The sequence below is a fragment of the Siniperca chuatsi genome, linkage group LG16 (genome assembly GCF_020085105.1).
Source record: "Siniperca chuatsi isolate FFG_IHB_CAS linkage group LG16, ASM2008510v1, whole genome shotgun sequence".
Lineage (NCBI taxonomy): Eukaryota > Metazoa > Chordata > Actinopteri > Centrarchiformes > Sinipercidae > Siniperca > Siniperca chuatsi.
The window spans coordinates 13,612,325-13,721,431 of NC_058057.1; the positions used below are offsets into that span (position 1 = coordinate 13,612,325).

General features: G+C 40.0%; 3 protein-coding genes across 14 annotated transcripts; 2 read left to right on the top strand and 1 right to left on the bottom strand.

Moving 5' to 3' along the window:
- Positions 1 to 36,484: 36,484 nt before the first annotated feature.
- On the top strand, positions 36,485 to 75,291 carry sgk1 (serum/glucocorticoid regulated kinase 1). Of its 6 annotated transcripts, XM_044169526.1 has the most exons (14): positions 36,485 to 36,906; positions 37,430 to 37,625; positions 42,294 to 42,533; positions 57,580 to 57,795; positions 61,950 to 62,013; positions 70,885 to 70,960; positions 71,171 to 71,246; positions 71,372 to 71,560; positions 71,671 to 71,802; positions 72,605 to 72,841; positions 72,940 to 73,035; positions 73,280 to 73,435; positions 73,543 to 73,632; positions 73,857 to 75,291. In XM_044169526.1, the coding sequence occupies exons 2-14, from the start codon at positions 37,482 to 37,484 to the stop codon at positions 74,022 to 74,024; spliced, it is 1,884 nt and encodes a 627-aa protein (XP_044025461.1). In that variant the 5' UTR covers positions 36,485 to 36,906; positions 37,430 to 37,481; the 3' UTR covers positions 74,025 to 75,291. The 6 variants fall into 6 exon arrangements, with proteins under 6 accessions (XP_044025461.1, XP_044025462.1, XP_044025465.1 ...); XM_044169527.1 differs by lacking the exons at positions 36,485 to 36,906; positions 57,580 to 57,795 and having other exon boundaries at positions 37,467 to 37,625; XM_044169530.1 differs by lacking the exons at positions 36,485 to 36,906; positions 37,430 to 37,625; positions 42,294 to 42,533; positions 57,580 to 57,795; positions 61,950 to 62,013 and adding an exon at positions 66,767 to 66,820.
- Positions 75,292 to 81,224: 5,933 nt separating this feature from the next.
- slc2a12 (solute carrier family 2 member 12) lies at positions 81,225 to 92,600 on the top strand. 4 transcript variants are annotated; one of them, XM_044169534.1, is made up of 7 exons: positions 83,764 to 83,895; positions 84,716 to 84,808; positions 84,958 to 85,075; positions 88,356 to 89,651; positions 90,175 to 90,297; positions 90,970 to 91,102; positions 91,209 to 92,600. In XM_044169534.1, the coding sequence occupies exons 3-7, from the start codon at positions 84,979 to 84,981 to the stop codon at positions 91,300 to 91,302; spliced, it is 1,743 nt and encodes a 580-aa protein (XP_044025469.1). In that variant the 5' UTR covers positions 83,764 to 83,895; positions 84,716 to 84,808; positions 84,958 to 84,978; the 3' UTR covers positions 91,303 to 92,600. The 4 variants fall into 4 exon arrangements, with proteins under 4 accessions (XP_044025470.1, XP_044025467.1, XP_044025468.1 ...); XM_044169535.1 differs by lacking the exons at positions 83,764 to 83,895; positions 84,716 to 84,808 and adding an exon at positions 81,225 to 81,494; XM_044169532.1 differs by lacking the exon at positions 84,716 to 84,808 and having other exon boundaries at positions 83,738 to 83,895.
- tbpl1 (TBP-like 1) lies at positions 92,601 to 98,405 on the bottom strand. 4 transcript variants are annotated; one of them, XM_044169537.1, is made up of 8 exons: positions 98,251 to 98,405; positions 97,394 to 97,490; positions 96,857 to 97,100; positions 96,607 to 96,689; positions 96,038 to 96,101; positions 95,319 to 95,422; positions 94,665 to 94,759; positions 92,601 to 94,295 (listed from the first exon to the last, which is right to left on the bottom strand). In XM_044169537.1, exons 3-8 carry the CDS (start codon positions 96,989 to 96,991, stop codon positions 94,213 to 94,215), a joined length of 564 nt encoding a protein of 187 aa, XP_044025472.1. In that variant the 5' UTR covers positions 96,992 to 97,100; positions 97,394 to 97,490; positions 98,251 to 98,405; the 3' UTR covers positions 92,601 to 94,212. The 4 variants fall into 4 exon arrangements, with proteins under 4 accessions (XP_044025472.1, XP_044025473.1, XP_044025474.1 ...); XM_044169538.1 differs by lacking the exon at positions 98,251 to 98,405 and adding an exon at positions 98,024 to 98,191; XM_044169539.1 differs by lacking the exon at positions 98,251 to 98,405 and adding an exon at positions 97,771 to 97,794.
- Between the last annotated feature and the right edge of the window lie 10,702 nt (positions 98,406 to 109,107).

Below are 109,107 nucleotides of genomic sequence, written 5' to 3' on the forward strand. Positions count from 1 at the left end.
CCCGCTCATTATCTTTCTAGTATTTTGCCGTTGGGAATTCTCCACACCCATTTAGGAAGAGCTAGTTAGTATCTCATTCTCTGAATACCATAATAAAGGAACAAGCACAGGAAGCTCTGAAGAGATTGAACTGAGCTGTAATGTAGCTCGGGGTTGGGTTGTCCTGGTGGTTAAGTAGAAAAATACATTTGTGTTCTTGCTATCATATCAAGCTTTATCATCCTTTTGGTGCCTGAAAAACTAATGAACCACTGAGGCGGAATGACCTTCTCATTGTCTTTTGCACTGACACAGGCTGTATGTTTTTAGCACTGTTTGCTTATTTCTATTGCAGAGGACGTCACCATACTGAAGCTGTTTCCATAAGACAAGTTTGCACAACATCATGTAGCTAATGCAGACACAAGAGAACACATAGCTTGGGTCAACCACAGCAGAACTAACAATATTCAGAAACCATGGTCATGGAAATATTAGACGTTTAATATATTGATTGGCCTGAAATACTAGAAGACACAAAAGAGTTTGAGATACTAGGACCATTTTGAAAATCCTTCACTGACTAATAGCAAAAAGTTGTTGCAATGGGTTTGAATATTAACTTACAGGTTGTTGCAGAAAATGCCTGTGATGCCATGTGAACTTGTTGAACTATGGTTACAAAAAGAGAGTTTTTTTTATGTGTGAAATGTGATATTGCACAGAATGATGCAAATTAAACAGACATATACCCAATATGTGCAAACAACAAGACAGAACAGTCACTAGATGTACTGTACACACAAAATATATGTTTGACAAAACACGGATTCTGAGTAGTGGGCCTGTTTGCATCATCATCAACACGTTGGCTCAGTGTTTGTCCGTGTAAGATGCTCTCCAGCTGAAGGGCAGTGGCACAAGGTAGGCAGCAGAGTGAGAGGCCATCAGCGTTGTAGGCCAGCGTTCCTGACGCTGCCTCTCTTGGTTACCTAACAGCCCTCATCTGACACCGTGGAACAAAACACTGAACATGCTGTCACTTACATGTAGGCCGTCATGCACTCATCTGGAGTGGAACCATGTGAGTATGTGCTCAGTGTGGGACGATCTGCGCTAAATTACTCATGTTCAACATTTGATATGATGATGAATGTCTTTTACATAATCCCATGCCTTGCTCCTCTTATATAGTGCATTTCATACTATTCGATACATGTTGTAAGCAACATTTTTAGTGTTTTTATAACTGTGCATGAATAGCTCACATGAATGATTGAGGAGGTGGACCAACAATCCCCTTAATGCCTTTTGAAGCCTGCAAATGTGTCATAGATAAAATAGCCTATTATGGGTACTGTCTTTGTTAGTTAATGATATAAAACAATATAATTTAGACTCTCTTTCGTTCTGTCTATATTTAGTATCTCTTTTCAAATCTAGTTGAATCTGTTAGTGCTAAGACCGTGGGGCTGGGTGACTGCTTGGCCTAGATTTATTGAGCCTTAATTAAAGAGTTTGAATGGTAGCAGACACTTGACCTTTCAGGTGAGTATATTTAGTTCGGTCATCTCACTGGGGGTCACTTAATCTTTAAAGGTTAATAGATGCAAGATACAAGAGTTGCCAGTTAATATATGACTTAATTCTTTTACACTGATTATAGGTGTTTTGATATTTTGATTGAGAATTGATTTTGCAAACAATTGTAGAGTCCTGTGACTGCTTTAAACAGTGTCTTCTGTTTTATTCTACTACCCCCACTGGACAAGTTAAAATTAAGCTTCAAGATTAAATCATATCTCATGGAATAGTTTTGGGACACAAATATTAGGTTTTGTGTACATAACAGATGTGGAGCCAATTGCACCAGCTCTTTGTAAGTTCAAATGTTCACATTATAATGTAAGTGTTTGCTAAGTGGCGATGTACGCATCACTGTATTGAAAAGGGTTGTACCACACAAACTAGTTCTTACTAGGGATTAGTTGCTAAATATTTACACTCATTGACTGCCAGGTGTAGGCTAAGCGTTGCGTAGCTACAGTAAGAGAACCAAAGCTAATATTAGCTTCCTAATATATGGCCTGTTTAGACTGAAGTGTAAGATAATTTTTGACACATTTGACCTGACGCTTAATAAAATACTGTTCAACAATGATGTGAACTGGGGAGATTAAATAATATTTTAAAAAAAAAATGACACAACATACCTCAAAATTGCAAAACGTTTTGCTAAATGTCTTAATGTCAGCTAGGTTAACATAATTGGCACAATTTCTCATTCTGAATTGCTTGAATGCTACAAATTCTGAAACACATATTTCTCCATGTATGCATGAATAAATAAAGTCATACCAACAGACAAAAAATTGGCACTTGATTTTTATATATCTTATGGTACCCTAAAACTGTAATCTTTGAAAGTTATGCTGCAGCTCGTGATGCTAAAGAAACTTCCTGTTTACATAATTGATTGCTTTTGAGTGGATAGTGATGCAGATGGTTCTAAGCAATTGATTTACACATTGCAAAAGTCTTTACTGGCTAAGACAATACTTATGTTTTAGTGTTGCGATCCAATTTAGCAAATCACTAGTTTGAGACCAACTAATAGCTACTATGAACTTGCTATTGGAAAGAATTAACACACACACTTAGTAATGGCTGTAAGAATAGCTGGTGCATCAATTTGGATCAATTCTGATCCAAATCAACATTTGTCATTTCACACAGGCCAGCAGAGACATTTAGCCTTACACGGTCTCAAGCTGGGCTTCTCTGCTGCGTACGGATGAATATATCAATTTGAATTCTCTACAATGGATTCTTTAAAAATATACCTCATGGCATTGGTGTCTCACTGGAAAAAGGCTCACGAAGCTTGATGTCATTTTCCACGTAGAGGGGGAAGGATGACACAAGATCCTTGCCTGAATGGAGGAATAACGAAGCCAACATGTCAGGTGGAACAGTGTGTTGGGCCTGTTGCCTCCAGCATGGCTGCCTCACAAAGGCCATCAGAGCTACTGAGACTGCACAGAGCCGAGGCCTGTCTGTCAGTGCGTGGGTGGATATGTGTGCGCATTAAGGGGAGAGAGGAGAGGAAAGAAAGACAGAGAGAGAGAGGGAGAGTTGCCTACTTAATCCTGACTGGTTAGTTCCAGGCTGTAGGACCAGATGGCCCAGTGTGGCCTCTGATTCCTTAGGCCATTGTCCAGGTAAGCATTTTTCATGCTCAATCATGCACACACACAAAAATATGCATACATACAGGAATAAACAAAACCTTACCTCCCAGCCAGTGTTTTATTTTTCAGTTCTTGTCTGAAAAACTTTCACTCATGTTTCAGTTTATAGCCTGAGCATCTTCTCTGAGTCGTCCCACCTAAACAGTGTTTGGAGAATGGAAAAATGACAGAAAAAGAAACTTACCTATATGGTATGTGTGAACAGAGGGGGACAGAATGAAAGAAACACAGGAAGCTAAATTTAGATGTGCCTATATGAGTTGTTGTAACTGACAGGACAAGAGAAGGCATTATCGACACTTAATGTATTGTTTATAACACACATAATGTAGCTGAAAGCCGATATGAAGGCATTTTTAAGTGTTTATGTATTTGTCAACAATTATAACTTAACCTATGATGCATCCATAACTGGTGTATAAACAGAAAATGAATGACTGTATAACATAGTTGTAATCATATTTATTGATATCCTCAGTGTTAAAACAGTGTTAATATGCATGTACAAATGATTCACAGTCAAGTTTAAAACTGTGTATAAACATGCTGAGCTTGGGAGGTCAATCTCAAAGTAGTTTAACGAAAAAAAGTCCACTTACTTGATTTCTTCCATGCTTTCACCCATATCTCATGGCCTTCATATAATCAGTGGATGGAGTTTGCTCAGTTGTCATGGAGTGTAAAGAAGTATTTATAAATTAAATGTTATTTATAAATATGATAAAGACTTCATATTTCATATTAATTATACCAGTTATATTGTCAACTAATTCATCATCTGTTTATATATCAGTTTCATATGCTTCACAGGAGGAATTATAGTTATTGACAAATACATTAATAAACACTTAAAAATGTCCTTATATCTACATCTACATTATAGTGTATTATTGTGTATAGTTATAAACCATTTAGTAATTGTTTATGTGCTGATTGTAACTGCTTATAATTGATAAAGTGCTAAAGATCAACTTCCAGAGTTCTGTATCAATCCTACTTACATCTGTTTTTTTACCCCACTTATCTTTTGTTTTTAAGGCTTGTACCCTTTCCTGCCATTTTATTGGTTAGAAGGGGACACACCACCTCTGGGAACACAGCCACAAAAGATCAAACACACCTAACTACACAAAGAGTGGCTGACCCTTCATGGCACTTGACAAAAAAGGCACCATGTGACCTCTCCGTCTGTTTAATTTTGCTTCCTGTCCATGACCGACAGTGCAACCAGGGTTCTGTCTGACAGCATTGATCCTCTGTCACATAGGTGACATAGGTAATAAACACATAGGAATTCCTAACATAATTCAAGTTTTTAATCATCCAAGCTGCACATAATTGTCTGTATATCATTTTTTTAATCCATTCATCCATCCCTTCATGCATATAATAATGTATCAATTTCATGACCTAAAATGTAGTCATTTCATAACACACCTAATATTTACCTATCAAATTAGTGCAAGGCCATTTCAGCTGGGTTACACCTAGATTCAGTTCAATATTACAATTTCAAAAGTCCATTGACCCTGAACACACACACACACACACACTGACACGCACACTCCTTGCCGCCTCGTTAAAGCTTTTCTTGACAATAGCGCCTTGTCTCAGTGCATTTCCTGACTGAGTGTGGAGAGAAAGGGACACTTTCCGGGGATTCATCGGCTGCTTTTTCTTTGTCCATGAAACACATTATTACAAATACACACACATTTGTGCACAATCTGCAACTAAACACTCTCAGGGGAAAATAAAAGGATTTGATTTAATTTCACTAATTAGTCATATGCCGTCATAAATGTGACTGCTTCGTAGGTGGACAATGAGTCTGTTTGTGTCCCGTGCATGTTTGCTGGAGTGTAAGTTCTGATATGATCAAAGCTGGGTTTCCTTTTACGTAAAGCGTCTCACCAGTTCACTACCGATAGGAAATTTGGTAAACCCTGGACCACAGTAGTTTATTATCCTATGAATACCAAACTCTGTTAAGAGTTTTTAATGGGATAGTTCAGTATTAATTTTTCCTACTTTCCCAGAGTCAGACATATTTGTGTGTTTTGTTTGCTTCTGTGTGGTGATCTTAGCTTAGCTTATAGCTGAAGACATTCTCTCTCTCTGTGGGATCAAGTAAAGTCACAAATGTTTTGTAAATTATAACTTAAGAACCACTTCAGGTGTACATGAACACAAAGAGAGCCACGGCAGATGAGTATGGTATAGTATATAGTATTAGCATGAAGTACTGTATTTACAATAAGGCTGGTGTTATTCTAAAATTCCATGAATAGGCCAAAACCGACAAAAACTTTTTGACTTCCCTGCCCTGTCTGTGGCACTCAGCACCAAGCCCATTGGTTCCTACTGAAACTGTACATTTTCAAAAATGGCTCACACATTTATAGTTTTATTTTTAACAAAGGCCACAAGCAAAAACAGGTTGGGAACCACTGCTCTATGGTACAGAGTCTTAAATTTGGCACAACATTTATTTTTATTATTGGCTAGAATACATACATTATCTCCTCTGCCCTCCTCTCCCACTTCTCAGCTAATTGGATGGTTTGGCATTAAGTATTAAAGTGTGTGTGTATTGGTCCTCTGTGTGTGTGTGTGTGTGTGTGTATGTGTGCACGTATTGCGTAACCCTCTGTTTGAGGAGTGCTTGAAAAGGAAGCAGAGCACTTGTCCTAGGGTGCTGTCAGTTGTACCACTGAAACCAACTGTGGGATTACATGAAGAGAAAGAGAGAGAGAGATGATCTAGGAGAGACACAAGAAGAAAGAGGGCTGTGTAGATGCGCAGCGGGGCCTCACAACACCCGTAGGCTAGCCATCTAGTGGCCCACTGGGATGCTGTGCTCAGGATACAACAAGACCAGCTGGGGAGATGAGGAGAGGAAGAGGAAGGCAGGCAGCGAGAAAGGAAGTGGCAGAGACAGAGAAAAGAGTGAGCTGAAGACTTAGGCACTTCTGAGAAAATAGTTATAAAAAAGGAAAACAAGATGAGTGATGATCATTACATCATCTTTTTCAATAGTTCTCCATTGAAATCAATCTAGTCAACAATGTGTTTCGTGACATTCAAAATGGTCGCTGGAGGGCTCACAGGCCAACTATAAGCCAGTGTATATTAAAAAATATTACTAATAGGAATTGGATTGGTTTGTATTGGATTAGCTTCTTTATAGTAACTATTCTGCAGTTTAGAGGAGCTGCAAGGCTTTGATATAATATTTGGCAGTTACAATACCTGTAGTATTAGTGACATCCTTCATGCTGAAATTTCACATGGTAGTTTCAAAGCCAGGGGAAATGAAACATGTATGTCATTCTACTGCTAGTGGCAGGATAACGATGATGTTGCCACTCAGTCAGCAGGTCAGCCTGACACCCAAAACATTGATCCAGAGCTGTCTCATGTCAATATAATTACATAACATTACATTTAAGCCCCACTAAAGGCTTTGAGAATAGCAAAAAATGTCAATACACTGTTTGTTTTGTATAATGTTTGGTTTAAGAAATATTTAAAGGCCCTGAAAACTTAATCTTTCAATCAGCTTCTTATGATGAGCGATGGAGTCCGACACAAACACAACATTTTCTGTGAAAATTAGGACAGTTCTGGTTATTTCACATGAGAGATTTTTTCCATTTATGTTTTCTTTCTTGCTTTTCTCATTGTTTTGAAGTGGGCGGGGCTCAGTTGGAAAAAGGTGGTGTCACTTATTTCCCTGCACCAATTAGAGCTTGGTTTCAGATTTGTGTGTTGTTTTTTTTTTTTTTTTGCTGGTTTTGCCAGGCCACTGTCAATCAATTCTGATCAAAAGTACATCAACTTTTTGAGTGTTAAACTCTTGATGAATAATAACTAAGGATGTTTTTCCCCTAACTTGGATTGTTGCTTATTCTGTCATGAATATTTAATGTTGTAGAGAAATACTTCTGACTTGAAACCAAGTTGTCAGGGGCTATAAGTCTTGTTTATGCATTGGTTTATTTTGCTGCATATATTTTTGACATATGTAGGGTATCAGTAGCTTGCAGTACATACAGAATCTGTTAGTATAGCCAGTTAAGTCATTAGCAACAGAAAATCAGCAGTGGCAATACACTGCATTTCCTTTCCTACTCTGTTCTACATTTCCATATTGCACGGTGTAATCAGTTTAAACACTGTCTCCTGCCTCTGAGGTTTGGTGTGGTGTAGTCATTCTATACACATCTTTCCTGTGGGAGGTCAAGATGAACAGAGCTGTCTGTGTCTGGTTCTCATTTCACTGTTGGGGCTGGTATGCATAATGGTGAGATGTGTGTGCTCATTTGTTTCTATTTACAGGATTTTGGAGTGACTCTAAAAGGTAGTGATCTATAAAAATAAAATGCATTGTTTCACATCTGATCAGAGGCAAACATGCTTTAACCACCATGTGGATTTTTGCAGTGACCACCATGAATTAAAATAACAGAAAAAAATCTATTTTCAAGCATGAGTGGTAGTTCAGATGCAAACACATGTCACACATTTTTTTTTCCAAAGAGTGACCTGATGCAACAATGTAATGCTTTCACATCACATCTTTGACCTGTTGCTTTGTGCAGTGTTTTCCACAGCACACCCACCAACACTGACACAACATTAAACATGTTTTTCACACAAGGATTTTCAATCAATTGACCTTATTCCCTCTGACTGACCTGAAACTCCCCCTTACTTGTCAATTCTGATTGGCTGGGTTGCACAATAACAAAAACTTTAACATTCTTTGAATACATTGCTTGTGCAATTAATCTAAAATGCTGGTGTGTTTTTGTCTTCCTGTGTTTACCCATGTGAGGTTGTCAGGGAAGGCCTTACTGGATCGATTTGATCTCTAAATACATGTGCGTGTTTGGCTGTTAGTGTATATGTATAAGACTGTTTACGTGGGCATCCACATCAAGGCCTATCCTCCTGGACACCCCATGGATTATTAACTTGTCTCTACAGTTACCCGTTGTCACGTCACATAGGACTCAAAACACACCTCAAACACTCAAATAACAGCACTGACGTCATTATTGACGCTGATGGACAGCTGTTTATGAACAAGTACTGCATAAAGGTGGAAGGGGAGGATTTAGTCACAAAGAGGGAGGGGAGGGGAGGAGGAGAAAGAAGTAAATGTTTTGGTTTTGGTTTGGTGGGAGTATGAGGAAAGTATGTGTAAGGTTCGGGTCAGCATGGAGCCAGAGAATAAACACACCGGAGGAAACGGTGTGTGTACGCCCTGTAATGTGGATGAATGAACACCGGACTAAGGTTACTATAATGCAGATGCACACACACCCAGACACATGCTGAATATGGAGTTGTTTGTGGGATACATGGATGCTTGGGTATTATACTGTATGTATGAGTACACGGATGTGCAATACATTAGCATATAGCATAAACCTCACAGAAAGGCAAGTGTGTGTGTTTGCAAGTTTATAGAACAGATTTTGTAAACCAAAACACACTAACTAAACAATGGCCTGTATTAGTCATGCCCTAATTTACTCTAATTTGGAGGATTAATGTCCCCTGCATGTGATCACTTTTACTACATTGGTAAATTTGCTTGCATTAGCAGCAGCAGGGAAAGCCAAGAATGCAAAAATAGTTATGTTGATCAGAAAAACATTTACAACTCTTTAATTAAAGTTTGGTGTTTTTTGTTTTTTATAGTTTTTGGCCATCTTATCACTGTACAATGGTTAATGAAAATTATTTGATACACTACTTAGCAATAGAAGTATGTTAGATGATGTGATTCGTGCCCCCAGATAAGTCAAATTTGGCTGTATGTTATTAACTTACATATGTACAGTAGGTAGGTATTGTATGAGAACTAAAGCCATAAACCGTGTGGTATTTTTGTATGGTACCCTATAGTATGGTATGGTATGGCAAGGTATGGTATGGCATAGTGTGCCATAGTGTGGTATGGTATGATATACTATACTACAGTAGCTATTCTGCAGTTTAGAAGAGCTGCAATACTGGTGACATCCTTCATACTGACGTTTCAAAGTCAGAGAAAATTACTGTAAACCTGCATATCAGTGCTCTCCTAGTGGCAGGGGAAGGATGGCTTTGCCATTCAGTTAGCCTGCTGCCCAAAACACTGGTCCAGAAAAAGATCTCCACAACGTTTGGCCAGAATGTGATGAAATCTGCTATTGACATTTATGCTGCCATCTCGGTTAGATTATATTTTAGTTCCACTAATGGGTTTGGAAATAGCAAAACTGCCAAAAAATTGTTTGTATTGTTGAGTTCAATGTCCATTTAAATGTTGCATATTTATTCATATTCTCTGAATTTGACAAAAAGACGTGTATTGGATCACACTTCACACTTGTGACTGACTGATGAGTTCCCTTTTTTAAATTACACACATTCACAGTTCTATTGTCTAGCTGCCACTTTAATGATACAGATGCAGATGGATACATTTTCAAATCAATCCTGTTCTGCATGCTGCTGTAGCCTGAGTCTGTTTAAAATGGAATGAAAATAAGTGGGGAAAGATCAAAAGACAATAAGACAGGAGAGGATAGAGATTGGGTCATCACCTCCCCATGGACTGACAGAGGCTTTGTGCTTCCTATCTATTTAAAGAGCTGTGTTGACCACAGGGTTAAGTGAAAGTTTGTGGCTGTGCTCTCCAGTGGTTAAAGGTTATGGTCTGTATAAACAGGGATGGGTTTTGTGCAACAGTTAATTTTTCACCCCAGGTCACTACCTCCATAGGTGCCATCAGATTGCGTGTATGTGTGTGCTTGTATTTGACCTGCAGGACACCAGCTCAGACTGCTGTCTCCATGGCGAGGGCTGCTTCCTGCCATCGGAAGGCTGGGCTTCCTGTACTGAGGGCGCTGTTACGGTTGGTGTGTGTACTGTAGATTTCTCATATTGGATTCTTTTCAGCACCAAGCAGAAGGGTGAGTCCATGCATTCATAAACAACAAAAAGAAATTAAATATTATATCCATGCACCGGTGTTGGTTGTACACTCTACTTAGGGACTAAAATATTTGTCTAAAAGCAAATCTGAATTTACTCCTGACCCAAAAAATTCTCACTGGCCATTCTTCATCCCATTGTTCGGGTGGCAACAGTTTGGGGAGACAGAAACAGCATCCGGGAAGCCGTTTCAATCCACAAAAGGCCTGCACGCTGTATGACTCACCCTCTCGTCTAGATTAGACTCCTGCTAGCACGAGACCAAAAAGATTAGAGCTGAACTGAGTGGAGGTGGGTGGGTGAAGTTTGGGGCGAGGCTAAAGGTGGAGGAAGCCTCTCAAAATAGCAAAGGCAGGCCAAAGCCATTGTCTGAACCGTTCCAGTGTCTGTTCTTTTCCTCCTGTTAACTACTCCACACCCCTGAACTACACTGACTGGACAGTAGACACACAGGCACCAAGAGGGAAACTATTTTACTGCACGCTATTCTTTGAGGATGGCTATTGTAAAACGTTGGCAAAGGACAATAGGAGGGTGCTTTCAATAAAAGACATTTAGCAAATTAGTGTGCCAAATGTAAACCTTAACATTTGTTATAGTATGTCAGTATTTACATCACATTGTAAACATTTTAAATTACAGCGAGTTACACAGAGTTATTTATCAACTTGCAGTCTGTGTAACTGTGTTGTTGCATGCATCTAGAGTATAGCAATACAGTACAAATACAATATACTGTATATTTTTTTCATTAAAATCAGTCCAGAGTCTGACTTCTTATTCACGCTGACATTAAAGTCCCCCGAGCATTGCACTTGAAACATGACATGATGGGAATTCTCACGACCTTTCCTACTTAAGTTGCAACCCTCTACACTAGAATGGTGACTGATTGCTAGTGCTTACATAACCATGCACATGCATAAAGATGTTTCGCAGTCTTAAGGCAGTTTTGTAACTATTTAAACTGCAGGTAATTTATGGCTGTTGATGCTCAAGGGTTGCAGTGCTGACAAGGTATCAGTAATTTCACTCTCTGGTATGTAGGTTTCATTTTTAAATTCAAAAACTCGGTTCTGCAAATGTTTTAAGAGGAAGGAAATGCGTTCAACACATTTATTAGGTCACAAAATGGATTTTAGTGAGAAACAGTGAATATAAACTCCACAGGGTACCTTTAATTCTAAAGCCAGTTTTGAGCCTAGCTTTTGTTTCTGTGTCACAATATAAAACTACACCTCCCAGGACACCAGGACACTGGTTTGTCTATAATCCTTTCCTTAAAATACTCACTGCCCTGTAGAGGCATTGTGTTAAGTGTCTGGGATATTTTGTTTGTCTGCTTGACATTTGTGACTGACAGAGTGGGAGCCGAGAAGTGCTAATGGCCATCTGACTTTTCGGTCTTCTGTCTCTTTAGAATCTGTTTTCTTGGACTCTCTGTTCTCTCTCACAGCCCTGTGGCATACGAACAAGTTTGTGTCAAATAGCTTTTGCCAGTGATTGTTGACATAAGCAGCAAAAGGTGTTGCTCTGTTTTATTAAATTCAGCTCAAAAGTTGACTGAGCAGAGTTTTCTACAATTGACAACTTACCTTTCACTGTTTGTCTGAATGCAGCGAATGCCCTCCATCTAGTGCTCCACACAAGATAAAGTACGCACTGACACTATTTGACCCTGGTCTGATATATATCAGAAGTCATCTGGGCGGGCAATACTGTGACTGCAGCTCTGCACTATCTGATGAAACTGTTCTTCTGATAGCACTTGACATTTCAGTCAGCCAGTCAGCACAGCACTGCTCCCTGCACAGCCAGGCAGTCAGCATCTTTACGTAATAGCTGATATGTATCAAGCAGGACCAAGAGAGAGAGACAGAGTGGCAAGATTGCAAAGAACACCCACACTATCTGAAAAACAGTGTGTGTGTGTGTGTGTGTGTGTGTGTGTGTGTGTGTGTGTGTGTGCTGCTGCCTCTAATCTTTCCGTAAGAAGCAGTAGATATCACAGCAAAAATATACGGGATGCCGGAGTTACAAAAGTGAGTTTTCAACCAGAAAAGTTGCTGCCTACTCAGAGATTAGATAAAAAAGAATAGACTCTGAACACAGAGGTGTCGTTATGAATTGGAAACCAACCACTCAAACCTGGACTGAGCCATACTTAAAATACTTAAAATTTTTTATTCTCTCTGAGTGCCAAGACAAAGAAAGGCTTAATAAATCGACTCTCAAATACTTTCCTGTATTTGTGATTGTCTAAACTTTATGACTCATTGCATTGTCCTACGAGGCGAAACATACCCATCTGGCACATGAGGAGGATAAATGAAACCCTGCTAAAGAATTTGCAAATAGCATCTGTCCCATTTTGGCAGTTGGCTTGAAAACTGGCTTCCTCTCCCAAGCAAATAGTACCACACACACACACACACACCTGCAGCCAGAGACACATGGGTGGTTGTGTGGTGTTAAATAGATATTGCACTGAAAAACAAAAATAAGAAGTTATTTGTCATAAAAAAGTTGGTACCATTTTCCAGTAAGGCACCTTTATAAAGAGTTTAACAGTTAATAAAGCATTTACTAATGCTTTAGAGATCAGTTATTAAGTGTTAACAAGAACACATTTTGAAAATGACTTGTTTTGTAGAGACAATTTTGATGATTGCGGTCAGCTGTTACTCGCCAGTTGATTACTTTTAATGTAAAGTACCAGAAGTACATCAACAGTAACTTAATACTGCTCTGACAAGCTGTGGGAGAGTGAACAGTAAGATATAAAATTAAACACTGGCTTACATGCATGTATCGTTTCCTGTGAGTCCTTCGTGCGTAGGTAGCCAATTTCAATCCAGTGTGAGAATGGTGGACTCCGCCACTAACAATAAAAAATAATGATAAAGAGGTAATTACAGAATGTAAATACATTTAATGGCTATTGCTGAAAAAATGCAGACCATAAATAATATAGTTTGATTTCATGAAAATATTAAGGATTTTTAATGGCTTGTAACTGTTGACCATAAATAATGCCATTAGTTACAACTTCTAATCCTGCCTTATTAAAAAGTGGTACCAAAAAGTGAATAAAATAAAAAGAGAAGAAGAAAACAGATTTGCTAAAATGTTGTGATTATATATCTTACATATACATATGCACAAACCACAACCCTCTCTGACGTGAGTGACCCTCATCCCTCACTCCAAAGACCAATCCAACCTGCTCCCATGATGCAACCATGAAGGCAGTGATGTAATGTCAAACTGTGATGTTAATATTCACTAACAGAGAGAGACAGAGCAAACTCACAAGTAGGTGGAGGCATTTGCTGACACCCCCTTCCTATCCCATCATTCACATCTTCTAAAGCACATGAATTCTCTTGATCGTCCAAAGAAATTTTTCTACAAACACAGACAGGTGATGAATTCACACATTTCTCCCTTTTGACTTCTTTCGCTCCTCTATCATTCTCTTTCTTCTTCTACACTTTCATCTTTTTCATTGTTTTCTACGTCTATCTTTGTATCCTCCGTAGATCTAAGCTTACATATAGACACTTGTGCTGTGTTTCTCGGTGAGAGTACACTGCTGTTAAGTGAGCACACTGCTGATTTATGAATGTGTGTATCCTTGCTGGGAACACAGGCTGATCTCCAGCCCAGAGAAACTCTATCAGTTGGAAGCAACGTGCAAGACCAGGGTGGAAGAGGAGGGTGAGGAAACGAGGAGAGGAAATGAGGATGTAGGAGGAGGAGGAGATAAGGAAAGGAGATGAGATCAGAGGAGAAGAAGTGAAAGGGAGGGTAAAGAAAAGATAATTACTATGTCATAGAAAAAAGCTTAAAAGGAGCTAATGACTATGAAGAACAGAGGGAGGAGAATGATGGAGGAGCAGTAGGGAAGATCTGGGCCTTGATAATATACAATTTGGAGGAAAAATGAGAACAGTTGAGAGAACTATAGAGACAGAAGCAGGGGAAGGATGGAAATACTTGCTGCTGAGGAGTTAATTAGTAAGGGGAGATGAGAGGAGAAGGAGAATAGGAGGAGACAGAGCAGACAGAAGACAGCACACACAAGTCAAGCAATCAGTAGTAATAATAGTGATGTCACATTTCCTTCACCCTTTTATCAATATCTCCTTCTCTTTGAGACAGATCTGCCTGCTCTGTATGCAAGACGTGTCCCGCTTCCCCTCAACTGCCCTCTGTGAGTGTGTGTGTGTGTGTGTGTGTGTGTTGTGTACGTGCACATGAATTGGCATACCGAGATGATTCAGTCACCGAGTAGTTTCACTAGGCCAGCTGTCCACAGACCTGTCCCGTGTGCTCATTGGTTCAAGGGATGAGCTGCCCCAGCCAATGAAATTGCAGCAAGATTTGATGGCCATGCTTGTGTGTGCAGTCAATTTAGGTGTGTGTGAGAAAATCCAGAGAGAGCGAGCCAGCGGGATAGTCAAAAAAGAAAACATTAATAAACAAGCCTGTGTATGTAGAAAATGTTTGTGTCATTGTAGACATTTTCCTCAGGCTTTGAAAAGAGAAACAATTCTGCATAATGACATATTAGAAGCACTCTAATCTTTCTCAGGAGCACAATAGCACACAGCACTTATTTATTATTCTGTCTGACTCTCTACCTCCTTCTCTCTCCCCTTGCTCATGCCAGTTAATGGTTATAGAAGCAGAAAGAAGCCCCGCAGGAGTCCAAATGACCTTTCGCTAAACCCCTCCTCCGAACAGCAACTGTCCAATCATAGCTTAGTAACTGTAACTAGGCACTGCAGGCCTGTCAAGCTTTTGATTTCTCTACATGTTTAAGCAGTGTGCATGGGGCTCTAAGAAGAACAGTACTCGGTGTCTCAAGAGTTTGGAGGGTGGCGTCTTTTTTATAGTCTTTCAAAAACCTAAAACACAAGAGCAAATGTGTGAGGAATGTAAGATGCAAATGTTAGCATGTCCGGCTAACTAGCTTACTACCTACAGTACCTCCAGCCAAACTTGTGATACCACTGCATTTTCCAGACCCATGGCTTATTCCCAGGTTTTAAATTGGGATTTGTTTTGTGTGTGTGGGGATGAGGAGGAGGATGTGGGCTGGTGCATAATCAAAGTGGGCCGATGATGCATCAGTCTCGCTCACTCTCATAGGTCCAAGCTGGGTTAGTTTAGCTCTTATCCCGGCTCTCTTCTCTCTCTTCCTGGGGTGATTGCATTGCTTGTGCCGGCATTTGACCCGGCTAGTCTGGCTGGGTGGTTGGAAGGTCCCCTGCACTTAATCCTGTCCCTGCGCTTCCTTTTCCGACGTTAATGAGTATATTTCTTTCGTAGGCCTATATAACCAGGCCCAATTTAACCCCCCTTATTCATCATATCCTCAAATCATCTTCTCTTGTAAAAGTGAAGCATACTGTTTGAAAATACGAACAATAAAGCACAGCCCAAATCTAACCCCTGCAATCCAACCCAACAATTCAAGGGTTATGTTAGAACGGATAACATTTTAATTACATTTTAGTTTTACATTTTATTTTTAATACCATGCTATGGGGCTAACTAGCTCTACACTGATATACACAAACAATGCTGCTCCCCTGTAACATTATATGTCCTTTACGTAGGACACATGGGATTGAAATTGTGTACCCATGCACAGGGGATTCACAGGGAACGATGCATGCACGCCCTGGACATGATCCGGAAGACAAAAGCAGGTGCATGTGCGAATTTCCTGTAATGCAAAAGACAACAGCTGGTTTACTGTCTTATTTATTAAAGCATAATGTGATGGATCCTCTGTAAACAGATACGCAAGATGTTCTTCTTCTGTTGCATTTTTGACAGAGTAGTCAATCAATGTGTGTTTGCTGCCCCTTCTGGTCAATACATGCGCGAATATGAACAGAATTGTGCAATCACAACTTCTAAATTTGAGGTGCAATGGCAATGTTCTGTGCCAGTGCATCATGTATTGTAATGTTTTGATGTGACGTTCAGTGCAGTAAAAAATAAGGGTGTGGAACTCAACTGCAGGTCACAACCTGTGTCTTACTAGTAGCAGGCATTGACTAATTCATTACCATTAACATAACTTCATTAACCTTAACCAAATGGTTGGAGTTGCCCAACCTAACATTACTTAAGGAATAAGCAATTGAAAATGCTGCCAATGAACATTTTGGCACATTGTTCTGTCTGACAAACAGTAAAGAAAGAATAATCAGGGCAGTATTATGTTTCCTCTGAAAAGTATTTTGCTAAAATAGTCGGAAATGAAAGTAATTTATTGTAGATATAAATGGTGTTGAGGGACACTGCAATCCATAGTCTACTATTGGATCCCTAGTGGGCAGTTTGCATAATCTCTTAGAATACCACACGATATATTTGGACATGAATGACTACGGTAATTGTGTATATAAAGTTACAAACAATCTAATTTGTTTGACCAGTGTTTTAATACCACAGGACATTGACTAAAAGTGCATTTCACTTAGGATTAACTTTGGGGCAAGATGAGGAGAACATCTCAACTGTTCTGTTTAAAGTTCAGTCAGAGAGGACTACTGCATTACACAATGGTGCTGTCAGACTCCACTTTGCTGCCTTTGTTCTCGCTGTGTGGAATCTAAAAACACTAAAAGTCTACCACTCCGGAGAGTGCACTGCCCACTCATTTATTACTGGTAAAGTTGCAGGAAGAGAAATGTCAGGTCTATTAGCTTTGGCGTTTGTATTAACGCCTCTTCCAGGGCCACAGTGGCCTACATTGGGATGTTTTTCTTAGTGTTTGCAACTTGATGATAAACTGATGTTGCAAAATATCTGAATGATTTATCACAAATCTTTAACCTACTTTGACAAACAAATCTTGAAAACCTTACAAAGTCACATTTTGTCTTTAGAGAGTGATTTGTTTGCAGGTGCCAGACTATTTTTGTTTTTCACAGTTTTTGTTCCTCAGCTCAGTATTCCCTGGAACATGGCTGAAATATTTCCATTTCAAAGCAACGCTGAAGTCTCTAAATCAGTGTCTGTGTGTGTGTGTATGCGAGAGTGCATACATGTGTATGTGCTTGAGTTTGTATGTGTGTCAGGCTGCTGAACTCCGTGACGAGGACAGCTCTCTGAAATTTTCTCCCCAAATGTTAGGTGACATCTCTCTTTGCCTCTTACTCTAAAGCAAAACTGTTATCTTTTATACACTCTTCAAAGGAACACAAATGAAACGGGAGGAGGAAATGCAGTAAGTGAGTTGAATAATGGACAGAGAGAGAGAGAGAGAGACAAAAACAGAAAGTCCTCAGCCAATGCCTGGCCATTATAAAAACATACTTTCTTCCTGTAAGGAAAGGAGTGTGTGTGTGTGTGTATGTGTTCCTCTTTTGTGTGTGCATGGTTTGATCACCGCTGACCAGTTTGGTTTGTATTTTGGACATGGAGTGCCAACCCTTTCCAATTATCAGGCATCCCTGTAAGACAGACTGATGTTTTAAGTGTGAAGATAAAACTGAATGTACCCTGTCAGACAGCTAAAACTAATTGAGCACAAATGTTTATAGTCATTAGAATAACCACTGTGTTTGTGAATATGTCCCTGCATGTGTGTGTGCGCACAAAAGTAAGCACTTAAAATGTACATTATGTGGCATGGGCAAGACTAATGTGAAGATTATGCTCTTAATCATGAAAGGATTCTGTGCCAATAACACAAATTGGACACACCATTTTCACCTGTTCATAACTCAGAAAGATAAGCAGAGGTATAAAGTGTGAACTGTGGGCAAGTAAAATAACTTTGGCTACAAGAAAACACCGGTTTTCCACCCAATTGGGCAGTTTTTGGGTAGCATTGTGCGGGGTAAAATGAGGTTGGGCAGGTGGACTAAGTTTTGGGCTAGTTTACCATGAGTTGGGCTGTTTTTTAAATACATTAGAAATTACAGAATATTACATATATATTCATAAATTGTAGTCCTTGGTTGTGTGAACACATCCACTCAGCACAACCTTGATATGACAAAATTTTTATTCATTCTGCTGAGAGGAGATATTAGTTACTATAATTACCACCCACCCACGGCTTACCCGATAAACACACACGGGCTGTAATGTTTTTGCAAATCTGCAATTTCATTGTAAAAGTAACCTCTTTGCTTGCAACATCTTTATTTGTTTGGCTTTATGATAGCATGGCATTGCGTACTTCTCTCTCTTCTTCTCTCTCTCTCTCTCTCTCTCTCTCTCTCTCTGGTGTGTGTGTTGGATACACTTATAGTTGGCATTCTGTCAGGCTTGTTGCAGAAATGGAAAATAGTTGTATAGTTGCACTGTACGATGTAGCCTCTTATCTGTGTCCTAGCACACTTGTGAACACCTGAATTATTGTTTTATTATTATGTCATATTAGAAAAATTGTGATGTGACCACGATACTGTTGCTATTTTTCATTGTCCATGCTAAAATAAGAGTAAAGCAGTCTTGTCATGTAAAACACCAGACAAAATAAATCTGTTTTTACCCACATCTTTGTTAATTACAGCACTACTTACTGTAAATGCAGCAGGAACTGAATGATTCATTTAATCTTGGAGAGACTTGTTTTCTCTCACTTTTTGTCCACAGAACATGTGACCAATTCCCAAAATTTCTGGCCACCAGGCTGACTGGTGATGTCTGTCTCCTAGTTGCATTCATGCTTCTCTTTGCAATTTGGTGCATTCAAAACTGAACATGTGTCAATCGTGATACATTTGATACACAGAAATGACAGTGTTATGAATATTTTGAGGCGGAGTCCTGCATGCATCAAAATACACATGAATGAATGATGAAGGTATTTACAAAATAAATGTGGGAATGTGCATGTGTGTGTGTGTGTGCTCTGAAGTAGAATAAGCAATGTGTAGATCAGTAGTGGAGGTTGCAGTGGGTGTAATATAAGAGCCCAAAAAACTCAAGCGCATAGAAAACAAATGCATGTGAAACAGAGCGAGTAAAACAGCGAGCCTGAAAGATGAAAGAGAATAAGGAAGCAGTAAAAGAAGTGTTTCTCACTGGGGGCTACAGCTCAGCTCGTTCTGTCTTTCCCTGCATTTCCCCTGTTCTATAAGTTATGCCTTTTCAGCTAATTTTACATATTTTCCTCAACATTAGCAAGTTTGTGCAGAAGTAGATGTCATTGCCTATCTGCACTGTATATTTATTCTATATTAGATGTCTTTTGTTTTTAAATAAAAATATTTCAGTTGCAGTAATGTGCAATGAATAAAGAAAGGAAAGAGGTGAAATCCTTGCACATGCCTCAATGGCAATAATTAATCAGTCCAGTCAACCCCTGGGGCACTGGCGGCAGTCAATATTGTCCTTCTCAGCTATAACTTTTAGCCTGGAAGGAATTTAAAGGACAGGAAATACCAAGAAAAGGAAAAACCTTACCCAGACTTTTAGGGTCATCTATCCAGACAACAGAGCACAACTGATAACGTATCACAGTTAGCATCCAGGTGAATGGGCCATAAAATACACTGCTAACGCTGCTATATTAAGTGCATTGAAGATATTTTCTCCCTTTGTGTTTAATTTAACATCATTTTCTTTGTTTCACTGAATTACTTTTAAAGACTGTCAGAGAACAGTACGTTTCTAGTATGTGACATATGTTGTGTCTATGACCAAGCTGTTGCACCAGCTCTTCGTAGGTGACTTAATCTAGTTATAACTTTTGTAAGTGTTTACTAAGGGGAAATTTACACTAAATTGCAGAACCAGCTGACAAACCTAATGTTAGCTTGCTAATTTCTGGCCAGTTTAGAATAGACTGGTAGGTGTAACTGTTACTAATGTTAGCTTGCTAACATATTCATGACCTGTTTAGACTGACGAGTAAAAACTGCCAGGCATAACTGCTACGTAGCTAACTGCACCAACTGACAAAACAAACGTTAGCTTGCTAACATATGACCTATTTAGATTGAAGAGTAAAAGAAATAATATTGAATACAATCGACATATCTGAAGTGACACTGATTTTTGCTGATTAATAATGACGTAATCTGGAAAGATTTTACATTACATTTCACAAAAGAATAACACAAAGCACCTCTTGTAGAAAAGGTTTCAGTCATAGTCATCTGGACACTGTTTTCAGTGTCCAGATGGATGACTTCCGGATGGAGCCGAAACGTCTTGATTCTGAAAACAGTGTCCAGATGACTACAACTGAAACCTTTTCCACGAGAACACTCCTGGACGAATGAGGGACTACACCGACAAAGTACCTCATTATACTACTAACTCTGAAACATATTTCTCCATACATTAGACAAAGTAAAGCCTCCTAAAACTGTTATTTTTGGCTGTTATGTTACAGCTTGTGATACAGTGACTTCCTTAAGTTTTAATGGTGTAACCCAATTTAATAAATCACCAGTTTGAAGCTATCTAGTTTACAATCCTGGACTGTGACTGTTAAATGCAACATGGCACTGTGTTGCTTTGAAGTCTATTGATGTTACTGTCAGTGGAGGAGCCCTTGTTGCTGAGGAACCGGCACCAAAGGCTGACATTTACTGTTGATGCTTAGAGTGTTTTTCTCCCTAAAGTTTGCATCAAAGTCTTAGTTAATCCATACGTAAAGAGTGCAAAGAAACCGCAAGAGAAAGTAATTTGGCTGTGGGCATTAATGTTTGAATTAACCGTATATTTTACCTACTTTGGCTTTCATGTATCAGACTGCTCAGCACACAATATTTTGTTTGTGTGCTGTTGGTTAATATAGTGTTAGCTTCTACTGACAGCTCGCTGTATATGTGAGTAAGGGTGTATGTGTGTGTGTGTGTGTTGAGAAAAGAGAAACCAGGCCACATCCCCTGGGGAGACAGACTGAGGCTCATATCCAATGCTCTTTATGAAAGAGAGCTGTCCCCCCTGTCAGATCTCTCTATCTCTGTTCTCCCACTGCCTTCATCTCTCTCTCCTCTTTATATTCATCTCTTTCTTTTCTCTCACATCTACTCACCCCTCCAGCACACTCCCCTGTATTTCATTCATCTGGCTTTCTGTATATTTTCTCAGAATCTATCAGGATTTCACTTTGAACTGGTTCCCACAAGGCCGAAATTTGAGATGAAATTGAAATCTTTGCCTTACGGCTAAAGTAGACGCATTGACCCATGGTTTATCTTTCACAATGAATAAAATCACTCCAGAAAGTCTTGGAATCTCTCTTGCAATTTTGGATGATTAGAAGATAAGTTAATAAGATCAGTTAATAACTTGTGTGCTTTTATAAAGGACAAGTATGACTGGTGAATAATGATGAATGATGCTGTGTTTCCATATGTATTAACAAAGGAAAATTCCCACAACAATCAGAATGATTTTTTGTCCTGGATTTTCCAGGCAGTGTCCAATATCAGTCTGTGACATGATCTTACACCTTTTAGGGCTAAAGCTGCTGCATTGCAAAATCACTCTGCAATTTCCGCACCATACTCAACTTTGAACATGGGAATGTCCCTTTTGTTCCTATCAACATTTCTCATCTTTTCTCCCTCTGCTCTTAACCCCCTCATAGTGTTACCGTGGCGATGGGGGGGGGTTGGTGTTTGCTCATTGGTGTGGCGCCAGATAGGAAGCAGCTGACCGCTTTGCAGGAAGTGGACAATAAAGGACACACTGAACCTCAGGCATGAAAAGAAAGACAGTGAGTGAGTGTGTGTGTGCATATATATGTGTCTGATATATATATATATATATATATATATATATATATATATATATATATATATATATATATATATATATATATATATAGTAGCCCATATATATATATATATATGGGCTACTGGAACAAGACGGAGATGGGCGAGATGCGATAATAAGGCTCTGTTGGAATGCTACTACTCCAGTAACCCTAGTCAGAGGGGTTACATGCACAGGATGTGGGATGAATGGTTACTTCGAAACCCACAATCAAGGCTTACGGCGAAGCAACTAGTAGCTCAGTGTTCCAACATCCACAAGCGGCAACTGCTATCACAACTTGAGATTGACGAGGTACAACACAAATGCTACGGCAAGGGGGAGCCAGGACTGGTCAAAGGGGAGCAACCAGCAGCTCCCCAACAAGAGATTGGGTACGAAGCCCCACGAGAAATCACGCTGAACGAGGCAGCGACTGACCTGAAAGATAAGATCATGGTGAGGATGAATACAAGGCAACCCCGACGCCAACTACAACGGCTAAGTGAAGTACCATCAGAAAGTCTCCTAGAAGATGTGAATGCAGCATTGAGAGCGATCCCTACCACAACCATCACTGAAACCAATGAGCTGATATACGCCTCAGCAGCAGTGATCCTAGAGATGCTTGGCTACAAGAGCAACCATGGGAGCCATGAGAGACAATACCCACCATGGAAACGAAGGTTGGAGGCAAAAATCAAGGAGGCCCGGAGAGAAGTGAGCCAACTGACAGAGGCTGAGAGAGGTGCAATGAGAAAGCAAGTACCCAAGAAGTACAACCAGATGCCCATACCTGAAGCACTCGAAACTGCCAAACAAAGACTCCAAGCCTTGGCTAGCCGCCTAAAGAGATACACGAGAGATAATGAAGCCAGAAGAATAAACCGGCTGTTCGCAACTCAACCTGTGAAAGTGTACGCTCAATGGCAGGGTAATAACAGCAGAGCAGACCCACCAAGACTGGAAACGGAACAGTCCTGGAAAAGTATATGGGAAAGGGAGGCATCACACAACAGCGATGCACAGTGGCTGGCCGCCCTGAGAAAGGACCACAGCAACCTCCCTGAACAGAATCCAGTCACCATCACAGCGGCAGACATCCAAGAAAGAGTCTCAGGTATGAAGAACTGGACAGCACCGGGCCCTGACAGGATCCACACCTACTGGCTAAAGAAGCTCACTGCACTTCATGAGCGCCTAGCAGCACAAATGAACCAGCTGCTAAGAGATGGGACGCACCCTGAATGGCTTACCGAAGGGCGCACAATCCTGATCCTGAAGGATCCCGCAAAGGGTACAGTCCCATCCAACTATCGGCCAATAACCTGTCTCTCCACAACATGGAAGCTCATGTCAGGCATCATCGCCACTAAGATAAGTGGACACATGGATCAATACATGAGCAAAGCACAGAAGGGCATTGGCAGAGGAACCCGAGGAGCCAAACAGGACTGTTCTGTCCTGGTTGACAGAACAGTCACCCAAGACTGCAGAGCCCGACACACCAACCTGTGCACTGCCTGGATTGATTACAAGAAAGCATATGACTCAATGCCGCACACATGGATCACTGAATGATTAGAGCTGTAAAACATCAACAGGACTCTAAGAGACTTCATTGTGAACTCGATGAGGCTGTGGAAAACCACCCTTGAGGCCAATGGCAAGCCACTTGCACAAGTATCCATCAAATGTGGCATATACCAAGGAGATGCTCTGTCCCCACTGCTGTTCTGCATAGGTCTGAACCCCCTCAGCCAAATAATCAACAAGACTGGCTATGGATACCGACTCAGGAACGGGGCCACCATCAGTCACCTCCTCTACATGGATGACATCAAGCTATACGCTAAGAGCGAGCGGGACATCGACTCACTGATCCACACCACCAGGATCTACAGCTCTGACATTGGGATGTCATTCGGGCTTGAGAAGTGCAGTCGAATGGTGACAAAGAGAGGGAAGGTAGTCCACACAGAAGGGGTCTCACTCCCAGAAGGAACAATAGCAGACATTGAGGATGGTTACAAGTACCTTGGAATACCACAGGCAAATGGCAACCTCGAAGAGGCAACAAGGAAGACGGCAACGGCCAAATACCTCCAACGAGTAAGGCAAGTCCTAAGAAGTCAGCTCAATGGCAAGAACAAGGCCCAGGCAATAAACAGCTACGCCCTGCCAGTGATCAGATACCCTGCGGGAATAATAAGGTGGCCAAAGGAAGAGATACAGACCACAGACGTTAAGACGCGAAAGCTCCTCACCATGCATGGAGGGTTCCTTCCCAAATCCAGCACCCTGAGACTGTACGCTAGCTGTAAGGAAGGCGGCCGTGGACTAGTGAGTGTGAGAGCCACTATCCAGGATGAAACATCCAAGATCCACAAGTACATCCAAGATAAGGCCCCAACAGATGACGTGCTCAGGGAATGTCTCAGGCAATGGGGAACAGAGGAAGACGTACTGGAGGAAGGACCATCAGGACAAACCCCTACACTGGATGTACCACCGGAACATAGCTGAAGTGGCTGATATCAAGAAGTCCTACCAATGGCTAGAGCGGGCTGGATTGAAGGACAGCACAGAGGCACTCATCATGGCTGCACAGGAGCAGGCCCTGAGCACCAGAGCAATAGAGGCCCAGATCTACCACACCAGACAAGACCCAAGGTGTAGGCTGTGCAAAGAGGCCCCTGAGACAATCCAGCACATAACTGCAGGGTGTAAGATGCTGGCAGGAAAAGCATACATGGAGCGCCATAACCAAGTAGCTGGCATAGTGTACAGGAACATCTGCACTGAGTATGGACTGGAAACCCTGAGGTCAAAGTGGGAAACACCTCCAAAGGTGGTAGAGAATGACCGAGCCAAGATCCTGTGGGACTTCCAGATCCAGACTGACAGAATGGTAATGGCGAACCAGCCTGACATCGTGGTGGTTGACAAACAGCAGAGGAAAGCCGTTGTGGTTGACGTGGCGATACCAAGTGATGGCAACATCAGGAAAAAGGAACATGAGAAATTAGAGAAGTACCAAGGGCTCAGAGAAGAGCTGGAGAAGGCCTGGAAGGTGAAGGCAACAGTGGTACCCGTGGTCGTCGGAGCACTCGGGGCAGTGACCCCCAAACTGGAGGAGTGGCTACAGCAGATCCCTGGAAGAACACCAGACATCTCGGTCCAGAAGAGTGCAGTACTGGGAACAGCAAAGATACTGCGCAGAACCCTCAAGCTCCCAGGCCTCTGGTAGAGGACCCGAGCTCGAAGGACGAGACCACCCGCGGAGGGTGAAGAACAAAGTTTTTTTTATATATATATACATATATGTATATATATATATATATATATATATAAACATATATGTATATAAAGAGCTAGAAAGTCTGCTTATGAAGGAGGTGGGGTGGATGGAAGGCAAAACAAACAAAGGACTTACACCCAGGAGACTGGGGTTCGTGTCCTGTGTGAAGCCAAAAACCAATGTTGACTTATTTAAAATTTTAAGTTACATAACGTTATGTACGTGACTTGCCTAACTTAAGTTAGTTGTGTGACATACATAACGTACTTAACTTACGTTGGTTGCGCAACTTACATAACATACTTATTTTAATCCAAACCATGTAGTTTTTTTGCCTAAACCTAACCGTATCACAACGTTAACTACATGTTTAACGTCACGTGACCCATCGTTTTAACATATTTATAACACTTTTAAACTTGCCTGTTAATGATTTGTATGTAATAATACTTGTTATACTGTGTTTTAATTTTTTCATTAGCTGTTTATACTAAGCTTAAAATGTTTTTATCATATTTGCTGTTTCTTAAGTGTTCATATATTATTGAAAAATGGAACTAAATAGGGAAGGTTAAAAGAAAGTGTTACCATTAATTCGTAATATGCATAGTTAATAACTGAGAAATTAAATATGTATATTAAGGCAAAATTGCATTTGATACTGATGAATTAGTTGAATCTGTTCAACTGATATTCAGTGAGACACCTGAGACTGAGATCATAGTTGTTTTTATCACTGTATGTGCCTTAGTACATAAGATTACCTTACAAGGTATAGAGTAAATATAAACTATGATTTCATATCTGATGCGCAGATCAGGCAAAGGGAAATGATTGGCATGCCATGAGCCGCCTGAGAGACAAAAGACAGAAACAAAGCATGTCTGTAAATAGTGCTGCTGTACGTCTGTGTGCTCTCTGTGGCTCCTGCAGACTTCCTTATCTGAGAGGCATCGCTTGGATCGCTCCTCTGAAGTCAGGGCTTCCCATTGTTCCTGGAAAGACTGGAATTTCACAGCTGGTTCAATGGGACTGACGGAGAGGGGTACACAGGGCAAAGTAAAGGTTTGATATGGACCATATATGGAACAGACAATGGGAAAAGTAGACTGTTTTTTCCTATGTAGAGTTGACTATGAGCCAGCTGTGGGTCAAAACGTAATTTTGAAAAACTGAATATATACTGCATATACATGCTTTCCCATGATATTACATTCTTTTTAAGAAATAGTAAAGTATACTTTAGAACATGATGGCACTATTTGAACTGATGACATCAAGATAATGACAAAAACATTTCTTGGACCACTAGCCTACAGGGAGAGAAGAAGATTTATGATTCACTGTATTTTCAAAGGAGAGACACCACAGGCTGAATATCTACTCCCCTGCCAATCCACCGACTTTCCCTTGAAATTCTGAATTCAGCAGACAGAATCAAGACCTACAAAAACTTTTTTCAACTGTGGAAAAAACATATCCCATATCAATAAAGACACTTTTCATGTCTAGTGCGAAACTTTACAGCTCGTACAACTTTCCACTCTTGTAACTTTCTCAGCAGTTAAGTTCAGTTGAGATGTTATAAATCAGGGTTTGATATAGAAGTTGAACATTTTCTTTTTATGAACAGTCAAATGGTTTAACTATATTTTTGTGCAGGAGCAAATTAACAGGTGCAATACCATCTTTATCACTTGTGCCCAGGCTCCAAACAAACTAATTTGTGCTGCAGTGGACAGAGTGTTGCAGCTGAGTTTATGGTAATTGTGGTACCTACTGTACTCTATTTGGCCTGCCAAAATGTAGTGCATGTTGTTATGCACAGAAAGCACAGTGTCCGGGTTTGCACTCTCGCCTGAAAATCAAATGAAACTTTAATGCCTTTAGAAGGATCTGCGTTTGGAAAGAGATTAGAGTAGTATATATGTGCATCTGCACCTTTTCAGATGACAGTTTTACCTTAAGAGAAGCCACTCTGGACTCTCCTCTTGACTCATTAGGAAACAGTCTGCTGCTCTTAAAGGGGAAGAGTGGAGCTGATGTGTTTAGCCATTAATGAAGATGACTCCACCTGCTGATCCAAATCCCCTTGATAACAATGTAGTTTTCCTGCTCTAGCCTTGTTTCTAAACTACACAAAGTGCCTTTGGCCACAACAACTGCAATTAGTTGCCCACCTGCACTTGCACCCTAGGCTTACACCAGCTGCCTTTAAGCCGAAGTGAAAACATGCAAATCATCAAAACTGGAGTTGCAGTGTGCATGCAACAAGTGTGTGTGTGTGTGTGTGTGTGTGTGTGTGTGTGTGTGTGTGTGTATCTCTTTATTCCTGCCTTTGTGTTTTCTGGGCAGAATAAGATCAGTATCAAGTCAAAGATGAAAAGATATGATAAAATGCCCTTCGTGCTGTGTCCTTAGAGACACATGGCTCAGGTTCTGGTGTGTGTTTGTATGTGCATGTGTGTGCATGTGAGCAGGTAATATGTCCCTGATTCCCTTGGCTTATTCCCGTCAGTCATCCATTGAAGACTGTATTACTGAAAAGGTCACAAGGCTTCCGCTTAACAGACAGATGGATGGAGAGACAGAGCTGAATATTTTAATAATTATTGGATCAAAATAGACAGACAAGGAAGGAAATGAGAGATTTGCACAAAAGTCTGCAACAAAAAGCTAAAATTAAAAATACATATAATTTTATAATTGTTTCTGAATAACTGTTCCTTCTTTTCAAGAGTTTGCAAGATCACGTCTTGACATATGTAGATCAGCTCTCCATTTAGAAGACACTTGGAAAGTTTCTGATCCACATTCTTGGTTTGTCCAACAACATGAATTTTTTTGGATTCCCACTGAACCTGCCCTGCTCAGACTGTAGACCAGGTGAATCACTCTCTCAAGCATGTAGCACCTGCCAAGCACAGCTGAAGGCAGGACGCCAGTGCCGCTGTCTCACGTCCTCTTTGTTTCTAAGAGATTTGGTCAGGAGATTGAGCTGTCTGTCACAGCAGACGGGGCAGCCAAGTCACAAGGTAGAGTGACATAACACAGGGTCAAATACAGTGCAGAGGACCTGCAGTGTGCTGAAATCAAGCTATAATCTTATTCATCCTATTGTATGGCTGGGGATTTTGTGTTTATCAAGTTATTATTTAGAATAGTTTTGTTTGTCTGTTTTTTTTTCTTTGCTTTTTGGTGCAGTTAGAGTACAGTCTGAATGAATTCTGTCAACTAGACATGCTACAGGCTGATGATGTCTGCTGTCACACATACTGTACATACCTCCAATGCTATACCTTTCAGGTCATGTGATTCACATACACAGTTTCTCCGAAGACGCATAAGAAAAATTATTCTCAGAAGTCATCATTTAAAGATATTGCAAGTTGACTATTTACAAAAAAACTGTAAAATACTCAACATTAACTTAATGCACACCTAAAGTGTTTTATATTGCACAGCGGCATGAGGTCCTTGTTCCTCATAAGACTGAACACCTCACATGGTTGGATTTTCCTTGTGACCACAACGTATTTTGTGGCCACAATGTTTTTTTTTTGTGGTTAGGAAGTCAGGAACTGTATTACAATCCATATGGATCTTGGTGCAAAATTGTTTACATCCTTGCTGTCATCTAACATAAAATTGATGTAATGCAAAATACTGAATACATGTAATCAAAGAAACACTGTAGGCGATGATAATATTAACTCTATTGCAATATTATATGTTTTCCCTGGCCTGTCACATGATAGATGATAGTTGTCACATCTCCTGTTCTTTCTGTTCCTTCAGCCCTCAGATGATTGGCTCAAAATAACTAAAAGTGAAAACCCTGATAGGTCACCTTGTCCAAAATTGCAAATACTCCACATTCCTTGGCTGTCATTGCTTTGAAAACCCTGTGAGGAAAACCATGTGATGCTAATACCTTAATACCTCTCTGATATTATCCACTTTGTGAACACTCTGCATAACTCAAAGTATAACAACCCGTTTTCTACGCACACACATACTGTACACACATCACATGCCACATCGCATATCACATTCAGTCATCAGATGGTGAACGTCAGGTGTGTGTCAGGTGACTCAACCTTGATACCTCTGTCACCCAACCGAGACGTCTCCCCGCACCTCCCTACCATGTTTTTTTAAAACTTTTTTTTCATCCCCTCATCTCAACACCCTCATGTTTTAGGGCAAAGCAGTCATGTGCATGTAAACTCCAGATTGGAAACAGTATGACTGAAATGCATATACGTAGTTTTCTTATCATTATACTGTATTACGGTGCATAATTACAATTCATTATACTTGATGTTAATTTGAATGTTCTAGTCTTGTAAATCTCACTTTATACAGTGTTAACTCTTTGTGATGCTATAATCATTGCATACAAATGTCAAAATATGTATATATCCTTAAAAATCACATATTAATTTGACAAAACAATCTCAACTCAAGGTCAACTTACTTGCTTGTTCTGAAGCTTTCGAGCAGATCACATGGTCCTCATCAGGGGATAAGTAGACTTTGAGTTGAGATTGTTTTTCTCAGGAATGAATTGTCAAGTTTTAAATCAACATGGATATGAAGTCCTTAAGTTGCTCAAATTAATGGAACGTTTGAACAGTTCCATGGCAACCGAGAAAACTCTGCTGATGAGGAGCATGTGATTTGGCCGAAAGCTCCAGAAAGAGCAAGTGGGTCTGAAATGGTTTTGTCAGCTGCTGTTTCCAAGGTAAAGAATGAACTGTCAAGCTCAACACCTAAAAGAGATGCAAAAATACATTGTATATAATGCATTTCATCAAAATTAATTCCTTTAGTATTTCTCAAAATGTTAAAAAAAAAAAAATCTTCATATTTTTGGATTGGAAAAACCTCTTCAATTATTAAATAAACAAAAGCCCTTTTGCAGAACTCCCCCTAGATAAACTTGAAAATGCATGTTGGTTACACTACAAAAGCAGCTATGCTTGTTGCTTTGTACCATTTTGGAAATACAAGGTCCTCCTTAATCAACACATTCCTGTTGATGCTCGGTAAGTTGAAATCACACAGTCAACCTTCAGAAAACCTCCACTTTCAAGTGGCTGACTTTGACATTTTCTCTCACCTTGCTATCAGAGTGAAATCAATGACATTTTACAGAGTACGTTCACAGTGAGGTGCCTGAACCTGGTCTACTGAAATTCTATGACATGAACACAATGTCTTCAAATACAATGATGTGCTCTGTGCGTAAAAAACCGAGTACTGTGTCCCACTCCGAGGTGATCATATAAAGTTGACATGTTTAGAAGCAGGTAGTGTTTTTATGTAATACATTATATGAAACACTTTGGATTGCCATTGTTTTTTAAATGTGCTGTACAAAACTTGCCTTGCCTTGCCTAGTACGCTGATTAGGCTTGTACAGGGGGTTGACAAAAAAACAGGAGTTGACATCAAACCAACAACACAGCCAACACAATTTTCGACTGTCAGTAAAGTGATAATTAAGCTCTATAGTGTTTTTTGAGGCCATAGTTAGTGGCATTTTGCTATTGGTTTCCATTATATTGTAATACGTTTTAGTTTTTTGGTCCACCCCATAAATGTCAACCATCAAGTGTGATGACCCACATGTGAATTCCAATTTATGTAAGTTTGATTGTTGGACTAAACACAACCATCAGATCATGTTTTCACCCAACGAACAGAAAACGAAAATGGTGTGTCCGTTGTTGCATTGTTCGGCTTGCTTTCATTTCTGGAACGAAACAATTGAAATGTTAAATAAATACCAGGTAACAAAGGTGGGACCAAGTCATTCAATTCAATTCAATTTTATTTATATAGCGCAAATTCATAACAGAAGTCATTGTCACAAGTAAGTCTTAAAGTCTTAACCCAATTCAAGTCCCAAATTTATTTGAAAGTGCAACAACTAGTGGTACATCAAATTAATGTAACCGTAATGTCAAATATTTAATTTATCATGAAATTAAAGGATGTTATCCCACAGGAACCCTTCCCTCTCTTCCCTTCCTTTCTCTCCATGTAGCCCAGAATTGTACCATAACATGATGACCATATATGATAACACATTTAAAAACTAGTGATATTTAGCCTAAAAAAAGCAAGACTGGATTGCAAGATTCTTAAGCTTTGGGCTTGAGGAGCAGATAAAGTCTTAAGCTCAAGTCCACATAAAGTGAAAAGTCATTTGGTGCTAAAGGATAAGACTGCTGTTTTTCTGTATTTTTTTTCTGCATGTCAACAAATCCCATTAAAACCAAAACCAAAGATAAGTTGGTCTGTTTCTCAATACTTCAACTTTCCTACCCTGTCTGTGGCACTCAGCCTCAAGCCCATTCATTCCTTCTGACGACAAATCTTTTGAAATAAGGCTAAATAATCTTCTAAAACAGCTGGGCACGGTAGTTTTCAACAAACGTCACTCAAGAGAGGGATAATTACTGTATTTGTTGGCGACTATTTTCAGCTGCGGATTAATACACATTTTGTGTGCAGTCATATTTTTACGGCAACAGGACAGTGTATGTGGGATCAAGATAAACTACAGTGCCTACGTTCATTGTAATGAAAGAACATGTCACCCAGTGCAACCGTGTGTCATTGTGTGTTTTAATAGTTTTTAGACAACAATGGAGCTCTATAGTGCAGAGGAATAAGCTATATTAGTCTTTAGCTACACAGGCAATACTTTTTAGTAGGATCAATTAATTGTTTGTTTTGTTCTTTTAGATGGATTGTTTGACAAGAGCAATGTTGAATTTCAGCCTTATCCTTAAAAGTCAAAATTGAGTTTCAAATCTTTTTTGATCTGGTCAGGTCTGATGCCATTCAATTTGTGACTTGAGTCTGACTCGAGTCCAAGTCACATGACTCGAATCCACGCCTCTTCGAAGTACTGAAACTGAAACATTTCTTTTGAAATGTCATGATAAATGAAACATTATGTAAAATAAATCCTGAGTGAGGGAGTCTCAGTCGCTGCGTGTTGCAGTTGCTGCTCCTGTTTTAGCTGACTGAGCACAGTGATGAGCATCGGCCAGTGAGCCATTGTAATTGGTTCTCTCCTCTCCAGTTCTTTCCCTCTGTCTCCTTAGCTCAGCACTGCAGTGTTGTCAGTCCCACTGGGAGTTGCTTAATGGCTGCACTCCCTCCCACGCACACCGACACACACACACACACACACACACACACACACACACACACACACACACACACCAACACAGTACTGTACCCTGGAAAACAAAAATACACACAACCTCACACAAAGGCACCACAATCATTGGCACATGATGTTGTGTGTGCATCCCACTATTCTCATAGACCGTCCCTCCTTTTGCAAACACCATCACAACTAACTCCCATGCATCTCACACTCACACACACACACACTGCCACTAACAGTTGGCACGTGACCATGTGTGTGCTGCTCATTATGATGATAGATTCAGTAAGCTTGACTTTAAGCCCTAGGAGAGCCTTGAGGTAAAGTGCACCTACAAGAAAGACTGAAACACATACACAGATACACAAACACACTCACACCACCCAAAGTGGTGTTCATCACTCATTAGTCAAATGTGGGTGTCAAAGGGAATTAATGTTGTTTACTGCATCTGTCAAAAGTCTGCATTTACTTACAGGTCCCATTCCTTCACTCATTCTCACTCATCCTGATGCCATCACACACACACACACACACACACACACACACACACACACACACACACACACACACTCATCTACAGTCATCCCAATACATTTGCTTCCTGGGATTATTCACACGAAATAAATAAACGGTGAATTATATTTGAAGGAATCGGGAGCTTTGTGGCAACATGTGTGCAAGACAGGGTTACTATTTTCAGCATGGGAGAGAGCTTGCTACTGGCAGTGGTGTATGAAAGAAACACTTTTCCCAGAGCAGAGCAGGAATATAGTTAATTTATGAAAGTGACTCAGAGACAAGAGCAGCTTCTCTAAAGTGGAAGACAGTGAGAGAAGACAGTGGATGTCAGTTAGTTTCAGAAAACAACTTTTGCATGACACGGAGATGCATGCAGACGGGTACACATGGTGGAGGGAATTCGGGGCATCGTTCCCAGTGATGAGCTCACCTCCAGGTGTCATTGGCTAGCTTGTCCCTGCCAAGGAAGAACTCTCCCTTGGTGAGACGGCAGCCTATGACCCTGCCTTTCTGAGCAGACAAGCAGAGCTAAGGGGGACAGTGGAAATCAATTGTGTTAGATGCAGTGCAGACAGGTCAGAGGGCAAAGACAACATAGAAATCAGTATATAGGCTGGCAAAGACACATCCTCTCATCTACAATGTTGATTCGCTCTTGCAAATGAAACTTGCTGTAAATGTGAATACTGGTAAACTGACTGTAGAGGTGGAGACCTCTTTGTACTATGTATGGCTTGCAGAGCAAGGATAAACAGAAGCATGATTGATTTCCATCAATGATCTTTCTCTGCCCTTTACACTGTGATTCAGTTCCTGGCTGCATAGAGAAATCCACAAGAAAACAAAGAATCTCTCAGGATGTATGCAGAAAAGAAGACACACCAGTGTCGTATTTTTAGGAGTTTTAAAGATTTCAAATGAGCAAGCAAATTAATGCAATAGAAAAAGATTTTTCTCACTGCATTCGTTTTGTTTGCTATCTCTCAGATGCACTGGTTTCATCAGAGAGAGAATCACGTCGAGTTGAGTGTTTTTTCTCTCAAAGGGCAGAAAAGGATTAGCAGAGATTTTTCAGGTCTTGTTCGGTATACAATCAAAACATGCCCAGTGGACCTCATTAGCAGTCGGAGATAGCAAGTGTATATTACCTCTGACCATCACAAGGGCTTAAAACAGCCACACTTGGCTTTCTATTAAAAGTTCTCGTCCTGAAATGTATTGTCTGATTATTCTGGGTAAACAATAAGCATGAAAATGCATGTAAACACCAACACCCACATATTATGTGGTTGTCATAAGTTGGAAGCTTTTTTTGAGGAGGGGGTGGTTATGTATGATACTTTACTGCATCTAGCTCACTTTGAAGAAAATCCATAATTTAATGACTTTGTAATCATTTTGGCAATTCTCTGAACCATTTAAGAAACCTTGTTATTAATTATTTACTGGCTGCATTTGAATCCACAAGAGCAGCAGAGAATATTTGGGTCTTTTGGGAGATCACAGAATAATTTATGTGCCATAGAGCTATATATTTGAGTGAGAAATTGTTGTGGTTATGTAAGGGTGTTGCTGCTGTCAGACTATATAAAAGCACCCCAGAGCCCTTACAGCTGTATGAGGAGATATTTTGGAAAAATAGATTTTTGTCTTCCTTTAGTCTTATGACTGGATTTAACAAAGCAAACCACTGATGCCTAAGAGCCAAAATAGGCTTTTTCTTCCTTTATTCTATTGTCTAACTGCAGTGAGGCAAGTATTAAAAATGCACTTAATAGCCCAAACAATCTTTTGTATCTTTTCTGCTATTCATGTATAGCCCATGCAATTAAAACCATTTGAGAGCTCAAGTTAAAAACAACTCGAAAGGACTAAGGATGTTGTCTTGGTCAACATCCTTGATAAAACCAAGTGCAGTATATGAAGAACGTTTGAAAGAATATTTTATAGGCAAATGAAATTTTAAGAGATGCTGGTAAAACCGAAAAACATAGAGAGGTTTTCTGTAGAAGAAAATGCATTGTTTGCTTCCGTTGGTAAATTTCAGGCTGCCGTCAGTTCTTATGCAGCTGGGTGCAAAGCTGATTTCACCCATCATTGTTCTGTGCCATTATCGATGAGTCACTGTTGATTGGGCCTCTGACTGATCCTGATTACAGTGAATACTGCACAGTCATTGTTCCCCCTGCAAGGAAAACTAAATCCATCTCAATATAAAGCTGAGGCAAACTGACTTGCTTGCTGCGTAATAAGAGTTTAATTTCCGCTGAATGCTTACCACATATGCCGCTGAGTGTTATTAAGAAATACCTTTTAATTTACACAGCGAGTGGGGGTGGTGTTTGTTCCCATTGAATTATCAGGTTCTTAACCTTTCCTTTCTAATAGGTTCTGTCTTGATCAATACAGTAAACAAAGATGCTTTTGAACTAACTCAAATTGGTAACTTGACCGATTTAGCGATAGCAACAATTGCCAACCATGTGTATTCAAAGAGTCTACAGGTTTTCACTGCAACCAGTCACAATAAAAACTGATTCCACTGGCTCATGCCAAACAGGAACTGATCAGATACAGGCAGTTAGCAGTTTGTTCTTGTGAAAGAAATAAAGCCACACAAAAAATGCCTTGGATTTAGTCCCAATTATAATTCAAGTCACACTGTGACATTAGCTGCTTGAAATGCCTCAGGCCATTTGAGTTTGTTAGCTACAACAGGCAAAGGTCAAGTTTAAACTCATTTCCTCATCATGGGTGAAATCAAGTCAGTAAACATTAGCTTTTAACTGATACATGAAGAAATCAGACAGACATAATACATGAAAAACCTGCCAAATATGCAGCATTTTTTCAGTAATAAAAAATATCTAGGTGAATATGAACTATATTTAAACAGTTGTAAAAAATGTAACTCTTCTTTCTTTTTGCTTAATATTTCCTTTTTTATAATTTCTTTTCAAGGCAATACAGCTGGCTCACAACTAGAAACATGATTTTATATTTATTGCCAGATTTTACTGCACACCTGAAGTGCATGGATTCATAAAAGGAACATGACTAAGCTTTATCGTTCATGGGTGTCACATTAGGAAATTAAACTATCCCTGTGTTAGAGGTACAGAGGCAAGGGCATACACACAGATATGATGAGGTATGTGTGTGTGTTTGCTTGTGTGAATCAATTCCAGCTGGACCAGAGCTGTCAGGCAAGATAGTACATTAAACTCTCACACGCTTACTGTGGTGGAGACATATTTTGGATGTCCCTGTGCTCTTCGGTCCTCACTGGGACAATTTCAGAGACAAGTAAAGGGAAATAAATCATGGGAGGGATGAACTGTAAGGTGAGGTAGATTGAAGGAGGGATACAGAGAGGGAGAAGGAGGCGCCACTACCAAGGAAAAGGGGGAGGGCAGAGTGGTGATGAGGGACAGTGAGGGAGCTGGATAGAGGGAGAGAGAGAGATGGAAGGAGAGAGAAGGGGAGGCGGCATCTGTTCGCTGCAGAGCCTTTCATTGATAAAGTAGCGCTGGTGTGAGCCAGAGGACTGCAGCTGGACACATCACACACGCCTCATACACACACTGGGTTTTTGTTTACAGGCTGACATCACTGCGGCATCAATGCATTCACTCACAGTGCACTCCAAACAACTGCACCACTGAGGACACACACACACACACACACACACTAATCACACAGGGACATGCTCTTATTGAAACGGACATCAACATCATCAGCAGACTCTCCCTCCTCTTTTGGGTGTGTGGGCATAGTTCAGTGACAAAAAGGGAAGGGACACCTGTAACTGAGGAGCAGGAGTTGGTGCCTCAGATCTGGGACCAGTTTTCGGAGGAATCCTCGGATTAAAAAGCTGTTAAAGCTGCAGCGGAACCAGCCAACGCACCAGCACCAAGGTACGGAGGGGGGAAGACGTGTGCATACAGTGCATGCATTTATACACATACACACACACTATGGAGGGACATGTAAACACATTCAGCATGTGAATATACTTACATATGCATGGATGAACTTCACACAAATAGACAGACAGACAGTTAACTGAGATTTTCTCCTCACAGCAACAGGAGCTGGTACCCCTCTCCTCCTCTCCATCTTTTTGTGTGCATCTCTCTCACTTTCTCTCTTACCTCCACCCTATCTTTATCTCTATCCTGACACCTAGTTGTTCCAGTTATCTCATTCTCTTTGCAGCATCCCGCCTCTCTCCCTCTCATTTTGGTCCATCTGCCTCCTCCACCTCCACCTCCTCTCGTTCTCACTCTCCTCCTCACATCCTCTTTTTGCCACCTCTATCTCTCTGTCAACACAGAGGCGCCTCTCTCATTTGCTGTCCCACACTTATCTCTGCAAAAGCCACAGCTCTCTCCACATGCCTTAGACAACTCTCCCCCTCTTTCTTTCACTCCCTGTCAGCCTGTCCGTCATCCTGGGATCTACGGAGGCAAGCGGCGTGCCGGTGTCGGCCATGAAGCTGGTGAACGGGGGAGGAGGAGGAGGAGGAGGAGGAGGATCTGGGGGAGGTGGAGGAGGTGCAGGAGTGGGAGGAGGGGGAGAGAAGACTGCCTTTTCCTTTAAGAAGTGCTCTGCTTTCCAGTTTGTCAAGAGAAAGGTGAGTTTGGATGATACACACACATTTTGGGATGGATGCGTCTGTGAGTGTGTGCCTACACAACCAGAGTGAGAGGTGTATTGGCTGAGAGAGGAGGTGTCACAGCCGGAGTGTTCCCTCTCCCTCTCTTTCTGTGCGTGTGTGCGTGCCAGAGATGATGTCATTGAGAAAGCTAAGCCGCGTTAATCAGGCGCAAGATTTGGCTCCCTTCGTATCTGTGTTTACTGTTTGTGTTTCCCTGTGTATGTGTGTGTGTGCTCCAAAACACTGTTGCACTGCAGAACTCACAAGTGTCTGTTATGTAGAAGTCATGACATCACTGAGCTGGCGAGGTCCTATAGTTAAGGATCTACTCAGCATATCCTGCATTATGCTGCAGTGCTGTCACAAGGCTCATTTCCTGTGTAATGTTAATGGTTTGCATTAAATGCTTTCCTTGTTTGGTGTGTTTGGATTGTACATTTGTTTTAGGAAAAGTCAGCACACACACACTCATTGTCATTTAACAGACTACAAAACTGCACTTTTGGTGCAGCTTTCTAATCAGGCATACTTTATAAAGGTTTTATAAGTTGTAACTAATGGCTTTAGTAGGGGTCAATAAATAATTTGTTGTCAAATATAACTGGTTTGTCTTTTAAGCTAGCTCTTTTTAACTAGGAATTTATTAACATTTACAACTGCAGACGTTTTTGCCCCCAATCCCACCCAAATAACGTTATTCAAACTACAGTATTAATTACTTTTAATATTAGTGCCAGCATTATACTATAATTTATTTGTCTTGGACTATTTGATTAAATAGTTATGACCAAATTATCAAACCGGTTACTTTGTGGACTATTGAAGTGGAATAACAGTTTAACTCATTAACCCTTGTTAATGACTTAGTCACCTTCTAATAAGCCATCAAGGCTGCGGATATAAATGTTAGTAAGTCATTAATAAAGGGTCATGGGTTGTTTACTTTTAAATGAGACATCAATATGAGAGAAAGAGCAAGGTAAAAGAATAAAGTAAGGTTTGCTAGAGGATGTTATGGACCAGGGAATTTTTGCAATAAGGCACATAAAAGTTGTTCTTATTACTGCACTATAAAGCATTAATAAATGGTTTATTAACAGTAATAAAATTACATTGTTACAACTTGCTAACCCCTTATGAAGTATGCCTTATTAGAAAGTAGTAGATTGTCCTGTGCTTAAAATATATGCATGCATTAGAAAAATAAGAGACATAGAGCAAAAAAATGTTATCAATCAACAGCAAATTAATCAGCACCTGTTTTGATAGTTGATTAATCATTTAGTCATCAGTAATCATCATTTTTTAAGTAAAAGTGCAAAAAAAAGTTCTTAGTTCTGGTTTTCTTAGTTCTCCATGATTGTAAATATAATATAATATAATATAATATAATATAATATAATATAATATCAATACAACATCTTTGGGGTATGGAATTTTTGATGATGTCATCTTGGGCTCTGAGAAATTGGGATCATTTTTAAGTGTTTCCCGTGTTTTATAGACCTTGCGATTAATTGAAAATAATTGATTGATGATAAAAACAATCATTAGTTCCAGCCATAAACAGATGTAAACAATCTGTAAGATGTTAAAAATCCATTTAAATATTCATGTTAGTGACTAGCAATCCTTGTGTTCAGTGCTTCTATAAGAACATTAAAAACGTTGAATCCAATAAATCAGCATAATTATGAAAGTAGAAAAGTAACAGTGTTTCAAAAGAGAGGGGATGTACAAGGATGCCCATTGTTACCCAGTGAATGTTAATGTAAATAATAATGCCATCAAATGTGAAGTACTGCAAAACTGGTTGAAAAGATGAGGGGATAGTTGGACTTGTGAGTGTCAGTATATGCTGTAATCTGCCTAAACCTATATTAGCGTTTGTTGCATTCACTCAAAACACGCCAAGCTTGAAAAACAGTTCAACTTCTGCTTCCTACAAATCGGAATAATTTGCAGCTGATTTCCGCAAGATCAAAAGAAAAGAGCAGCACGACTGCGGGGTGTTACAGGAGGAAATGACTAACATTACTTCTAGCGTGTGGAGGAGAGGTGGAGTGATACATTCACTCAATAATCACTGTATTGCTTTGGGGATATGGCACAACATAATTTTTTCCATTATCCAAACAGTGTAATGTAATAAATCAGACAGTGTAGCAAGGCGTTATTGCACAGGTTATTATGTTCAAGTTACCACATTTTCAGCCTTAGGGAGTGAATGTGTTCCAGGACAACAAAACACTGGGAACAATCAACAATTATTTATGTACTTGATAAATAATCCTTGGCTTTAGGTTGCTGGGTAGATCTAGATGCTTTTATAGTCAGGTTGTGTCATTGACGTGTGTTCTTGCTCGCAGTACGGTTGTCCAAATTGTGTGTTATTGTGTGTATTGGTCTCAGATGGTGTACAGTATGGTGTGGATCCCAGATGACTCGGCAGGTTAATACGGGCAGATTGTGTTGTGTTAACACCCACGCACAAACACACATGCATTCCCACAGGCACATTCTGTTGTATCAGTAATTAAGAGCCTGATGATCTATCTATCGATCTATCGATCTATCTATCTATCTAACTGTTAAATCTTTAGCTGTTCTTGCCTTCCTTTTGCATATTTCTGTATAAAATTGGCTTTCCTCCCACCCTAACAAGAAAAACAGAAGCTTCCAGATATGCATCAGCACACAGCCCCAAATCAGAATTAATGCCTGCTGCTGTTCAGGGTTTATTTGTCTCTCTATTTGTGTCTAAATAAGCCTAATCACATAATGGGGAGAGCATGAGTCCAGACGGAGCAGTATATCATACAAATGAGTAACGGAAACAATGGAAGGAAATATAAAATCAATGACTGTGTGCGTGTGAACTCAGACTGTACATTTCAGGTAACATCTTGATGAGAAGATACACAGATACAGAACTGGAAATATAAAGGCAACGTTGCTCCAAACACGATCAAGCGTTTGACATGCCATTTGGGCAATTTGGAAATGCAGTTTTGGGATGGAACATTTCCCCAAAGTTACATCAAGATAAGGTCAGCAGTTTTTGAGATACGACGTGTTTACACATGGACAAACAAACCCTTCAAAAAGATGATGTAATGTATAGCTCTTCACTGGATTTTAAAGTTGGCTACAGAAAGGAAAACACCGTGTTTTTGTGCCTGAGGTGAATAAGTGTTAAGCTTCAGATGACACCTCTGATCAGTTTCATCGTCAGCATAAATTGTTAAACAAGAGGTATGACTCTCACTGTTTGGGGTAGTGCCGAAACATTTCTCACTCTACTTTGAATATGATGAAAAATAACAAAGGAACAAAGTCCTCTAATTGGATGTAAATGTTCTATGTGAAGAAACTCGTGTTGTAGTATTCTTATTTCATGTGCATGTCATTGGACTTCTGTGCTAGTCCTACAGTGGCTGTTTTGTTTTTGTGTTGACCTGCTGGAGTGTTTTTCCAAGTCTGTTTTCCTTTAGACCCGACATGCCGTGACATGCTGTCTGGCTACCCATCGACTTAGGCATTCAATCTCAGTGTGTGTGTCTATGTGTGTGTGTGTTACAGATATCTGGACTCTGCTGCTCAGTCACACAGGCTACTGCCCCGCTGCGCATGTTTGCTAAATGTTTGACTCATGCAGCAGGGCGAGATTTCATAAGGCTTTTCAAGAAAACGTTGCTGTTCTCTCTCCCTGTCGCTCTCCTTCTGTGTCCCATGTGTCCCTTTGTCTGTTTCCTCTCCACTTTCACCACCTCTCCTCCATATTTCTTTCCATCAAACACACACACAGTTACACACACGCACACACACACACACACACACACACACACACACACACACACACACACACACACACAAACTGGATATTACGGTTTGTGACTGGTGCTTTTCTTGGAAGTCTTAGTCACTGCAGGAGTGGTGTGAGTATGCAATTTGCTTGCATGCATCAACATGTGTCAGTGATATTTCACCATTAAACACAATACCTCTCATTGCAGGTGCAGTACGGCTGCATAATGTGAACATCTGTTAGTGACAAGGATGTAGAAGGGTTTTAATTTGTGATAATTCACCAAAATAGCCACAAAAGTCCCCTTCTGCAGAGAGAGTTCTTCTGAAATATTTCTGACATAAAAGCAAGTCAAGCAAGTAGAGTCGAAGACAAAAAATCCAAAGAAACTTAGACAAGGTTTGGCAAGATAGACTTCACTCTTCCTCATATTTGAGGGTGCCATCAACATTGTGCTTTGTGTCATCAACAAGCAACAGGTGTGTGTGCATGTATGTCATTCTGTGTGTGTACCCATGCTGATCCATGTGTGCAAAGTGTGGCAGAGCAGAGAAGCAATCTGTGCCTCTTTGCAGTGCAATGCTGTGTGTGTGTGTGTGTGTGTGTGTGTGTGTGTCCCACTTGAACTGACATATAATCAGAGATAACACGAGAAACTCCTCTTTCTATGATCAAAGGAGCAGCTGGCAGCATTGACAGTGTGTGTGTGTGTTTGTGGAGCACCTGTGCGAGTACTTACATGTGAATAAGAAGAAGAGAAAGTAACAGTGAGATCAAACTTCTGAATAATGAACTTCTCAAGCTGCTTTTGACATGAACACTTCTTTCCCTCGCAGGTACGAAGATGGATGAGGAACCCCAAGATGAGCGTGGAGAAGACCCAAGGGAAAGGCCTCCTTTACTCCTGTCCAAGGTGTCCGCTGGCCGAGGACCTGTGGTACACACACTTCCCCTCGCCTTACGGCTGCTGTCACTACGGCGGCCTGCAGGGCGGCCAGTATTACCACCAGGAGCCGTGCTCGCCATGCCCTGCCAGCGGGCAAACCAGCGTCCATGATAAGAGCAAGGGCTGCAAGGTAAAAGGAAAAACAAACACACACACACACACAGAGAGAGAGAGAGAGAGAGAGAGAGAGAGAGAGAGAGAGAGTCCATTAATGCATTTGTGTCACTACTCATTCATTAAGACACACTGTCTCACTCTGTGACAACACAATCAACTGCCTACACCTCCGAGTGTCATTTGTCACCCCCATCACACACACAGAACTGTATTCAGTGAGGATAATAACAGTTTAATACAATTTAAGTCTTAATTCCATACCTTGGCTGTCATTTATATCACTTATAACAACATTGTAGTCACTAAAGACATCAAGTATTTAATAATCCACAAGAAAAAAAGCAAAGATTAGAGAAATACATATGTAGCATAAATATTCTGCTATCCCATCCCATTAATCATTTCATGACCCCTCAGATTTATCTTGTGACCCCTTCGAGGAGTCCAAACCCCCAGGTTGGGAACCACTGGGTCAGACAACAGGTTAAACAAACCAATAGTTTAGCCAGATTATCGAAACCACCACACCTGAAATGTTAACATTTGGTACTGTAGGTCAAGTTCAGTCTGTAATCTGTGATGTATATTTACAACAAACAGTTTGGGTCAAAATTTCACAGTTCTTCCTTGATTTCTTGTCCAGTTTGACTAACCTGTTTGTTTAAAACCTCTCAGACTTATTTTTAGCAATGTTGCCACTTTCCTAAATCCAAGCAATGAACTTGGAGAGCACAGCATTATAACTACCAATTGGAAAGAACGAAAATAAGGCCCAAGTTGTGATAAAATGGATGCATCCTTTATATTTCTAAACTCTGCCTGACCAAACACTTCAGTGGATGTCTCAAACTTTGCAAAGATGCCAGTACTTTGCAAATATTTCAGGCTGAATTTAGAAGAAATATGTATAGAATAATGCACATGTAGAATATTTCCATTTGATATAAGAGCACAATCAAATCAATTAACTGCACTCAAATTACATGAACCTCAACATACTCTTTAGTAAGGTGATGATTTTTAGTAAAATGTTAACGTCATTTTGAGGTTTTCTTACCTCCGGCACAGAACTCAGAAGTTCCAGTTTCACTTCAGCTTTCTTTACTGTCGCTTCAGTGCTGGAACAAGAAGATGTCCAATACAATTAAAGAAACTTAATGGGAAATCTAAGGGGTAAATGAAGAGTTAATAATGGCAATGTGATCTATTTCATAATGTGTGCCATACAGAAAGGAAGTCCCCCCCCCATCTCACCATTCTCTCACCACAAATCTCCCCCTCTGGCATGCAGGTGCAAGTACATCGACTAACACACTCCCTAACAACACTTGGCTCATTTTACAGACCTCCCTCTGTTTGCCCATTAGCGCTCTTTGAAATAAGTCAAAGAAGCAAATTAGATACTAACAGGACTCTAGACATTGTTCTGTTTGTCTTTATTCTCCGCTTAAGCTCTACCACGAGTGTTGTTACGTAACATAAATAATAAGGCGACTGAAGACCCCCTTGTTGTTGTTGCTCACCACGGGCTGGTGTTTATGAAATTAGAGCAGGAGGCAGCAGAGAACATGAACATTGTATTCAAAATTAAACAACAAAATTAAAAAATGAACACCAGTGCATTGAACAGCATGCTATCAACAAACGACCAAACACACACCAGTCCATCAATACTAATGCTGCTACAGGTGTCCAGGTTGTCCTTGGTTATGCAACTGCAATCATAATAGCTATCCCACTCCTATCAATCATCATACCCATCAAATGGTTCCCTGCTCGTTTGTGTCTGTGTGTTTCTTGAGTCCCATGGGCGACAGGAGAGAATGAGTCATCACTGTCCCAGCACAACAAAGCCACACTGTACTGTGTGTTTGCATGTGAGCGTGCGCACTAAGAAACAATGTTGAAGTGTGTGAGAATATAAAAACAGGACTGTGTTGTTGTCCATCACTCCATTCTCTTTCCTGTTGCCCATTAGCTTTTTCCCGTTTAGTTTCATTTTGCTCTGGTTTTCTTCCAGGCCGTTCTGTGTCGCTCTATCTCTCCATCAATTCCACCTCTTGCCCTCACAACCAATAGATCTGTCACTATGTCTCGCTGGAGATAACCGGTGTGTGCGTGTGTAGAATTAATGGGTGCTGCGGCGAGTTGGGAGCAGGCTGGGGGAGTTAAAGAGGAGGGGGCTCTGTGGTGAGTCATAGCTAGTTTTCACTGCAGAGTGTGTGTGCATGTGTGTGTGACGTCAATGCGAAGCCAAAGTGGAGTTAAACAGTACTGACCTACAGTGGCTGTTCATATCTCATATGTGGTCGATAAATGATTGACTGCATTCAACCTGGAAACTTACAACATACAGTAGCAGTTAGATACTTATGCTAAATATGGATTGAAACGCACTCTTGCTGTATTTAACTTTGTGTGGCATTGCCAAATACTCAGCACACAGACGTCATGTTCTGTACTGTTCCCCCATGTACTGTACCACATCTCGGCACACTCTGTCCAAACACTTACATGTAACAACTCAGGCCATCAAAGTTGGTTTGCCAAACACTCGTAGAGCGTGACGCTCGTTCAACAAATGGAACAGTAACAGAAACATTTCCTCTTGCACACCAAACACACTGTTCCGTCCTCGAGGGGGCCACCCACGGCCTGACTCAAGTGCAAATGAGCAAAGCTTCACTATGACATTTGTCAGCCCATCAAAGTGAACCATATCAGTCGCTGTCTAACAAGTGTCTCCGACTCGGACTTAAGAAAGTGGGGTGATGATGGCGAGAGGATGCTGTCACATTTTAGAGGAGGAGATGAGTAAGACACTAGACGCTGACAGAGAGTGTCAGCTTACTCTTAAGTGTGCAGAGACAGAAGGGAAAGCTCCAGGGACATTTGTCATGGTCTGATATGACGCTCTTTATTCATTAGGCTTTTTATGCTGTTGTAAATCTAGAAGTATATTATTTTGCCTTAAGTGTCCTCTATTGTTGAAAACGGAATGCTCAACTTTTGGTCCTGCTCACTGTAGCTTTTCTGCATTACACTCATTGTGTGCAGACGCTTTTGAAATTGTTAATCTGTACTTGGCTACAAAATGCCGCTGTTTGTTGCCAGAGGAGCTGCATCTGAACTGAAATAAAAGTTTTCACTAACCCCTCAGAGGCAAAAAAATAAATGAATAATAATATTTTTATATAATATTTATATTTATATGCTTTGCATAGCATTCACCCCACTGCTACTATCAGTCTATCAGAGCTAAAGCTAAATATAGACCAACTTTATGGTGCTGATCTTATTATTATATGAAATCAGTGTACTGAATTTATGACACCTGCATTTTTTCCCAAGGGATGATAACTGCAGAGAAAATAAGGGAGGAGAGGAGGGGAGGTTTACTGTAATACTGTAAGTAGAGGGAAAGACGGGTAATGGGGGTGTTTGGATAAAAATTAGAATTAAAAATAGGCAAGGGGTAAACAATATTGGCTGGAGAGGTAAAATGAGATCAGTTGAGGGATTGGCGGAGCTAGGGGAGAGACATAAACAGGGGAAACAGCAGTGATGGAGTGAGAGAGAGAGGGAGAGAGAGAGAGAGAGATGAAAAGAGCTGAGAGGACAGTTTTATTAGAAGATAGAGGATGAGGTCAGAGCATCTGCCCCACTGCCTGAGCATGACCAGAAATCAAAAGCATATAAATCCTTCTGATAAGGACGTCCTGTACTGTCCCATGTACACACCAACAGACTGTCAGATACTCCACACACACACACACACACACACACACACACACACACACACACACACACACACACACACACACACACACACACACACACACACAGCTAATGCAAATGCAGCCTTTCCACTAATCTCTTACATAAAGCCTGTACTGTTCTTGATGAAGACATAATCAAAAATGAAAAGAACATGAACTTCTGCTGACTGCTGGTTGTCCTGGCATGTTATCTCTCTTGTCATACAATTTCAGTACTTTTATAGAATCTTACAGGAACTTCAGAAATGCTTTAGATTACAGCCCACAAATTACAGTGTAAATATTTTGTACATACAGGTTACCAATGAAACACTACCTGGAAACTAAAGCAGTGTTAAAGGTGCAGCTTTATTTTAAAGCCCACAAACCGCAGACTTACACTATAATAAGGGAGCTTTCTCCTACATGTTCAGTGCTTTGTCCTGATGGCAGTGTACTATCTCTAAAAAACCCCTCACAGAGGACATGGCAAAAATATTTACATGTACAACATGTAATACACACAATACATATTCGTAAAGGTACACATTCCCCCCAGGATTAGCCTATTGTTCCTCAGCAACAATATAAATGTACACTACATTTACTACATTCACATCTAATAAGAAGTATTCCATATTTGAAAACTTTTAAAAGTGTAATTTCCTAAAGAAAATATTTTGTAAGTATATTATGATTTTAAAATACAATAAATCAGGGGGTTTCATAGGCTAACTCCTATTATTATTCTTTGTCTTACCTCAATTTGTGGGCTACTCAAGCTCTAAGTTTTGGAACTACAGTTCCCACAGTTTGGGGCATTGGGGGATGTAAACAGAAAGTATAATGTTGCCATGGAGTCAGTTAGTCAGCTAGCTGAGCCCCGTTTTTTAGCCTAGCTATATTTATTTACATTTTGGCAGATTGGCACCATTAAAAGTATGCCGAATTATCTATTAGCAGTTCCTGTTTGCAATTTACCAATGGATTTACACACAACCATCACTGGACTACTTTAATACTGAAGAAAACTTAAAAAAAATGTGATGATTCTCAGGCAAGTTACTGAATTCAGATACAAGAGAACATTTGAAATATAACCAAAACATAACAGCAAAATGGCTCTATTATACTCCATTTTTATATTAGGTATTATATAAGCTCATAACCATTACCTAAATTGCTTACTGGCATTATTCCCATTTCCTTATGGTCTGTTCTGGGTATGGATCAGGTGATAGTGTTGTTAATCAGTCAGTGTGTATTCGGAATGGTTTAAACACCTTTACCCAGAAAGGCCTGACCCACTCTGGTCCTGTTTGTGTTTACTGTCCAAAACTCATTCATCCAGGACAAAAAGAGAGAGAGGGCAGGAGAGAGGTGGAAGGAAGGAAGGCAGGAAGTGAAGCAGAGAAGACAGGGTGTGAAGAAATCCAAGGCAATGAGAGAAGCCAACCGTGTCCAAGAAGAGCAGTGATTTTTATCTACTCCCATGCAGCCTGCGAGATGTCATTGACTCTTGATTAGATCTCCACTGAAAGTGGTGGTACAAAGTACAGGGAATATGAATTTCTAGAAATGTGCTTGGATGCAGAAAAAGGCTTACCTTATTTGTCAGTGAAGTAAGCTCACCTTGTTAATGTTTTGTTAGAGTCAGCTGGAACAAAAGCTTGATCATACTGTACCTTTGTCCTCAAACGCCCAGCTCAGATGATCAGTAGGTCACTGGCGTTTTAAAATGTGTTTCTCATGTGTAAGTTGGCCGTACCGGTTCGTTCTCCACAGAAACAAAACAGAGGGAGACGACCTGTGACAAATCCACCTCTCTTGTTCCCTCTCAGCAGTGACAAGGCCCTGCAGGCTAAGCTCTGTTCCACAAATGCTAATGCATCGTGTCTGAGTCAGTGAATGAGACCGGGAGGAGGCAATTGTGGTGGGCTGATTTCACTCAAAGATCCTGTCAAGTGAGACTGTGAGTCGATCACAGTTACAAATACAATTCAGGTGGTTCACCAGATGACAAGTCAGGGGGATTTTAGAGGTAGAAATGCCTACATCTTTGCCCTACATATTGGCTGTTAACATCGTCTCCTTACACAAAGATTTCTCACTTTTATGCTGCATTACGTTTTCTCTGTAATGTGAGAATACGTTTCTGCTGGACTTTGAACTCCAGACTTTGGTTCTTGACGTAGTCTTATCTGTGAAGTGCCTTAGTTGTGCTTTCTGAGAAGCAGTAGATCTCAGACAGTTCACTTCTTAATGGAGCTAATGGTTAATGACTTGTGTGTCATATTCAAAGATCACACCACTTTACTGGTGACCTTTTACTGGCACTCCACTGATGTTTTCGAGGCAAGGACATGAACTCTGGACTCCAGCCATCTCCCACGCAGCTGTTGCAATTTAAACTGTGCACACTGGATAGAAAATCTTAATTTGCTGCTGATTCATCTAAATTTATGAGTTGACCGGTTTTTACCAATATTTAGGTCAATATTAGAAACTTATTTCAGCATAATGAAATCCAATACAACACCACAAACTGTATCTACAAAATGACTACCGACTCTCTGACACAGTCTCAGCAAAATGATTTATTGCAGGGCTGTTGTATTTGATAACCAGGTGCACCTAATGAACTTGTGAACTTAGTTGCCCATGTCTCTCCTCACTTGCCAAACAAGTTGCACGGCCTTGCAAAAACCTCACTTGAATTCCAGCTTTAGTTGCATTTGCCATGAATTGCATTACTGTCAAAGCGGTTTTTAGCTTGTATTGGGAATAAGCAGGAAATAAGAGGAACAGCCCACAAGGTCCAATTATATTTGATACAAAGAGTTACAAAGAGAGTACTGGGAGCCAAAATCCCTTTCCAAGTTGTTGGCTTATACTCTACCAATACCAGGGAGAAATGCCTCTCATTCCAAACTTCTGTTTGTACTCTTTTGAATAGTTCAGCTAATTGACTCAAAACTTTCTTTTCTCCTTGTTAAAGACCTCAGCATATATTCGCATTCACTCCAAATTAATGCCACAAGTCGGAACCCCCTGAGTCTTTCATATTCTGTGCTTCGTAATGAAACTGGTGAGGTGCCAGCTGAGCATTGGTATAAAGCCAGTTTGTATCAGTTTGGCAAACTTCCAGCTCCTTCTTGTGCTCCTGGCCATCTGATAGCATCAGCTGATTGGTTGTTGAAAACCTTGACTTCAACTTCATTCCTACATTGATGTTCCTCTATTACAATTACACGCTATATCCTTTACAACCTTGATATTTTCCTGCCATCATCCTTGCCCTCACCTTATTGTTATATTTCCCTTCTCTGATTAAAACATATTTTAGCAGCATTTGAATGAGGGAACTATCCCAGGCTCTGGAAAGAAGATACCACTGTTTAGCATACACTTAGCAATGGAAAACTGCTAATCCTTTGCTATTCTTTGTTCCAAAGCCAAGTGCTCTGGCAGGCGAAGAATGTGGTTGGAGTAATAAACTTGGAATTGCTTTTCTTGTATGATCTCTCCTCTTTGCTCACATTCAATGTATATATACACCCTAAAATGGCACAGTGCATTTGTTTCCATTGCTACTGCAGCATTATACAGGCTTTCTCTGCCAAAGCACAAAAAATACATAAATAAGCATAGAGAAGGCACTTCATACCTTGGCTCCAGTTTCCTGTATTTGTCGTGATACAGGGGGATGTGTGAATTAGTTTTGTAGTGTTTCATCCAAACCTAGCTATAACAAGCTAGAGGGAAGCTGAAGAGGGAAAAGTAAGGCAAGTTGTTTGTGATGTTAGGAGCCATCCTGACTAATCTGTGTCTGGTTTGATGCAGATAACAAAGGCATTTGGTGTACGTAGATACATATCTGCATGACTGCATGTCAAGTGATGAAATATAAGGAAAGAGATTGTGAGGGAGTGACACAGCTTTATTTTTGATAATACTTTCAGGGTTTCAATGCAAGAGTGATTGAAGAAAGGGGTTAAATGATGAGGATAACTGATAAAAATGATTGTTCACAAGACTCAAAAGACCGGTAGAAAATTCTGTATCAGTTTCTAGACCTGTGTATTAAATCCCCCGTATCAGGGAGATCCACCAGCATCAGTTTTTGTCCCTCATGCTTCCCCTCTTCTCCCTCAATCCCCCTTTCTCTGCGCTGACCTTGGCCCGTTAGAAAAAAAGGGAGCATCCTCCCTTACGAGTCTCATTGTGAGGGAATTTGGGAATTATTGTTGTTCTAATCTACCCTGACAACCTGACTAATCCCTTCTTCCATCTTGATGTTCCAGAGCTTATGCCAAAACTGCTGCACCACAGAGGCTCAGCACCCCCCTGACTATGCAGTGTAACTTTCTTCCATTCTCAGCTCTATTGAAACTGCTTTGTGCACTGCGGTTTTTGGGCTTAAGGGTCACGGTCGACAACTATAGTTTAGAGTTGACCTGATCTGCTCATGGCATTACTAGTGCAAAACAAGCTACTGTAGTTGTGCTTTGTTACTACATACTGCATTCTGTCATACTGTAAAAGGCTTGAACCTATTGATCTTACTGTTATTCCACTTCCTGTGTAGGTCAGCCTAAAGACGTCATTATGGTTTTGTGGTGTTAAATCCTTGAGATCCATGAACAAAATCCAATGTAACACAGCAACAAAAAAGGGAAATAATAAAACATTCATAGTTAAGATGCAAAATGTGTGCATTGGCATGCTGCGAAATCAATGTTATGAATGGAAATTTAACATTGGTATCCAATTGCAATAGTTTAGACACAAATGCTTTGGGTTGAGTTTGGATTTGGTCGTTTGTTCGAGCGGTTGTTCCACCACTTTAATCCAGACTGAAATATTTCAGTAGCTATTGGATTGCTATGAAATTGTGTACAAACACTCATACTCCCAGAAGACGAATCCTACTGACTTTGGTGATCCCTTGACTTTTCATCTAGCACCACTGGCAGGTTGACATTTGAGGTTTTTTTTGTGAAATGTCTCAACAACTATTGGATGGATCACTTTTCCTCCAGCACAAAATCAGGTCAAAATTCTATTGGTTTTGGTTTATAACTAAATACCTGAAAAAAACAAGTGACATTACCATCAGCCTCAGCTAAACTTTACATTAAGTGCTAATTAGCCAATGTAAGCATGATTACATGCTAAACTAAGATGTTGAACATGGTAAATATACCATGTTATATCTGCTATATACCTGCTAAACATCAGCATGTTAGCATTGTCATTGTGAGCATGTTAGCTTGCTGACATTAGCATTTAGCTCAATGCACCACTGCACCTCAGTACAGCCTCACAGAGCATGGCTGAATGTGTATGTGTTATGTCATAGGTCATTCACAAATATCTGTGAAATTAAAATCTTATTTTATAAAGCAAGAGAAAGTTGGCATCCAATAACTTTTGTCAAATTACGTAGTCAAATCATTTTAACCTAAAACATCTAAAATAAGATGAGCCATGTCTGTGAATATATTTTGCAGTGTTTTTAAAGTCACTGATCCAATGTTTTCACCTTTGGCCAATTTAGTCAAACAGTGCTCATGCAATGTGAAATGTTTGGGTTGTTACGACTATCTGAGGGCGGAGTGAAACATGAGGTGAGTCCTAATGTCAGAACAAAAGACAGCGAAACAAATCTCATAATAGGCCCTGCAGTGAGTAAATAGGCTCTGTGCCACATATTCTTCTCTTTCTGTTTGTAGAAATGATAAAAAGAGGGAGAGAAATATGGGAGATGCTAAGAAATTCCAAGAAGACAACAGCTTTTTAGGCACAGTGGATGACCATGAATATTAATATTTTGCCAGGAAGTCAGGATTCAGAGACCTCAGTGCTCCTCAGGATTTAAAGATGAAAAGAGTCAGAGTTATGACCCCAGAGGATGAAAATGGCTGCAAACCACAAAAGCAGATTAGGGTCAATATCCCAATCTTGAAATCCCAAACTTACCCCTTGGTCCGTTTCCCTGTTCAACAATAACATTACAGTTCTCTCCGTCTTGCTGTCTTGTTTCTCAGATACTCGTTTTTCAGGTTGATTCTCCTTCTCTCTCTCTTTCTTTGGCTCTGAACATTATTCCTGAGGCTTAATCTCCCATGAGACGCACTGTAGTGTTTGAATTCCATCTGGACTGCCTGAATCATAGTTTTTTGCCCATCTCTACCCGTTTGGATCTGACTCCCCACCCATTCATTTTTAAGACCCATGTTTGCGATCTAGGAACAGAAGCGGGGAAAAGAAAGGGAGAAGAAAGAGCAGTGACCTTGGTGTTAATGAGCAAGTCTTATCTCTGACAGAGAATGGGACGGATTAAGACTACACTCTCATTCTCTCTTTCTATCTTTTTGTCTTTCAAACATATTTTTCTTTGTCTCATATCTCTGCTTACAACTCATTCGCTTCTTCTGCTTTATGATTCCCCCCACCAATGCTCTCTCACCTCCCCTCATTTCATTACTCTTTGATGCTCAGACATATGTGGGACATCACACAGCCTGTTAGAGGTAGAGTAACACACTGATGGGAGCTGGTAGAGGACAGGGCAAGGCCAAAAGGGGGTCACCAGGAAAGAATGCCATTGGCTGGCTAATAGCCTATACTGTCCTCATACTGTGCATTGTACAAAGGCCTTAGGCGGATGTTTTGTTTGTATTGGATGGACAGAATAACAGAAATGCCCTACAGTGCATACCTGTTTAGAGAAGCTCACCATCATATTTTTTGTTTGTTTTCTGAGACTAGATTGTTTGGTTCAGCAAATATCCTTTGTCTTTCAGTCACTGGTCTTTGACCACTTGTATCTCTCTGTCTGTGCTGTTTTTCTGTTTGTGCAAATGTCATCATGATTTTTCTGATGGTAAATCACAGTTATAAACGGATCTACAGAAGTATTTTTAAATGTATTTGGACTGTCCAATTCTAAAACTCAACTTAGTATCAATTCATAACAGAAGTTATCTCATTGCACTTTTCCTATAGAGCAGGTCTAGACCGTACTCTTTATATTATTATTTACAGAGACCCACCAAATCCCAGTCTCTTGTTATTGCTTAATCTCCAATGATTATTACCAGGTACTGCACAGTATATGCTAGCCACAACCATAACCGCAGTATCACCACCCATAACTGGCATTAGCCAATGCATGTAAACTGACGAAGCAATCAAGCTTCAAACTCAAAAGTAATTCCAAAACCGTAACTCTAAGATTAGTATTATGGCTGCTTTTACAGTAAAACTTAACTGATAATACAAACAAGTGGATACTAAATCAAATCATAGCGCTGACTGAAAAATCAGATGTTGATAATACTTTAAGGGGTACAGCAGTGATTTAGTATTGCACTTCCAAGTTGGGACAGACAGAGACAGATTAAAAAAAGAATAATTTATATTATCAGAGGCTTGTCCTGACTTTTAGTTCCTATGATGGGTTAAGCTCCAAAAACACAGTATCCTACAACTCCATAATGCAACTCAATAACATCTTTCATTAGACCCTCCCTGCCTCTTAGATGCCTGCTTCTTTAAAACCCACACCTCTAGTTTGTAAGGCCAGCTTTCTGCTAAAACAATTGAGGTCTCATGCCCAAGCAGAGATAACCGTGATGACATCATCATTTTTTTAAACTTTAGAAAGCTCCTCCAGAGCCACAGAAGACATTATACAAATGTTGTAGACTGAGTAGTACTCCTTGTAAGGAGTAAACTTCATGTGTAAAATCAGTTCTTCTTTTCCTTTCAGCTGTTCCCTTTCAGGGGTCGCCACAGCGAAAGGTGTAAATGTGTAAAATCAGTTGAGCTGTATTTTATGGCTAAGTATACTGTATGAGAGAAAAGGACAAATCTTTAGGTAAAATGTTTACATAACTTTGTCAGTGAGTGAAACACTATTGTTTTTCAAAGATAATTTATATAAAACACAGTACAGTAGGTGGCAGAAGAATGGGGACTAATGAAGTCTGGATATGGTGCTTGTGATGTTTTTATTTCTTGATTTATGGGACTTTGTGGCTGACGTGTACATCCTGGCCTTAGTATGAGAATGTCCCTGGTCTATATTACATCCTGAGTTTATGAGGTGAAAGGACAGAGAGGCCTGATGTAACCTAACTAAAAGCAGGACCACTGTTGTCTTAAAAGGTCACAGCAGAAAACCAGGTCAAAGGGCAGGGAAAGGGGTTAAGAGGAAGGGGAGTCTGGAAATGGCATATGTGTGTGTGTGTGTGCATGTTTTACTTCCTGTGCACATATTTTCTTACCCACTGAAGGAATGCATGGTATTCTCTGAAACAAGGTTCAGTAAGAGGTCATACAATGAAGGATGATTTGCATGATAAACACATACAGTTCATCCTAATAAAATGTACATACATAACTATGATGAAATGTTGTCTAGAGAAACAATGTTTATGACCTAGATACCTCCATTCTGTCCTACACTTCCTTTGTGTTTATAATTTGTAGTTGGCAATAAATATATAAATACATACGTACTTCACATATGCACACACATATTTTTGAGATAAAGAAAGATATGAATTAGTATGCAATATCTAAAAAATATATCCATATATCCAAGAAATAAACAATTAGGGGGAAACAAAATCAAACATATGCCATTTGTGTCGTGATAAATGGCAAGCAAAGCCATTATAGCATTTTGATTAAAAGCTCAAAATCCATTAAGCTAGAACTATAGTAATCATATTATTATTCATCTGATTATTTATACATGATATACTTAATATTACGAGAGGGTGTGTTTAATGTCATTATTGGCACGACAGTGATGCGGTCAGGACCAAGTTGCTTGCGCCAAGGTCCGCAAGCGTAATATTGTGAGTGAAATATTATGATTTTACAACAAAATAATAGATTTAATCAAAATGTATTCATATTGTGGGGCAATTCGTTCTCAAAATGAAAAACGTTTTGCTAGTTTTATCCCTGTTTCCCTGGAAACACATGGAATCTGACTAATAACTTGAAAAAAATCACGTCAGTATGTAATGAAACCTAGTTTACTACTCCAGCAAGTAGGCCGACCCTTAGTAACGACCTAGCAACAGAGACGATTTCTAGTCCCTGTTGAATCAGCCAGTCAACTTGCGCTAATGTTTTCTAGAGATTGTGGTATTTCCCAAACTGAATAAATACCACACATATAAACACAAAACTGCCTTGCTGTCTCAATCTTGTTGTATCTAAGCTATCTGCTGATGGACAGATTTAGCTACTACGTCCGCGAACTTCACATATATTTTCAAGCTAGTAGCGCCGACTCACCGCCACAGCTGATGGAGGATGCCAGAGCATCAAGTAACATCAAGGCTTAACAGCGTTTTCATGTGCTCCAAACATTTCCAATAACTACAGAGCGTTGTAAAGCCTGTTATTTAAACTTTTTTATATATAAAAAAGTATATAATATGTTGATTAGTGAGCTTTAGAGGTGCTGGTAGGCAGATTTTATTACTTTTAGACAGAGCCAGGCTAGCTGTTTCCACCTGTTTCCAGTCTTTGAGCTAAGCTAAGCTAACCAACTAATGGCTGTAGCCTTATGTTTAACGGACAAATATGAGAGTGATATCAATCTTCACATGTAACTCTCCTTCAGAAAGGGAATTAACCTATTTCCCAAAATGTGGAACTATTTCTTTAATTTAACACTTTAATAGTAATAGTAATATGTATTGATTCAATACAACTTCAGCTCAATGATACAGTAACAATGTGTGACAATTTAATTTCCACAGTAAACACAGATAGAGGTAGTCCTTACACACACACACACACACACACACATATTGTTATGACAAAATGGTATCATATTGTGTTTGACACCCTCAGTAATTGTTTGGATTCATTCTGTCCTTCCAGCACGGAGCTATAATAATACTCAAGGGAGCGACCATTCACACACGGGCAAAAAATTTTTTGCCGAGTTGCAAGTTTGGACTTGCATGCACAGACACACACACACACAGTCTAACTCATACACATTTCTCCCGTCGTGGTAATGTAGAGGCTCTGCAGAGCAGCAGCCACTGATAGAGGCCTTGATAAGACTCATTTGAAATGGCTGCAGTCACTGAACCTGTCCACTCTGAGTTCCAAGGACACCATTTACCTTACATATCAGCCATTCTGGGTCACTAACACATCCATCTATGCAATTTGGTTTCCTCAAGAACTATGTGCGCCTTGACCTTAGCTTCCCATTGTCCCATGTATCTTAGATTTATCTCCCACACCGTCTCTCTCCTGTGTTTGTGTGTGTGTGTGTGTGTGTGTGTGTGTTTTATGCCCATGATATGTATTCAGTCAGTGTTACCAGTCACATGTTAAATGATGATTGAGAAGAGGTGTTTGTGGTGAAAGGTCCTCAGGAGAGTGTGTCACTGTGCAGCTGTCACATCAGAGGAGATTACTGCTAAAGCTGAGACTAACTGACTCACTGCCCCCCTGTGCAATACCAATGTGACCCTCAAATATTTTACTTCTAAAGTGATGATGTTGACTCTAGCTGTGGTAGTTTATTGTTGCTTTATGTTTAGACTTTTTTGAAAGATTATAACAACCCTTATATAAGTATGCTCCAGAACTTACAGTGCATATGTGTTTCCTTTAGCTTGGTAATATCTTTATATATTGTGTTGGTCAATCAGTGACTATGATTAAAATAAGCTGTGTCACTCTTTAAAAGGTTTAGCATGACTTCAAATTACTATTCTTAAAATAATACCTACATCAGTGGCACTAAACACATTGAAAAACATGTATTTTACTGCTTATAGTTTACTGTCATGCTGAAAACTAAAATGAAGACTTTGAAGGCTTGGGCGACTCCAAATTAATTGTAATGTGTATTGGATTTATGAATCCACAGCTAGATTAGATAATACCTTAAAATGTGAAGGAAATCAAGAATAGGATTGTTGTTTATTATTTAGGTATTGCCTGTTAAGGGAATAACCTGAAAAGGTTAAGATTAAGAAACTCATCCTATTCCTATGAAAACCATGTATTTCAGCTAAACTCTGTCTAATCTGTCTAAAACTATCAGTTTCTTGGGGTTTGGCTTGGAAGTGAGACTCAGTGTGGCTTATGGTTATGGGTTTAGGGGAATGATTACATGTTAGTCTGTTTAGATGCTGCAGACAAGTGACCCTTTCTCAAAGAGGCAGAGGTGTTTATTCCATGTAAAGTATTTAGTTTTAAACTTGAACTGGCCGAATAAAAAACACAAGTTATCCTCACTTATAGGTCAGGAAGTGGAAAATGCTGTCTCGCCATCATGGCGACGGTGCAGGCAAGCAGAAGGAAGCAGAGTCAGACATCCACCTAGGGGGCTGTCAGTCCTGGGGGATCCATGCCTCGCCTCTCCTGGCCAGCCCTGTCATGCTGGAGTGCTCCATCTGCAGTGGGCCCTACATCAGCTACACCCTAGAGGATACCTGGCAGCCACGTCAACGCACACAGGCAAGTTCATTCTGCCTACAGCAAATTAAATTACAGGTAGCACACAATAATTTATTACAGTAATTACTGCATCCCAAAGCAGGGGACTTCCAGGTGTCCTTGATGGGGGATTTCAGGAAATCCCCAAAGAAATCATGGATTGTTAAAAGTCTTTATTATACTATACAATAGATGTTAGCAATGTACAATAAAAGATTGTTTTCACTCTGTTTTGTTAGATGGTTAATTATATGATAACACCTACTTAGAGTTGACTAAATAATAGAAATACTTATTAGAGAAAAACTTGTCATAAGACTTTAAGTTTGAAGTAAATTTGTTAGTATTGGAAACACTCCCATGAAGGTGGGACATAAAAAGTTTATAAAGCTCTATGTCCGGCCATTATCTAACTGTTCATTTTAGCTTATGATCTTCCTCGGTGGTACAGTTTGTGTGCGACATAAGTTGTCATGATTTTAGACGATGCTACTCTATAAACAGATTCATTATTTTCCAAGGCACCTACAGTTTGGCCACAGATCATTTGGCTCTGTTGATTGCAGTACAAAGTGCTGACTGCCACACCATTTTTATTGCTGAGCAATACTGCTAGTTGGTATTCAACATAACATGACCCACCTTTGTAGCCATGCTTGTCATAAAGTTACTTCAGAGTTTAGGACCTTTTTCTTTTGTGGCATCCACATTTTGAAGTACTATTGAGGCAAATGTGTAACAAGCTAACAGTAGCACAAGGTAATATTTCATATTTGTCTGTGTCTTCTTTGTGCAACCAAAGAGTTGCTTTGCACCTTTTCTGCACTTCTACCAAACAAAACTGCCAAAAACCAGTCTGAGAAATTAATTTCTTATGTCACACATAACATTCAGAATCATTAAGAGTGTAGTGGCTTAACACAAATGGATTTAAATGCTAATGCAAAATATAGCATCAAATTAAGTGCTATTAGAAAGTACAAGGATTCTATGTTTGTTGTCAATGTGGGAAACTTCAGTAAAGCAAGAATTTAAAATTGGAATTAATAAAATATGGTGCCTAGTTTCTCCTTTTTTTCATTTTTTATTTCCTTTGTGTATTGGTACATACAAACCAAGTAAAAACACCCAGAGCAAACACTAATTTCTTTGATGGTAAAAAAGTAATTATTTCAAGCCCTTTTACTGAAATGTTGTTTTATCTTATGATTCACAGTCAAGTCATACAAGCCTCTACCTCTCCTTGACCCTTACACATACTAAAACTATTCCTCCTTCTTTCTCTCTTTGCCTCTGCTTGAACAAACCAAACTTTCTGTCTTCTTTTGGAAACATAAATCCGCGATGAAATATTAATGAGCTGAACGCCTAGATTCCCATCACTGTGGATACAACTCCATCAGATCTCTGTACTGAATCAATAAACAACCTGAAGAAAGAGAGAGAAAGAGCACAAGGAGAAAGGGCAAAAGGGGCGTGAATGGTAAAGTTATTGTTGACTGCAGAGAGATGATGACAGTATAAGAGGATATGAACAGCAAGCAATATGTGCATACATGTGTGTGTATGAGAGCAAAAAGAGAGGAAACGATGGCTAGACGAGGCTGCTGTCAGCTGTATTAAGACTTATGTAGAGATTAAATGACCAGCATGATAGGCAGATTGTTGAAAGCATCGCCTCTGAATGAATAAACAAACTGATGAGATTGAAACAACTCAAGCACTCGTTCTCAGCTTGTCTCGTTCTCAGAAAACACCCATGGGAGAATACTGAGAGCTGCGATAAGTTTTCAGAGCTGCAGCATGGAATAGCAAACTAGGCTAAGACTGTATTTAACAGAGACACTTTCGAAAAGTCGATGACTGACAGCGACAATCATTATCTAATGTGACAGCGTCAGTTTCATGGGAATGTCCTGAGACGCAAATGCTGCTGGTCCTGTGACAGCTGCCAAATATACTGTTACTGTATGTGGAAAGAAAAAGTGGGACACACTTAAGTAGTTACTATTGAGACATTTGTGCATGTGTACGTTTGTGCACATTCATGAGTGTGTTACTTGCACATTTCTGAGCCATTCACCCTGCCACATATACACCAATGTATTGACTTAAAATCAAATGGGGCAAGTCAAAGATCAACACTCACACACAAACACATAAACCCCACTCCACATACAGTGGTGGAAAGAAACTACATACATCTAATCAAGTGCTTTACTTAAGTAAAATTCTGAGGTACTTGAACTTTACATGAGTATTTACATTTTGTAACTTTGTACTTCTATTACCTTTATGGCTTGTGGCATTTTACAAAAACGTAGTGTCTAGTCGGGGGGCCCCTTGTCTAAATATGTATATATATATATGACATAATTGTTAGCAGTTCCACCAAAGAGACATTTCCCCTCTATGCCTCTCAGATGCCTCTCATTTAAATAATGCTTTGAGATCCAAATTATCCAATATTTCACTGAAAAAAGTAAAGTCTGAGAAAAGTCCAAAAAAATTATTTCAAATTTGTGTAGGAGAACTTTGTTGTTTCTTCTTTCCTGCCCCATCAATCATCTCACCACTGACCAGATTTATCATGTGACCCTTAGAAGGAAGCCCGACCCCAGTGTTGGAAACCATAATATATCAGTTACAGGGGACATTTTTCTGCAGAATGAGTACTTAAACTTCAAGTACATTTTGCTGGTAATACTTCTGTACTTGTGCTTAAGTAGGATTTCGAATGCAAGACCTTTAATTGTAATAAAGCATTTTTACATAAATGTATGGGTACTTTTATTTAAGTAAAGGATCTGAATACTTCCATCACTATCTACATGTGGTGTCTTTTAGTAAAGGAATAGTTACATTTGGGGGTAGTTTCCTAATTACTGAGATTATTTTATGTTTAAATGTAGTTTAAATGTATGTCGCACAGTGAACTTAGCCGGGCTTACCTATACATAAAGAAACAGTTCCTTAACAGACAAAAGGTGTGGATAAACATATTGTAATGTCAACAGAGCAGATGGCCATTTCATCTCTTGGCCCAAGCTGAGTAAGATCAGTTTCACCGTGGCATTCAGTCTCACTAAAGCACAATAATACTTTGTCATCATTTCATTAGAGCAGAGGTTTCTCACCACTTTCAGCACAGGACTTAAGTGATGTAATGCAGTCTCACCCTGGAAACCCAGCCTCATTAAATCACGTCATGCGGGGAACCAACTGAAACTGGGGCATGAACAAGTCTGGGTCAGAAACAGTGGTTTTAGAAATGCTGATTTAGAGTACTGCTGTTCAAAACGTCATGTCTCTTAAAATCACTGTACTCTTTTCAAGAGCGAAGATAAGCAGCTTAGATCAGTGGTTTCCAATTTTTTTGTCTTGTAGCCCCTTAAAACAAAGCAATGTTTGCTTGCGGCCCTTTGTCACATGTTACAATTGTTTATCAGTTGTGAGTGCTTTATTCCTTGTTTTATATAAATAACTATTAGAGGTAATTTTTTTCTAGTGTTTCACAAGAAAAAAAACAAATAAGAAGAAAATTTAAAGGAAAGAAAAGAAAAATTCTCTGTAATTTGGTGTAGCAAAAATATGTTTTTCTGCTCCTGTTAACCGTATGGTGAGCCCTCAGGTTGGTAACCACTGACCTATTGTAGCATGGCCAGCCTACTTTTTTTTTTTATTTATCTAATGGTGACTTGAAATGACGTTATAAGCATTAGGGCTCTACAGTTACAAGATGTAGAACACCTTTTATCATTCAACTGAATTCAAACAAGAACATTGCCAAAATTGGATTTGCAGGGTTGTACACAACAATAGCAGTGTGTTGCCTAATATGTTGGGTCATTTGTATGATATGAATATGCATTACTTGGACTTTTAGAGAGTTATTTGAAGACTATGGAAGTGAATCCAGAGTCTGAATCTCTAATGTCAGTGTGAGTGCATCACTAAGTGATTTATATATGCTTAAACAAAGTTTTATAAGTATTGTATTTTATTTTCTACAAGTCATTTGTGTTATATATGTATACTGTAACATGGACTTTAAAACACCTCCTGCATTGAGGAAAATACTTTTACACTTTTATACTCTATATACTTATTTTCATGCCTTTGTTGTGTAAGTATTCAAATAGTTTTTACTAAGTAATGCTATATTTCTCCCTCAGGCGATGGACCTGTACTACCACAATGAGTCAGACCCAGACAGTTACTGTTGCCCTGGCGACAACAGTAAGTACCAGCAACTAAGCCTGTTTGAATTCTACTTCCTCTTGTCTTTCCTTCTTTCACATCTGTCTTTCACACTGTGACTCTGGAGCACGAACTCTCATTCCTCATTCTTTATCATCCCTCGCCGTCTCTTTATTATCTGCAGTTCTGTTTATTTTCATCATCAATTCAAAAATATCTTCTACCATTCATTCTCTGTCTATTTTTCTCTGGTTTGTTTTTTGCCTTTCCGTCCAAACCTGATGGCTATGGGAGCAAAATGATTCAGCCTGCGCGCACACACACACACACACACACACACACACACACACACACACACACACACACACACACCACACACACACACACTTTGTAACTTTATCTTACCTTACCGCTTGGCTCTCTAATCCAACCTCTAAGCTCCCAGGATAATGACTGTTGTTCATAAACCAAGATTACTATTCTGTTGTTTTGTGGAAACTTGACTTGGACAGCAAAACAGTAGTTACAGACACAATACTGAGTGCTGATCATCATACACATGACACAGCGACCTGTTTACAAGTTTGCCACTCGCAGCAGCAGAAATATGTCTGTATGTTTCTGTGCTTGTTGCTTACATGTGTGCCACTGGGTTATAGTTCAGCATTGGTTTATAGCCAACATGACTGCAAGTGACTGTACTTTATTTGAATTTTCCATCATGCCCTTTATTTCTGCCACAGATCACAGTCCACTCCAAAGTACACAATATATGTGTGCATGTCATGTTTTGGCAGAAAGCCTATCTATTCCCTTTTTTACTGTTACCTTTAACTTTGCTGGGAATCTTGCATGTGCCAAGACAGGAGCTCTTCTCGTGAGTATGTTCATGTGTGTGCATGCATGTTTGAGTTTACCATTACATAATTGTTATTTTATTTTATTTCTTATTTCACTTTGGACTCAAAAAATGATCGAACTCATACATTATTTTGCTTTTCCACAAAGGAGCCATTCATTTTTCACTCTTGGATGGTATGCACATCCTTGTCACCGGCGATGGAGGAAGTATTTAGATTCTGTACTTAAGTAAAAGTAGCAATACTGCAATATAAAAATAATCCTTTACAAGTAAAAGTCAAGCATTGAAAATGTCACTTAAGTAAAAGTACAAAAGCATTATTAGCATAATGTACTTAACGTATAAAAAGTAAAAGTACTCAAAATGGCATTTTATACTACATATTATATTACTGGATTATTATTACTGATGCATTAATGTGTAAGTAGTATTTTAATGTTGTAGTTGGTCGAGGTGTAGCTAATTTTAACAGTTTTATTTACTATTGGGTAGTTTAATCTATAATATTGCATCATACTGTATAAGCTCAATATGTTTTGTATGGAAAGTCAAAGTAACTAGTAAGTAAATATGTATAAAGTATAAGTATAAAGGAGCATGAAATGGAAATACTCTAAGTACAAATGCCTCAAATTTGTACTTAAGTACAGAACTGGAGTAAATGTACTTGGTTACTTTCCATCACCTACTACTGCAGTAATAACACTTTGTGGCAGATCTGCAGGTACCTGCTGCCTGCTGGAACATCTCCAAGAAAGAAATGTGACAAGCACCATATGCTGATGAAAATGTTTTTCACTGGGAGTAGTCTGCCTGTTAATTTTGGGAGTTTTCGGGGTATGGAGAGAAATCCAAGCAATTAGCCAAGCTGGTGACAAGCTGTTCCTGTGGACTCGTGAGGCTGCTACACCCTGTTGTTCCAAGTTCAGCAATTAGTGGCTTTAGAAGCACTTACATTTAAAGTTGACGTCTGTCACATATGAGTAATTTCCAGTGATGCAGTGATGTGTGTGCTGGACGGAGCAGTAGAGAGCAGTGATGGAGGGCAAAGGATGGATCCAGTAATAATAATTATAGGGAGTTCTGACCTTCTAATTTTACAGAGGAACAAACCATGCCCGTGTTCTTTCACTCCTCTTCTCAAGTAACAAAGAGCATCTGCTGAGAATACCCTTATTAAAACACATTAGTATGTTCATCAACTAGCTGCAGTGCAGTTAATCAGCATTTACACACTGACTTATGGTGCTTTTCTTCCTGAGATGCCAACAGGTTTATGTAATGTGTGATTACAAAGCCTGTGTGTGTGTGTATGTATGTGCGCGTGTGTGTGTGTTCTAAAACGTAACTCTTTTGTTTGAGGCAAAATAATTTCAAGATTGCAGCTCCCTTTCTGAACCTGTTATTTACTCTTTTCTCCCACCATTCATGACACATTGCTCACATGTGTCAACCTGCCCTTCAGAGCTAAACAGGGAAACATACATACCTACACACAGACACGGACATATTCAATACAACACAAACATATGCGTATACTTTATAATCCATAATGCCACTCCCACTCATGTTTGTTGTTTGTTATATCCTGAAGATTTACAGTAAGTTCCATAATATATTGGGTGTCTGCACTGCATTTAGAGCCAGGGCTGCCAATGACATAATGCACTCCCTGTCCCCTAAACCTACATTTGACCATCACAACCTCAACCTAATTCTAGCCTGAATCCAAAAGCCAAATCTGAGCCCTCATGTGGCCTGCTAAAAAACTGTGGATCAACAAAAATGTCTTTTTGCAAAAATGTTTTCGGGTGTCCTGGTGGCGAAGGGGTTAAGCCGCCGACCGTGAACTGCAACATTCTCACTTCATGTCCCATTGGGGATGTTTGTTGGATGCCATTCCCCATCTTCTTCTCCCCTCATTTCCTGTCATCTCTCTGCTGTCGCCATCCAATACGTTCCTAAAAAGATACAAATACTAGAACACACTGTAAATCTTTATTTTATGGATTTGTAATTTTTTGATAATTGCCACAACCTACACTACGTTTCCTGGAAAGAACAGCAATTCAGTATTTATTAATAAGAAGTTCTGAAACAGTTTAGAGTTTGGTTGTGTTGAGTTTATAAGCAGTTGTTGATTTCCAGAGGAAATTCCTTAAAGGAACTTCTCTGTTGTAATCCAGGTAAACAGTAATTCATTGGTTATTTATTTTTGGAAACTTTATTCTCCATATATATTAAATTGTACTGTACATTATTGCATGTTTAGCTGACCTGCTGTGCGCTGACAATAGGTTATGTAAGCACTTATTTGGAATTAAATAATTGAATGTGTACCCGTTGAACACTGGCTGCATTTTCCCTAAGATGAGTATCATAGTATCATCTTGACCAGATGACTTTTTTTACTAACACAGCTAACACAGCAATTTCTTTTACTAACACAGCTATACAATCGCTGTGCAGACAAGGATTTTCTCTGCGCATTCCTCCTTTCCGAATGTTCGGCAGCAGCCAGGTCAGAGCTTAGCCTACACTGACTGTTGTATTGGCTACATTAGCGGCAGAAGAAAAACACCATGCTTGCTGTGACGTGTGTGTGAGTTTGTGAGTTAGCAACAAATATAATTTGATAAACCCAAATTTCTTTAATATGAATTAGACAACATCACAGTTAGCAACAGTTTTTTTCACCTCCATGTGATGGCAGTGGCCGGTTGTTAGGCTAGCAGGCTGTTCTGTTTGTTTTCCTGTACCACGTCGATACTGTGTTGTCATTTCTGGCGAGAATTCGCTGGGTCAATGTCGGAGCCTTTCTCACCGAGCTGATTTACATGTTGAAAAGAACCCTTCCCACCGTCTGCAGGCTATTATAGCGATAAATACCAAAAACAGCCCCCTCCAACCACCACCACCATGTTTAACCCAAGTCAAGTCAATGTGTATCAGTTCATTTCTAGGAAATTATTATGAAACTCTGGGATCTACAAAATAAGGTGTTACCAGACACACTCATGAACACATACACACACGACCAGCAGACATCTCTAATAGACAATCATCCACTATGATGATGATCACATGACCGTCTACAGAGGTACCTGAAGCCACAAGTAGGTTACTTTTTGGTTGCCTAGCTAGCCAAACACTCCATACACACACACACACACACACACACACACAAACACACTGACCGTCCGCCGTGTCCAGTTGCAAAATAAAAGCCTAGCTGTCCTCTCTGAATAGCCGAGGCCTTTATGTAACGGTGTCATTTGGTTCCTCACCACCGAGGCTCATTCACATTCAAAGCCAGATCAACTGTAGCCACAAACACCCTCATCATCCCCGGCACAGAGAACGGACATTACAAGATGGAGGCATGGGAGAATGAAAGAGCTGAATGGATTTAATGGATGGATGTCATCTGCCGGAGACAGCGTGAATATGGGCATATGCTGGTCTTTGTGTATGTGTGGGTACAATGTAGGTGGGTGGGCCGAGGGAGCGTCTGTGTGTGTGTGTGTGTGTGTGTGTTTGTATGTGTTTATACTACAACTCTAATATCCTGCCACCTCAACCCTTCTGGCACTGCAGTGAACCACTTCCTGTCCTTTCACGAAATGGCCCTCTAAGTGTGTGTGTGAGTCAGTGCTAGCTTTGGCACCGATGACAGTGCCACTAGTGGGTTACATAACGTACTAGTGTCTCACACACACACACATAGAAAGGCAATAAACACACAGCTTGAGTAGTGTGGAGTCTCCTCTTGTTCAGGGCCCAAACGCAAGGAGCCTGTTAATCCAGAAGGGAAAGAGAGCCAGATAGGAAAAACACTGAGTGAACCTATTGTTAGTATTGCGCGCTCTCTCTCTCTTTACTCCTCTCTCCTGATCTTCTCTCAACACCTCTCTCTCATTTCATTCAACTCTGGGCTATGACCACAGATGCAGACGCGAGAGCAGCGCTTACATCCCAGCGGAGGTAACCTCTTCTTCGTTGTCACTATTAGTCCTCTCCTTTTACGTGTTTTAGGTCTTACTACTTAGACAAAAATGCAAAGTAGCTGCTCCTCGTTCAGCGTTAAAAATCTGTCTCCTTGTGTATTACATCTGTGCAAAGACTGACGCGTTTTCAAGGTCAACACTTTCTTCTGTGCCAGCACATGCTTTCCCTGTGTTCATATTATTTGAGAAAGCAACATATGAGGTTTCTACTTGTTTAGCGCATGATGCTTTCAAGTGCTGATAAGAGATGTCGGTTTGTGTCCCACATGGACTGCTACTGTAGTATCAGTGGTGAGATATTGTAGATTAAATGCCTCTTGAAGGATGGCTGTGCTGCAGCCTGTGCTGGCTCAAGGAGAAATATCTTTTTCTAACAAACTGTGCTAAGTTCTCGGTGGTGCAGTGAGGGAGAGGTGTGCTGGACGCCTTGAGGGAATTTAGGAAGCACCTGACGTGCCCTTTCTCTCTCTCTCTATTTTAGAAAGTGTGTGTGTGTGTGTGTGCGCGTGTGTGTGTGTGTGTGTGTGCATGTGCTGTCAGACTCCTGACAGGTCTGTTTTGCCCTCCAGCTCTGCATGTGTGTATGTGTGTGTGTGTGTGTGTGTGTGTGTGTGTGCATCAGGTGGCTATGGGGGACAGATTAATAATAGATTTGACCTGAGTTAAGAGAGAGACAGGGACATCAGTAAAGAAGTCGAGGCTATATTTAAAAACTGCAGAGTCACACATGCATGAACACATTGACTTTCTCTAAGAGAGACCAGGGGTCAGGAGCAGAAGAATACACACTTTTTCCTATCTCACACCCACACACATATATACAGCCATATTCCTTACCACCACTGAGGTGCCCTTGAGCAAAACCCTTAACCCTCCAACTGCTCCAGTGTAGCTGGTGTGAATATGTGTAATTGTGTTAGTGTGATCAAGGCGTTTCTAAAAAAAGGTTATAGGTTAAAAATGTCTCTTGCAGTTGAAAATGCTGTGGTGTCTCATTAAAAGATATTCATCTCATCACCAGCTCATCTTTGTCTGATCCACATTCCCATGGTGCGTTCCTTACCGCGTCATCTCACCTGTCCATATGTTCAGTGCTTTGCCACTTGTATCCTCACATCTGTGTTTCCTCTCATTTATTCTCTCTGTTCTCTACTCTCTCACACACTCCCAAAGACAAAAAATATGCAGAACATTATCCTGAGAAAATGCCCGGGTGTATGCACATGCACGAAATAGTTGGGAGAGCAATTCATCAAGAGACACGGTTAATTAATGGGGCCTCAACTTCTTGGCAGCTCTCAACTTTTGAATTAATGTGAACTCAGTGAATTTCCAAATCCGGGTTACTTTTTAATTCCGAGCTCAGCAAGTGAATGACCTCAGCTAGCAGGCATTCCTGGAAAAAAAAATTCTACTAGTGAAGATGAAACTGAGGGGAAACTTAAATAAACCAAATGTTAGCATTTAGCCTTTACTAAGCCAGTTTTTGCCTTTGTGTCATGTTGAAAGATCACAAATATGGTGATAGTGATATGTTGATAATGCAGGTTCCTTGCAATTGTGTGTGTAAATACACATTGTTGCAGATTGATTCTATCTCCAGTACATCCTTTTAGTTTACATGCACATAAAATAAATATTTGGCTCAAAAATCCATCAGTTTCATGTGTTTATACCTTTCTATCCATTTCGTTGCAGGGGAGGTCGCTGCAGAAATAAATAAATAAATATATTATTTGTTACCTGTGTTCATTTCGTAATTAAATAAAAGTTAGGTCTATATTTTCAGTGAACTCGAAAGTAGGAATGTATGAGGGGCCTCTGAAGGCAGCATCCCCCGCCCTGAGGAAAACTCATGCAACCGTGCATGAAACACAGAACTGTAGAGTGGAAGGAAATAGAGGCGGGACGTATCCGCCCTGAAAAGAAAGGGAAAAAATCTTCTGGATGAAACTCTTCAAGAGGAGGAATGCGGTGTATTTCGATTACCTGCCTGCCGAGGAGTCTAAAGCCTTTCTCCGTGTTGTGATTTGGAAAATAATCCTTATGAAAGACAAAACGACCGCTTTGACGTGTAAGTAGGCTGCATATTCGTTTGGCGATGGGTTTCTCCATTCGAAAAAAAAAATCGTTATAATATTCCTATAATACTCTTGTAGGGAATTGTAGAACGATAATAATCGTATTGTGGGACTTAATGGTATTTCTGCGGTTACCAGCTTATTGTGATATTTATAGTTTCTTGTAAGGGTAAAGCTGAAGCTCCCAGCCCACTTTCTGTGTCTGTACTGTCTGTGGTTGGGAAGAAAGCCCTGGCAGACATACTTGGGGGGCGCTCCATTCACCCCATAATCCAGTGACCTGGATTTATGATCTATGGAAATGCCTCGCTGATACGGGGTCTGTTAAAAGTGCCAGAGAAACCTCGGCAACTCTCTTTTGCAGCTTGTTGAACTCTGGCGCTGCAGGCAGTCAAATGAGGACCCCATCAGATCTAAAAGGTTTGTTTGTTGTTTATGGAAACTTATGTGGGTTTTGGATGAAGATCGGGCAATTAAGATACCGAGTCTGCCTGTGAAATTGTACCGTTGTTGTGTTTTTACGCAGGATTTTGTAAATGACTTGTAATTGTTTGTAGTGTGCAGCGAAGTTACAGTTGATTACTTACATTGTTCCAACTTTGCTCTTTTCTATAAACTGTTTCAGAAATTGTGCAGCGCCAATTACTTTCATTTGGATTTGTTTCTGTCGGTCTCTGGTGATCAATATCCTTTTAAAAGGGGTTTGGCCTTCAAATCATCTTACATACTTTCATTCCACTCAGGGGTGTAGATAAAACTTGAACCAGGTGCCTTACATAACCGTACCTAACTGAGCCCGTCTGGTCCTCAGCGCAGAGTGGCATTTTTCCACATAATTTTATTCTGATCATCACATTGAAGTGTTTTGGCTGCCTCCGAGAGGCTTCGGTTTAAACAGATTGTGGGTTTGATCTCTCTTTCTTTTTTTTTTTTTTTTCGTTTGAGCTGGATGTATCCAGGAGTTTCTTAGTTTGTACTTTTCCACTACCAGCGGCTCTCTTTGGCATCGGGCCTCCCTCGACTCAGGCTCTCCCTCTCGTCTTTTGTGTACCGAGGGAACCTGCGTCACTCCCGGCCGTTTTAATTGAGAAGCAGCCAAACAGTGAAGCTGATAGGCCTAATTAAGAGGCCATCAGATTATTTGTACTGGATCAAGTTGCTAACTCGGCGGGGTTAGATGGGGAACATGGATACAGTGTTACAAAAATAATCAGGAGTTTGGAGAATAATCCAGAATCTCAAGAACTATCTTCAGCAGTTTCACTTCATGTTCACTTATTTGAACAATCTGCAGTTTATTCTGTTCTTAGGGGGCAACACATGTCTTTAGCCTATAGGATTTGTTTTTGCAGCTTTGTGTAGACTGAAATGTTGCTGTCTTGGCGACAATTTGAGACTCTGTGACACATAGGATGTTAAGCAAAGTTGCTATGGTGTTGCACAAATAGTACAAACCGGCCTTTCAGTGCGTGGTGGTAAAGAACTTTTTTTCCCCCTTTTTCCGAAGTTTTTGACGCAAGCACATCTAGAGGTGCGGCTACGACGCGCTAGGAGCGCAACGGCCTCTGATTGGTCGAGAACGGGATCGATCATCTTCTCACCGCCCATTTAGCTGAAAGAAACGTTTGCAGAGGATCCCGCCCACCAGGGGGTGTGGGTATGTGGGGCAGCTCCTCCCTCCTCGAGCCTGTTATAAAACAAGAGCCAAAGGCAAGATAGTTATATTTGGGCAGTTGATGAGTGCAAGAGCTGCTGTTCAACTCATCACATCATGACGGTCAAAACAGAAAAGCCTGTCCTGACTTACTCAAAATCTAGAGGGCTTGTGGCTTTAGTCACCGGTATGGAATCACAACTGGATATTTTAAGCTGATTCTTCATGGCATGGATGGACATCTTTTTTGCTTTTTATTCAAAAATCTAAAAAAATTTTTTTCTGTTTTTCTCTCTTGTGTTGCAGCTTTTATGAAACAGAGGAGGATGGGTCTGAACGACTTCATTCAGAGGCTTGCCACAAACTCCTACGCCTGCAAGCAGTGAGTACCATCTGACTCATGTTATTGTCTGACATTCACTGGAGGACAAAACACTGGGAAAAGAAACCAGAAATGTCATTTATCTGTCCTCTGAGGATACTTTGTGACTTAATGTGACTCCCAGATCAGCTGATTCATATAAAAACGATTGGGGATACTTTTGATGCTTTGCTATTACATGAACTAAGTTTGAACTCTTTTATTTTTCAGTCCTGAAGTTCATTCTATTTTGAACTTGAGTCCTCCTCAAGATGCTGAGCTCATGAACACAAACCCCTCTCCCCCTGTAAGTACATTTGCATTAAACTTCATTGTACCATATGCAGATAAACACACACATACCCTCTGCTTACCATGCATTTTGTGGCTCTTATTAAGGCTCTAACTTCCTCATCCTTTTTCTCCTTACAGCCTAGTCCATCCCAGCAGATCAACCTCGGTCCATCCTCCAACCCCTCAGCCAAACCCAGTGACTTCCACTTCCTCAAGGTAATCGGCAAGGGCAGCTTCGGCAAGGTCCTGCTCGCACGCCATCGCACAGATGACCAGTTTTACGCAGTCAAAGTCTTACAGAAAAAGGCCATCCTCAAGAAGAAGGAGGTAAATGCACATGTAGACATGCCTTCAACTGGAAACATGCACACAAAGGCACACATACAACAAAAGGTGTCTCCTCGTCAACCTCTCTAACCCCCTGCTCTATTCTGCAGGAGAAACACATCATGTCAGAGAGGAATGTGCTGCTAAAGAATGTCAAGCACCCGTTTTTGGTGGGCCTGCACTACTCTTTCCAAACAGCGGACAAACTCTACTTCATCTTGGACTACATCAATGGAGGAGAGGTGAGTTACTGGCTGTACTGCAGCCAGAAAAGATAAGGGCATGAAGCAGAGATGATAGAAGAGATGGGGAGAAATTGAGCTATTTAAAGAAGGAGCTAAAGATGAATGAATTGGGTAGGAGGACATTGTAAAGATGGATGCAGATGAAGGAATAAGGGAAGGGACATCATTTTTTAGAGGACTAATATAGTGCCGGACACAGGGATGAAGACGAGGCAGAAACACAGACAGACAGACAGAGGGGATATCCTGTCATGAGAAGCAGAATAGAAGCTCTCTGTCTTTTTTCTGACTTTCTTTCTCTAAAGGAAACACCTCTCAGGAAATCATGGGGTGGGACAGCGGGAGAGACTCAGGGCCAAAATTAGCACCACCATTCAGTCTCAGTGTGTGTCTAATCGAGCTAATTTCCTGTGATTGTTGGACGAGCAAATACAGTGCTGATTAAATATGGGCCTCATCAGGAAACAGGACGCATTTACTCTCCTTCTCCTTTCTCTTTTCTTCCTCTCTTTTTCCCTCGTTCCTGCTCCTCTCTCTCCACCTTTGGCCCTCATTTCATCTGTCTTCCCTTGTCAAACTTTTTAAGCTGTCGCTTTCCTGCCTCTTTATTTCCTCCCATCCGGTTTGCTCTCTGTCTCTGCATCTGTCTTTTTATTGTTGGTCTTTCTCCTTCTAATATCCAGTCTTTCTGCTCATGTGATTTTGTAGATAATCTATAACATAATCAAGACTTGATTAAGATTTTAAGTTTTGTTACTACAAACACTTGTTGCAATAACCTTTGTTCTCTTTCTTCCAGTTGTTCTACCACCTACAGAGAGAACGCTGCTTCCTTGAGCCCAGAGCCAGATTCTACGCAGCAGAGATTGCCAGCGCACTGGGCTACCTCCACTCCCTCAACATTGTCTACAGAGACCTGAAGCCAGAGAACATCCTGCTGGACTCACAGGGACACATCATTCTTACAGATTTCGGCCTGTGCAAGGAGAACATTGAACCCAACGGGACCACGTCGACTTTCTGCGGTACGCCAGAGGTAAGGACAAAGTATCTGTTATCTAGCTTTTATGTTTTGACAGCACTCTGTAATATTCAGTAGTAACTTACCACTCCTCCCTGTCTTTCCCTCTACAGTATTTAGCTCCTGAGGTTCTACACAAGCAACCGTATGACAGGACAGTAGACTGGTGGTGCTTAGGAGCTGTTCTCTATGAGATGCTCTATGGCCTGGTGAGTAACATTTACATCTACCTTATATCATTTTATAGTAAACCCCACCCCCAATATATTCTTTAAGTATTACAATGATTGCATATATACTATTATAAAGATCCAGTTCTTATCTGATTTGTGTTCCACATGTTTGTACCTGCGTCTGTGCATGATTTAAAATGATACAATCAGTGTTGTCATGTGGTTCCTTTGCTTCTTGTTGTTGCCAAGATGCTAATCAATTCTTTTTGTCCGTCTCCAGCCTCCATTCTACAGCCGTAACACAGCGGAGATGTACGACAACATCCTGAACAAGCCGCTGCAGCTGAAACCCAACATTTCCAATGCAGCCAGGCACCTGCTGGAGGGCCTGCTGCAGAAGGACCGAACCAAGAGGCTGGGCTGCACAGAGGACTTTGTAAGTGTTTGGTTATGTGATCATGTGTGTGTATTTGCATGCATGTTTACATGTTATGTGTGTCAAAGGACATCATTTAATTATTCGTCATTTGTGTCTCTTCACAGATTGAAATTAAGAACCACATATTCTTCTCCCCCATCAACTGGGATGACCTCAATGCCAAGAAGATCACGCCTCCCTTCAACCCCAACGTGGTACGCTCTTTTTCAATACTCCACTAAGTGCTGATGATGGCAGATTTATGATTTTCTACCACAGACTTGCTCTTAGTCCTCAGAATTTACATTTACATAACTAGATCAAGAGCATGGAACATCCTCGCTGTGAATTAAAACATTTCCAGTTATGACAAGGGATTTTACAGTCTGATTAATCCCCTGTTGTCTCTCCCTCTCCTTCCCTCCTTCCTCCCCCCAAGACGGGACCCAACGACCTGCGGCACTTTGATCCAGAGTTCACAGATGAGCCGGTGCCCAGCTCCATTGGCTGTTCCCCAGACAGCGCGCTCGTCACGGCCAGCATCAAAGAGGCTTCCGAGGCCTTCGTGGGCTTCTCCTATGCCCCATCTATGGACTCCTACCTATAGGATTTAAACACAGGCACTCAATATGGGCACCAATTCACACTCATCGGACATGAACTGTGGGGTGTCCTTGGACTTGCATCTTGACCCCGACTTACATTTCCCATCAGGATGATGGATGTTTCCGAACCAACCCCTGCAACAACTGCAAATAATTTACACATGTGTACTTGCCATAATCTGCTCTTGCTACAAGAGGATGCCTGCCATAATTAAATGATTCATTGGGGTTGTAATCCTCCATCTTACCCTGATTTATCAACGCACAATTTCTTCAACCTTCCACAACAAACACCAACACTCTGCAGCCTTCAATTGTCCATCTCTTACCCGATAGTGGAGGTCCTTTGCACATAGACCAGGCAGCTTAAAGGCCCACCTCAACCCTGAAGCCACAACCGACAAGCACACGCACCAATTTCCACCTTTTCTCAAAAGAGGAAGGCTGGACCGTACTGTACCAGCCCTAAAAAGGATTTCCATCTTCATCTCTGTAGCGAGACATCTTCTCTCTTTTGAGATTCTGTCTAACCACCCACAGGGACCTGTTGAGTTTGAATGAGTAGCTTGGAGATGACGTTCATTTTGGTGCTTTAGTTTCTTCTCATTTGCTTTCTGTGTGTTTGAAAAGGGAGTCATTTGAAGCTGAATGTTACAGAGGGGGATCTTTTATTATTTTTTTCTCTCAAATGTGCCTTTATTTTTTTTCTCTCCATCAGAACATCTTTTGGGTTTGTCTGTGTCAACCTTAACGTCACAGCGTTTCGTCCGCTCCACACCTGCCCGCAGGTGGGAGGAACGATGTAGCACTAAATTAAGACACCTGTTCTGTCTTTAACGCGTGAGACGCAGGAACTCAGAGGATGTTTCATAACTTCATTTGCACATAAAACAATAACGGTAATGCTGATAGAGAGAGAGAGAGAAAGAGAGAGCACTGCTGCTAGGTGAGAACGAGAGTGATGTGTTCAGATGTGTTTGTGTAGTTCTGCTTGCCAACTGTGTCCCCCTCATTTAGTCTTCCTCACAATAATGTAACGACAACAATGAAACTGAACATTCCATTTTAATATTGCTATAATGCAGTTTGACGGTATTTAAGTTTGTATATTTGGAGTCATGTGTACTAGTTTTAATGTATATTGAACAAAAAATGACTAAAGGTATGCTTAAATATGTATGTAACAATTCATGTTAAATGTACTGTAAATTGTAAAATTGTTTAAGATTTATGTGACCATGTTTGGTTTGCAATAAAAGTTTAACTTTATTACACCTTATAACCTCATTTTTAATTACTGATAAATGGACTGCATGAAATGGCTTCATTTTGTGGATTTTCCTTTAGTCTGAAATATGAAGATCATATTTACATAATCTTGTCGTAATCATTGCCAGTGAATATCCAACACTGTCCATAAAAAAGTAAGCACATTAAATTAGAGAGTAGTAAACAAAAAAAAGTAAAGATTGAAATTTAAATGGTAAACATGTACTGGTCTTGGTTGGAAAGGGCTTGAGCTACTGACCGCTGCCAGCTGTCCCACAATAGTCTAGAGCGGACTTTGCCCCCCTCCATGCGTCAGCAAGCTTACACAACAATGATGGTGACATCTAAGTGTGTGTGTGTGTGTGCGGATCTGTTTGCGGGAAAATTATTGACTGATAAGGCTACTCCAGGTCAAAAGATATTAATGAACCCAGTTCAGCAGAGCAGCTTCATATTGCACTAGATGAGCATTGATTTTTGGTGCACAAGCTACAACGTTGCATGAATGATAATTCAAGTAGGAATAATATAAATAATATACTGTGTCTTCAATAAGATTACAGCAGGGTGGTGTGTTGATGAGGGAGAGTGTCCTGTCTGCTGGAGTGTCTTTAAGGAGGACAGGAATCCAGGGGGTTATTGTGGAGGTGATCTCTGACCTCTTGCTTCTTGGAAAGAGGGTCAGAGAAAAGAGAATTTTGCCACAAAGATTTACATTAAAGGAGGACTGTGGGAAAGGTGTCCTGGTGGAAACCCAGAAAACTTTTACTGCGGTTCTTCTGAACCAGCCAACCGTTTGACATTGTTGGGCTGAGAAGTTGCTTGAAAATTCAGTGAATCCTTTTCAGAATGTCCACACAAGGTTTTACAGAACATCAGTGTTCTTCAGGATTAGAAAATCTTTTGAAGCTGCCATTAATCTAAAATGATGATCTACACAAAGCCTGCATGTGTTATATCTGAGATTACAGACTATTCAAATCACTACCTTCCACTGCTCCCTTTGTATCTATGCACCAACTTAATTACGATCACAGTCGTTTTAACCATCCTCATCGTCCTCATTATTGTCCATTAGTCTTGGCTTTCGGAGAGGGTAAACAAAATTACTTATTGCTAACCCCCATAATAAAGGCACCAAAAACCGCTGCTACATATAGAGAAAATGTGGTTTAGATATTACCAGAGTACTGTGTGATTGTTATTAGCTCACCTGTTCTCTTTAGTCTCTGTCTTTTGTAAAATTGTTCTGGGCTGAAGATGTGCTACAATATTTCCAGATCTGCTCAGCAGCCATAGTCATGCACTGCCATCTGCTGGCCATGCCTTGAAACTTGATAAAGTTAAGCAGTTGCTCATGCTTTCTTTGTGTTTGCCAAAACTCAGACAACAAATATGACATTACAGACACCATGCGTAAGTGTGTTAGTGGCCTGAACAATGTTTTAATGGACAGTTCATTGAGGTGTACACAGGTGAGGAATGGCAAATATTTAAAGAGAGGTGATGATAGAAGGGAAGAGAGGCAGAAGAGGGAGATGAGAAGCATGGAGCAGATGAATCCATGACAGTAAAGTCTTTCAAAAGGAACTGACGTTACTGCCATTTTAACATTCTTTATGATGGTTTATGAGGATGGTAAGAGTAGTGGTTACTCACGCTCAGTTTATCAATTCTGAGTTTCAGGGGTCTGTACACTTGTTCTTGCACTAGAACATCAGCTTTGCCACCAGTCGAAAACCTCTTGATTATTGATTTTCTTTAATATGGGATTATACAGGAAACTTAATCTATGTCTTTCATAAATATTGAGTAATTTATAGATAATGTTTGATTTAACATGACATTAAGTCATTAGTCGTGGAACCTTAGTAGTTCTTATGACTTACAGTCACAGTTTGAATCTTTTTGATTTTAACCACAGAAGTTACTCTTCACTCACTACAAGCAGATAAAACTCTCTGCAGCAACTGCACATTTTCCAAGGATGCAAAACAAATGTCATAATTTGTATATTTATAGCCTCATTCCCTTGAAATAAGGTGAGTCTATGGGGGTATTGTATTGTATCATTTCTAAATAATCGTCAGTATTAAGGTAACTCTGTTGCTTAGACTTATTTCATCAGTGACATAGTGTTATATTAACGTGTTTGTTTTTGCATACTTTTTGTAACACTTGATTAGATGTTCAAAAATGTTGATTGTTTGTTCACTCAGAGCTGATGGCAAATGGATGTTTTCTTAACCTGACAGCAGTTCAAAGTGCTCCGCAATGACTCATTTAGTCACACTCACATACAGTTTGAGGCAGTTTGGTTTTTATCAGGAGCAGTTTGTGGTTTGGTGTCTCAATTACACTTTGACATAAGAGGAGACAGGTATTGAACCACCAACCCACTCAATCAGCTGAACTACTGCCATTGCTGACCTGGCTCTGATGCAAATACTTAACACTATTTAAAAGTTAAATAAATCTTCTAATATGAACTTACAAAATACTGGTGTAGCACTAATCAATTTAAGCCATTTGGCTGAAATAGATTTTTTTTAAAGTATCTTCTTATTTGTTTAGTTTTAAAGTTAAAAACCTTAATATTTTAATGAAATCAAACCCTGTTTTTGTTACTATTTATGGCTGTCACTTCTTCAGCAAAAGCCATTTAAAGTATTTACATTCTATAATTACCTCTCTATATATTAGATTTCATTGTTAGTGGCCGTAGTAGTCCGTCATTCCCATACTGGATTGAAACCTACGCACCAGAACCAGGTGAAAAAAAAGGTTTTGCCAGGATAATTTATCTAAGTTACTTTTTTGGCAGGTGAAACTTTTTTTTTTGTCAGGATAATTATTGATTTTGACAAGTGTTTGTTGTAATACTCATTTCAGCCACAAGAGGCTGAAGTGCACCACAACCCCATGTTCTAAATAGGACTAAAAGCATTCATGTTTCCTTCCAGGTGAGTTTTAATTTCTCCATACACTCTAAACACAAGGTATATACTGTATATTGTGTATTAGCAAGTTATGTAACATTACTATCATGTCTTTCTTTTGGCTAGAAATTTATTTTAATCGGAGCTTCACCTGGAAGAAAATATGAATGCTTTTAGTCCTATTTAGAACATGGGGAAGTGGTGCACTTCAGCCTCTTGTGGCTGAAATGAGTATTACAACAACAAACATTTACAAAAACTATCCTGACAAATAATATATATATATTTACCTAATTATCCATCCATCCATCCATTTTCTACCGCTTGGTCCCCGTTAGGGGTCGCGGGTGACTGGAGCCTATCCCAGTGACTTCGGGCCTTAGGCAGGGCACACCCTGGACAGTGGCCAACTCGTCGCAGGGCGAACACAGACACAGACAAGGACAGACAACCATTCACTCACACATTCATTCAATACGGGCAATTTAGAGTTATCAATTAACCTACACATGCATGTCTTTGGACGGTGGGAGGAAGCCGGAGAACCCGGAGAGAACCCACGGTAACACGGGGAGGACATGCAGACTCCACCCAGAGAGATTGTGTGATGTTGGTCCGGTCCGGGAATCGAACCCACGAACCCACGATCTCCTTATTGGGAGGCAGGAGCTGTAGCCGCTCTGCCACCGTGCACCCCTTACCTAATTATATTGTCTGATATTTTAGTTGACATGGAGGGACAAGGTGATGGATCCCATGTTGGTCCCAATGAGGGTAAAAACATTCATAATTTCATATGGACATCTCTGATACAGCAAAAAAAAAAAAAAAAAGAAGAAGAAAAGAAATTGATTTTAAAGTAATGGTGACATTATTGTCTGAATGGTTTAGTAGAACCACAAAACCTCCAGGAAGGTGATCACATGGCAGACATCCTGGGAATTGCTATGCACCGTCTTGTGCTGCTTGGACTAGAGATCATCGCATTCTTTCAGAGGCAAATTTGGGAAGAATATGAGGACCCAGATGACAATGATGACAACATTGTTATTATCTATCTTGGCAATTTGGTCAACATTGATAATGACAATGTTGACAACAATGACGATGATAATAACAATAACGATCATCAAGTTGAGGACGCTGGTGCAGGTGCTGAGGTTGACTTGGAAGTCAACCAGCATATTGAAGAAGTAGAGGAAGACCCACTTCCTGAAGGATCCAGGAGGAGGTCTAGAGAGGAAGACAATGAAGAGGATGAGGCGAGTCACAGCAGCAAACTTTTCCGGTGGTGGGATGAGTTTTCTGGCAGTGACTCTGAAGAAGACTCCAAGCTTGGAAGATCCAGCAAGAGGGGCAGCGATGAGGATGACGAAGATTGGAGAAGTGAATTCAAACAGTGACATGTCGACGATGACTGACACTGATAGACTGACACCTCTTTAAAAAATTAGTTTAACGCTTGTTCTACAACAAGCCCATCCCTTGTACACCAAGCTCTCTAACCCTAACCAGCCCAGTTCATGTCATGTGTGCACTGTAAAGCTCTCTGTCAAACCAGAAATTTTAAAATGAAGTTTAAACTGACTCATTGTTTTTGCTTTTAGAAACCAAAGTATGACAGTATTTTGATTAAATACTCAAATAGATAAAATATTCAGTTGTACCATCCTGGAATGTTTAAAAGTGATCACATCCATTAACAGATGCAATTAAACCTCCAAGACACAAGACATTAAAGCTTAGGAACAATGGCAAAACATCAGTCTTCAAAGGCATATAAGAAGAATTTGGAAGTTTATAAGACGTTTAGAAAATCTGGGGTCCTCAAGCAGAACATTTAATCGAAATGTTGTCATATTGATGTTTATTGATGCATTTCATTATGTGATTTGACTGTTGTATCAAGCCATTTTTCCCCATTTATTTAGTGTTATTCCTTTTTTTGTGTGTTTAGATTAACCTACCATTCATTTAGTTATTCATCATCTTGCTGGCCTATTTCATAACTCAGTCTGCACACCTCTACAGAATTGAATCTTCACCACATGACAGCCGGCAGTCTGAGTATATACTGTATATATACGGAGCTTCCGCCCCCTCTAGCAGCAGAGCCTAATGACAGCAGTGTTGGTTCCTAACATACCGTGACATTTGCATTTCTGATGGCTGGATTCTGACACTCAAGCACTATGACATTTTTTGGAAGAACCATAAGGCTATAGAGCAGGCAGCAAAAACATTATATTTCTGCTCCTGGTTCACTGCTGTACTGTAGCGCTGCCATCCTCAGTGACAAACGCAACTGAATAAAAAAGTTACTCAAGCTTAGGCAGAAGCTACTTGGTAAATGTAGGGTTCACCTGTTTTTGTGATTCCACTGCAGGAACTTTACGATCTGTAACTTATCATGTAGTCATTGTCACATGTTCTGCTTTTGTTTGGGGAAGAACATAAAACGTTATTTATATGACACTTTTCAGAACCTCAGAAACACTTACAAATAGAGAGAGACTATATTATCTTACTTATCTGTATATATTCTAATAGCACATTTTTTTTCTGTTTATGTTTTAATTTCACACATGCTTTGGCAATGTTAACATATGTTTCCCATGCCAATAAAGCCCAAATGAATTGAATTGAATTGAGAGAGAAGAGGGTGTGAATCTATGAATGGCCTTGTTCATCTGTACAGGCAAAGTAGTGTGTATGCATCTGTGTTTGTTTGCATATGGCCATGGATGCAGGTGTGTATTTCAAGGTTATTGTAGGGGGTTCTGTTGTGTTATACCCAATTCAGGCACAACTGTATGTGCACTCCACAAGTCATTTGGAATAATTAAGCCCTTTCATCTAATAAAATGATAGAATATTCAAAACTCCTACTTGTATTTTACTTGAGTATTTACATTTTATGCTTCTTAAAACTTCTACTCATGGGCGCCGGAAGTAGGGGGGCCAAGGGGCCATTTTGGAAGCGGGCAAAGCACGAAAATTTCTCTGTTGTTGGCTGCAAGAATCAACACAAAAGTCTTCATCTACTCCCACCACCCGAGGAAGCGAAGACCGAGTGGATTAACTTTATTTTGGAGGAAATGTCCCCACGACAACAGTAAAACTCTTAAATGTGTGCGCTAACCATTTTGCTTCGGATTGTATTCTCAACGAGGGCCAGTAATGTTCATTTACAAACCAGGATTCGCTTCAAATCTGAAGCTCAAGCATGGATCGACAACGTTACCAACTTTAAACTTGGAAGCTGTAAGTGTTGCCATTTTTATGTTGCTTTACTGTTTATTATTAAGGTTACCCTGTTGAACTTGGGCTTGACTTAAACTCTCCCCATTAAGAGAAACGCCGTGCCATTTATGCACGAGGCACAGCAGCGTAACTTAATTGATTATTTAAATTTCCTGACACGCCTACAGGATCGGTCAGGATCTAATGATAATTAATGTCCTGTGTTCCTCTACACATCCAAAAGGTCACACACACACACACACACACACACACACACACAGTCCAGCTTCATACAGTGAAACAGTTTGGAGTAAAGCAGCCGTCCTCCTGATAAACCCTGAGCTCCAGAAACAGCTGTCTAAAATGATTTCGGATTCGGATGATGTCAGAGCCGATCCGCGCATCACCAGTAGGCTACACACGCTGTAGCAATTTTAGATTATTTAGGCGAATATTAAGGGGCAGCCAAGAGAAATCGTGTGAACGTAAAGCCTCATTTAAAGCCAATAACCAGAGCAGAAGGTTGGATGTGGGGCAGTTTTTTTTATGTTGCTTTTTGTGGAACTTCATACTGCAACGAAAGCTCAGGTGGCTTTATTGTTACACGAATTGGTAGACTACTTGTTCATGTGAAAATTCACATGAATTGGTACTTGTTCTTTTGAAGTCTCTGCTCTATTTACTACTACAAAGACGCACTACACGCACACTTTTGCCCCCCTTTTGAATCCGGCGCGCTTGCTTCTACTCCAATACACTTAAGAGGGAAATATTGTACTTTTTACTCCACTACGTGTATCTGACAGCTATAGTTACTACTAACTTTGCAAATTACGATTCTAAATACAAGAGGCACCCAGGTAGCTCACGCGCTCCAAGGCGCCCCCCCCCCACCATATTTCCTTCATCTCTTCCTATCAAATAAAGGCAAAAAATAATTTAAAAAACAAAGATTCTACATACAAAACATTAGATCAATTTATAAAATGTGATGCATTGCTACAGATTAAACTCAAACAGCTACAACATTAACTGCATTTACTCAAGTAAGATTTTGAATACAGGACTTGAGTATTTTTACACTGTGGTGCTGCTGTCTTACACGTAAAGGATCTGAATACTTCTTCAACCACTGCTTACTTCAAATCAAAACAAACTTATTACTGATTAATTTGTTTTGTGCAAGTTTGACCTTTTTAGATTATCAATAGATGTGTCTGCTGATTATGTTGCCAATATTTACCTACTGGGTGAGTAAATCCTTTTCACTTTTATACGACATTTAATAAAACAGCGCCTTTTCAGGTAACTTAGTTGGTCAGAATAGACCTTCAGGCAGATGACTGTCTTGAATTTAAAAAAGAAGCCTGGCAAACACAAAGTTAACCAGTTCTTATGACTATGTGGCCCGCGGTTGTGTTTTTGAATGTTAACATTGTGAAACTGCATTCCAATATGATATCTAAACCCCAGGACTAAACCTAGATACGAAATATATGACTATCCAGATGTACCCAAATGATAATATAATCATGTAATAATCACGTGATTATTTGCTGACATAGTAATGGCCAGTCTCCAGCAAGTAGGCCACCCATAGTTATCTGGTTACTGAGTTATTACATAACACATACATACACATACACGCACACATACAAGCACACACACACACTGAGGATCAAATGACAGTGGTTAAAACAGGTCAAATTTTGGATTCTATAGGCCATGCCTGAACATCTAAATACATCTCTGGAAGAGTAGGCCAAGCACAAACAGTGCGTAACAGTCACGTTAGGCTACATTCTGTCATCTGTGAAGCAGCAGGGCAGGCGTGATAGCTCAGTCATGCTGCATTCGTAGAAATAGGACACGGGAACCGGGCAAAACAGCAGGTGGCCTCCCCGTTTGTTTTCACATGCAGTATGAGAGAAAGCTCATTATTGATACAGGTGTATTTTATTGCTGGTTACTTTATAGTGATGATCACAGCAGAAAACTTCATACTATAGCCTACTCGCAGCTGGAAGATATACAAAACAGCACAGAGTAAGATAGGCTCATTAGTAACTCTTTAGACCGTACCACAATAGAGAAATATTAGCCTACAGGAATACAAATATATTGTTATATTATAAATACATTAGGCTAGAAGCACTACCTGACAGAAAACGTTTGGACCAATAGGATTTCTTGTTGGGCGTTTTAAGGCCGAACCAACGTTTCCTATTGGTGGTCTGGGCAGACATGGGCGGGGCTAAGCAAGTGCTTTACCAAAACAAGCTGCTTGCGTGCACCGACACGAGCGAGAGAACAGAGTTGAGAGCAAAGGAAAAGTCTGACCAGTTAGAAAGTTGCAGGAGAAAGCGAATGGACCGACGAACACGAATCTAAGCTAACGATAGAGACACAGCTGGGGCGTCAGGTAGGGAAGTGGCACGGCACATAGCTTTTATTACAACTTAAATACTTGTTTACTGAGACTTTTCATGTCGCGAAACCCGCTTAATTTGCACATAGATAGTGGACAAGCCCATACTTGAAATCATTTCGTTAAAGAAAGCTGCTAACTTTGGCTTTTGTTATAAAGACGTTGTGTTGCAATGACCTTGCAACATTGTAGCTCAAGTCATTGACTTTCAGGGGACAGAAGAACAGAAAACTCATAGAAATTGAAGTAGTCTCATTCTGTAGCTCATTCATTACATATTAATTATGACAACCATAAGATGTTATTGCAAGTGTAGGAAAGTGCACTTAGTGTGACAACTTGTGTGACAACTGGGGAACAGTCTCTCAAACCATTTCCATATGTTAAAGACAGGCAACAAATTAACAGACCTTTAGACAGGTTAAAGGTCAAAGCTCCCCAAAAACTTAACAGGATCAGTGCTCAACACTACAGTCAGTGGTAAAGTACTTCCAAATTCACTCAACATCTCTGTATCACAGAACCAGCTGCAACTGTCCATTGTCCAGCTTCACAGAGCTGGTATTTATGACAGGGCTTTCATTGGAAGCTTGCTTGTGCCCACTGCTGTTGTATCCAGGGGAACTGGTCTGATGAGCTTTAAAATTTCACCCTTTTTTCCTGCACCAGGATTGGTTTATTCTGTATTTTGTAGACAGTAAAAGATGCCTGACCTGTTGGGTATAGTGGTTAGTCTTAGTTTAGTGTGTAAAGTATAACATGTAGTTTATAAAGCCATTATAGGGGAATAATTACATCTGATTTTCTGAATCAGATGTGAGCAGCACACTGATCCCTCATGATGTTCATATGTTGAGAGCCATAGGACAGTCAGCTGCACAAGAATGAATTGAAACTTCTTCTATGGGTAGGGCTGGGTATCAAACCTCAGTACTTTTTTTTACTTACTTTTGTCAAATAAAAAAAGGGTTTTTTAGAAAAACATGTTTATAATTCTCAAAATAAGTTATTTTGCAGAATGAATGATGTTTCTTAGTTTGAATGTGTTTTACCTAGGCCTACTGTTAGAGGTGGTTGATGATGGACCCCAACAGTGATACCAAGAAGATGACCTCCTACCTCCCAGGCAACCCCTCCGCTCAGACCCAGAAACTGGCCCCACCCAGAGACCCAGGTACACACAGACACCAGTGGCATTTTTTAAAAGATAAAATAACATATTTTTTTATGTTAAAGACAGGTCTAAGCCATAAGTGTGTCAGTGTTTTGTTTAGAGCTTACATATTACTTAATTTTGATGTTTAGTGAGGGTGTACCTGCTTAATTCAGGTACAAAGGGGCTCCCCCCTAAAGCTTAACATTCCCTGGCTTCCACCACACTTGAGGCATCCATAAACACTTGAGTCTAATATAAAATTAGATCATACTGAAAACTTGATATTTCTTAAATGCTGGGTCATTTCCAAGAAGCAGACTAATTGAGTTATCTAGACACCTTTCAGAGTAACAGCCTCCCTGCAAATCTGGAACTTGGACTTATGTGAAAAAGTCCTGCTCTGGGTTTTGCTCAGCAAAGTTATCCAGATAACTCAGTAAGCTTGTTTCTTGGAACTGATGTATGAGTTTCCAAGAACAGGGTAACACTGATTGTTAAGCAAAAACAAACACGTAGTTCTCTGCATGTTCAACTTCTGCATCGACTGCTTCTTCAAACGGTGATTAATGATGAAGCCAAACGTTGTTTATGACCTTGGTGGTTTATACCAAAAATGTGACACACACTCATCACAAAAAACATTCAGTTCGTTTACCAGTTACCTTTCTACTTGATTTTTCTATGACCCAAAGAGCTTGCTACCTTGCACTAAACATTTACTGAGGAAAAATTGTTTCTGGATGAAAGCCTTTCATGTGCTAAACTACATTTTGAAAATACTATACAATTAATCGAATTACTATTGTTTACTTGATAACAGTTGTGAACAGGATTTGAACTATTTTGCTGCATTTGCATAGCAAAAACATGAACAGCACGCTTCTGTCTTCTGAAATCTGGACCTTTCTGTACATTGTTGCCTTGTGCAACAGCAAGAGGTCAACAACAATCGAAGTTGTTTAGAACAGTTGTGAGGTAACTTTTTATTTGAATCAGACTCGATCAGTACCACAGCTGCTGAAGTGTGATACTGCCAGACTTGTGCTTGATTGGGATGTACTATGAAAATGCAATTATGGTTTGAAACACTTTATTGATATTGTAAATTGGAACAGCTATAACCTGACAAGTCATGGCTCCACCCATGGGAAATGCGGTAAATGTGTGTGTGTGTGTGTGTGTTTTAAGGTACAGCAACACATGGTTGGAAATAGACAACTCATGGACTAAAACAGTACAGAAACTAGCTGTAAAATGTGTTTAAGAATGTTTGTTGGTGTATGAATGTCCAAACTTACAGCTAAGAAGAAGCGATGTGTTTTTAAAGCCTCATGTTACCTTACACATTAGAATCCACACAGTAAAGTGAGGAGGAAAAAAAAGAGCACTGGTATCAGATCGATACTGCTTATCAGCCAGGTATCAAGGTAGTAAGTATCTGGATACCAGTTCCAAGTTTAGGTATCAGAATTGGTATAGGCAGTGAAAAGGTAGGAATTTACCAGTGTGTTTTTATATTTTTATATATATATATATATATATATATATATATATATATATATATATATATATATATCATATTTTAAATGTCTCAGGAAGAAACCTGAAATAGAAATGTAACTACAAGCTGATTACACAGTAGCTGAAAGATGTATTACAAGACAGTACAGTCTAACATATTAAATATTGTAATCCCATTATTAGTTTGCAGCTGCGTCTGTTTTTCTTGTATGTTGCGCCGTGATAATTAAATTAGAACAAAAAGAAAAAAGTCTCACTAGCATATATATATATATGTGTATATATACTATCAAAGTCTACATGCTAAGTTAATCAGTTTTCTATTTGTTCCCTTCCTATCAGTCTGGTTCTAATGATAACAAATCTCTGTTAGCTCACAGTAATGCATGCAAAACAAAGCATGTAGGCTTAAACTCATCTCTCTCTCACACACACACACACACACACACACACACACACACACACACACACACACACACACCGGCTTGCAAGATTGCTTCAGCATTCTTCTTGTGAACCTCCGACCTCTAATTCCACACAGTCAGCGCTGTTAAGGCGACTTCATGATTGGGGGAAACAACAGGGAGAAAAGCTTTGGCCCTGACAAAAGTTATGGCACAGTTCCATGAAATATGTTTGTTTTTTGTGTGTATTACAGCGATTTATTGATGCTATCTGGCCTTTTACCGGCTTCTCCCCTCTGACATCATGCTGCCAGTGATGACCTTTTTGTATTTTTCCTGTGTGGAAAGGCCATTTCCCCATGTACTGCTAACTAGTGTCTGCTTTTTGCTCCAAACCACCTGGGTGTCCCAAACATAGAATGAAGTTGGTTCTCTATCTCATCCAATTGTATGTACATTACCTCTTTTGATGGGTGATATTGATCAGACTCTTTTTATTGTAACTCCTTTCCTTGACTGAAGATTTGTTACTTGAATTTCTGTGCTATGACATGGGATGGACACAATAACATATATATTTTTCTTTCTTTACATTTATAACCTACTGCTGCCTGAAAATCCTGATTTTGATGAGTCATGCTCTTAACCTGATTACATATGTTTTGCTCACAAATATTGATCGGCTTTACTAATATGGTTAATTTATTTCCTACATTTAATGTTTCTAGGACATTCTTACTCAGAATGAAAACTAGCTGCTAGTTTGGCCGCTCTATCCTTCAATTTCAAACAGTATTGCATATTGAGACTAGCCGATGTCAACAATACAGGTTTCAAAACCTTAATAAATGTGCTCAACAACATGACAACATATAGGAAGCAAATACACTCAACAAGCTCACCAGGCTGTAATGATACACAAGCCACAACACAATGTGTTTGAGTGAGAAAACATTAGATTTAAAAGGAAGCCTTTAAAAAGTGTAAAAATTCTTAGTCTGTGGTATGGGGGTTCAAGGGCTCCAAATGCTGTGTGAGGAATGGGACAGCACGTTACCTGGGGCTGAGTCTTTTGTGTGGCCAATTTAGTGTAATTAAAATTTTTGGGTTTAATATGTACCATAAGCTGTGTGCATTCTGCGTATAATAATAGCCTATATATTATTACTAATGTTACATATCAACACAGTCATATCTTCGTAGAACAAAACTAGACACAGTTGCTTTGAACCTGCCAACTTGTTGCTTATATGGGAAAATGCAGCAAAATCTGAGTGTCCTTGAAGATGGACATTGGGACCAGGCCTTTTGTTGTGTAGCTGTTATCTTACAGTATATTCTCTGACTCTCTGTGTTTCTGTCCCTCTCTCCAGGCTGCAGCTGGCTGGTGGTGGTAGCGGCTGTAGCGGCCTCTCTGAGTGGCCTAATGCTGGGCTATGAAATGGGCCTAACCTCTGGAGTCCTGCTGCAACTGCGGGGCCTCCTCTCCCTCTCCTGCCGGGAACAGGAACTGCTGGTCAGCTCCCACCTGCTCGGCGCTCTCCTCATCTGCCTTGCCGGGGGTCCTATTCTGGATCGCTATGGCCGCCGCTACTCATTGCTCCTGAGCGCCGCCCTCGTGGTTGGAGGGAGCGTCGTGCTAATCGCCGTCACCTCACTTATTGCACTCTCACTGGGGCGGGTGATAGTCGGCATGGGAACGGCGCTGTCAGGGACAGCAGCGTGTCTGTACATTGCAGAGATCTCACCGAGGGAGAGGAGGGGTCTGCTCGTGACGCTGTACGAGCTGATGCTGGTTGTGGGTGTAATGCTGGGATTCAGCTGTAGTTACGCCTTTGCTACTTTGCCCCATGGCTGGGCGTATACATTTGGACTAGTAATCCCCCCAGCGCTGCTGCAGATCAGTGTACTCATGTTCCTCCCACCCAGTCCACGCTTCCTCGTTGCACGCGGTAAAGTGGAGCAGGCCAGGATAGTGCTGGCCAGAATGAGAGGTGGGGTCCAGGAGCATGTGGAAGTGGAGCTCAGAGACATCCAGGCAGGACTTAAAGAGGAATCAGAGCATAGTTTCTGTGAGTTGTTCAGTGCCAAGGCCAACTTGCGTTCACGGCTGCTAACAGGTGTGGCCTTAGTCTTCCTTCAGCAGGCTACTGGTCAGCCCAACATCCTCTCCTACGCTTCACCACTTCTCCGCAGTGTAGGCTTCAACAGTGACGCCGCAGCAACCTTGGCCTCCACAGGGTTCGGAGTGGTCAAAGTAGTTGGCACCATCCCAGCCGTGTTGCTGGTCGACCGCGTGGGACCCAAGAGCTTTTTGTGTGTGGGTGCTGTCGCAATGGGAATGTCGCTAGCTATACTTGGTATATTGACACTGCAAAGCCACACTCAACTCACCAGCCTGTGTAAAAGTCAGACTATACTAAACCACACACATACGCCGTGGGATTTGAACAGAACCACTATAGACTTGGACAACAGTGATATTTTTTCTACTGACCTCCCCAGCCAATGGAACAGTGAGGAGGCACAGGGGACTAACAGAGAGGATAATGGGATTGGGGAGCCAGGAGGAGGAAAGACTTATGTAGAAGTGTCTTCCTCACTGAAGTTGGCATCATTGATCAGCTTGCTGGTGTATGTGGCAGCCTTCTCCATTAGCCTTGGACCAAGTAAGCACCCATTTATTCAGTTTTATTCCCCCACTCCCTTTGCGCACACACACACACACACACACACACACACACACACAAGTAAAATGAACTGGTAACTGGTGACCTACATTGTACTTAACCTTCAGAGCACCCTCAGGCCATTTATCTTTTAAAAGAAGGATTGCATATCTGCATTTCAGTGTGCCCACATATGACTTTCACACTTCTGGCATTTTGCCAGAGTATACCAGGCCATTTCTGCTGTATCTGCAATATAGAACAGTAGCTATGATCCATATGCACTCACAAGCACTTGTATGTTAAGATAATTTGTCTAGTTTATTTGGTGCTAATGCCTGCTGCTTGTAACACAATGTACTGTGAACTACAACAATGGTTATCATACAATAACTAGGCTTAGGTAAAGTATAGATTGAAACAGTTGCCCAGATAAATTATTCTATTATTATTACTGGATCATGTTTTTTGTTATTTACCTTATATCATTGTGTATGTGTCTTTTGTTTTCTTTCCTTTCCAGTGGTGTATGTGGTTCTCAGTGAGATCTTTCCAATGGGAGTCAGAGGCAGGGCTGTGTCTGTGGTGTCGGCTGTAAACTGGGCTACTAACCTGCTCATCTCTATGACCTTCCTCACATTTACAGGTATGTGTGTGGTTATAATTTATTAACTGTAGGTTCAAGCTAATTGTAGCAGAGCTATAATTTTACTTGTCTGTCTTAAAACTAGAGCAAGGATTCACTAGCAGATCAGCATGCAGTGTTTCTGTTAATTACAATAATTACAGGTAGACAAACATTTTAACCACGACACAGCTTTATGCACTTCACGATGTGTTTTTACCTTTTGCCCAGGACAGGCAAAGAAAGATGAATGTTTGTAATGCTTGTAACAACAACCAGCAAACTCGATACTGTTTGCTATGCACACTAAACACGTTTCAGTTGTTAACTTCCTGAAAAAAGAGTCGTCTCACCTTGTTCCTACTACAAGTCAGTCAGACCTGTTGTAGAGTCATAATGCTGTAGGACCAGCAAAACAGGAGGACTACAAAGACTACAACAACAGTCACTATTCAAAGATGGAATCTTTGATATGCACCGTTTTTTTAGGGTTCAGCAGCAACTGCAAGTCAAGACAGCTTTGCCAGTGTCATGACCTGATTTGCTTAGTTTGCCAATCATTCTTGTCTGTCAAGTACATCTAAACTTCATCACAACAACTGTAGCAGAGCCAAGTAGGTTACAGCAAGCAAAACACACAAGTGTGCTGACTCAGGTTTGAGGATGTGTATTTTTTTGCTGTTCTGTTTCTAGAAAAGATTGGTGTTCCCAATGTGATGTTCATCTACTCTGCCATGAGCTTTGTTCTCCTGGTGTTTGTCATCCTCTGTATCCCTGAGACCAAAGGTCGCACGCTAGAGGAGATATCAAAAGAACTGGCAAAGAAGTGAGTGGCGGCTTACACATAAACTTAATGTCATCAATTTATTTAGTAAACTAGTTCGTCAAATGGATTTCTTTATCTTCCGTCTGTCCTTCCTCTGCTTTGCCAGGAAACCTTTTGAAGTGAGGCTCTGTAGGCAGGTTCAGCCTCAAGAGAGCCTGATCAGCAGCAGCACATCCGCAGAGATTCCAGCAAACGTCTGACTCCTTTAACGGATCACAACTGTACACCTCACCTGATAGAAGAGCATGAGCAAGGATCAAGAAGGACTATATTATCACTGTTAAGAATTTGGGGTGCAACTTGTACATCTCACCCACATTTGTACATCCCTACAGTTCCATCTGGTTCTTATAATAACGTCTCTGTCATATTAGTTTTAGCTACATACTGTATGTGAAGGAAGAATACAACAGGGATGGGGAAAATTACACATACAGGAAAGCATGAATTTGCTCAAATGAGGATAGCTCAGGGTTAGCTCTTGCTTAAAGGGCAGTAAAGAAAAGGTCAACAATGGGGATTGAATATGTGATTATATAAAATATATATTATATAATATTTATTTAATTCCTTCCTTTCTTAACCCCTTCCTTATTTAAGAATACAGCTCCAATAAAGCAGAAAGGAACATTTCTTACTAAACTCCAGGATAAAATTGACTCCCCACCAGCCAGTAGAACCTGTTCGTTTTTTCTATTTTTACCTGACACTGTGACAAACATTTACAAAAGATTGTCTCTTCTGGATAATCATGGTGACACTAATCACTTCAAATGTCTGTGTATGAAACAATCTTTGGTTTTTGGTTCTGGATGAAAATTAATTCCTGACATTGTTTAGATGCTGCTCTCTGTCATATGTAATGTAATAACACTAACATGGCTCGATCCAGTTATGCTACAGGACACACTGTAGTCTACATGGATATGTGGATATATATGGATGGTCACAGCAATTTTAGGAAGAGCCTGGTGTCTTCTCCTTTACATTTTATGGGAGCAAGCAATCAAGAAAATGATAATGAATCAACACACTCAGCTCCACTGTATGCCTGACTGCTGAATCCTCAAAAATAAGCAATCAAGCAGAAAATACTAAACTCATCAGGCCTAGTAGTAATGGGTAGATATTATAACTAGTACTGTTGTAGTGTAAGAAGTGTGAAAAGTGATGAAAGTGTTTTGTTTTAACTTATGTCAGTCATGCCAAAATTATACTTCAATTAACAAGTGGAATGTTTTACTGCAAGAAACAATTAGTTCTGTGGATCTGTTCACAATTTAAAATTGTAAATTTTTAAATCTGTACTTCGATACATATCCTTATCTTTTTTGATGTTGGAAAATGTACAAATGTATTTGCAAAGTTTGTCACACTGAAAATCTTGAGAACCATTTTATAGGATATTCCATTGAAACTGCGCCATCCGTAATCAGGACAGGCACACACAAAAAGTAAGGACACGATGAAAATGAGAGTAAAGCACATTAAACAGTAATCCTGTTGTGGCCTCTTATCATTAACCTTTATTTTTATACAAAATACAAAATTCTGAACAAGTGTCACAAATCTTCAGTTGACACTGGTTCAAAAAATCCCACATACTTAAGACATGTCAAATGTTTTTGTCAACATATTTCCATCAGATGCCTTTATTATATACATACATATACCATATTGCCTCAATAGGTTTTCGGTTCCCATTTAAAAACACTTAACCTCTCATCATTGTTTTTGTTGTTTAAGAAAATGGTATTCTATGAAGGGTTTGATTTCAGACAATTCAGTCACTGGCTAATGTAAGCATGGCCTCTCTGTACACTGATAATGGTCTTATGTTGCTTCAAAAACTCACATGGATGTAACTGCCATACAATGTTGTACGGCTTAACTGAGTGGCTGCTTTTGTAATTATGAGTTCTCTACTTAAACATTTCAATACATTTTCTCAATGAGTTTCTGTTACTTTGTCCTGTGCATTTACAGCAATTTCCAAGACCAATTCTGGACAGTGTTTAAACTTTTTATTCCTTCGCTCACTAAAAACTTCAATTTGAATGTCTTGTCTTGTCTTGCCTCAGTACCACTGAAGCCAAGGACTAGTTTTGTTAAATGAAATCAAATGAGGGGTCTATGGCTCAACAACTCACCACCTAAAAAACAAAACACACCTGAACCCTTTAAAAGTTTTCATTACATTCCAAAACACTGAGGACATCAATCTTGTTCTGTACATTGCCGAGCCTAGAAAATACAATTAAATATTTGAATGTTTGCCTAGTGTTTAAAACTATTATTAAGAAATGACAAGGATTGAAATCACATAATGTGTGCATTCTGATCCAATGCCACAGTTGAGAAACGAGAACAAATGTATAATAAACTGTCAATTGAACAAAGGAAATGTGAGAAACTAGAGATGAATGCATATTGTGAGCGGATGTGTATCTGCATAAGAACCTGCTCTTACTTTGTCAAGAGTCCAGACTCCGTTTACGGTTTGACTGCTGTTTTTCTCTTAAAAGTACAGGTAATTCAATACAACATGTCTACAAACGAGCCATGGACGGAGATTCTTCCAGAGAAAGTGGCAAATGGGACGACTTGTTGTATATAGGGTTAAAAGGTGAGGCTTCTCAGTGTTAACATACTGACTCTTTGCAATGGTCACCACTGTTAAGCATTCAAATGGTTAGATTGTTGAAAATTAGTCTTTCTGTGTCCATGCAAAAACTCCCAGAGCAAATAAAGAGCGAAAGCAAATAACTTCTGCTTCAGCGTCAGTCCGGTTTGGAGGAGCAGTTCCCCCTGAAGGATATGAAGTTTGAAAGACATACTTGAAACTTTAGGCTGTTAAAATCACAAGAGCCACACAATCCACAACAATAATGACATTTTGTGAGAGGGAAAAAAAACTCCAACTAGGGTTGTTGAGAATTTAGAACAATCCAGGTGACATCCAGTCCATTGATTGTGTTAGAAGTTTGTGGCTGTTGCCATGTAATGATAAAATCAAGCAAATAAATCCAAGGATAAGGTGCTTTCTCACTTGTAACAAACAAATCAGACGTGACTTCTCTTTCCTTTTCTTCTGTCTTTTCCTTTTCCTTTCATTTGCAGAGGGGTTTCCGACACTCGAACAGCAGTGGGTAGACCTGCTCAACAGCTGTGGCCACATTCTGCACATTTGGTCCTGACCGAAGGGATGGGGGGGGGGGGAATTGAAAAAGCAATAAAGCTTACATACAGACAAATAGAGACTCACAGATACCATCAGGACAGAGAGAGAGTGGTCAAAACATAAATAAGAGTGACAAAATAATATATTCCTTGTTTGGGCAAAGTTCAGCCTAATGCAAGACATACAAAGAGGGCGTAAACTATTTCATTCTGAGTAAAATTCCTTGAGGAATTGGGTTATTTACAAACCACTTTTCTGTTTGTAATGGACTATAAAAGTGCATTATGTCAACGTGACCTCAATCCCTTAAGCTGCTGTGCCCTCTAGCTGTATGTAAAGGAGGGTGAGAGAGGTTAATGTCTGTATGTGTGTGTGAGGTACCTGTAACTGTGATGCTGCCAGTAGAGAACACCTGTATAGTAGCCTTGATATTTTTGATCCTGTACGTGGCAGCAGGATGGAGCTCTGGTTCATAACTGACAAACACACACAAACACATGGTGAAGCACCACTGCACACTAAAGGCTTTCAGCACATATATCTGAAAACAAGTACATATACAGCTTTGAGGCTGTTTTACAAGATGTCACATGCCAGTACTCAATATGTTGTCATATAAACAAGTGCATCAGAGGCTGACTACACCAACATCTTCTATCTGCTTGAGTCACAGAGGTGCCAAATGCATACAAAACCACTGAGCAGTGCTCCCACCACTAGAGGTCATCCTGTCCTTGCAAATAATAAACCACCACAAGTAAAAGAAGCATAACATTTTAAACAGGTATTGAGGTGTCTCAGGCAAAATTAAATCAAAATAAATGACAATAATAGGCAATTATGACAGTGATCTGTATTTTGCACAAGAAATTCTGTACTGACATCTGAGGGGTAAGGTCTGCTACAGGAGGAAGCAAAATCAGTACAATGAATTATTTCTAAATATGGCTTAACTCTGACAGGTCTGGATGCTGATGATTGTGATGATGTTAATTAGTGTGATGATGGTGGTTGTGATGCACAGTACTTAATTACCTGGCAATGGGTCGGTTGTTCTTAGTAAAGTCTATAAGATGGATTGCAAACGGCATTGAGCACACTGCCAGCACATTCACAACTTTGAAGGCTGAAAACCTCACCTAAACAGACAACACACACATGAACGCATTTATACTTACATTAAAGGAGAACTATTTTCTTTCAATCTTGGTCTTATGGCAAGTTGTTGGCAAGTATACCTATAGGTAAGCCTCATTTATACTCATCTCAGTTACTGAAAAATAGTGGACCCAAGTGCTTTGCTGGATAAAGCTCTAACCCAAGCAACTACAAACCTAAGACAGCAGCTATTTGGACTGCAAATCTATTGTAATTCAAGTTCAACCTGCAGGTCGACCTGGCTGCATGCAGCTGTTTTGTTTATGAGTCATGAGATGCGACCTGGCTAAAGCAAATGAGAAGTTGAAAGAAATGTATTCATGTACACGGTCTAATGAATTTGTTTATGAAAGACCTGCTATAGGGCCTGTGCCTCCTTGGCACAAATGGACTTTTATTATGCTAACCTTCAGGCATATTAGCCAAAACTGATAAGACCAGAATTGTAAAGCACTCACCTAAAATCACATGCTTGCTTATAGGCCTATTAATTGAGTCAATATTTATATTTGATATTCATGTTTCTGCACATTTTTTAAAATAAAAAAATGGTATGTTACAATGCTGTTAACCAACAGCTGTGTAATTATTCTCACCTTGAAGCCCAGTTTCTGCAGACAGCGTGCTAACCTGCGAGCACCCAGCTTTGCATCATCCTCACTTAACAAAAGAGGAGAGCAGGAATGAGCGCCAGCATAACAGTAGTATATGATACATACCGCGTATGGTTTGGCATGCAAAAGAGATATAATAAACAAACAGTAACTTTCAACCTTAAGAGTAACTGTAGGTTCGGGGGAACCAACAACCAAAGTTATCACTGTACTGGTTTACCAAAAATTAGAATTATTAGCTCTAATGTTAGCATTACATCTGTGACAGGAAAGACAAATAGTAATGCCACTGCATTATTGGAAGTTGATGGGGGATCTTGCTCAAACATTCGGCTGAAGCCAACATTACTGCACCAACAATAAAGAGGCAAGACAGCCATCAGCAGCGAACATTTCTCTCACAAGAGAAAATGAATGGCCCTTTGGCAACTAGCAACTCCATTTATTATGTGCAGTTGTTTTTTTTTTTGACAAGTCTTGCAGTCTGCTAATGGTTAGTGTTAGTGTGAGAGTGTGTGTGTGTGTGAGTGTTTCATGTGCAGCGTGTCTACCTTGTTGCTCCAGTGCAGATGATTTTCCCTGAGGACCAGATTGAGGCTGTTATCTTGGGCTTACGAAGCTTCATTAGGACTTTCTAAAAAAAAAAAAAAAAAAAAAAAAAAGTGGTCACAATTTGAATGGTGCCAACATGGTCCATATCATACACCGTTAATAAAGCAGTAAAGCTGTACATATCTATAAAAAAATTTATCTCTACATGGAGCATCTCTTTCCCTATTTAACAGTCTTTGACTTCCTTACCCCTACTTCCGGCTTGTAGATGACATTAGTTCCCTCTAAGGCAATGGTGCGCAGGTTGAGGTGGCACCTGGTCCTGAAGGTTGCCACCACATTGGTGATAATGATATCAAGTGCCTCGTCATTGCTGGAATCCATGAGGAAGTGTGTGGTGCAGCAAGAGGACCTCAGGGGCTTTCTCCTCACACTTTTATGATCAACGCCACCATCACCACCATTTCACGGATGGACAGGGAGACAAGACTAGCTGGAAGGAAAAAAAAAAAAAGGGCCAGGATTTATTAGTATTTTGAGTTAGAAGTCAGAAATGTCAGTTTATGACAAACATATTTTTTTAAATTTTGATTGAATGTTTTTCACACACATACACAAACACCTGTCAAATACCCTTTTTTGAATCTTATTATTTTTAGTTTTCATGAGTCACATTAGCACAGCTTATAGCTTGCACAAACAATACAATCAACTAGCTCATAGAATTTACACAGAGATGTGTAAATAAAAACGTTAAAATCGTTGGAAGGGGACTTAACGTGTCACCTTATTTGCAGCACCAATTCATCTGATTCTCCAGCTATGTGGTTCCCTTCTACTTGTGATATAGGAGTGTGACTCAAAACACGAATCACATAGGCATCTGCAAGACATTAGAGGAGTAATTAAACATTTCGGAAAAATTGTATTTTTTTTTTAAATGTACTGTACGCTATACTATACGCTATTTTGCCCATGAACTAACGTTAGCTTGCCCGCTAGTGATACAGCCTGATACGTTAGCTAACGTTACTCTCTTTTGCGACTAAATTACCAAGCAAGATAAATGAAAATAATATATTGGAGGCTAAACGCGATATATAATGCATCTATCACTTAAATAGGTGAAAGCTTACGGTATCACTCATCGTAGTTTTACCTACAATGTACGGTTTATTGGCGTTACAGCTGATGCATCGCTCATCCCAGTGTCGTAAGTTATTGCATAGTAACGCAACTGATAAGCTTGTTTAGGGGAATGATGCTAGCTAATCTTGCCAGCCTAACAAGCCGGTTCATCGCAAACTAATTCAGCATAATTGCATGAACTAACGTTAACGTGTTGTTGTGGCTAGCATTCCATTGAAATGAACGACTAAAAACAACAGACAAACAACAGAGTAACGATGAAGTTACCTCACTACTGCCCAGCTAATGTTGTGAATAAAGCTAACGTCATCCGTTAGCTAGCAACAAAGAAAAGTGCACAGGCAGTAATGAATGAAAAGTTGTTAGCTATGCTAGCTAACGTTCGCAGGCTAGCTGACTAACGTTACACTGAGGACGAGGTAGTTCCACTGTTTCTAGGTGGGTTTGCGTGTTACTGTGTGTATCTGAAATATCTGCTTTAATTCTTTAGCTACCTCTTCAGCTTGCTCAGTGCTGTAACCCCGAGACAATCCAGTTAACGGTAAAATTTGTGGACAGACCCCTTTCTCCGGTGACAAGTGACCATCAAGTAAACCACCTTCCGGTTCCAGCTTTTAAAATAAAACCAGGTGATCTAATGAACTTCAAAATAACTACAACTTCCGGTTACAACTTTCAAAATACAACAATAAAAACAACCCTTGTGTGGTGTTAGGGTTTGTGGGTGCCGTGTTCAATGTTCACTAGAAGAATGTATATGTATGTCTACTATGTTTTAAATGTATTAAATAACCCTATTATGTTTGTGCAGGTTTATTAGGAGTTTGTATCGGTTTATTATTAATATTATTATTATTGTTGTTATTGTTATTATTAGTCTCATGCCGCAGCATAAAGTGCAATGAGCTGGAATGAGCTAGAAACATGAATCTTGGCCCAATCACTGGAAATGATGTGCAAGTGCTTCCACAGAAATATGAGCCCAATCGGCCACATGGTGACGCTGTAATTAAGGCCCAAAAATGCAATTTTGAACAGGCCACGTCCAACACACTGAAGGTCCGAATGACTTGAAATTTCCCACACAATTTTTTTGCAGTCCAGCTCAATGTGCTCTACAAAAAAGCCTTTTGGACCGCTATAGTCCGCCTAACTAGACTTTCCGCCATTTTGAATTTTTTGAGAAACACATTTTTGACATCTCCTAAACTGAACATCCAAATTTTGGGTGGATCATCATTGGACAAAGCTTATCAAAAGTTGCATAAGGCTTGTTGATATCTTATTTAGTTTTCAAGATATTGACCAATGAACCTCAGCACATGAACAGACCAAAGTCAACAACATGGGTCAATCATCACAACAAGTATAGGAAATGTCCACATACTGTAAGTACCTGAAACATAACCTGAAAGTTTCATTCAAGTCGACCACTAGGGGGCGCTACAAATGCAAAGAAATAGGCGTGGCATAACACAAATCAGACTATAAATCAAAAATTGTTTGTCCAATCATCACAAAACTTCCAGGATATGTTCACATAAGAACCTGAAACATGCCCTGAAGGTTTCCTTCAAATTGACAGCTAGGGGGTGCCACAAGGGCAAAAAATGTGAAAATGCAAAAAAAGGGAGATTTCACAGCTTTTTCACGTCTAGGCCACATTTGACTAGGTCCAGATCAAAAGCTTTAAACTTCTAATATTCTGTGTTGGCTTGAAACCCGGATTTGCCACTTGCAGCTATATTTTATTTTATAATTGTATAATGAAATATAATTTTAACCTGAAACTCATTGGTCTTGACTCTTTTTCTGTGGAGAACATGTAAAAGAAAAAAAAAATCTACACAATGTTTTAAGAGAACCTATATAATGTTATTTCACATTCTAAACATTCAATATTTTCTCACACTTTACCCCAAGTTGGGGGAGGAACACAACAAATAAATAGCTCTGTGTGTGTTTCTCCTTATCACAATTGATCAGTATGGAAAAGAAAGAAGCTAGTGTGGAAGGAGAATTCTCTGAATATGAGGATCACGTCTTTGTCAATTCAGAGTCTGACAGCGAGTTTGAAGAAGAGGATGAGATTGAGATTGACCCTCACCCGACCCCAAGACCAGCCCGTCAGGAGCCAGCTACAAGCCCATTAGGTCCACCCACAAACATTGGGTGAATAACAAAAATACAACACAAGGGTTAAGAGAGCCAATGCCTTTTACACTACAAGATGTGCATGTAGCTGCATGCACATATTTTTAAATTGCAAAACAGGAGTAGAACAACTGTGCAAACATGGATTACAGATGGAGTTCAGCATTGAAAGGCTGCTTCCAACAATAAGTCCAACAATTTTATGCATTTTCTGTTTTAAGCAATTCAGCAGAGTCGAGTAAGGATTTTATTTCTGCTGAGAAATTAGGTTTATTCACCCTTCCTTGGCTTGTTGTAAAAAAAAAGACATAATTTTGACATAATTTGTGGTAATAAAAACTCAAGTTTTCTACACCATGTCCTGCAGAATGAGCTAATAACTTAATGTTATTGGTATTGGTTATGAATTAATTTTGAGTCGTTAAAAGTTTAAAGTTACTTTGCAAGTCCACGTAAGGGTTAAAATGTCAGTGACTAACTAAATTCTTTGTCCACAAAATTGTCTTTGTAATCATCTACGTCTGCCAATATTACACTTAACAGGCTTATGTTAGCACCATATCCAGATAATAATGTGTAACTTTTTTCAGTGTTTATGGTGTATTGACTTTTAAGATATGTTGATTAGAACATCTCCAAGGAGAATGGACACATCTGGTCAGTAAATGCTCCTCAGGGAATTCTGGACAGGCTACAAAAGAAGAGAAGGAGTAAAGTTTGGAGGCGGCTGGGAATGTTTGTGTTATCAATGAGAGAATTCACAGCCGCTCCCGTGGCTCATGAATGAATTTAGTGAATGGATGCGATCCCGAGGTCACATCTTGCACTGATTGTGACCTTTAGGCGGACTGATCGTGACTTTGTGAGGTTTTGTGTTGGTTATACTTTTTCTTGAGCTCATTTGACTCGCTCTACTTTGTGTAACTTTGCAGAACACTGCAAGAATGATAAATTGATAACAGTGACATATAATCTTTATGAGATAAAGTTGCTTAAACTAAACAGATCTGAATGTGGGTGAATCTCCACACACATTCATGTGTATGTGCATGTTAATATCCATGACTTGTTGCTTGCTTATGCATATTTATGCATTGTGTCCTGTAACCCAGCTCTTCTGCTCAGACCACTGCAAAACACTTCTCCCGCCTGGCCTGCGCCCAAACAAAACAGAAAAATAACTTCTTTATGATTCAGCCTTGTTGTTATTGTTCTTTCTCCCTGGTTACGAAATTGACTCTTTTCCCTCTTGTTTAATCCTCCTGGGCTTCTCCTGGTGAAATATAGCCTTATGATTCATATCCATTCTGCACAAGAGCCTTGTTCAGATGTCCCAAGATGTTTACTATAAAGGTTTAGATTTAAAGCAGGTTAGGAAAGTCAGACCACTAGCGTTGATGGCGTGCGTGTGTTTGTGTGTGTTGTGAGATGGCTGACGCAGGGCGCAGGAGTATGTTTACAGTTTGTTGGGCTGCACATCACTGGGACAGTCTCTTCCCAGGGGAACAATGCTCTTATTCTCATTAGGTCAGAAGATGCCGCATGTAAACATGCAGATGTGAGCACTTATGGCTTAATAATTGCAGATATGTCTAAGAATAAATAGACGCTCCATCACTGTAACTACTCTGTGTGTGTGTGTCAGAGAGTGACTGAGGGAAAGTGAGATTTAAATCATTTTTTCATGCTTCTGGGAATATTTGTGTTTGTGTGCCTGCATGTGTGTGCACATGTTTATGTGTGTGTAACAATAGTTTTGACCTGAATAGTGGTTGATTGGCTTGAACTTTGAAAGTTGAAAGTTTTACCCTTACGTTTATATTTATCAAACATGACAGAAATAATTAATAAAGTAAAATGTTTTGCTATTGGGTGGAACAATATTATCAACCTAACATGGTGAATGGAGGCAGCATATCCATACATTCCCAGGCCCCAAGAGGTGTGTTTTCTTCTGAATGTCTGGATGATTGGGACAGTTTGATATTCTTATGACAAACAGCTGACAAGGTCACGCAATTTTCTCCAAACTCCCAAAGAAAGAAAGGAGAACTTTTAGAAACATACTAAAACAAAGTTGCTTTCTGTCTACAGCTTTCCAAAAATACTGAATGTGAAGATTCATGTTTATGTGCATGTTAATATCCAGATTTCTTTTAAAAACTTGAGTCGTCCGTGTCAGCAGATGCGTTCTTTGCAGAGATGTCCTGCTGGGGTGACCTCACTGTTGCCTGTAAACTGGGCGTGTTTGTCAGGACCCCAGTGATCTGTTTATGTTGGGCGTACATCACAGCCCATTTCAAAAGGACGTATGTTAAAGCTTGTCTTTGCGGTAGTGTTGTAAAACTGTGTTCAGCACTGGTTTGATGGCTTTGTGAGAAAAGCTTAACCAGTTGGGAGTTTTTTCGGCAGGGATTGAAAAGGATAGGGAAATAAAGAAGTCAGGTGGGATCCAGTAACAAGGCTAAAAATGAGAAAAATAAAAGCTGTCACGTTTGGATTTGTACATGCCTTAAATGTGCATTTCTGCATAGATGCACATACACTGTATCTGCATGCCCATGTACCGTATGTATGTACTTATGAGTAAGTGTTTATGTATGAGACAGAGATGGATAGTGTGTGACTTTGCCGTGCAGAGGGAATCCAGTGCTCTGGTAGTGCTGCTCCGGGGTCTCCCAATGTAAACAGAAACGTGGGAACGACCAAGCCTGTTTATATCAGCTCCATTCTTACTGGGACCAGTCAGCCAGGCATCAGGGGCACAGCCAACACACCGGTCTCATGTGCATACATGCTCACCAACATGTACTGAGTTGCTGAGTTGATATAAAGGATGCCCCAATGTGCCAGCAGACCCCACACTCCCTGTCCATTCACTCACCTCATGTGGAGGAGTCTAACATATACAACAGAGCACATCAAGGCCAAGAAAACTTTGACATTCAACCAAAGAAAAAGGAGTTTTCTACAAAGAAGTGAAATCTTCTCACCCTTCCATCACAGCTCCAGAGGTGAGGCCGAGCTCAGACAGAGAGACAATCACTCCAATATGCATCGTGCCAGATTTACTGGCCTAACATTAACACACCTGCACAAATGTTATGGAGTTCCCTGCTAAGCCATGTTTAGACTATTTTTGGAAATTATGACACTGCCATGAGCATTATCTGGTGCAACTCCAGTCCGCAGAGAAAGCACCTGCTCCGAAGAGAAGCAAAATAATGCTGAGGAAACTGGGTCGGGATAAAAGTCTCTTATTTCTAAATGGCAGTATGGCAGTTTGTAACTTGCTCTTGATTGTTGTTTTTATATGCATATTATGCAAACTGTATAATGATTATGTTTTTTATACTTTTTGAATTGATTAGCTCTGATTTTTTTATGCATTTCTGCCGACCTGCCTCTTGAACTTGCACCATGAAAAATGAGATCATACATACGTTTTCATTTGAGCTTAAGTAACTATTAAGTATGTCCAAACCCCATCATAAAAAAAAACATGGATTTTACCCAACTACAAAACAAAAAAACAAAACTTGTTTTTATCATTTCTGATATACTTTCATTGGGGAAGACGGGGTTTACATCAATAAGCAGTAATATATTGAGTATGTTTCAGTCCAAGATTGAATAATTACACAAGACAGGTCAAGTATATTTTCTCAGAGGGCTTTACAATCTGTCTTACCCTCAATTTAAATAAGGACACACTCCACACAAAAGTATAAACCTTAAAAAGATCAACAGAGGAGGGATGCCTCGTCCAGGGTGGACAGACATTATACACATGATGAGAAAATCTTCTAAAAAATACCATTTTTGTCATTTATTTACAGTGAACCCATGTTTTTATTTTTTAAAAAATTGATTAGCTCAACTGTGAAAAGCTGCATAAAATCAAATGCTTTTGGAATTCCATGAAAAATCCTGATGGCAAAACCTCTTTTTATGGTTCCTCATTGACAGACATGAATAAACAATACACCTCTGCTACAGAACTGGGGCCCGCTGGCCATTTTGTCAGCACCTCAGACAGACAGCCAGTGTTTGGATAGAGAAGGAGTTGCTGTAAGCCTTGTGGAGTGGATTCTTCCTTTCTCATAAGAAAACAGAGCGCTCTGAAAACTGCTGTAAGAGCATGGAGGAGTCCGTCTGAACGGCACCTAACAATCGCAGAGGAAAACCACACATGCGTTAGCTGGTCAGTGCCAGAAGTCGGGGGGTGGAGTCATCAGAGCTCCCTTCAATTACACACCTGGTTGCCCTTTGAGATAAAATATGTGTGTGTTTGCAATCAGGCGTGAAATGCATCATTGTCACTGTGTGTCTTATTGTATACAATGTATGTTAATGTATGTAGGAGGTGAGGGTGGGTGCCAAAACTACAGTCAAGATTTTGGCTCTCTTTTCCTGTATCTCTCTGAGTGTGTGTGTAAAGAGTCTCCTAAACGTTGTGCTTATTTAACGTTGTCTGAATTTGGGTTGAATAGGGGGGTGGGAGGTGTTGACATAGAAGGATGTTTTGGGGTGGCATTTGGGGAGCGAGTTGGGGTGAAGGTGTAGAATGATGATAGGAAGGAGGGATATGTGATAAGGGGGTGTTGTGTTTTAGCGGCTAAGAGTTTGGGAGTATCATTTGTATGGTGTGCGGTGTTGTTGCATGTTTGCAGACATGCACGCACTTTCTAATTGATCTGCTTTTTCTCATACTTATGTCCATGTGCGATAAAACAAAGCCACAAAAATCTCCCACTCATACGTGAGCAACACACAGACAAACACATGCCCACGCACATGTACACGCACACACACACACACACACACACACACACACACTGATATCTAAATTAATGGTCTCCTTGGGGAGTCATCCAAGGGCCACGGGCGTTTGGGAGAAAAGATTCTTGGAAAAAGGCTTCATCATCAGAACATTTGCTCATTAGTAACCCCATCTGAGCCATCCAGAGAGAGAGAGAGGTACACTAAGGAATACATGGACAAGGTCATATACTTATCATGTTGAAGAGGCATTTACTTTGCAGTCTCTCCAAATGACAATAAAAGTGGTAGATAGAGAGAAGCAAAAGGGGAATCAGCCTTTGGTGTGAGGAGCAGACACGGGTAATAAGCTAAAGAGCATAAATAGTTAAAAGAAAGTCCAAAAACAGAAAGGAAGAGATAAAAAAAAAAAAGTCGATTCTCAGCAAGTTAGACTCCCTCCGTCTCCTTCAGCCTCACTTTGTGCAGGAAGTCATTAAAGATTAAGCCAATAAAGCTGTGTCAGATATATTGTACCCCGTCCTCCACAGAGATATAAAATATTGGCCTCCCATTCTCATCAGACACGAGGATCAGCATTTTACAGGCCCACGATGTCCTCCTTTGGAGTTCAGAGAGTTTACTGAAGTTATCAACTGTCTTGTTGTGGGTTTTCAACATAATTGTTTCTGGTTTTATTGAACGTGATTCTAAAATGTGGGAATGTTCGTCTTAACAAGTCAGCAACTCCAGCATTTGGTCTTGAAATTTGTTTAAATAAACAATTAATTTAATTTGGGAAGTGTCCTATCTGGAACTTCCCCAAAAAATGTTTTTTTTCAGCCATGACTATGAAACTTAAAGCTGTATTAATACATTTTTGGCCACTAGGGGGCGCATAAACATCAAAAAAAGCAGACAGGTACATATTTCATATCCCATCTTATAAAGTTATTATGGATATTCTGTTAGCATACACTTGCGAAATGCAATTTCCTATTTTCCAGACACTGGGTCTTTAGCTTGCTAGATGAACAACCATCCACTTCAACTTCCTCTGTCTGCTATTTGGTGCTGGGCAGGTAGTGAAGAGCGGGTTTAACAAAACTTCTTTGCATTTTGGGGTTGATGAGAGTGGTGAGGCTGAAACATACAGTAGATTTGCATTTCTTTCAGAGCTAAAAGAGGCTCAAATAAATAAATAGCTAAAAGCAGACTTCCACAAACTTCTGAGGGAAATATCTGCCTCTTTAGCTGCTGTATGTTCACCACTTAGTCGCTAACTTTGTTGTGTTTTTTTTTTTTTGTAGGTTTGTTTTGCTGAAATCACCTGCCTGCTGGTTGAAACGAGGCACATGAGAGCAGTTAGAGTGAACTCAAACAGTGAAGTTGTGGGCCGTAAAACCAAAACAAGGAGCAAAAACATGTTAAAATGCTGACAGAACTGCACCTGACTGCAGAATCGGGTGATAATTCTGTGGGTTCGTTATTACACTACGAGAGACCCCTTTCACATACGTGTAGTCATTTGATCCATTGTTAATATAAAAATATTTTTTATAGCAGCTTCAGTGTTTAAAATATCGATCACAGCCCTACACACCATTGACCCATCCACACAGGTGTTTTCACATATTATGCCTGATTAGACCTCCTCTCAGGAATGTGTGGGCATGTACAGACTCTGCTTGCTTGACGTCCACCTCACTTCTCTGTCAATTTTATTGCATCTGTTAGGGCGGGACAACTTACACCTTTGTGATTCTTATGCATTCATGACGGTTGATGACATCATGTAATCAACTGAAATGAGAATAATTTTTTTCAAAACAATAAGTTCAAATCTGTAAACAATTACTTTGTTGTTCACAACAGATTTGAATTTCTCATTCATTCAAGCAAATTGCACGTTTTAGCACATGTTTGTAAAAGAGTAAGTACAGTTGTCTATAATTTGCACAAAAACCACTTGCACATGGCTTGCTGATCAAAACTGATGAGTTGGTTCTCAGTAAAATTGTCATACTCTTCACAACTTCTTAACATTCTTTCATCCTTTGAATATCACACGAAAAATTATCCACTCAATTATCAAATATGTCAGACATAAATGCATATTCCATAAATATCTATAACATAGAATGTTGGTGATGTCTGCTAAAGTGGAAAATTACCTGCCAGGTGACTATATGACTTTATATAAAAGATCAATTAGAATTTTTTGTTCACAGTACATATAACACAAATAACAAATGTGCATATAATTTTTCTGTGTACTACAGTATTGTAAAGTACTTTATTATTATTATTATTATTATTATTATTTACTTTCTCAGTAAACCTTTACCTACTGTTGAAACTTGAATCCAAAAAGCTCAGTGCGATACACAAAAGCATTCAGCTAGACAAAACTGACCTGTATAGTACGGTAAGCAGTCAGTGTCAACAAAAAAGTAGAACAAAACAGAGATTTGTATATAAGAAACATTTCCAGGGTTGACCGCCATGGTGAAAAAACATCTAAACATTTTGACCAGTACGGCTCACACAACGACAAAACAACTTTTCATTTTGGTGACATTGGCCTATTTACTGACACAATAACTGGGTTTTGAATCATGAATGAAATGTTTTGCGTGAGTTACTACCTTTTGCAGACATGCCATAGAGTTGTGATGTCTCATGAAACAGTTGCACTTACAGTTTAGAGAATGTTAAGACTGTTTCAAAAAATGAGCCGATTGAGAAAAACTATAAATGACTTTTGATGATTTTATGCTCAGCGTTTGTGTGTATGTTTGTGGGGAAGTGCTTGTGATGTTATATGCTGTTTTTTTGTTCTCTGTCTGTCTTGTTTTCCCCCTCAGATTCAATTATTAACATATTTGGACAAGTATTTTGTATCTTATGCAAACAAAGAGGCTAGTTTGGAAGGAAAATAAGCAAACCCTGTTGCTTTTTCTGTTGATAAGACAGTTCATGCTCAAAATAGAAATGCAACATATTAGTAATAGCGCAAGAAAATAATTTGTTATTCATGGATATTTTGGTGTGCTTTAAGTGTTTTCCCTTTTAGTTTTGCGTGTTTCTTCTTTATGAATAGATAGATAGATAGATAGATAGATAGATAGATAGATAGATAGATAGATAGATAGATAGATAGATAGATAGATAGATAGATAGATAGATAGATAGATAGATAGATAGATAGATAGATAGATAGATAGATAGATAGATAGATAGATAGATAGATTAATAGTAGGAAAAGAAGAGAGCAATAAAATGTGATGGAGGGATAGAGGAGGGAGAAAGGGCGAGGAGACGAGGTTAATCCAAACAAATGTGTGCCAGGTTATTTTTACGACAGTCCCATCAGCCATTATCTGCCTGCTCTGTTATGGTTAGGGATAAATACAGACCTGGGCAATACCAAGGAGGGGTAGATTTGTGAGTGTGTGTGTGTGAATGGTTTTGCGTCTGTGTAGTGTGTACGTGTAGTTTCTTGAGCATACGTATGTGGTCTCTCTCATTCTCTCTGGCTCTTCTCCACTGCAGCAGCCAGGGAAGATAACCACAACAGTTTATTCCATTTCATCAGACGCTCTTCTGGCTATTTAGCCCTAATGGACATAGAGCAGAACTGGTCTTTTTATCTTCTTGCTCAATAAAAATCTTAAGGCCAGTCTGCTCATGAGACTCTCTGTCTCTGAGCTAAATAAATATGTGTATTGACTGAGCTGAGTGGGAAAAAACGCTTGAGAGAGTCTGTGTGTTTGTGATAAAGCGAAGTAGAGGGGAATTTTCTGTGGGAAACAATTGTGTGAGGGAGCGACAAAGAGATGACCTGAACATAGTTAGATGATATCATGATATCTGGCATCAGACTCATCTGTAAGCTCTCCAAACACCTGTGTTTAAGGCGTGGAGTGAAGACAAATGAGTGATTTAAACTTAGACATGCAGAGAAATTAATCTCTGTGTGTGTGTGTGTGTGTGTCTATGTTTATGCATGTGTATGTAGGCATGTGTTTGAAAGATGTAGCATTATGAGTATTTAAAAGCCTTCACACTATTTTTTATTATCCAATGCTTATTTAAACATGCATTGCAGTGTTGCCTATGTGGCTATCTACAGCATTTCAGTTTACACTCACCTGCTGCCTGAGGGAAAGCCAACAACCATGTGTGTGTGTGTGTGCGTGCGCTCTCACCCCATCTGGCCATGTGTGTGTCGCTGCAAGAGGAGCAGAGGTGACGGTGAGTTTGGAGCAGCAGAGAAATGATCTGCAAGGTTTATTATCTTTAATTAGCATTCGGGGGAAAGAGATAGATAAGGACCACCATTTCGCTGATGGATCTGCTCTGTGTTATTTCCCAAACCAAGAAGAAACACTATAGTAAAATCTTCAGTCTTGGAAAAGCCCAGATGCCTCCAG

Excerpts from the sequence above, each read along its gene's own strand:
- sgk1 (XM_044169526.1), top strand. The coding sequence starts at position 37,482 with ATGAAGCTGGTGAACGGGGGAGGAGGAGGAGGAGGAGGAGGAGGATCT. Across the intron at positions 71,803-72,604 it reads ACTACATCAATGGAGGAGAG|TTGTTCTACCACCTACAGAG; the intron begins GTGAGTTACTGG and ends TCTTTCTTCCAG. Across the intron at positions 73,036-73,279 it reads ATGAGATGCTCTATGGCCTG|CCTCCATTCTACAGCCGTAA; the intron begins GTGAGTAACATT and ends GTCCGTCTCCAG.
- slc2a12 (XM_044169535.1), top strand. The coding sequence starts at position 84,979 with ATGATGGACCCCAACAGTGATACCAAGAAGATGACCTCCTACCTCCCA. Across the intron at positions 85,076-88,355 it reads GGCCCCACCCAGAGACCCAG|GCTGCAGCTGGCTGGTGGTG; the intron begins GTACACACAGAC and ends CCCTCTCTCCAG. Across the intron at positions 90,298-90,969 it reads GACCTTCCTCACATTTACAG|AAAAGATTGGTGTTCCCAAT; the intron begins GTATGTGTGTGG and ends TTCTGTTTCTAG.
- tbpl1 (XM_044169537.1), bottom strand. The coding sequence starts at position 96,991 with ATGGATTCCAGCAATGACGAGGCACTTGATATCATTATCACCAATGTG. Across the intron at positions 94,760-95,318 it reads AACAACCGACCCATTGCCAG|TTATGAACCAGAGCTCCATC; the intron begins GTAATTAAGTAC and ends TGTGTTTGTCAG. Across the intron at positions 94,296-94,664 it reads TGGCAGCATCACAGTTACAG|GACCAAATGTGCAGAATGTG; the intron begins GTACCTCACACA and ends CCCTTCGGTCAG.